The sequence below is a fragment of the Mytilus trossulus genome, chromosome 3 (assembly GCF_036588685.1).
Source record: "Mytilus trossulus isolate FHL-02 chromosome 3, PNRI_Mtr1.1.1.hap1, whole genome shotgun sequence".
NCBI classification, from domain to species: Eukaryota; Metazoa; Mollusca; class Bivalvia; order Mytilida; family Mytilidae; genus Mytilus; species Mytilus trossulus.
In genome coordinates this window covers 9,903,539-10,004,872 of record NC_086375.1, presented here as the reverse complement: position 1 = coordinate 10,004,872, position 101,334 = coordinate 9,903,539, and the positions used below count along the sequence as shown (strand labels likewise).

Genomic DNA, 101,334 nt, shown 5'->3' with positions numbered 1-101,334 from the left:
TTGAGAAATTTAATAATTTAATAGCCGTTCCTGTTTCACTAATTACATACGTCATGTTGCTGATTATAAGTTTAACGTCTAAGGATAAGGCGTTTTTTGTGATAATCATGAACGAGGACATGAGGACAGGGTTAAAATTACTTGCTTATATTCATAGTCGTCTCCGACACTGGTATACAAACAGTCAACTACATAATGGTTGTTTTGACAATATGGAGTAAATGATATTTCCCACCCACCTACATGTACATTTTTGTCTCGCCTTGACGGAGTCAAAAAGCGAGACAAAGGTATGCTGTTTCCGGCGTCGGCGACGGCGTCAACAATGTATTAGTTTGTGATTAGCTCAGTTTAATGGGGACACACTAGTGGTATGTCAATGATATTGGTACGCAGATGTATTACCATTGCCACATCTCATTGCCATGGAGATTATTTGGCTCCGCCCCCTCAGTCATGGTCTATTGACTTTGAATGGTTTGCTTACTTTACATGTATTAGTTTGTGATTAGGTCAGTTTATGGAGATCCACTTGTGGTACGTCAATGCTAATTGGTATGCAGATGTTTTACCATTGCCAGATCTCATTGCCATGGAGATTTTTTGGCTCCGCCCCCTCAGTCATGGTCTATTGACTTTGAATGGTTTGCTTACTTTACATGTATTGCTTTGTGATTAGGTCAGTTTATGGAGATCCACTTGTGGTACATCAATGATAATTGGTATGCAGATGTATTAGCATTGTCACATCTCATTGCCATGGAGATTATTTGGCTCCGCCCCCTCTGTCATGGTCTATTGACTTTGATTGGTTTGCTTACATTACATGTATTAGTTTGTGATTAGGTCAATTTATGGGGATCCACTTGTGGTAGGTCATTGATATTTGGTTTGCAATTGTATTAGCATTAATTGGCACAATTCATTGCCAAAATTACAAAAAGGCAGGACATATCTCTGTGATAACAGTTTATTATACGTAAACGTCGACATGCTGATCTCATTTAAGAGGGCCGAAAGATACCAAAGGGACAGTCAAACTCATAAATCTAAAACAAACTGACAACGTCATGGCTAAAAATGAAAAAGACAAACAGAAAAACAATAGTACACATGACACAACATAGAAAACTAAAGAATAAACAACACGAACCCCACCAAAAACTAGGGGTAATCTCAGGTGCTCCGGAAGGGTAAGCAGATCCTGTTCCACATGCGGCACCCGTCGTGTTGCTTATGTGATAATAAATCCGGTAAATACTTAACTATTTAGTAGTCTAATTCGGTAGGTCAAATTCATGAAAGGGAAGGGGATTGTAGTTACGGCGTAAGGAACATATCCGATATCATTTGTGAAACGGTTATTCCATAACGGTCAACCAACTCGTGATGGCGTCCGTAAAATTTACGAAGGGATGATTTCAACTTCATTATTTGGAACTCTTGGTTTAATAGCTTCCTTAAAGTAGTCACATATCTAAATGATGTTTTGATCCGAATTTCATTCATAAATCACTTTCTGTATTGGATCAGATATTGTTTTGTTATGTGTTGAATGGATATGGGCAATGTTTCGAAGAGACATTCTAGCATCCGGAGGCGTGCTTCAGCGGGCCTTGTATGTGCTTACCTAATTAATGCGTTCCGTCTTCTCTTAAATATGGTCCTTGTCTGCAAGTGTGATTTCAACATCAAACACGTTTGTCTGGGTATCCTCGTGGTTATCCTCCTGGAACAATTTTTTGCGCTGATTTGAGTCAATTTTAGTATCTGTGACGATGCCATTCAACAAGATGTCCCAAAGTTTTATACAGAATTGTGTCATTTCACATTATACAAACGGCTTAAATTTCCACTTAAAGCTTAGAAATCCCAAAATAACTGACGTAAATTGATTCAGTAATTTAGATACAATGAAAAAGCGTTGATTCTTTGTAGAAGAAACTATGAGCCCGGAGTGCGTGTTGAAGCTTTTTGAAATTTGAGTGCTTTCTTAATAAGAAAGTATTGTAAGTCACTTATGTAAAGTCTGAGAAACCCGAAATAAAATAAATAAGATGGATGAAATTAAATCGTTATATATTTCTTTCGGCAAAATCTTTCGCAAATGATGAATTTTAATCATTACAATTAATAATATATATGTTTCGCAAAAAAGCGACCGCCAGGGAATATCTTGTTTCAAACGATGATCTTTTACATATGTATGTAGAGGACAGTTTTTTTTAAACAAAGGTGGATAAATTTCTTCTTTACTTTAAAATCCATCACCATTAACATCATAACCATGATAATACCAAAAACAGTAACTAGCATATATACAAGTCAAATGCTATTTACAACAGTTCTAATCATCATTCTGAAATAAATATATATTTTATTCTAAAAATGTGTGGGTATCTAAATCCCTCAAATAAAACTGAACAAATGTGGATTCAAATGACCAATCTGCAGCATTCAAAATAGATTGAGTGGATGCCCCTTTGTATAATGCCCAACAGTATGCTGCTGTTGTACTCCTATTTGTGGATTGTTTACTTTTGCGTTTGTAGTGTTCACACATCTTTGTCAATATAATGGAATTTTATGCGACTGTCATACAAGTGAGAGGTTTAGCTAGCTTTAAAAACCAGGATTTATCCACCATTTTACACATAAGAAAATGTCTGTACCAAGTCAGGAATAGGACAGTTGTTATCAATTCGTTTGATGTGTTTTAGCTTTTGATTTGCTATTTGATTAGTGATTGTCCGTTTTGAATTTTCCTTGGAGTTCAATATTTTGTAATTTTAGTTTCCACTTATACTGAATTTTGTCTCGATGGATTGACTATTGATTCGGATCTAACTATTTTATATTGTTTTTCAACAGAATTATTAGTTAAATGCCAATAAAAAAGTCGGAATACGGGTTACCCATATATTACTCTGAATTTAGGACAAAGAGTGATCTGAAAAAGGGGGTTTCCTAACTATTTTTATTCTTATAAAGAGGCGAGAGTAATGTAGTCGCAGATAACAAGATATAGACTTAACAAACTTATCATGTGCAATTAACTTTTAAAAAAGAGGAATTATAGAAAATATCATGATTTGTTTAATGACAAATAAGTATCTTCATGAACAAAATAAAACAAATATATTCAATTATGACACAATAGATAATGCTTAAATATAACAATATTCGACAAAACACTATACGAAACTGAAAAAAAAGATTACAACAAATAATTACTGTAACTTTGTACTAGATTATAATTTTTAAGTAAAATGATGTTTGAATTATATTTTTATTGTGAAATCGGAAGCACTCCGACATATGTAGAATAAGAAATGAAATATGTAGATCGCCTATGAAAAGATTTTTATCATTGATATGGTAATAGTTATAAATCAAGTGGTAACCAAATACTGGTACTATGAATTTTATATCACAGGAGTGTGCAAGCTGTGTTTGGAAAAACCTTTATGAGTTTTGAGTCTTCGATCCTCTGCAACTTTGTTTTTTCATTTGGCTTTTTAAATTTTGTTTATTCGAACGTCGCTGATAAAATTTTAAAGACTGGCGTACACAATTTATATCTACGATATGTTCAATTAGGTATTGATCAGATGGCGTGAACACTTTTCACTTTAACCTAAATATGTTAAAAGAAACAAATTGTTAAGAGTTTTATATAAAAATGATTAATTGAGATTTTCATATATTACAATACCTGTAACGTTTTTCGAAAGATTAGAATTTCATTTTTGTTTTCCATAAATATGACGATAAAAATATTCTTAAACACATCTATGAAACACCAAGAGGTAGAGAAAAAATAACCAGAATACAGCTATGGTTCACCATACCAGAAGTACTCAGAAATACATACGTTAGACCGCAAGTCTTGTTTTCGAATGAATATATGAAAATTGTCAAGGTTCTTCACCAGCCAATTTCGTCAAATGCCATAGTAATATTATACCAAATGGATATATGAGGATGCACGATTACAATTAAAACTTCACGACAATTTCAAATTGCAATATACAATCGAATACAAAAAATAAAATAATAATGACATTTTATGCACAAAATTTCTTATGACAATTTTATTCACACAAATGAAAAATGTATTTTAGGGCTAATATGGTAGAACGAATCACATGATTTTAATACAACAGACTGAGTATGACTTACTTAATCGTAATCATAAGAAAAAAAGAAAATGCATTACTAAACATGAAATATATAGATGCTTGGAAAACTTGTGTAGTACATGTATTTGTAAGTGAATATCATGCAGATAATAACCACTTGTCTGTTCAATCGTAACCTGCCACGATTGTGATGCGACCACAGCAATATTGACAATATACAATTTTGTCATACACTTTTTAAAGAAACAACATAAAGCATTAAAACTATTGATATTTTACATTTAGCCAGATTTGTATTCTTTTTCCTGATTAAATGTTAATTTAGATTAAAAGAGGAAGAATGATCACAAATGTCGCTTTTCATGCCACAGGAATTATTATATGATGAGAGCACCTTCAAATATGGCTTCTTTGTTTCTTTTTTTCCGAATATCGAACTTATCATAGATTTTGACAATAGTTAACCGGTATCCAAGTTGATAGGACTACAATGCGATTGAAATTCACATGGATTGTGCAATTACCAATATAAATTGAGGTCAGTTTCGAATTAAGAGAGAGGGAATGAGCGAAGATGTGCGAAAACCTTTGATAAAAAAAAAAGATATTTTTTTCATAAAATCAGCCAAATTTGCCTCACATGATGGTGATTTGGCGAATGAAACCCCTTCTAATCCTGAAATCCTGGAATAGCCCATTTGTATACATAAAAAGTGGTAAATGTTTGTAATTAAATGGAAAACATTAGTTCTATTTATATCAAATAGTTTTCTAATATCTTAAGAAATATTCGGATACCTATCTATATACGGCTGAAGTTTTAAATCCATGCAGAGGTTTTGAATAATAATTAAAGCTACTGTCGCCCTTATTAATTCTTTTTTTGATTATACTGATTTATTAGAATGATGATGCTCTGATATGATGATTGTGTTCTATAAATATAGATCAAGTCAAAATGATTTCTAAATATGATGTTTATACATGCTGCCTTTTTATAATTGGATGGAACATATTTTGTATTGATAAAATAAAACTATTGAGCATATTAATGAAAATTTAATAGGAATTTATAACAATTGATTTATTTTTTTTAATATTTTTTGTTGTATACGCATACGTTGAAAGGGAGTTACAATTTATTAATGAGTGAATGATACACCTATGAACGTTACTTCGACCATTGATTTAGAGTCCAACACCATCAGACCAGCAAATCTGATCTGTTTGAAGTTGTAAAAATATGAAATGAAAGTTAGAATTTATTAAATTAGGATTGTTTTTATAAAGTGGAACATCAATTTCTTCTAAACACTATAATATGCCAAAGTTTATGTAAAAAAACAAAACTACAATATTATTACCAATCATATATAACTAGAGAGGAAAATTTTGTCTTTAATTAAAATTAAAAGGAAGCTTTGATTCAAATCTTTAAACTATACTGTAGTACTTTTTGTGCAAAGAAGAATTGAAAACTTGAAAAAAATGGTGTGTTTATGTCTCCACTGTATTGTTAAGACATTAGGATCAAAACATATGTTTTGAGAGATAACCTAAATGAGGCCACCAGATAAAAAAATTCTGAAATTTCTCAACACAAGTCATCAAATAAATAGTTTTATACTCTTTTTGTGTACAGCGTCTCATAAGTAACGTCGTCACAAAGACTGTGAACAAGAAAAACAAAATCTTAGGTACACCCTGAAATAAGTTGTAAAACGAAGTTCTTAAAATCAATTGGATGTATAATAACAGTTGATTTTATTTGAATGTAAAAAGTTACAACCTATTTTATCAAATGTTATTAGAGTTTTGTATTAAATTTTTTCATTAAACGCCAAATAAATTCCTGGAAATTCTCTGCTATTGATTAAAAAGCATAAAAACGTTGCATGGTCATGCATAAGGGGATGAAATTCATACAAATCACGAAAACGTGATTTTACCACAACATTAATGGATAAAATGACAACCATATTGTTATTTATATTTTTAACAAGCAGCAATAAGACCTCTATAGCCTAGCTTCTCTTACAGAAAAACATTCAAATACTCTAAATATAGCATAGCTGCAATTTAATAACAACAGACATCATTCTTATTGTCATTATTTTTAACATTAACAGTCCTACACTTTAGGAGTCTTGTGACAATTCTTTCCATGTTTCATTGAAATGCTTTCTTTATCTGGAAAAACCACACGTAAATATATAAAAGTGGCAATTAATAGCACGATTTTCTTGGGTATGAATATTATTTCTCAATAAATACCCACAAGTAATACAGTAATTTCTTCGGTTGGTAATAGTGCATGTATGTCAAATACAAAATTCAGTCAATAATCTGATGTTTGATAGTAAAAAGAAATAGTTTAATTCACTTTTTGTCTTAAAAAGGATTACAAATCAATTGTCGATTGAGATGTGAAATTCATTTACGATAAGTTCCAGAACTAAATCAGGATCGCAACATCATGGACTAAAGTATGAACCTTCTATTAATAGTAGTTTGATGATCTCGTATGCAAGAATGTTAGGGAAAAGGAGATAAAATGAAATACATTTGTAGTTATAGAAAGTAAAATGCAGGCCTTGTGCATGTCATTCATGCATAGTTCTGTCTACCAAATATCAGAGGTACATCAATGAGTCCATAGTATTAGTGTATCATAAACTCTCATTTTACAACAAATATAAAACTCAATTCATTCATTTCTTCTTTTTAAAACAAAATCAAAAACTAAGCAAGGCAAACATTACTTCAAGACCTTAATACATGTATACAGAGTACAAAACTAAACCATAACTTCGCTTTCAATATCAACTCCCACTGTCTTTGAAATTTCAATTAGCTCCTTTTGTCTTTCCGCTGCTTTCGCCCTTGACTTTGAAAGTTCTATGTTAATGTCCTTGACCTTTGTCTTAGGGGGAGACACTGTTGATGATTCGTTAATGGAATCGGACTTTGATATGATTTGCATGGGACTTTTTTCAATTTTATCTAACTCCTTTTCTAACTTCGTTTTCTTGTGTTCAGCACCTTTATTAGTTTCTGAGAATAATGGATTTTTATATCGTCTTAAATTTTCTTTGTTTTCGTTGTTTGTTCTTTGTTCAATATACTCAGCATGTGCTTTTGATCTCTCAAATCGTCTCTTTTGTCGTACATGAAACACAACTAATAGAGCAATTATCACAATACCAAGAAGTCCAATCGCTGAACAAATAACTGGAATGAGGTAAACGGATTCTGAAAGATAAAATGTATATACATCTTGATTACAAAAATTAGATGTTAGTTAAAACATGGTTATTATTATTTGATTTTTTAACAGTTAAATGTTTAAATGTGAGAAAAAAAATTACGATGTGATGTCCATGCACATAACACGTTATTGTAAAATAACCTCTATCTGGTTTGCCAAAAATATTGAAAGCCCCAAAAATATAAAACTCTTGAGAGCCTTCAAATAATTAGTTCCTTGTCCAAACTACCAAAATTGTCTGCGTTTATTTTTTTCTTACGGTTTTAGTCCCAAAACATAATCTTGTGAATGAGTCATAAGTACATTATACTTCATTTAAATCTTCCTAATACCCATAAGTAAAATGAGTTATAGTGGCGAAAAAATTGTGTGCATTTCAGACACTGAACTAACAGCTGAATGTATATCAAATAGGAAAAATATGTCCTGAAGGATTTAATTCCCTAACATAAATGACTTTAGTCGTATTTGAACAATTTGTTGACGCTCCTCAACTTCCTTTTCGATTGAACTTCCAACTTTTTGTATTGAGCATTACTGAGTAGTCTAATGTAGACGAAATATGCGTCTGACATACTTGGTTTGGCAAAAAGGGCAAATAAAATACAAAGTTGAAGAGCATTTTTGATCCAAAATTCTGGAAGTTTTGTCAAGCTAAGGTAATCAATTCTGGGGTAAAACTTCAGACGTTAAACTTTCAAAAACTATAAACATTTTATTCATAATTATGACCATATCAATGAAAGTGGCGTTAAAATAAAAATAAACACGTATCCTTCGCATTATTTCATTTTTATATAATTAAAAGTTGACGATACCCATAGTGAGTGTGTTGTCAGACACTGTCATCAACACCTCTACTTCAACTACTGCTGCCAGAGCACTACTTCCTGTCTGCTTATGACTAATGACTTGTGTTATGTTGTCGATAGCTGTTTTAAGTGTGGCATCTATCTGATTGTTTGACTTGGTAGCTTCCACTGACTGAAATATTTAAGAATTAGAACTAAGCTACAGTTATACAGGGTGTAACACGATTTTATAATAATCTATTAATTGATTTTGTAAGCGACATTCACAGTTCATGTCCATTTGTGATTTTTTTGTGTTTTGACGTTTGATTTTGCCATGTGATTATGAAATTTCCGATTGAATTTTCCTCCGAGTTCAGTATTTTTGTGATTTTACTTTTCACATGAATATGGTAAAAATTCCGATGTACCAAAAAAAGAATATCAATTTTTTTTAAATGACGAGCCATATGAAACTGTAATTTTTTTTATGGCTGGTTAAAATGTTTTACAGACCAGATTGTTACAGTGTTTAGCTCTCACAAACATATTTAGCCCAAACACATTCCCAAGTTAGGAGCCTGCAAATGTTATTGATGTAAATGTCTTGGTTTTTTGGTTTAATGGCAATATTTGTAGTTTCACAATTATTTTTTGTAATGAATTGTTTCATATTAGGTTATTCCGGGACTTTTACAGCTTTAATGCTAAATAGTATGCGGTTTTTTACATTGATACAGGTCGTCTAGGGGTCTGTGGTTGATTGGATCCTTTTTTTTGTGTATGTGCTGAATATTTGTTTTGTTAGAATTCAGTATCTAGCATGATTTTACACACTATTTTTTATAATGATAAATACTTAATAAAAATAACATTTAAGTAAGAATAACAAATTATATACCATGTGATTAGACCTCTTCTCCAACTTAATTCATGGTCCATAAATTTAGGATGTTTTGATGTGGAGCTCAACGTCATCATTACAAAGAACACAGTGTGTGAAAAAACATTGATGGTGATGCGTACAACTATTGCAAGAACATTTTAACTGAAATATATGCTCGAGATAAAACCGATGTGAAAATCTTACCAATAATATATCTACTGCATTAAGACGCACTTTATGTAAATTACAAACAACATATACATGTTGGTCATTAGACAATGTCTTAAGCACAGGTAACCTCCGAATTGTATTACAAATTGTTTCTACAGATACTCCCTACAATACAAATACATGTATAATTAAAATACACAGTTGGAAATTTAGACATGTCCCCTTGATCATATATGTGAGGAGAAAAATAAAGTTAAATTAACTAAATCGAAATTATCAAAAGTTTTTATTTGAATTAAATAACGTGCATTTAATTAATTTTCAAAGATTTTCACTTATCTTCAATTATTTTTTGGCAACATTGAAACGTTTGCTGGGATAGTTAGAGGTAACTCGTCTTCCAGTTAACAGGAACTATTTACCCTTCCTGAACTGAGATTGTCAAAATTAATTTGTCATTGGTCGGGCAGGCATTAGTTCCCTTTCAGAGCACCTGATCTTACCCCTTTCGATGGATTTGTTATGCGGAATATTTATTTATCTGTAGCACCTGATCTCACCCCTTTTATGGGATTTGTATTGCTGAAGATTTATTTCTATCCAGTATTTTACTGTTATTGGTCTCTACGTCGTTTTTTTCCTGTGCATTGTGGTTCCTCGTTCTAATTGACATCAGGACTGACGTCTCAGTATCGTCTCTCCTTTACCGCCTCAAATATTGTACAATGAATAAAGAGAATATTAAACTGGGATAATTCTGTAAACAAAAATTGCACAGAACAGAATATAAAATGTTTTTTGAACTAAACTTACCGCTGGCGTTTTTGATTTGTCAAATATCAAAGAAATCTTGGCACAATTATTAGATAGTTGAGGACTGTTCGATTCACAATTTGAATCCACGCGATAAGGAATGGTGTCTTTGTTTTCCATGAGGTCTTCACAGTGACCCCAAGGAACACACGGCGGAGTAAAACATATTGTATCTGTTTGTATAACACAGGTCTGACCTTCAGAACATTCTAAAACATTTCCTACGTATCTAGAATTATTGAGACAATTCGATGGTCCACACCAAATCTGAAACACAATAATGATAACGCGTTAGCCTCAAACTTCACATAATTATTCAAAACTGTAAAACAAGGACAATTGATTAAATAAAAATTGATTGAACATGGACTAGTTTATCAGCTCTTTACATGTATACGATCATTTTTATTTAAAAACGTTTTGTCTTCCTGTTATATCGATTGTAAATGTCAGGAATAGGGCATTTGTTATCGAATATTTCGTTTCTATTTTATTTGGCTTTCCTTTTTGTTGCGCTTCAGTGTTCCTATTCTTCCTTTGTTTTCCACTTATAATTGATGTGTTTTCCTCGGTTTTAGTTACTCTGATATGTTTTTTCGCAATCAATTTATGACTTTTGAACACCAGTATACTACTGTTGTCTTTTTTCCTTCTTATTTTTGATAATGTTAATCCTCTGTTCAAAACATAAGCATTTGGTGGAACTGACGATTTTGCCTGTTTTACTTAATTCGTATTGAATTTATATGATTTTAATAAGAAAAAAACTGTGCAAATGTCAACATTTGTTGTGGAAATATGACACTCAAAAGGAAAGACATAATTGCTTAATCAAATGACCGTTCTATGACATATAGTAGCTTACATACATGTCATTTGGTCTTTTTTATGTTATTGTCAATCATACCACATGTCATTATTTTATATGTAAATTATATCAGATAACTAATTATTACAGTTTATGTATAATGTCAATATCTTACGTTTAGAATATCCAGGCTATGTGAACAGTTTAATAGAACAATTCTTTTGTATAAAAAAATCAAGCAAATAAGTTTTAGCGACAAAATATTAAAGTTATGTTATTACCTGGCTACAAGTAACTACACCGTTTTCGCAGCTACAAGAATTACATTCATGCTCCCATTTTGATTTATCAGGATATGTGCGTCTGTTAAACAGACAAGACAATGGTGAGGGCTGTTTTCCCGCCACCTCCTCACATAATGTTCCAGTCCTACCAGGTGGACATATACATTTAAAAGATCCTATACCATCAACACATGTACTGCCAAATGTACATGGATCCGATATGCATTCATTTATGTCTAAAAAAGCGAAAACAATTCATATTTATGACTATTTAAATGCGATATACTACTTTTGCCTTTATTCATAATACATTTGTTCATTCTTTAGAATAAATGTCTTTGTATAAACGTTGGGCACAATTCTATAACTTAGGTCTTATGACTTAAATGACCATTGAATTCGAAATGTGTCTAAAATGAGGATTTGCCTAAAAATAGCACAGTTAAGATGAGGTTATTTTTTTTATACCTGGTGGAATAAAGAGCAAAAAGTTTTAACACTTACTGACTCTACAGTCTGGTCCGGCAAAGCCATTTGCACACTCACAAATATACCAGTTTTCTCCATCAATACATCGGCCACCATTATAGCTTCAAATGTACAAATAAGAAATTAGCAAACAATCATAAGATAACCAAAACTTTAAAAATAACTATAAGAATGACACACCAATTACCATTTATTCAGTACTTTGAGAATCAGCATATTTTTACGCGTGATTTGAGACAGTTCTGTGGTACTGGCTTGATGCATTGAACGCATCAATAATATATGCATATGGTTCCAAAATTCACAGTTGATGAATCAGCCTATTTCTTAACTTTATTACTGGTTATACTTCACACACAAATGACTAAATAGATAATCCAGTTTGTGCAGAATTTATGTAATTACGAAAGAATACATTTGACTATCGCATATTGTAGTAAAAATCTGTAACCAACACTGATTTGAAATTTAAAGATTTTAATCAGATAAAACGGATTTTTTTAAGTTTTGTCTTGGTTCTGTTGTTGCAATTTATTTGAAAAAAATGTAACATAAAATTGTAAAAAAGGAATCTAGAATCTCACCATGGAAATGGATTGCAATCGTTAATGTTGATTTCACACATAGATCCTTCGAATCCTTCTTTACATAAACAAGTAAAAGTATCTCCACTGTTAACACATGTTCCATGGTTTCTACATGGTGAATTATCACATGCATTGACTGATCCTACATGTTGAAAAAAAAACGTGTTTCAAACTGGACAATATTTATTAAAACAAAACTTATAATTCTTCTAATCTGTATTTCATAATTGTGTTCATAGTAAAGATAATGGCTCCATTGATAGCAACTTTTATAACGAACTATAAATATTAATTTTCCATTTCAAAAGAAGTGAATATACTTCTAAAGTGTTTGATACTTTTCAGAAGAATTTGTAAATTAATAAACAATCAAAATGTAGATCTTCCTTAATTTCGTACATGAATCAATTTATTCCTATCAAAGGGATGAATAAATATGTATCAATGAAGAAAATATGTATCAATGAAGAAAATATGTATCAATGAAGAAAACATTTATCATTGAAACCGCGTTTAAAAATTCAGCACTTGAAAATAATAATGGAGAAGTATCTTACGAATTTGACAAGTGCTTCCTTCATAATTATCTGGACACTGGCAGGTAAAAGTTGTTTCCAAGTCAATACATTTCCCTTTGTTAAGACATGTGGAATTATCACAATGTGAGTCCCCTGTAAGTGAACAAAAAAATAAAAACAAAATAAGAAAATGATGAAAAGACAAACAAGTACACCAAATACCATACAGAACATCACAGACTGGGCAACATGAACACCAACAAAACAAATTCAAAACGGGACAGATCGTACATGCGTTGGAAGGTAAGAAGATCCATAGACATATTATTTATTAAGCAATCTTATAAATAATGAAAAAAACACCCAACCTTATACATGTATCAACACGCTGCTTTTTGGTTGCACTTTGAAAATACAGCTGTTTCTCAAACCCTCGCCTCTTTTGGGGAATATGTAATATTCTTAGCGCCTAAAATTTAATTCTTAGGAGGCCCGAAAGGTAAGTAAGGGTAGTTCATAATATTAGTATAAGTTTAAACTCTAAGAAGTTCAGGGCATATAAATGATGAAAATATACCGTACAGCCCTATGTTTTTACTTTGCATATCAAATCTCCGTTTTTTTCACGAAACTTCATACACCCAGTGTAATATATGATTATAATTATAATCCTGGTATTTTTTATAACTATTTACACCACTAGGTCTTAGACACTGCTGGTAGACATTTCGTCCCCGAGGGTATCACCAGCCCAGAAGTCAACATTTGGGTGTTGACATGAATATAAATAATGTGGTCATTTTTATAAATTTCCTGTTAACTAAACTTTGTAATTTTCGTAAAACTAAGGATTTACTTATCCCAGGCTTAGATTACCTTAGCCGTATTTGGCACAACTTTATGGAATTTCTTTTTTTTTTTATCCTCAATGCTCTTCAACTATATACTTATTTGGCTTTATAACTATTTTTATATGAGCGTCACTGATGAGTTTTGTGTAGACGAAACGCGCGTCTGGCGTGCAGAATTATAATCCTGGTATCTTTGATAATAATTCACACCACTGGGTCGATGCCACTGCTGGTGGACGTTTTGTCCCCGAGGGTATCACCAGCCCAGTAGTCAACATTTCGGTGTTGACATGAATATTAATTATGTGGTCCTTTTTATAAATTTCCTGTTTACAAAACTCTGAAATTTTCGTAAAACTAAGGATTTTCTTATCCCAGGCATAGATTACCTTAGCCGTGTTTTGCACAACTATTGGGAATTTTGGATCCTCAATGCTCTTCAACTTTGTACTTTTTTGGCTTTAAAACTATTTTGTTATGAGCGTCACTGATGAGTCTTGTGTAGACGAAACGCGCGTGTCTGGCGTGCTAAATTATAATCCTGGTATCTTTGATAACTATTGTTTTAAAATAAATATGCTTGCATTGAGTGAAACCGAAAGATATACTTTTCCCTGCATCATCAAGATCGATATATATCACTTGCATCTCTTTTGTATCTTCGTTACTAAACTTGACCAACATACTCACTCAGGGCACATGTCTTCCCTTTCCAATTGTTTGGACATTGGCAAATGAAGTCAGCTACCAGATCAAAGCACGATCCTCTATTTCTACATGGATTAGGATAACAGTCATTTTTATCTGTTGAATAAATGTCAGAATTAATACAATAAAAACAAAAACATCATTATGATGCAGAATCGTTTTCTCTAAAAACCGTATAATTTTCGCGAGCGATTTTAGTTGTTTTTTTCACGACTTTCGCGAATAGAAAAATATCGGGAATAAAATCGTCGCAAATATTTGTTTTTATATTTTATATACTGTTGTTTGTCTGTTGGTCTGTAATTGTTTTTGTCATGGCGAGTTCAGTTTATTTTCTACCTACGAGGTTGAATGTCCTTTTGATTCTTTCGCCGCTCCCTAATTACACGTATTTAGCAAACATTCAAGATAATATCCAGGTGCCACTTTAATAAAGCCAGTATCGATGCACTTACAACTGGGATTGTTATCAAAAAATCATGTTCAAAAATACATACAAGGAATGATGTTTATTGAAGGTCAAAGATAAAGACAGACGTAGAAGTGTGTGGACTAGACGCCAATTGTTACTTCATGCTTAAGTTTAAATACAATTACATCACATAAATTGTAATAAAAAACACACAATAAGAATGTACCAAAGGAACAAAACCGTTATCGATGCACTTGCTACTGGGATGGTAGTATTATGCAGTAGACAGAAATTTTATCAGAGGCTCAACGACAAATTTCAGGGACAAAAAGAGTCAATGTATTCAATACAGTCAATCATCGATAAAAAAAAGCAATGTGGATTTAATAAAAATTGAAATAAAATAAGTTAAAAAAGCAGTTATATTAAGGTGGTACCCAACACTTTCACTAAAATTAATTTGGCTCGTTTAATTTTCATAAATTTTTGTCAAAGTATTTACTTTGACCCTTTAACAAAAATATAAAAATTTCAAAAATTTTGAACCAACCGTTTTGTCAGAAAAATTACGCTGGTTATATAGCAGTTTGACAAACACCAATTTTGATCATTGAGAAGCTTAATGTTCCTTGTACGACACAACGTAATTAAAACGTTGAGCTGACTTTACAGAGTTGTCTCCCTGTAGTGTTAGGTACCACCTTAAAGAAAATATTCTGTTTATTCAGAGATATAGGAAGATGTGGTATGAGTGCCAATGAGACAACTCTCCATCTAAGTAAAACAAACATGTGAAAGCTCTCTCGCAGGCAAACAACCCACAACTGAAAAATAAAAAGACATACAGAACGGGGACACATTCGACTGCATTCACACAGCACGAGAAACAAACCCTGAAGTAAATAGATATAGGAAGATGTGGTATGAGTGCTAATGTCATATACATATATATTTTGTATCGGCATCTTTTAAGATGTTTAGTCATCAATGAAAGCGTTATTACTAGGTTATATACCGTATAGCGGGTTCTTTTCGCTGGGTGTAATTTTTTGGCTATTTTCGTGGATATAACTCAATCGCCAAAATAAATTCCGTTAGTTTAAAAGTGCATTTGCAAAGGTCTTCATAAAAGTTTTAAATGCGCCAAAATAATAACCGCCAAAATATTTCGTATATCTTATTTAATGAAAATCGGGAAAGTCGAGTTATGATTATCCGTACCATTTTTCTTAACGTTCCTTTTGAAATATCGTTTGTAGTACTAATAAAAATAATATTCATAACACACATACGTTTCATCCTGAGTATTCTATGTGTTATAACTAAGTCTTAGGTTGATCTATAATTGCAAAACGTGATTTAGCAGAACCAGGATAGTTTGTTCCTTCCAAGAGGTTGTTTTCTTCTGCAAGACTTGTAACAAAACTTAGAAACAGACTTTGACCTGCAGTTTTGGGTTTTATCATATTTCTGAACAAGAACAAACTCAACCTAAGTCAATGGATAGTTCTAAAAACAATTAAAACATGTATTACTTACTGTTGTTACACAGTAGGCCTTCGTATCCCTCTTTACATATACATTGAAATGAGTTTACCATATCTACACAAGTGCCAGAATTCTGACAGGGATTACTGAGACAGTCGTTGATATCTGAAAATGAGATAAATATTGGTGATACAACTATAGAACATTACACTATTTTGCTTGAGAAATGCAAAGCATAACAAACTAATAATAAAAACAACTACCTCCATATTTCTTATAAATAAAGTGATCGATTGACAATACATGTGGAATCTTTTTAAAAGATGGCTTTTATCCGTTACATCGATAGATAAAAAATGTTGTAATAGTTCGACTTTTTTTTTCTAAAAACACATATTATAATTTCTGTGGTAATCTTTATCAACCCTAATTTTCTATTTTTTCTCCCAAAAAAAACCTGCTGGACTTTTTTATTTGGGAGGGGGGACAAAGAATAGGAATGTATAAAGAAGTTAAGAAGTATTTGTTTTACAAAATTTCGACCTCTGCATCTCTAGCAGTACCACGTGCACGGAAACAAAATTTGTCGTATGGCTTGTATCAAAATGTATTTAGTAACATCAATGATTACAAAACATAAGCAAACATTATCGGTCACTATGAATAAGCTCATGAAGTTTCTGGGCATACAGATACCTTCTGCTGTTGTTTTTTCAATGGTCGGGTTGTTGTCTCTTTGACACATTCCCCATTTCAATTCTCAATTTTAGATAAGTATATCATTTGTAGTCAGTACCACTTAAACAAATATACTTTAAACAACAATAATGTGAATCAAGCTTATAACAAGTTTGAAAAAAAAACAAAAAAAAGTTAAGTAATCGCTTTTGAGTTCAAAAGTCTACTTGTAAATTTGGGAAAAAGCTTCCGCTTTAATTTTCCGAATAATTGAGTATTATAAAGCAAGATATATAATAGTATATTTTAATAAAAGAATGACACGTTATTAAATTGACATATTTTGTATTTACTTTCATGGCAATATGCTCCAGAAAATCCTGTATCACAAACACAGCTGTACTGGCCGCCAGGTCTACTTATACAGATCCCGTGCTTTCCACAAACATTTGATGAGATCAGTTGCACTCCTCCTATGGAATTGTTATTCGGTAAAGCTATTGTACAGCTGTCAATCACTACAATAACAAAACAGTTGTTTGGGTATAGATTTGAAATTAAAATAGATTTAAAACTTTTTGTATTTCTATGTCCGTGATGTTCTTGTATTTATATGTACAGTAGTCCTGTCGTATAGTATCGTATAGTATAATCGTTTTAGTGTTGTAGTTAATGCTGCAATAAAAGCGCGAGGTTTTTGGCTAGCCGCAAAACCAGGTTCAACCCACCATTTTTTTTCTTAAAATGTCTTGTACAAAGTCAGGAAAATGTCAGTTGTTATCTTGTAGTTCGTTTCAGTGTGACCGGCATTGTCGTTTAGGGTTTTTTGGGGGCACTTTAGTGTTTCTGTTGTTTTGTTGTTTTCCTCTTATAGTTGATGTATTTACCTAAATTTATGTCTTTCGAACAGCGCTATACTACTGTTGCCTTTATTTATATACAACATAATATCTTTACATATTGTGCAAGCGTTTTTCATATCAATAAAAAATACTTCCATCATTAGTCGGATTAACCAGATATGTCGACTGAAAAAAAACCTCATCAAAGATACCAAGCGTTAAATTTGTTCTGAAGATGTGCTCGCGTTGCGTGAACATTGTGTCATACATTATGAAATGTATGTATATGTTCAAATTGTCCTTGTCACACTCTCTTTCTCAACTTTGATATCAAAGAATAAACCATAACACAAACGTATACTCAGATACTCATCAATACAGTGGGTGCCATATACGAAGCAGAATATGCTGACGATTTCACAGCACCTGGGTTGAACCAAAGTTTTGAGTAAAAGGGGTTCACGTTAAAACTTCCTCAAGTTGTCCGTGTTGTGCTTTGTCTTATTTTTTTTAAATGTCTTTTTTGTTTCACAGGTGACAGCCTATATGATCCCCCCTTACTCTTGAATCATGAGCATGAATATAGAAAAAATATCACATGTACAGCAACAATGATTTATGAACGTGGTACTATCAATCCACTAATTTGAAATGCATAACCACTCCATTTAATATATAAACGTACTCTCTTGAGATACATGACGGGTGTAATATGTGGAGCAAGATAATCTGCCAATTGCAGCTGGAAATCATTGGATTACACCCAAATTGAGGTAGTATTTGTGTTGGTCGGGTATTAGTTTATAATACAGTGTTTTGTAGACCGTCGGGGTTTGTTTTGAAGTGATTTTGTGTGTATCTCTTAAACTTTTGAGTTTAGATTTTCCTTGGGTATTGTCTGCCTCCAGAACAGAACAGTAATATTTCATACCTTGACATGTATCCGAATCACATGTTGTTTTGATTTCATCACAAAATCTCCCTTTCCTGTCTTTAGTACAATGACAGTAAAAGTCATCCTGAACGTTAAAACAACTAGCACCATTTCTGCATGGATTGGGAAAGCATGGGTCAATGTCAATCTGAATTAACAAAAAATATATGAAACACATTAAGATGCTTGTTGTCTACGAAAATTTAGAAATTTGAACTTATTACTAGCAATTCACTGTGGTTTCGTATTGACTTGAATTAGCATTGATATGGTCATAATTATAAATTAACTGTTTATAAAACTTTGGATTTTTTTTAATACTAAGGTTTTTCTAACTCAGGAATAGATTTTTCTAGTAGTACTTTGCAGAATTTTGAGGCAAATTTGGTCCTAAATGCTCTCCACCTTCATACTATTTGGCCTTTTTGACATGTATTTATTCGAGAATCACTTATTAGTTTTTTATAGACGAAATGCGCGTCTGGATCAAATAAAAAACTTCAATCCTGGTATATATTATGAGTGTATTAGCAGATTACTTTTATGACTTACAATTGGAATGATCCAATTCAACAACTGATATGCATTTAAAGTTGATGAAGCTCATTCAAGAACCTGGTGTCACGCGAAATGAAACCTGGTACTATAGTTTTTTTTATGTATACTTGTGCCCCTGCTGAATATGATATTTAAGAAATAATTCATGGGAGCTTGACTATATCGTGATTTTACCACCGGTTGGCCCTTTATGACAAATTGTTTACCCTGAGCGATGACTGTTCTGACAAATATTTTACCCTGAGCAATAACGAGGTGTAAAATATCGGCATAACGGGACAACCCGTGGTAAAATCACGATATATTCAAGCCTCTATGACTTATTTTGTTTCTAATAGGACAAATATGGTAAATCTTTTGGAGGCGCTCTAGGTGGAGGCAAATATTTGCCGTTCCCATAATTAAACGCACTATTCAAATGGCGTAAAAAGAATGGAGCAAACTGAATTGATGACATGCTTAAAGTATTTACAATAATGTATTTAGATAATTTTGGATGTATTTAAATGATAATTTACTTATAATGTCGTATATATTTTAAAAAAAATAGTGTGTACTCAAAGGTCGTCATGTAAGAATGTATTTTAATTACTGTCGTTGACCGTTGACGAGTCTGTTATGTTCAGTTTAACCTCTGTCATTTATTATGTGTTTTTGAAGTTCTGTAGACTTCCCAAACTCTTGATTTTGAATATAAATTCCTAATACATTTTTGCACTTACCTCACAGTTAAAGCCCGAGTAACCAAGAACACATTCACAACTATAGCCAGCTATTTGGTCATGACATTTTGCTCTATTTTTACACGGGTTGCTGTTACATTCCATTATTTCACTTTCACAGTTACGTCCTGTATAACCGGAAATACATGAACAATGGTAATCTGCAACAAGATCCTGCAAAAAGTAAAATCACAAAAATACTGAACTTAGAGGAAAATCAATTCGGAAAATCCATAATCACATGGCAAAATTAAATAACAAAACGCATCAAAAACGAATGGACAAGAACTGTCATATTCCTGACTTGGTACAGGCAAAGAGCAATTATAATTACAAAATTATAAAAACAATGCATCGAGCAGTTATTCAATGCAATACTGCTTGCTATTTAATCCCATCTGCAAATGTTTCATTGTTATCATAAACGTGACAATGAAAGTTAGGAATAAATAAATTTGTCGTATAATAGCGTCATGTTGGGAAACAAGATTCATCGACTCGAAAACATGTCTTAACGTGAATAAAATACGACACTATATATCGACTAGAAGGAAATATAACACGATATATAACAATTCAGCTAAGCCTTAGGATATGGTTGGTTGGACTAAGTCTTTTGCGTTCTATGTTGTGTTTTGTGCAAAATTGTTTGTTTTTCCGTGTTTTCATTTTTTTGGCATAACAGGTCCGTTTTTTCATTTGAGCTTGTATCATTGTATGTCACTTTGGGTTATTGTGCATCTTTGGTAACTCTCAAATCTCTTCTACGAGAATGTTGTACTCTTCTTTGGTCTATTTATGGATCAGATATCTTGATATCGTGTCTAAATCTTTTACTGTCACCTTCACATCACAAATGGGTTGACCGTTACGTGACCGTTACGATATGTATGTCCCACCGCACAAGAGACATGTGTTCGCCCATCCGATTGGAGGTTATGCAATTCCAGCAGGTTTGTTTTTTAAATTGTATTTGTCTCTTCTTTATCGATTTATAAGTTTTGAACAGCAGTAACCTTCTGTCGCCTTAATATAATATGTAATTCCCTGGTTGTGTCCTTTAACAGTTTGTGATATATTGTGTCTTGATTCGAACGGTGGATATATCAGTGCATAGAAGTAATGAATTACTTCTGTCGACGCAACTAATCTTGCACCTTTCGATTTTTGTTATTCCTTCATTTTTTTGTTCGTTAACTTAATGCATCTTCTCAACGCCGATTCATGAAATTTGAACATCTTTAAATTACGATTGTCTAAGTTTATTCTGCGATTCGTGCTGTGAGTTTTTAGGCACGGTATTATACATATTGCAAAATATGGATGTGTGTGAGAATCATTTGTTCAGGTAAACAACATAATTAATTTAAGAATCATAAGCCGATTTTTAAAAAGGTTAGACCACTGGACTCTAAAGAGTTCTCCCTTCAAATACATGGACATTGTTTTTATCCTTACATCTCCTGTTATTGAGATGAAGAACATTCTATAATTAGCTTTATTTTCACCAAATATTATCTACTTACGATGCATCGTCCACCATTTTGACACTGATATTGACAATCGTTGATATCTACAATAATTAACGTGCTAAAAATATTTTTACACAAATTAAACAAAATAGTATCAGATTAAACCTATTGCTGAAATGAAAAACTCGACAAAAATAATATGTTTTTTGAAAACTATACATGATATAATAGACAGCACATGACTTAAGCAAGAAAAGACCACAGAGAAATAAAAAATTACAAAGAAATAGCAGGTCATAAATAAAACATTTCTTAGTACATGCATAAAAACATTTAGTCATTTTTCATCTAGGTCTTCATATCAAGTAAGGCTGATTTTACCCTTGCACTCCACATACAGGAAGTTGAAGAAATAGACATTTTTTTTAGGCAAACAAGAAATCTGTACCTCTGGTAAGAATTGTGTTATGCAATAATCAGTACGCATACTGTTTGTGTCTACATCTATATACGACAAATTTTAAGTTGAACATGTTTTTGCAATTTCCAAAACTCTATCATACTAAATGCCGCAATTGAATTGATCAATCCGGCAGCCAATAAAAGATTACTTATTGATAAACTCTAATTGTTTACAGCCAAAAAGCCAAATATGAAATATTTACAACAAGTGCACGTCATTGAGAATAAAAGGGTTTGAGTATTAGAAGAAAGTAGTTGGAGTACTATTCTAAATCATCAATGATTAAGATTGCAGGTTCTTAGTCAGCAATCGTGTCATTGGTTGGCTTCAGCTTTATCTTAATGCGATGGAATTGGTATTCATGGTATCTGTCTGAAAGCTCGGTCAATTTGTTCCTAAATAAAGGCAACAGTAGTATACCGTTGTTCAAAACTCATAAATCCATGGACAAAAAACAAAATCGGGGTAACAAACTAAAACAGAGGGAAACGCATTAAATATAAGAGGAGAACAACGACACAAAACTGAAATGTAACACACACAGAAACGGACCAAGCATCAGACAAAATCCCACGAGAATAACAAATATAACATCAAAACCAAATACATGAATTTGGGATAGACAAGTACCGTGACACGTCTTATCGCAATGTGAATTTACACTCAAAAATAAGAGAAGCAAACGACGCAACGTTAGAATGTAACAAACACAGAAACGAGCAATAATATAACAATGTCCATCTTCTTGACTTGGTACCTAAATTTTATTAAACACTTGGAATGACAAACTAGAGATTTGCATATGGCAAAGACACTTCAAGTCTTGTCTGTTGTAGAAAACCGTAAAATACCTTCTATGAATATTGTGTCTTTGAGTAGCATCTTTCACTTTAAACAATTGTTTTGGAATTTTAGGTTTTCAAAGCTCTTCAATTGCTCAATTAATTTTAGTTTTTAAATGTTTTGATTCGACCAATACTAAGCACTGTGTAGAAAAACGCGTATGCAAAATACTAAATCCCGGGTTTTTTCTTTATTCCTACATTATTGAAATGGGGTTTCTTTAAATATTTAGATACCAAAGTTGTCTTCTTATCTTCAACGTTACCAATAATGTCGTATTTCCAATAGTGATATTTTGAAAACGTCGTTCGGCAGATGATGCAATTATAGCAGGAGACATATATTCAGATATTAGAACAATTGTAAAGTACTGTTGACTTAATTTATCCTGTTATCAAAAAGGTAATTTCAATTGCTTAATAAGGCTGTTTTCTGTTTATTAGTATATTGTTTTCAAACGCGTAATATTTCTAGGAAATAAATGCACTTGTATTTAACGGTAAACTTTCTCAAAAAAAAATGATCAGTTTCAAAAATTAAGCCGTAATTTTTAGAAAAATACAATATCTATGACCCGTGTCTCACCAATAAGTATATGATGAACATCTCAAAACAGCTAAACTCTCAAACACATCAGAGGCAACTATTGATTCTTGTAAAGACACAATATTTTCTTGATTAAGATAATTACACAATTTTTATCTATTAAAAAGTTATCAAAAGTACCAGGATTATAATTAAATACGCCAGACATGCGTTTCGACTACGCAAGGCTCATCAGTGACGAACAGATCAAAATAGTTATAAAGCCAAAAAAGTACAAAGTTTAAGAGCATTGAGGGCCCAAAATTCCCAAAAATACGACTAAGACAATCTATTCCTGGAATAAATAAATCCTTAGTTTAAAAGTATTAAAAGTCTGTTCGTTTTGTTCACCCATCCTTGTCAATGTAATTTTATGCGAATATCATACAAGTGAGAGGTTTAGCTAGCTATAAAACCGGGTTGAATTCACCATTTTCTACATAAAAAAATGCCTGTACCAAGTCAGAAATATATAAGTTGTTATTCAATCGTTTGATTTTGCCATTAGTTCGATAGTTTTGCTATTTCACTTTTTTCTTTTATAAAAATTAAACATACTTATATCACAGTTTTTGCCTTTCCAGCCTTTCAAACAATGACATATATAATCTCCAAGCATATCCTCACAAGTATGAGCATTTACACATGGACTTCCACTACACTCAGTCTTGCTCAGTTGACATTGAGGACCTTGCCAGTCTGATATACACTGGCAGTGATATTCGTTGACGTCATCAACACACGTGCCTTCATGTAAACAAGGATTAGATTGGCATTCATTTATATCTGTAAAGAAAAAGATGGTAAATATCATTTTGCAAAGGAATCACAATTGCAAAAAAATATTCATCGTGAATTTTTTCATACTTTTTATGGTATTTTGTTTTCTTTACTTTTGCCATAACATCGTCTAACTATCATTTTCCAGTGTTTCTCGACTGTTATAGTCGACCCCATTTACACTAATTACCTGTTGTGTTGATTTTAAATGTGTCCTAGTCCTGATCATGTATGATGTTTGCCGCTGGACGTAAAGCAAACCACAATAAATCAAATACTCATAGGAACTTCTTCCCAAAGTTAGAAACTGGAGAACTTATCAATACATTTAAAATGAAAAACTCAAAGTCCACTATAAACCCCTTCTTTGATCATTGTCAACGTTTTCCAATCTGCGATCGTTTCTTTTTCCTTTCCCAATGTAGTTTTTTATCCTATTAAATTTTAACTGATATACTTTATATTACCATAAAAAAGTTTTTTGTGGATAGTTGTCTCATTGGCAATCAAACCAAATCTTCTTTTTTTTATATTTTACACATTCAGGTTAAAAAATTAGTTGTTCGAGACAAGAATATATCAGTTATTGGGCTTACTTTCTTCACATAAACTTCCGGACCAGCCAGGAAGACAATGACATCTAAATCCGCCGTTTTCATTCTCACATGTAGCTTCATTTAAACAAGGACTAGAAGTACACGCCAAATCCGCTGAAATAATTATAAAAATAGTAGATAATTAATTATATTTCTTTTGTTCTGGTAATTATGATTATACCACAACGTTTGATGTGTTCAGGCTTTTGATTTTCATATCATACAACCAAAAAACCTGTTTGCCTATTTTTAGATTTGACGTTCCCTTAACGTTGGTTTGATATCGTCTACAAGGGTAGTGCAGCAAGCAATCAAGCAAGGCTAACCTGCATGAGAAAGCTTTTATTTGAGTTGCGTTTTATTTATTTCCTCACTTGAAATTGTTTTGTTAGCTGTCTGTTCATCCGTCCTGACCTTCTTTGAGAAGAGTAGGTCAAGAACAGCCGCGAAAATTGTTCTACTTCTGAAATTTCCTTTCACGTTCGTCATCGTATTAACTCAAAGATTACTTGTAGAGAAATGCTTTCTTCATTATACATGAGCCATTTTCTTAACAATATTTTTTTCAATCAGTAGTTAATTGATTTATGTATTTTTTGTTATATAAATGTCTACATTCTAACATAAAAACTGTGTTGTAAATAAATGTTGTAAGGAGTATGACAGTTGTATTCCATTCGTGCCATCGGTTGAATAGTCTTGCATCTGATTTTGTCAGACTTTTTTTAAATTTATCTTAGAGAAGGTACTTTTTTGCACTTTTGTTTTGATGACATAACGGATTTCAAAATTAATGCAAATCATTCTCAAATCAAATCATTGTTTTGCAAGGTAATTCTACTAGATTTACATACTTAATTCTGTGTGTGAATGATTTGCTTCGAGCGTCACTGAAAGGCTTTTGTAGACGAAACGAAACATGCGACTTTAAGCCTGGTATTATGATAAGTTTCAATGTTTATTCAAAATACTTCAAATTCATATAAGTACTTTTATATAATTAGTAGACTCAACGCGCGTCTGGCGTAAATATGAAATTTCAATCCTGGTATCTATGATGAGTTTATTAACAACCACTGGGTCGATGCCACTGCTGGTGGAGATTTATTTCCCCGAGGGTATCACCAGCCCAGTAGTCAGCACTTCTGTGTTGACATGAGTTATCATTGATATGTTCATAATTATACATTTACTGTTAACAAATTTTGAATTTTTGAAATACTAATGGCCGTTTTACCTCAGGAATAGATTACCTTCGCTGTATTTGGCAAAACTTTTAGCAATTCTGGTCATCAATGCTCTTCAACTTCGTATTTTATTTGTCCTTTTTCACATTTTTGTATTCGAGCGTCACTGATGAGTCTTTTGTAGACAAAACGCGCGTCTGGCGTAAATATGAAATTGTAATCCTAGTATTTATGATGAGTTTATTTACTTACTTCTTTGACAGTTATTGCCTGAATAACCAGGCGGACATTTACAATCATACTGATTTGGTGCAGAATTCAAACAAATTCCGCCATTTGTACAAGGATGGTGACGACCACAGAAATTCAGGTCTATAACAAAAATGTAAATAAGCAAAATAGTATCAAATGCATTTAAAAGTTTGACGCAACAATAGGCCCCTACGTAATAAGCTAGAGGCAATAGTAGTTTACCATTGTTCTCAGCTATTTAATTCTTCCGGAATTCTCTAACTGCATCATGTGAATAAGGGGGAAAACCTGCACGAATGCATGCATTCAAAAGATTGTGGAGCTAGTGGTGTATGTCTCTTTTTCTATGCAACCATCACCCACCAAGCCAATCTTAAGTGACGTATAAATGTAATATCCGGGTATATGACGCAATCGGTATTTTTTCAAATCAGATGATTATTCTGGTGCCCTTAAAACCAATATATTTAAAAAAGCAGATAATAGATATGCACTTTTTAAACAAGGCAGGACTGAAAGTGGATGCCTTAATTGTATCACATATATGTAGGGCGAATTAGGTATGCGCTATACCGAACTGTATTTATATATCATTTTTGGGATTTACGCTCCCTTTCAACATTCTTGATTAGTTACTCGATCCATCGTTTGGCATTTAAATTTTGCAATTGATATGTGACGCACTTGTATGTACACATGTATGGAAACCAGTTTAACCCAATTCTTTCTATGGGAAATGCGTGTAACGTTCATCTGATCCGTTATATTTCAGGGGCAAGTCAAATTTCTCCAACAATGATACGACAACGAGCGACAGAAATCGTCAATACACACATTTTAGGGTCAACATCACATGCACTAATTGGTTGACCGAAGCGATGTGCCCGTGTCTCAAATCACCACTGGTAATTTTTTCGACTTCTTACAACTAAAGATACCGGATTAGTCGTCTTAAGGCGGTGTCAAAATTGATTGATCGAATGTCATGAACAATTTAGTATTCAATACATCATAGTCGTAAGTATTTTTTTGTGAAATAGACTCAATGTCTATAAAAAGGGGGAAGGAGCTTTTACGGGACGTCGGGATCGGGTTGTTTAAAAGCTCTTGATTTCGGGAGTGAACCATTCGGGATCCGTGAATTCATTTTTCGTAATTCGGGATGTCGGGATTTTTTTTTTTAAAATTTGGAACCTCGGGCTTTCATAATTTTTATGCCCGGATTTCGGGATCAGGACCGCCTCCGCAACCCTCCCCCTCTATGAATGAATAGATTGTCCCTATTGTGACAACTTGACTTAATCTATTCGATTTGCATGGCGGGTAATGAATACCTAGCAAGATCCGCTTGACCTGTCGACAAACCTTGTCTTGCTTCTTTTGAAGTTCGTGTGGTTCTCCTTGTTGTTTTCAATTGTTTTGCATGTTCAAATTGATTTGCAATCTTTGAACATCGATAAACTACTATCATTGCCTCTTAATTAGATAATTTGTGACAGCAAATGGGTATTATATATTAGTCTTAATGTTTTCAAAATAATTCATATTGTTGCATTCTTTATTTTCAAAATCTTATTTCTATCGTGGGTTTTTCTTCTTTTTTTTAGTTTGAGTAATATTTCTTACTTTGTAAATTAAAAATTTCAAATAATATTTTGTAAAATAGGAAACAACATCTGCACTGTTGTATTGCTTTAAAAATTTAACTTAAAACTTTTCCGATAATATCTTACTTTTTCACGGTTAGTTATTTCTCTATTGAAATTCATGTTGGCAATTAACATGATATACGACTTTGAATGCTCACTTTGCAAAAACGAGTTGTTGAATTTTGAAACAATAACCAAGATACAATCACGATTTTTTAGTTAAAAATATAGAAGATTTAAAGCCTTCAGACAATAAAGACATAAATATTATCAAAATTCAAGAAATCGTCTACAAATTTTAAATGAAATAAAAATGTAGCTATGATTTATAATAATTATGTTAACATTTACGTGATTTTTGTTCATTTTCTTTTTCTTTTTTCATATTAAACAAAAATATACAAACAAAAGAACCATGTTTTCTCCTATTTTTGTATCAAACACAAATATTTAAAATAAATTGAAAACAAAAACCAAACTCGGCTTTTATGTTCGTTTTTAAACATTAAACATTAAAACAAAATTTAATACACATAAAAAAAGGATATATATTTTCCCTCTTAAGTTAAAAGTGTAAAACGAAACCCCTTTTCAGTTTCATTTTGATATGGTTTAAGAACAAAAATGTGACATGCTTGAGGACATGAAAACCTAAAGGGTCTAAACAAAACCTACAAAAAAAAAACCCCAAAGGGTAAAACGCCGCAAAGCAGTCAAAGGTTGTCCGTGTTAAAAAGTAAAACTATGATACTCTCTTTTTTGTAAATTTGCTACCAATCAGTATTCAGATAAACAAAATATATATAAAAACAAAAGAACCATATTTTCACTTTTTTTTTATAATGCATAAATATTATCAAATTGAAAACGAAGATCAAACTCGACTTTTGTGTCGTTTAAACATATAAACAAAAAAACAAAATACACATAATCTTAGAAAGCATAAGCACAAAAGCAATCTAATGCTATTTGGTTTTGGGATTTTTGAAGGTCACATCTGTTTGTTCTTTTTAATTTTTAGCCATGGCGTAGTCACTTTATTTTTTATCTATGAGTTTGACTGTCACTCTGGTATTTTTTGCCCCTCTTCTTTATTTACTAATTAAGTTATACTGCATCAGTTTACATAAAACAATGCCAGTAACTCAGTAACGGTGTCGAGAGAAATTCGTCAATAAAACTGGAAAAAAATCAGTTTTCGTTATTAATTTGTTGATCAAAAGCAAAAATAGAGGTTGTCAAAAAAATATTGTTTTCCCTTTTTTATATTTGACTGAAAGCTATGAAAACTTTTTTAATGTAGCTCACGGTATCAAATTTGTCTTGAATTGTTATCCGTAAAAAAAAAATCATGAGAAACTGTTTGCTTAGTTTCAATTTGGTTGAACTTCAACTTTATCAAAAACTACCTTGACGAATAACTTTAACCTGAAAGGGGAAAGACGAACGAACGAACGGACGGACGGACGAATGGAATAAAGGACGAACGAATGGACGGAAGGACGAATAGAATAAAGGACAAACGAACAGACGAATAGACCAGAAATCATAAATGCTACTCTACTCTCGTCAATGGGACATAAAACAAACTCAGGTTTACCTTGATCACATAAAGTTCCACCCCAGTTTAAATCACAAAAGCATTGCCATGGTGATCCGTTACATGACCCGTGCTTACATCCGGGATATGGAATACATTGGTCACAAAGTTCACCTTGCCACCCATAGGCACACCTATAAAAGTAAAAGAAAGATTTTGGCAAAGTTTCACATGCTATTCATACTGAACTAAATGAACAAAATAATGTAAAGTCGGTTTTATTTAGGACACCTTTCCGGAACAGATGTCTGGTCTAATTTCGGTCCTTTTTTTAGTATTTAAAAAAAAGAAGATAAAAAGTGAAGTTTTTTAAGAGGAAAACTCAAGTACTCACATCTCCACAATTTCTTTAACTTTGAAGTTCATAGCTTTTGTACATAGCCTAGAAATAATGATATTCCTTTGGTTTAGATTTTTTTATACCAGGATGTTTACTTCTTATTTTTTGCTCTTTTTTTTTTGCATGTTTTTATAAGAAACTCTGATATATTGCTTTTAGTTCCTATTCATATTTCTTATTTATTTATTTTTATTCAAATAGTTAGATATGTATAAAAGTTATTCTTATTATCTAGACACAAAATGGCGCCAAGTGTTTATTAACAAAAGTAAATCATCACAAAAGAAAATACATTAATTTCAATTTTTTTTTACAAAACGTCATATTTCAATTTAAAGGTCATGTTTGAACACTACAAATTATCCTGTTTATAAGGCAAATTAACTACAAATGAAGAACTATACAGATCAGAAAGTCGCTCTTCTGTTAAAATTGACATGTAAAACCGGAATGATGTCTTTTGTAAACATAATGTATAGACAAATTTAATAAAGCCACACACTATACGGTAATTAATTTTACGTAGTAGACTTTCACGCTTAGATCGTACACGCACCAGCAAACTTTCACACGGGAAAATGTTGCTTAAATACTATGCTGTTGTTTATCTTTGACAGAAAATTATAAATCATAAATATCAACAGGTATACAAATGACAGCCGTATACTCATTTCAATGTAAAATTAAACAATTATTATTGTCTTTATCCCCGAAAATAATAATAATATCAATTGCATGACACTTCTTTCAAACTATTATACAGATTTAATTATGTGTATCACTCCTAATTAATCATACCTTTCTGCATACTGAATTGCATAAATAAAATAATAATTATGTAGGCCTTCTGCTTGCCTTTATAGCGGTATCCCAATTCACATCAAATGATCATACGCATTTATAAAGCAATAAAAATATTTAACGAAAGGAAGCTCAAATCAATTATGAATGCAAAAAATCTACATACATAATTTGTTTAAGGTAGTATGAGAGGCTTCCGCCATAATAGCAGAAAACAATAGGTTTAATTTTCAATCCTTTCAGAAAATACCGATGCAGGAATGAAATTTACTAATAAAAGTGATCATTTCTATGAACTGATTTGTTTCATTTTATTTTACGATTACTTATCTATACTATTAAACGAGAAGACCTCATTTTGGGTGTCACTTCTCTTCTTTCCACAATTAATTGATCAACACGCCTCTGTGTCCTATAGGTACAGTGCATAGTGCCATTTGTCATGCATTCATATGATTATTCAGATTGCGTTATTTTTGGAGAAAAACGAGAAAAAAAGTCATCCGGATATTGTCCCATCATTGGACGAAATTTTAAGTCAGATTAGAATTCCGGTTTGCGTTTTTCTGTATACTTCGAACATACTTATAATACAAAGAATGAAGTGTATTTTCAGAATTATATCTGCTATCATTTTCAAGTTTACTATCCACGGCAGTCACAGAGTTTATTTAATAGAGAGGGTCTGTATACAATATCAATGACCACTATGGATCGATTAGTAAACTTAGAATTGAAAGTAAAAACACCATATTTATATAGCAATGATTGTTCATAATATACAGATAAGCGCTAAAATTATTCATGTGAACTTTTGATACCTTTTCTGAAATTCTCCAGTCATTAAATCTTTTACAAAATTCATTGATTACAAAAAAAAGAAGATGTGGTATGATTGCCATGTTGAGACAACTCTCCACAAGAGACCAATATGACACAGATATTAACAATTATAGGTTACCGTACGACCCTCAACAACGAGCAAAGCCCATACCGCATACTCAGCTTTAAAAGGCACCGAACTGACAATGTAAAACAATTCAAACCAGAGAACTATCGGCCTTATTTATGTACAAAAAATTGAACGAAAAACAAATATGTAACAGATAAACAAACAACAACCACTGAATTACAGGCTCCTTACTTGAATGTTCATAACATACTAAATATATGTTCGTATTAAATTGATAGAAAATGAAAAGAATAGGAAAATTTGAAATAAAGGAGGAGGGATTAAAAAAAAAAGCATTTTCCTGTCCCCAATAACCTATGACTTATGACACTTTTGATGAAATTCTCCAGTCATTCAATATTTTACAAAATTCTTCCAACAACACTTTACATACTTTAAACTACGCTCTTAATGCCCGCGATTTCGCGGGTGTGTTCTAGTAATTGTTTATAAAGGAAGAGCACTTTTGCTCGATTTAAAAAAAGTTTAATTGTTTATAAAGGAAGAGCATTTTTGCTCGATTTAAAAAAGTTAACATATAAAGGGGAAGTAACTCTAAAAATTTTATAATTAAAATTTACTGTTCCCCAATCAGTTGCAAAATAAAGGTTCCCTTTTATAAAACTGAGAACGGAACCGAGACAATGAGTTTCTGAGGAAGTTGTTATACAATGTGTTGTTCCAACATTGGTTTTCGTTATTTTTTTTCGTTTAATTTTTTTTCTTTATAAATCTATAGTTGCAACTCAAGCAAGGCAAAGTTGACTTCCAAATCTAGATTTAAGTTTAGATGGCCTCTTTTCCTTTTTTTCATTTTTTTCTCTATGTATTAAAGATCTTTTTTCAACTAAGGAAAATGGCCATTGTCATATTATAGTCTGTTTCTGTGTGTGTTACATTTCAATGTAGTGTTTCTGTTGTGTCGTTGTTCTCCTCTTATATTTGATGCGTTTTCCTCAGTTTTACTTAGTAACCCGGATTTGTTTTTTTCTCAATCGATTTATGAGTTTCGAACAGCGGTATACTACTGTTGCCTTTATTTTTCAATGATAAGATACCTAGAATGTTTCCCCAATGTAATTTTCAGAGGGTGAGTGAACTTTAGGTACCTTCCTAAATTTTAAGTTTTGAGGACAAACGAGCAAGATTTTTTACCAAACACTATGTTTTTGATGCGTTTTGTTATTTGATTTTGCCATGTGATTAGGGACTTTCCGAATTGGTTTCTTCTAAGTTCAGTATTTTTGTGATTTTACTTTTTCTGAGGGCGAAAGATATAGAAATGTTTCGCAAATCTCGGTTCTGAGAATAAGAAATTTAGAGGTGCCGGCCCATCGTTAGGTTCCAAAGACAATAGACATAAATATGTCTTTTGAACGCACCAGATTCGGTGTAGCAACAGTTTAAATTTATTGTTTTCGTTAAAACAAAATTCTGATGAAGTCGATCTTTATATCTTTCAGGAGAGGATTGAATTAAATTCAAATTATTGATGATTCAGATTTACCTTTCAGATTTGGATGGTCAACAAGATTGCTCGGCTAAGCATAGAAGAATTGTTCAAATTGATGAGAACTGAATTCATTTTGAAATAAGAGTATATAATATTATTGGTGTATTTATAAGAAGTCAGCTAGTTTATATGTGTTTTGAAAATATAAAGATAGTGAATCTTCGCAGAAAGTAACACCGACAACTAAAGAAACTCGTCATAGATACCAGGATTCAATTTTGTATTCACGCGCGTTTAGTCAACAAAATACCCATCAGTGACGCTCGAATAAAAGTTGAAGAACATTGTGGACCAAACATTACAATTTTTTTCTTCAAATACAGGTAAGGTAATCTACTGCTGAGGTAGAAAAGCCTTAGTATTTAAAAAATTCAAAGTTTTGTAACCATATTTATGATCATATCAATGATAATTCATGTCATCACAGAAGTGCTGGCTATTGGGCTGATGATACTCTCGGTAATAAAAACTCCGCCAGTAGTGGCATTGACCCAGCGGTTAATAATACTCATCATAGATACCAGGATTTAATTTTGCATTTACATCAAATGAATCAAAAGTGACGCTCGGATAAAAAAAACTAAATAAAGTACGAAGTTCAGGACCAAAAATTCCTAAAAGTTTTGCCAAATACAGCTAATATTGTTTATTGTTGTCTTTTGTAATATACATTATACAGTTTTTCGTCTCCCATAAATCTTTGTAATTGGCTATGGATAAAATAATGTGGTATATGTTATGATGAGGTTGTATATGTGTATGCATAAAATGAGACGTAAATAAAATATTGAATTGAATTGAATTCCTTTTGGTGTCACAATTTAATTATCCAACTTAATTTTTAGCATTATCTTTATTCTTTAAAAACTTTTAATATTTGTAAAGGAGATCATTAAATGAAAGTTCGATGTTTAACAGAGCTGCGTTTATTAAATACTCGTTGCATTCAATGCATTAAAATGTATGCATCTTACATATATAGGTAATAATAATATAAGCATTCAGGTGTCAAATTAGCATAAAGAAGCATGGGAAAAGGTCAGAAAATGGCTTATGGAATGCATTATCATAAGAATTTGAATATATTATTTTACTAACATGAACAACACACAGAGTTAGATGTCTTTGCTTTCAATGGAAGTGATCTGCATCAAGTAACCACAAGATATTTAGTGTTAAGCTCTTTATAAACATATCATCTGCTTTCAGTAGTAAATTATAATTTTCATATTTTTTATCAGGTGCCATACTCGTCATTTTTGGCATATAAAAAGGATTAAAATTTTAACAGTAAACTTTAAATAAGATTTTGATTTTATCTTATATATTTTCATGTTTTCTTTTAAATATGCACAAAATTGATAAGAACGTTCGATTAAAAATATCACGATATTGTACATCAGAATTGGAATTACATCTAGAAATGTAGGTTAAAACTAGTAACCCACATGTAGTCTAACAGCTGAGCGGTAGAAGATCGAAATTCAAGTTTGAGATTGTTTGCTTTCAGTATGTTCATTTTGTAAAGTCATTTGTAGAAATGTGGTTTCTGGTATTCTAACTCACAAAACAAAGTCTGAGGTTTATTAACATTACATTCAGCCGTTAGAATATCACAAGTAAATACGAAATTGCATTTGACAGTCAATAGTTATCAAAGGTATCAGGATTATTATTTAGTACGCCAGATGCGTGTTTCGTCTACATAAGACTCATCAGTGACGCTAATATCAAAATGTTTATAAAGCCTAACAAGTACAAAGTTGAAGAGCATTGATGATCCGAAATTCCAACAAATGGTGCCAAAATCATTACAGAAACATATTACATGATCCACGTGGACCAGAATTATGCTTACAGTCCCCTTTAAACCTAAAGATAGTTATAGAAACATATTGGATACATATGTCTGTGCGCAAGACACGTTTCCTGGAATATTAAATCAGGAAGACTTAAATTTAATCATTAGTTAAAATTTTACTTTGAACTAGCTTCAGCATTCTTAAATCGATAATTTGTGTCTTTCGATCAGAGACGGGTCTGATTACTTTCAATGTAATTGATTAAATTACAATTACTTTGTCAATTGTACGATTGAATTAAATTAACGATTACATCATTTCTGAAAGTATCTGACTAAATTAATGATTACATTGGCAAAGTATTCATAATTACATCTGATTACAATGAATAAGAAAATAACATTTATGATGTCAATGAATAAATGTTTAAAAATATAGCTAGTATATAGATATAGGAAGATGTGGTGTAAGCGCCAATGAGACAACTCTTCATCCGAATTGCAATTTATAAAAGTATAGCATTTTTGAAAAAGGATTTTTTTCATTAGTATAAAATGGTTACTTCTATTTTCATCAGTTTAATAAACCACAAAAGTTCACTGTATATATATGTCGTGTACAAGTTGTGATTTTGTACAGGTTATAACGTGTACAAAAATATTGTACATGTTATAACTTGTATAATGCAAAAATACAAGTTATAACATGTACAAAAGTACCTCGTACATGTTATAACCTGTACAAAATATTGCTTAAAAATGGTTTTAACTTGTACAGAATCGAAAAATAAGGATATGTTTCTATTTTCGTAACAGACGTTATTAACCTCAATAATATTTTCATAATTTTTTGTATTATTCCTTCATGTTAGTGTGTTTTGTCCTTTTTTTATATAGTTAATGACCAGGGGTCGGTATTACGAAGCATTCCTTAGACCTGTCATAAGATATATCTTGGGACATATCTTATGATATATCTTAGAACATGTCTTATGATCCTGTTATGTCTATCTATGGTCATATCTTTATTTGATAATTATAATTGTGAGTGTCCACTTTAAAGGCAATAGTAAAATACTTTCATTCTAGTTGACACTTAAAGACATAAGAAGATAGCCAGGATAGATGTCTACAAATAAAATTGGGAATGCAAATGGGGTATGTGTCTAAAAGATAACAACCCGCCCATGGAGAATGTACATTTTTCTTCATTAAAATTCATCTTAAATTTTGTACAAGTTAAAAGCATTTTTTAACAATATTTTGTACAGGTTATAACATGTATGAGGTACTTTTGTACATGTTATAACTTGTATTTTTGCATTATACAAGTTATAACATGTACAACTTTTTTGTACATGTTATAGCCTGTACAAAATCGCAACTTGTACACGACATATACATGTACATGCACATTGTGCCATTGGTTATGACCTATCACACTTTATCGCCATTGATCTCTGAAAAGTTTAATGAATAAAGTTTTATGAATAATTTGCTGTAACTTGTCTTCTGATCTCTTCCAGGCTTTATATGTATTACAAGGTGCAAATTATGGAAGTTGAAATATGAATGAAATAAAGTTAACAGTTAAAAAGTATGCGATTTGTTTTTAATAGAATTGTTACATCATATTGTAAACAAATTATAAGTATTAAAATCATTGCATTTTGCATGTCCAAATCCGTACCAAAATTTGTTTATTTTAAACAACATGTTCGTCCAACTTTTATTTAGTTTGTGCTAATTAGATAAATTTTATCCTTTATCATATGTATTGCCCTACAGCTATGCTCAATTGTTATTGCAATAAAACCTTAATTAGTCTCCTACCTGTCAATTCAAAGTTGACAAAAATCACAATTTTAACAAAAGAATATAATTTAGGGTTTATAATGAAAAGTATGACTTGAATGTAACAGTTATTATCAAATGTATATATGCATCTGTAAATTGTGAATATATTTACAATATCTTTATTCAAAGGCTAGAGACATACAATTGTGTTATATGTCTCTGCTTTGGTTAATGATGAATTTTCAATACTGTAAAATTTTATTTTTTTTGCTGAAGTATGCAAATCAATTAGCATGCTTAAAGTAAACAAAAATAATTTAACATGTAAAATATTTATTAAATATGAATAATAAAAAGTTAATTTATTGACATAAACACAGTTTTAGATTTTTTTCATTGTAATCAGAATGTAATCAAAGTGTAATCAGGATTACAGGCTATTTTGAAAAGTAATTGATTAAATTAAACTATATGTAATCAGATTTGATGCTGATTAATGATTACACTGATTACTTGACAAATTGTAATCAATTACAGCTGATTAACGATTACAATTACAATTACCCCATCTCTGCTTTCGATATTTGTGTTTGTGCTTTGTACCAATCAGATAAGTATACAGATATAAGATGTGGTATGAGAACCAATGAGCCAACTCTCCACTGAAGTCGCAATTAGTAAAAAGTAAACTATTATCGATCAAAGTATGATCTTCAACACAGAGCCTAAGATATCTGTTCCTTTTTTAAGCATATATACCAAATTATTTGTATTTGACCAAACCTTTCGGAAGTTTTGGTTCTCAATGATCTTCAACCTCGTACTTTATTTGGCCTTTTTTTCAAATCCCGCGTCACAGATAAGTGTCTGCTTACAATTTGTTTTTATCTTTGATTAATTTATTTCTAACTGATTATTAAAGTTTATTGTGTTGTATTGTTACATCATAGTCCCTGGCTTATAAGATGGGCAGAAATCTCACAACGATTAACTTCGCCTCATTTTTTATGTACTAGACAGAAAAATAAAGGCAACAGTAGTATACCGCTGTTCAAAACTCAGAAACCTGTTATAGATGGTGTTGTCTTTGTTTGTTGTTTACCAATAACTGTTTTTCGTCGATTTATGTAGTATAAATCGTGCCATTTTGGGTTGATTTTTTCAAATGTTTAAAATTTTGTCATCAGGGTGCTTTTTTAAACTCACTATACGGTTGGTTTTTTGCTCATTGTCGAAGGCTGTAGGTCTTTAATGGTGAATTTGTCATTGGCAAATCGTAATTACTCTACTTGTACTTATAAAAACACTTAAAACAAATATATTGGAGAACAAAAACATTCAAGATATTTCAGCATCAGAATCAAACAGAATACCCTTACCATTTTTTTGCATAAAGAACTTTTCCAATTCAGTCTGTTGATCAGTTATTTACAATCTCAATTAATAACTAATTGAATTATCTTAGTAATATTTATATATTCAATGATGGATGTTTTTTCTTGTTATAAATCAGCAAATATTTCATCCTAATGACATCAATTTGTATACTTCCAAATTATGATGATAAAAATTTAAAATGATGTGACATTTCGATTTTTAAAACAAAGATATATTGATAATTAAAATGGTCATTCATACAGAAAACCAGTTGTTTTCCAGATAATTCCGACATGATCTTGCAAAAGAATTCCAGACAAGAGTAATTTAAATTCTCTGTGACAAGTGAGTGGTTTTAAACGGAAATTCCTTTTCAGGGTCCTCGTAGTTTTTGTTATTTATTTCTAATAGAAAAAAAAGATGTTGTATAATTGCCAATGAGGCAACTTTTAAAAAGAACAAATGTCAAAGAAATCAACAACTGTAGGTCACCGTATGACCTTCGAGAAAACTCACGGCCTAATTGATGTACTAAGTAATGAACGAAAAACAAATATATCACACAGCAACAAACGACAACCACTGAATTACAGACTTTGGACTCGGGAAAGGCACATACATAATGTGGCGGTGTTCAACATGTTAATGAGCGCCCAACCCTCCCCAACTTTGGACAGTAGTGTTACAGTACAACATAAGAACAAACTAGAAAAAGGCGTAACTCATCGGATGAATACAAATAGAAATACACCTACAAAACTACAAGGTAGACGTGGCAGGGTACTTGTACATCCCAACAGCAAAGACATATATACTACTTAGTAGCAAAAATAATTGTTCTATTTGATAATTAATATTTTGACTTAAGACTTGAAATATTCATGGTATTCTTTATAAAATATTGGAATATTAATGTGAACTAAGTGCTCAATCTAACTATTGTTTTAACCCCTACCTGCATTCTCCAGGAGTGTCGCAGGATCCGTGACTGCAACCTGTTTTACATATAGCTGAAAAAGTATTTATGTTTTATATTTAGATACAATTTCATACGAATATTAAAAAAAAATGTGTTGTTGCGCAGGAAAGTCAACCAAGCCGGTAAGAATCATTAACAATTCATGTTAAGTCTGTAAAATCACACAATTTGTCCATTGAGGGTCATTTTTTTGTTTTTGTTTGCCAAGATTGGAATACCTGAAAAAAAGAACATAGGAAATGCAATCTATTTTTTTTCAAATCAGTGTTAGTCCGCATAGTAGGACTTACAATGCATCTTTACAAGCATTTATAATGCAATTGCATACCAAGATTTGATTAACATAAGTTTATCAGTACACATGTTGTGGGCCTGATATGAAACAGGAAGGAAAGACAGCCATCCATACAAACTTTGTCCCCATGAGAATACAAACATGTATCACATCCTGATCCCATCCAGCCCTCCATACACATTTATTTATATCACCATAAGAATACAAACCATTTTGACGTTCCGGTCCCATTCTGCCCTCCATACAAACTCTATCTCTATGAGAATACAAACCTTTATCACATTTCGATCCCATCCAGCCCTCGATACAAACTTTATTCCCATAAGAATACAAACTTTTATCACATTTCGATCCCATCCAGCCCTCGATACAAACTTTATTCCCATAAGAATACAAACTTTTATTACATTCCGATCCTATCCAGCCCTTCATACACATTATATCACCATGAGAGTACAAGCCATTATCACATTCCGATCCCATTCAGCCCTCCATACAAACTTTACTTACATAAGAATACAAACTTTTATTTCAAGGCCGTACTTTAACCTATAATGGTTTACTTTTTAAATTGTTATTTGGGTGGAGAGTTGTCTCATTGGCACTCACATCACATCTTCCTATATATATCCTGTCCAGCCCTCCATACACATTATATCACCATGAGAATACAAACATTTATCACATTCTTATCCATCCCAGCCCTCCATACAAACTCTATCCCCATGAGAATACAAACCTTTATCACATTCCGATCCCATCCAGCCCTCCATACACACTTTGTCACCATGAGAATCACACTTATAATGTCCAAATGTATCATTTCGTGGTCGACAGAATTTTGTACACGTTGTATTATAATAATGTATATCACAAACCACCCGTATTCTATAGATAAGACTAGCTGTAGGTCCATTGTGTGTCCGTGTGTACCAGTCTGGTCCTGGTAGTAATATACCCGAGTAAGATGCACGTTCGATAATCCGACCATCATCTGTCAGAAAATAGAAAAAAAGAAAAGTCAGAAGCACATCTTATACATTGGCCATCAACTGAGAGATAACAAAGATAATAATAAGAAGAAAAAGAACTTTCGATAATTTTACCATCAACGGTCAGAAAAACAGCAAAAATAAAAACCAGTAAGATGCGCGTTCAATAATTTTGCCATGATCTTACACAAAAAGAAAAAAAAAAGATGCACGTTTACTTTTTTGACTATCATCCCTTCGGAATGGCCAAAAGAACGAAAACAACACTCGTATGTTAATTTCAAAGTACCCACTAAAGTCCTTGGATGTTTTAGTTACTGTAATGTTAAATTCATAGGGGGGGGATTTGGAAGACAACTTCTTTCGATAATTAGAAGAATACTAAAGGTTGTGATCAATAAATATAGTTTTCTAACATTAATTGAACTTTCCATGACCCCCCTCCACCCCCCCCCCCCCCCCCCCATGCCTAACCTGCCGGGTGAAACAGAAATTAGTTTTTAATCATTTTATATCTTTCTAATCTATGATCCTTTATTCAAAGATTTTCAAAGTGCGTCACCATGACAAACGTTATAAGTTAACTATACGATTTTTTTTCTTCTGATAAATGAAAATGAAAATTACTACTGTATTAGGGGAATCCTTCATTCATAATTTTGGAAGATAAAATGAATATGTCAGTTTAGTAACAAGCGATGATGTTCATCATGTAAAAAGCTGACATTTATAACATTACAAAATTAATGGCGGACAACATATCATTTATAACTTTAGTTTTATCTGGCAAATCATTGTTTACATTAATGGGATTAAACTGATTAATTCTTGTACTGAATATTTGCTTAGTGCTTATTTTTATTTACAAACGGAAATAATATTGATATAATCATATTCTTGTATTTAAGAATTTAATATGAAACGGCGATCTATTGGAATTGATGAATTTTTTTTCATTTTGAAGGAACGCATTTAGTTTAAGCATTTTTATTTATAGTGGATTGGTGAAAAAAGTTTTGCACAACTTATATTAATCCCTTTCCACTTTGCGGGTGCGAGTGCTGCCTTGAAGGAATGTATTTAGTTCTCAGTACAACTAGCTACAGGTTAAACATCCGTATCAATGAGACTCCAGGAATCTAACAAATTAAAAAGACACCAGTTATTTTAAGGATTAATAATTACGTAAGATGTATGCTTCATTATAATACATTATTCTGATTGGCTAAGCGTACATCACGTGTTATTCCTTAAGCAATTGCATTACTCAATAAAACTTATCATGCACGATAACACGAGGTCCAACAATGAAGTGCACAGGTGAATTAAATAAAAAAAGTTCCGCGCTTTGTACAAAATGTACTTCGGTCAACGTTTTTACACTCCATTGAAGCTACAAAAAGAAGCATTCAATTCTTAAGTATAAACACCTTTAAATATGAAATCCAATCTCAGCATCGCTTCACATCTCTATCTTCATATCACACTCCCACTTTTTTCTAGATTTCAAGACAAGCTTTGACATTATTACGTTGGTATTTAGAAAATCACACAATTTTGTAAAATTCCTTACAAATTTCTATTAATGTGTGAAATTGATCATAAGGCGATCATAGAATACACGTACATGTATATCGAAAATTGAGGCATTATTTTGTAATTAAATCGTTTTTTTTTTAAACCTTCAGCTTTAATAGCTGCATATCCCCGCGACAGTGTGATATGGAAAATTCCTTTTAAATAGAGGAGGATGTAATATTGCAATAACATCGCAATCCTATGCTTTAGATATGTATTTCTTGTTTTTTGTGTCTTTGTGTGTCTTTTTGAGACACAAAACGTTACATTCCTTATAGTAAGAAATGTACGCCACAACACAAGTTCGGTATCAACTGAATTCCTATCCGAAATATTTACAATATTTTACGATATATACTGAATAACTCGAAATAAATTTCTGAGAGTGCAAATTGTATCTTAAGTGTTAACGGTATCATGTAAATGAATAAAACAAACAACTGTATCAATAATTCATATATTTCTTTGGCAACGAATTTACTACATGCAACGTAGAGGGTGTAGGTGGGGTTTGATCAATAGAAATTTATGGCTAAAAAATGAAGAATTAACAAAAATAGACCGAAATTAAAGAAAAGAGAGTAATCTGCAAATTAAACAAAATAAAGACAACAGAAAATAGGCATAAAGAGTTGTAGACCACTCTTAAAATACAGACAACAAGAAAAGGGTATAAAAATTAAAAGACCCCCCCCCCCCAAAAAAAAAAGAAATAAATTCTAGACCCTCAAAGTACGATAGCGTAAAAATGGTGAGATTGCATAGAAGAAATGTCTGAAATGCTGTTATGATGTAATCTTGAGTATATTATCGACAGTTTACAGTTTTAACCAGCTGTATAAGATAAGTTATTATATATATCAAGAAATGTAAAAACATATACATAGATATTCTCTCTCGTAATTTTCCAAAACTTTAAAAACATCCTTTTCTTTATAACCCTGGACTTACTTTTATTCAATCAAACGTTAAAAATTATGTTTTGTCCTCTATATTGGAACCTGATGTTAGAATTCTCACGGTAACCTTTATACCATGAAAAATCACGTACCGGACTGTGTTTGCATTCCCTAAACGCGATATTGCTTTATGACGCCACACTGATCAAGTAATTGATAATAAGGAACATCAATGTTTTCAGTTTTCTATGATAGAATTGTTAGTAAACATAAAAATGTAGTTTCGGACTTGAAACATTTGCTCCAGCCTCCCAACCATGTTCATCCGGATACTTAACGCTCCGCTTCCCCTCAAAAGGATATATAGAATACAGGAGTCGGTTTCACGAAAAAAAATGATTTGTCATTTTCCATGCGTGCAACGATAAAATTTATTAAAAAGAACAAAGATAAGGAAATCAAATAGCTAAAACTAAGTATACTAGCTAAAGCCTTCGACAGTAGAAAATCTCGGAATTAAAGGTGAGCAAATCCTGCTTCGCTAACGACACCCGTCATATTTTAATGATGTGATAAATACAAAATTATCTAATAAGGATGATTAATAATTATATATTTTTCCTCTTAGACATAAACGCTTGCAATGCATGCAAACATGAGTACATGGTTGAGTTCAATATCGTAGCAACTACGAAGCCGCTGCTGTAAATATATATGTAGCAATTCTCTATAGCTACACGTTCAATAGTCAAAATCTACGTAGCACTATGTAGCAGCTACGATATTGAACACGGCCCAGGTAAAAACTCACCTGAACGCGTGTCTTGATCCCAGGCTTCTAATGTTAGACTGTAAGTCAACTAAAACGAGAAAAAAATATAATATAAACTCGAAGTAGTCACGTAATATGATTTTACTTCAATCACAATGAAACTATGGAGTATTAGATTAGACCGTTGGTTTTCCCGTTTGAATGGGTTTACACTAGTAGTTTTGGTGCCCTTTATAGCTTGTTGTTCGGTGTGAGCCAATGCTCTGTGTTGAAGGCCGTACATTTACATATAATGGTTTACTTTTATAAATTGTTATTTGGATGAAGAGTTGTCTCATTGGCACTCACACCACATCTTCCTATATCTATTAATTCAAAATCCAAAAATTGTTTATTAGTTCTGTGTTTTTAGACATACTGCTTTAGAGTAGGGTTTTCTGGAAAGACGTGTATTGGAGTTTTTAAAATTTACATTTCTTTTCGTTAAGTGTCTAATATTTCGTACATCTTCCGGAACTAATTTGTGTACACAAAATAGTACCTGCACTGACACTGAAACCTGGAATATTGTCTTTGTTCTACTCTCATAATTTTTCATATTGCATCTATAACAATAATGGGAAACAGTTGGCGGAAATGCATAAAGGGGGAAAACAACAATATTGGGGTCACATTTCTTAACATAGATTGGTAACAATAGTATAAGTATGATCCCATTTTTTTACATAGATTGTCAACAATATTACTAGAAGATTATCTGTGTAACACCACTATGACAAACTTCTTTATTTTAGAGATCCATACCTTTTTTGCATCATAATAACAATTCTTTCTTGGCGTATTTGTTGTTTTTATAGCTTATAGTATTGTAAGTATATACAATAAGTCATAACATACAACTATACCAGATATTTAATGATTTATCAAACAATAAATCAGGAAGAAAATCTATGTAAATTCAACTATAATGGCCTTTTGAATGGTTGTAATACCAAGAGAACATTGTTACAGTTCTAATTGAATGTAACATATGGTCACGAATAATAGATTGAAATTTCACAGATTTTTGTCGTTATGTATTTGTAAATATTAGAGTATAGAGTTAAGAGTAGAAAATAATTGAACAAATACATTATTGAATGGATGTACTAGTATGAACTGGTCATTGAATATAACAGCTGACGGTATTTATGTTTCTTTATTTTCATACACTAAGTTTTAACGTTCTTTAACAGTTGTTTCAATAGAGTTCGACGGGATATATGTCAATTATCTATACGTTCTATTGATTCCGGTGGGAACAAGTGACGAACTATCACTACTCCGTTTAGGACATTGCCATTGAGAACTTTGCACCAATTTTGTGCTAGCCATGGTCAACATGACGGGTGCCACTAATGGAACAGGGTCTGCTTGCCGTTCTGCAGATCACTCCAGGGTTTATATAAGGTTTTGTTGACTTTGTCGCCTTTCGTTTTATGCCCTGGCATAGTTAGTTCCTCTTTCACTAATGAATTTTCATTGGTATTTTCTGAGTAAACGTGTGACGAAAAACACAACTACATGAATAATCGACGAAAAACAAGTACATGAACAAGAATGTGTCCCCAGTACACGAGTTCCCCACTCGCACTATCATTTTCTATGTTCAGTGGACCTTGAAATTGGGGTAAACCTTCTAATTTTGCATTAAAATTAAAAAGATCATATCATAGGGAACATGTATACTAAGTTTGAAGTCGATTGGACTTCAACTTCATCAAAAACTACCTTGACCAAAAACTTTAACCTGAAGCGGGACGGACGGACGAACGAACGGACGGACGGACGGACGCACGGACGGACGGACGAACGAACGGACTGACGCACGGACGAACGAACGGACGCACAGACCAGAAAACATAATGCCCCTCTACTATCGTTGGTGGGGCATAAAAACACAATTATAATATATTGAAACATCAACGGAATGTGTTTAACACATTGTATTTTCGTTCTCATGTAGTCATATAACTCTGAATCTCGGGAAATATTGCGTGCACGTCCCCTGATCTGCACTGATAATCAAACTATAAATGTAAAATGCCAGATCAGAATGTATTTACTTTGCAACCTTGCGAGACAATATGTACTATTAGTATACCTAATCAAGTTGTATGCATCAATATATCAAACAAAAGCATTATGTGTACGCTGCATCTATGAATGTAAATGAGATAGACAACGAAACTGAAAGTGTATGCAGAGATGTAAAGGTTATAAAAAAGTATCAAATTCAAGGTTTATTATAATAATTATTTAAACAAGGAAGTTCAGAGAAATATCTTCATACACGCGATCTTCATTGGAATAATTACATTTTTTCTGACACTGTCTTGATCTAGTACACGCACCTTTGAATGAAAGCGAAGGGTTGCATCGTGTAAAGCTTACTGGCAGCCTAACCTTCCTAACCTTAATCTGTTAAGATGCACGTAAACTGTACATCTGTTGAGATGCACGTAAACTGTACATCTGTTGAGATTCACGTAAACTGTACATCTGTTGAGATGCACGTAAACTATACATCTGTTGAGATGCACGTAAACTGTACACCTGTTGAGATGCACGTAAACTGTACATCTGTTGAGATGCATATAAACTGTACATCTGTTGAGATTCACGTAAACTGTACATCTGTTGAGATGCACGTAAACTGTACATCTGTTGAGATTCACGTAAACTGTAGATCTGTTGAGATGCACGTAAACTGTACATCTCACGGTTGAGATGCACGTAAACTGTACATCTGTTGAGATGCACGTAAACTGTACACCTGTTGAGATGCACGTAAACTGTACACCTGTTGAGATGCACGTAAACTGTACATCTGTTGAGATGCACATAAACTGTACACCTGTTGAGATGCACGTAAACTGTACACCTGTTGAGATGCACGTAAACTGTACATCTGTTGAGATGCACGTAAACTGTACATCTGTTGAGATGCACATAAACTGTACACCTGTTGAGATGCACGTAAACTGTACACCTGTTGAGATGCACGTAAACTGTACATCTGTTGAGATGCACGTAAACTGTGCATCTGTTGAGATGCACGTAAACTGTACATCTGTTGAGATGCACGTAAACTGTACATCTGTTGAGATGCACGTAAACTGTACATCTGTTGAGATGCACGTAAACTGTACATCTGTTAAAATGCACGTAAACTGTACATCTGTTGAGATGCACGTAAACTGTGCATCTGTTGAGATGCACGTAAACTGTACATCTGTTGAGATGCATATAAACTGTACATCTGTTGAGATTCACGTAAACTGTACATCTGTTGAGATGCACGTAAACTGTACATCTGTTGAGATTCACGTAAACTGTAGATCTGTTGAGATGCACGTAAACTGTACATCTCACGGTTGAGATGCACGTAAACTGTACATCTGTTGAGATGCACGTAAACTGTACACCTGTTGAGATGCACGTAAACTGTACACCTGTTGAGATGCACGTAAACTGTACATCTGTTGAGATGCACATAAACTGTACACCTGTTGAGATGCACGTAAACTGTACACCTGTTGAGATGCACGTAAACTGTACATCTGTTGAGATGCACGTAAACTGTACATCTGTTGAGATGCACATAAACTGTACACCTGTTGAGATGCACGTAAACTGTACACCTGTTGAGATGCACGTAAACTGTACATCTGTTGAGATGCACGTAAACTGTGCATCTGTTGAGATGCACGTAAACTGTACATCTGTTGAGATGCACGTAAACTGTACATCTGTTGAGATGCACGTAAACTGTACATCTGTTGAGATGCACGTAAACTGTACATCTGTTAAAATGCACGTAAACTGTACATCTGTTGAGATGCACGTAAACTGTGCATCTGTTGAGATGCACGTAAACTGTACATCTGTTGAGATGCACGTAAACTGTACATCTGTTGAGATGCACGTAAACTGTACATCTGTTGAGATGCACGTAAACTGTACATCTGTTAAAATGCACGTAAACTGTACATCTGTTGAGATGCACGTAAACTGTACATCTGTTGAGATGCACGTAAACTGTACATCTGTTGAGATTCACGTAAACTGTACATCTGTTAAGATGCACGTAAACTGTACATCTGTTAAGATGCACGTAAACTGTACATCTGTTAAGATGCACGTAAACTGTACATCTGTTGAGATGCACGTAAACTGACTGTGAATTTATAAAGATTGATATATAATATCATGATAATCTTTACATGCATGGAATATTTTCCACTGGACGTGATACAACCAACAAACAATCAATCGAACTTTATACAGATGGATACAAACTGTTAAGATATATATAAAGTGTGTATAAAGATCTTTTGTCTTCGATCAATTACCGAAGAAGGATATCTGTTATCCGAAATATCTAATATTTGTATATTTTATAGTTATTTAATGGTGATGTTGTACTCTTTTTGACTTGTTATATATTATATTTTAGAGTGTACAGAATCATTTTACATGATCCATCGCCCTGTAAGATTGATCGTTGACTATTTATTCAGTCATTTCATCTTTTTATATATATATCCATGCGAGGTGTCATAGATATATATATATATATAGTGTGTACAAGTGCGTCTAACATTGTTCGGTTGATGTTTAGACGAGTTGTATATAGTGTGTATACATCCTTATAACGTCCATTGATAAATATTCGAAGCATATCCCGGACTTCATTTTCATCACTTACTGAATTCATATAAGGAGTGATGCAAAATTATAGGATAGCCTTTAGATGCAATTTTGATAGCAGGCAAAATCGAGTATTTATCAAAGGAAAAAATAAACTATTCAAAACGAAATTCAAATTCTAATAGAAGTTAATTTATGTATTTTCGGTATTTCGATGTAAGACCCCCAGGGTTAACTTTGGTAAAGTAATATTGTTACTCCTTGACTTCTTCCGTTCGGCAGTAACACCTTTACTAAAGTCGGGCGTAGATTGATCATTGCGGGACACATAATTACGAAGTCACGTCCGATCGGAATAAAATACAATGTCCCGAGTAAGGTGAATGCTACGCCCTCTTCTGGTGTCTGTAGGGTGTCTGATGCTAAGTATTTTATGCTGGTTAAAATGCCCTCATTTTCTATTTGCCTTCCGCAATTTCCTGACTTTAATTCTTGTCGATCTACCTTTCATTTGGTTTCGGCCTGAATGTTCAGGAAATGTTTGCCACTGGACATTAAACATGCATCAATCAATTATATGCAAAATTCAACAAAAATTTAAAATATGCAACATTTTAAAAGTAACGGAATTTTCTTCAATGTGAATGTCACGTTATGTCTTTAAATTGAATAACATTTTGATTTTATGAATACATATCTGTAAATCTTTTCAGTACATTATTATTTAAATATTCAGATCCCCTTGGTTTTCTGTAATACACATTCACAACAAAATCAATGCTAAATCTCCATGCGAGGTGTCATTCCAATATCTTGGTAATTTTCATTTTTCTTGACATGTGTAAATGATAAAGTTCTTTGTAGGGGTTCTCATTACTATAAATGCATCACATGCAGTCAGGTATTATGTGATTTTATCGGACATATTTAAGTTAATCTGCACTCACGTGAGCACGTGAGCTAATCACTTCCTTGATATTCCATTCATTTTATTCACGCAGACAGATATGTGTTAATAATGATCGCATAAATATGATATTAACACAATAACTTACATGAAGGCAACATGAAGGTTCTACGTACATTTACCCTTTCAAAATAGGAATGAACAGATGGTTTCTTTTTTAATTGTATCTTCCCCCTCTTTTTCTTCCCTCGCTCCCCCTTTCCACACACAACCAGTTTGGAATAACAGTTATTCAAAAAAAATGTTTACAAACGTAGGAGAAAATATATAGCAGACGGTACTTTTATTTTGATTATTTTTCACACCTCCTTCCCCCTCCCCCACACACATCGTTTGAAATTACAGTAATTTTGATTTTAAAAAATGTTAAAAGAAGTATGTATAGGGTATTACAGTAGGAAATTATTTATATGTCTACTTATTTTAGGAATTATTGAAGCTTTTATATCTATTAATTCCAGACTTGATTGATAAATTGAGTATTAGAATAGACCAACAAGTGGAATTCAAATCGAGAAAGTTCAGAGGTGAACGGTTCTAAAGAACTATTAGTTTTGAGTAGTCTATAGTAATTATAAATATTGAGTATGTGCTCTTTTAATTTAAGTAACAATTTCTAGCTTTGTTATACATGTAGGTATCTAGATACAAAAGTTTTCGTAATTTGAATATTAACTCGATGTTTATCAGATTTTATACTATGAACTTAGAGATATATTCGGTTAATCTGTTGAAAGAGGATTACACAAAAATGAAAAAGTTAGTTAAAGTTAATCAAACAGAAACTGTTATTTCGCTTCTGTCAAATGATGTATGAAATGTAATAATTTCTAATTTGTGATTACTGACTTTATAGAATTCAGTTCAAAGTATATGAAACTGCGGGATTCTCATCCTATGTGCAAATAAAATCACATTAGTGGAAATTCAACAACATTATTTATTTCAGAATACATCAACAATCATCTACTCCAAAATGACTGCTCCCGACCCTTACCCATGTTCAAGTCATGATTTAGTACATGTACCAGAGGAAAGATTTGGCATAGGCTTAGTTTTGATTGGTTGTTGGTAAATTACGTGTAAGTTAAGATATGAGTGGTGCTGCACAAATATAGCCGTTAACCAACAACAAGCCGTGACCGACAACATAGTTGCTTATAGTGCAGGGGTTCATATCAGAGATGTTTGGGGCGAAAATATATGCCATTCGACTGGTATGCGTTCTACATGGGGATTTTAGTGGATTTCTTATAGAACGCATATATATAATAACAGTCGACTGGCATATATTTCCTTCCGCCCAAAAAACATCTCTGATACAAGCCCTTGTGCTATAGATAATACTGACGACAATAAAAGCACAAGTCAAACCGAAACAAAGGATGAAAACACATGCCCCGGAAAGGTCAATAATTCCACATACTCAGCAGAAATCTCTATCCTGGTGCAAATGTATGTTTTGGCAGTCAGTAAGCGATTTGCAAATAATAAAATATAAATATAGGAAATTGTGGTATGAGCGCCAATGAGACAACTCTCCACCCAAGTCACAATTTATTAAAGTATACCATTTAGGTCAATGTACGACCTTCAACATGGAGCCTTGGCTCACACCAAACAGCAAACTATAAAGGGCCCCAAAAATTACCAGTGTAAAATCATTCAAACGGGAAAACCAACAGTCTAGGCAATATAAAAACGAGAAAACGAGAAACACTTATGAACTACATCAACAGACGAAAACTACTGTACATTTGCAGCGGGACTAAACTTTATAATGGTACCAAACATTCTCCCGTTTCTAAAACAATATAGTATAGCAATATAACATAGAAAGACTGAATTATACGGAAAATATCGATGACATTCATATTTGAAATTTCTATAACTAAATCATAATCTCTGTAGCTTCGTCGACAGTATGACGGAACTATTATACTTAAACAAAGACTCATGGGTATATATCAACTGATAAATAATGATGTGACATGTTTAATGGCTGTTGATACACCTGCCTTTCAATACATACATAAATGAACAAGTATATATAGTTGTTCTAGTTTATTAGTCTTTTTTATTTTAATTCATCCAGGGGCGGATCCAGCCATTTTAAAAAGGGGTTCCTAACCCAGAGTAAAAGGTAAGGGGGGTGTTCCAGCTATATGCTCCCATTCAAATGCTCATCTGTCATGTCTGCCCCTGCATAGAAAACGTCGTCTTCGTTTTGTTTACTACAATATGTCCTCAATTGATTTTCAAATTTCGTATAAAAAAAATATATGCTACATTGCAAAAGAGGGAACAAAGATACCAGAGGAACAGTCGTACTCATAGATCGAAAATAAACTGACAATGCCATGGCTAAAAAGAAAAATACAAACAGACAAATAATAGTATACAAGACACACGTGTTAGTCTTTATGTTCTGCCATGTTTTACTTTTATATCTTTTCGTTTTGCTCTCACACTTTACACAACTGGATTTGATATATTTTGGTACAGAAGCCTGGCTATTAACATTAATTAAACATAATCGCCTCAAAAGTGGGGTGAAAGATACTAGAGGAACATTCAAACTCATAGATCGAAAATAAACTGATGGCGCCATATGGTTAAAAAAGAAAAAGGCAAACGGACAAATAATATAGTATACAAAACACAACATAGAAAAACGAACCCCACCAAGAAATTGGGGTGATCTCATGTGCTCTGGAAAAGTAAGCAGAACCTGCTTCACATGTGACACCCGTCGTGTTGCTCATGCAAGACGTTTTGTATTTTGTATATAAAAAAAAGTCTTTTGAAAGCTGAGAGAACATACATATATTGCTTTAATGCCCGTTTTTCCTATATTTACTAATAAGTTCTGAGTATGTGTACAGTTGTCGTCCTTTGATTTTCCTTGTCCATATTCTTTAGTGTGGACAGTGTGTTACTAGCCACTTTTTTATACCCCTTCCATATTTATTTCTCTACATTTATGCCTCGAATAGAAAGTAAGGGGGGGGGGGGGGGGGAAATGACACTGTAAAAAAAATATGGGTCGTTAATTTTTAGTAAAGTAGTGATTTGGTACAGCTGATTTTTTTTTAAATTAGCACTTTGGATTTAGTGGTCCAAAGATTTCAAAAAACCCTTAACGTAATGTTATCCATATTTTGAGTTAGAGCCGATGAAGTTTTCTATAATTTTGATATAATTTGTCCCAAAAGTTGTACCACACTCTGTAAAGAAACCATTTTTAAAAATTGTCTAAAAGAAATGCGCTACGAAAAAACTGTGTACTCGGACCAATTGTGTCCTGGTTTCGGTACAAAAAATAGTAAACTAAGTTTATTGAATGCACTACATTAAAAGATTATGAATCCGACAGTGAAAGCCTTCCCAGACATTGTATCTCAATCGGATCAAAAATAAGAAAAAAAGGATGAAAACGAGTTCAGAATAAAGTGATTTACCTTTAATCACATGCTACTTATTCTATTTGATGATTTTAGATGACACAACGTGGAAGTAAAGGTAAATCTAGTTAAGAAAAAGGAAATGGGAAGACTTAATCTTGTCATTAAAGGTGTCATACCGGATATGGAAAGTTGTCATACCGGATATGAAAATCGACTCAGATGTTAATCCGCCCTTTGTAAAGAAATCATTAATTCTTCGTCGATTTTGAATAAGTTTAATTATTGTTTTACATTTTCAAATCAATATTCTCACCTGAAACAAATATTACTGTTCCTGATGATCGAAGAAAGAACAATAATTATTCTGAGACCAATGTTTACTTTGATCAAATGATTAGGAATAGATATGAGTATCAAACTGTGTCATGTTTAATTTATAGTGATAGGGCAGTACTCTTTTCTTTTATTTATTATTTGATTATTACTGTTTCTTATTAAAAGCCTTTAAATGAATAGTTCCTTTTGTATTTTTGACAATGAAGATTTAAGTACAACGGTTTACTGTACGGACATGTGTTTTTAAGCTAGGAAAAGTAGAAGCTTGCGCTTAGCCTCAATCTTCCTTCAGATTAACGTTCGTCAATAAAGCGTTTTTGCAACACCACACTCGTGAATAGAATACCAAATTAAACAATTTTATGATTTCAAAATGTTCAATGAAATCGTCATACAAAATTTCACGAAAGTCCATTTGAACTTAAATTTCGTTATGCATTTTAAGACCCTAGCCTGTCAACACTGAGGTTGTGAGTTAAAATTGACAATGAAAATCATTAATGTGGATTATGTAAAAGAGACAATAACACGATCAAAGCAGAAAACAGTCTATTAGAATTCTACATATCGCAGGTGCGCTAGACTCATATTTTAATTGACTATAAGATTGTCGGTTTTCCTAGTTCTATCCAGGCACTCTGGCTTCCTCTATCAATTAAAACTGACCTCAAAGAAGTAGCACAAAAAGGCTGAGGTGGCGTTAAACACCAATCAGTTAATCAATCTACTACACAAAACCTGACCAGTGGAGTGTTAATCTAAGAAATAAAATAGCTAAATTCCTCAGTCGAAATAATGATGCTTTTTTTTAAATTATATATTCTTAAGATACAAAAATGAAAGTATTACCGAAATAATATTAGTCTCAAATTTAGCTTGTATTTGATATCCCGTTTATAAGAAATAGTCCCTTAATATTTTTTTACTCTTATTAAATCTTTGCATGAGCTTACCTTGTGAATTTCAAGAGAGAAATTGTGTAAGTACGGAAAGACAATAGTGTCATTATTTTATAAATCATAAAAAAATCATCGTATGGTCAACTTGCAATGAATTATATATATATACATTATGTACACAGCCATGTATCACCATCATTGATGGCGATCCGATGTATACATCTGTTGTAGGGTTGTCACTGACTCAGACGTACTTATGAATATAATTATTTTCTGTGACTGTATCTTACATTAATTTGTAGGATCCTTTACTATAGATAATTAGCAAATTTTTGATTCTTCCCTCGCCGGGATTCGAACCCAGGCTACTGTGATATCGTGACACCAAATCGCCTGCACTGCAGCCGTCCCGCTAGACCACACGACCACCTGGGCTCTCAAAAAAAAAGCCTTCGCTGGCCATGTGTTACCTTTCCACGTCAGTTTTAATCTAGCGGCGTACTACAGTACATAACATATAAGGCATGAAGATGTTTTTTGTTACAGATCACCTAAATTATCTTTAAGGAATACACGATTTTTTTCTGCAGTTTTTTCTTGGTAAAATGCGTGATCAGTTCACTCGCAATCTACGGTATACTCGGTTATTGCCCTGTCCACATACACGAAACTTGGCAATCCTTTATTGTTAGAACCGCAATACAACAAGTGGTAATATGAAGAGAGAAAACTTGTGAGTTTAGGCAAAAGGTAGATCCTTTGGTCGGATTGTTCCCTCTTTGACATCATTCCCAATTTCCATTTTCAATTTTATCTTCCATAAGCACAGTTTTATTTTTGCTGCAAAATCTAAAATGATTACTTTGCATATTTGAAAGTTGAATGCCTTTTGGTCGATTGGAGTACTGATATGTTCAAGGACATACAGACCAAACCCTACAGCACTTCGTCAACTTTTAATCTGTCTGGGTCTATCCAATGTTTTTTCAACTTAGAATGTCTACTTCAATCCATGTCAGGGGCATGGCAGCGATAAATATAAATTTCTTTCTATTGTACAATCCTTTATTGTCGGATCAGAAGAAAAACTACAATATCGTGCTTTTGAAATGCAAAATAGCACTTGGAAATAAAAGACGAATTGCTTCAAGTCTGCGGTTATTCTCACTGTATACCATCCTATACAATCACGTTAAAAGAATATATATATCTTTGTATTGTACTGCTTCTTTTTTACAGTTCGATTGTCTAACATTGTCATGAAATAAGGTAACATATCTTTGTCATGAAATAAGGTAACATTTTAGTTGTCCTTTATTAAGGACAACTGACATAATTATAAAAAAAAACAAATCTGCAAGAGGATATTTAACCAGGTTAATCTGTTAACAAAGCAAGTCGATCCCAAAAGTTCCTATTCGAACTAAAATGTAGTAACATATCACAAAATTGTTCCACCAAAACTATAGAGCGTACATATGGTTCCGAAAAACATTGCGGATCAAAATATTGTAATTTCAACTTAAACGTTCGCAATGCTATGGCGTGTATATTTACAAAAAAGAAAATAAAGAAGATATGTGTGAGTATATGAATTAAGAGATTTAAGGTATACGTTCATGAGATAGCAACCGAAAAACACCCATAGCCAAAAAGGCATATATACGGGGCAACAGAGTCTTCAACAAAATACAGTTATATACCATATTTCAAACTCGTAATCGACAAGAGTCTATATTAAAATAAACTGAATAGAAATACACAGTGTCTTACTTTGGCAAACGTACTGGTAAAATGTTAAAAAAAACAAAGCAGTTGAGAAGCTTTTGAAAAATTGTATGTAATTATGTTGAAACATAACCTAGAATTCAGATAGAATGCGTCTTGAATATGCACGAAATATTTGCCACTGGACGTTGAGCAATCAACAATCAATCAATATACTAGAATATGAGACGGAAATAACATAACACAATCGATGATAATGAACCAGTGTTATAGTAATTCGAATGTAGCAAAGAAAGTCACAGGAAAAAAAGTCACGGAAAAAAAATCACGGAAAAAAAGTCACAGGAAAAAAAGTCACGGAAAAAAAGTCACGGAAAAAAAGTCACAGGAAAAAAGGTCACAGGAAAAAAGTCTCAGGAAAAAAGTCACAATACATATATAATTGTATGAAATAGTCATATGGTCTGCACATACATGTATTAATAGGAGAAAAAATCCATATAAATAGTTGTTTTTATGAAAATGGTCATATGGCCCCACATATATATAGGTAGAAAAGACGACAATGAGATATCAACATTACAATTAAAATATAAAACCGTACAAACAGAAAAACAGACTTTGGAAGTTAAATTAAAACACGAGCAAAGCAATATTATGTTAATTAAAGCTCAACATGAAGATCAAATGAAATGTCACAATCAAATACTGGAGGAGACTAGAGCAGAAATGAAAAAGGTATTAACTACTTCAAACTCTGAGATCGACTTTCTATCGGTAAGCCTACAAACCAAAAATGAAGAAATTGACAAACTAACTGATACTCTAAAACGACATACTCAACACTTGGAGAAATTACAAGAAGAAAATATCTCTCTCCGCTCCCAAATGATTTCTCGATTTGAAGATTTTCATCTTGTTAATGCAGACACGAAATATACTGACAAATCTAAACTTGACATTGATAACAAACCAACAATTATTTTAATTGGTACATCCAATACGTTTGGTATCAATGCAGAGAAGCTATCGCCATCATTTACAACCAATAAGGTTACTGCTTTCAATTTAGAAGAAACTAAACAAGCTATTTTGGAGATATCGGTATCGGATATAATTCCAAATCTAGTAGTGTTTCATTCCCTGACGAATGATTTGAAAATAAAATCACCACAGCAATGTGTAGAAGAAATACAAGATATTGTCAAGCTTGCACTTCAAAAATGGCAAAATAGTGGTTGCATCATATCTCTTACTACTCCTCGACTCGACAGTGTAATTTTCAACACAAATGGACAAATCATAAATGCCTTGTTGAAACAAATATATGATGACAATAAAGATGTTCTACTTGTTGATCATGGCAATATGTTGCGAAATGGAAACCCAATTGCAGAGTTACTAAGTGAAGATAAATTTCATCTCTCTGACTCTGGCGTGTCTCAGCTATCGGCAAACTTAAAGCGTGGAATACACACTGCCTTAAACATTCCCATGCCAAATTCAAGAGGTAGATCCAAATCGCGCAACACAAGAGGACGTGGACGTGGACGTGGACGTGGCAGAGGTCATCATGAATAACTTGCTTTTTAATATTATACATATTACCATATCATTATGTTGACTTCCTTTAACATGTTTAAAGTCATTTACATATAATTTATATATACATGTACAACTTTATATATTTCTTCTTTTTTTTTTTTTTGGGCTGATAAATTCATATTCTCATTTGAATAGATTTTTCAAATGAAACAGCCATTATGTGAAGAAGTCACACTATTACATGGTCATATATATGTAACCTCTGCTAGGTATAAAAGTTCGCCTTTTTTATTTTATTTCATTCATTTTTATTTTTAGTTTTCACATTTGAATCATACTTTTGATCTTGAATTAACCCAGGATATCAGGTTATTCAACCCAAATCAGTTTAATAGTTATTCAGTTAAAAGAGGATACATAGAAAAGAAATTATCTGTCATTATATCATAGACTATTTGTATTTAGAAAACCATTGTAAAAACTATCCTCTAAATAAATCTACTTATTTCAAATATTTACATTTCTGAATATTTTCCTTGTTGTCTCTTCCTTTTATTTAGAGACAAATTTTTATTATTTTTTTTTTATAGATAGAAAATCTATTCTATTATTTATACCAGATTTAATTGTATCAACCAAAATGCCAAAATCAAACCAATCATCTGTAAAATTTGGTTATTGGAATATAGGTGGCTTATTTTCAAAGGGCATGAATAAAGCAGAGGATCCCCTTTTTCTGAAACATATAGAGAATTACGACATTGTTTTTTTAGTCGAAACTCATGTGGGATATAATTCCCAAATACACAATATTGGTAAATTTCATTATCATCCAATATGTAGAAAATTATCAAATAATAACCGTCATTTTGGGGGTATAGCAATTCTACAGAAAAGTCACGTTAAACATTGATTAACAGTAATCCAGATTATCAATGGATTAAATTAGAAAAATCCTTTTTTGGATTTAAAAGTGACCTATTTATTTGTGTACTGTACAACCCCCCTGTTACGTCTAAATATACCCAAGAACTCTCTTCTGATATTTTTGAATGCATAGAAAAAGATATCTTTCAGTATAAAAAAATGGGTGAAATTTTGTTATGTGGAGATTTTAATGCCAGAATAGGCTCTGAAAATGACTTTATAGTAAACGATGATTCAAAATTTACTCCAATTTTTGATACATACCCTACTGACAAAAACATTATGACAAGAAAAAGTCGAGACCAAAAAATTGATCAAAGAGGCAAAGAAGTTTTGGATTTTTGCATTAGTAAACAAATAAGAATTTTAAATGGCAGAGTTCTTGGTGATACATTTGGTAATTTTACTTGCTATACCCCCAACGGTGCAAGTGTGGTTGATTATGTTGCTGTGTCGGAAGAAATTCTTGAAAATGTACTGTATTTTAAAGTATCCAGATTTATTCCCACATTATCTGATTGTCATTGTAAACTTGAGTGGGAATTATCTGCAAAATATTGTGTTCCTGGAGAAAATGATATTCCAATCCAGTTGAAAAATATGACACCTAATTATATCTGGACTGACTGTTCAGCAATAAAATTTCAAGAAACACTTTCTTCAGATACACTACAAAACTACATACTAGAATTCAACAACAACACAATTCAATTTACTCAGACATCAGTAGATGAAGCATCATCAAAACTTTCAAACATCTTTTTATCAGCAGCAAATCTATCACTTAAACGACCTTTAAAAAAACACACAAACAAACAAAAAAACAAAAAGTGGTTTGATGCAAGTTTACAACAAGCTCGAACTAACTTGCTTAATTATGGAAAAATTTATTCAAGATTTCCATATGATCCAATTATCAAAAATCACTTTTATAAACTGAATCGTGAATACTCCAAACTAAGGAAATATAAATACAAACAATACAAACAATCATTGATTAGTCAGCTGGACTCCTTGCACGAAGAGAATCCAAAACTGTATTGGAACTTAATTAATGAACTACAGGAAAAAAATGAAACTAAAAAAAAATGTGGAGTACAACCATCAACTTTGATATCACATTTCCAAAAGTTGTCACAACTGAAAGGTGAATTTCAAAGTAGATATACAGAGCTATGTGAAAAACTGAAACAGTTAGAAAACTCAAAATGTTTCAACGAGTTGGACTCCGTTATCACTGAGTCCGAAATATCCAAAGCCATTTCACACTTAAAATGCAATAAATCATCAGGCTTGGATAACATTAGTAATAATATGATAAAGAATGGACAGACTTTCCTTTTAAAAAGTTTTCAACAGATGTTTAATACTTGTCTGTCTTCAGGTATATACCCAACATCTTGGGCTGAAGGTTATATTACACTAATTTTTAAAAGCAACGATACAAGTGACCCTAACAATTATAGAGGAATAACAATAACAAGTGCAATTGGAAAGCTTTTTAATAGAATATTAAGTCTAAGACTGGACAAATTTCTTCAGGAACATAATATTATACATGATAGTCAAATTGGATTCACAAGGAAAGCCAGAACTGCAGATCATATGTTTATTTTAAACTGTCTTATTAACAAATACTGTAATTCAAAAGAAGGTAGACTGTTTGCCTGTTTTGTTGATTTTCAGAAGGCTTTTGATACTGTTATACATACAGGGATCAAGATTAAATTACTAGATATTGGGGCTGGGTCTTATTTTTATAACATTATTAAAAGTATGTATGAAATTAGCAAATCATGTGTCAAAATTCAAAATCAAGTAAGTGATTTTTTCCCATTAGATATTGGAGTCAAACAAGGTGACAACCTCAGTCCGAATTTATTCAAGATATTCATAAATGATTTGCCCAGATATTTGTCAGATACTAGAGACCCAGTTAATGTCAATGACAAAGATCTACATTGTTTAATGTATGCTGATGATATTGTTTTATTATCTACATCAGCTGAAGGACTACGAGAAAAGCTGGGAATGCTTGATAAATTTTGCAAAGATTGGTGTCTCAATGTGAATACTAATAAGACAAAGGTGCTGATTTTCAACAAGGCAGGCGGACATGTAAAACAGATATTCACATTTCAGAATATAAATCTGGAATGTGTTTCAAAATACAAATACCTAGGTTTATATTTAAGCTCATCTGGTTCATTCAGTTATGCTCAAAATGAACTATACAAAAAATCCCTGAAAGCTCATTTCAAATTAAGGAAAGATCTTTTATCACTTAATCCTGATGTAAAAACAAGTATTCATGTTTTTGACCACACTGTAAAACCTATTTTATTATATGGTAGCGAAATATGGGGGATGTTTAATTCTCTTTCCTCTAAATGTAAGAAGGAAGATATATCTTTTGAAAAATTATATTCAGGTTTACCCTGTGAGAAACTTCATATAAAATTTTGTAAATTTATACTTGGGGTACACAAGAAAACAACAAATGCTGCAGTGTTATCTGAACTTGGAAGATTTCCAATATATTTTAATATTATAAAAGGAATGTTATTGTACTGGTATAGATTAGAGAATTTAGGTGATAATTTTCCTCTATTAAAAGAGGCATATACACAATCAAAGACACTACATCACATGAATATAACATCATGGTACGGTTCAATAAATGTTGTTTTTAAAATACTTGGTATTGACTATAGAAATGCCATAAATGCTCCATTTTGTGAATCCTTATACAAATTTAAGAAATATATACAAACCAAGCTATCAATATTGTTTATTAGCTGTTGGAAAAAACAAATAGATAAATTTTCAGACAGTAAACTGAAAACCTACCTTTTATATAAAACAAATTTTGGTTTTGAAAAATATCTAACATTGATCAAGAATTTTGAACTTAGAAGAAGTTTTACTAAATTACGTGTATCTTCTCATAGATTACAAATAGAATTAGGTAGATATCAGGGTATTCCCCGAATTAACAGAATATGTAATAAATGTTCTTCCAATACTGTCGAAGATGAGGCTCATTTTCTATTTGATTGTAACAAATTTGAGGATGATAGAAATTGTATGTTAGCTAGTATTGCACAATATAATTCTTATTTTAATCATATGAACAGTCAAAGCAAAATTATCTGGTTATTTAGTGTAGAAAATGTTGAGTTACTTAAAATAATATGTAATTTTATATACAAACATCTTCCTTAGTGAAGATTAGTTAAAGGAGATCTATGTGTGTATATACATTTGATTGGACATAGAAAATTATATTCATCTGAATATCACAAACATACTAGCCGATTAAAAAAAAAAAAAAAAATTGTTAAGATATATTATTTATTCAAATGTTCTCTTATATCCTTGAGGCATCGTCCCCTGGTATCAACTGCATTCAAGTTACCTATGATGCTTCCTTGTTTGCTTTTGATACAGGTAGGAAAGAGACATTTACACACATTTTACATGCCTATGGCCCATAAGGTATCGCCCCCTGGTGTCAGCTGCCTTTAGGAAACCATAATGCTTTCCTATTTGCTGCTGACACAGGATGAGTCATGGACATGTTTAATTTCTACTTTCTTTTTGGCTAATTATTATATATTTAATTGATCCAACTTTTTGTGTACTATACATATGTGGATATCTATTTTTCTTTTTTTTCTTTTTGGGCTACTTGTTTGTTATCTATATCAACCACACTTGCAATAAAATGCATTAGTATTAAAAAAAAACATACTATAGATTCTTTATCTACGTATTCTTTAAGAACTTAAATAGTTCTCGTTTAACTTTTTTTTTTTTATCTCATTGTTTGTATTGTATTATGAAAAAAATTATTGATGTTGTAATGTTTATGCCCTTTGGGGCCCATAATTGGAAAATAAAATATCTTATCTTATATATGAATTTGTTATAAATATTTTTGTTATATATCTCTTAAGAAGGAGATACAAGTTAAACAGCAACAATTTCCTTCAAGTTGATTTAGAATAAGAAATTCAGTATATGGTTTGACCACATGTTATTTTGAATTTTGAAGATAAGAATCCTTCAATTTAGTATTAAACATGCAAACAACTCATTGTCATAATAGTTTAGTATTTATAGGGACTGTTGATATTGATTAGTGGCTTCTAGTGACACATTACCCCTTTTGATAGACCTATCACTTCTTGTCTTGGTAGGAGACCATTTCAATGAAATACAACTTAAGCTCAATATTAGATAAAACGAAACAATCAGAGTTTCCGGCTTGTCAAAAAGTCAGTTTTGAAAAAAAGAACTTGTCAGATTCTATTGCACTTTTTTTAGTTTATTATATTATGTCACATGTAATGAGTAAAAATAAAATTGTCCCTGGCTTTATGGTTTTTTTTTAAATTTAGCACTTAACATTCAAAAACTCTTGTTTAAATTTTTATGCATACATGTACAAAGTGACTTTTTCATATGCACTCAAACATACTTCTGATAATCAATTTTACTCAAACACATATAAATTGTGACTTTTTTTCCTGTGACTTTTTTTCTTGTGACTTTTTTTCCTGTGACTTTATTTCCTACGGATATTGTGACTTTTTTTCCTGTGACTTTATTTCCTACGGATATTGTGACTTTTTTTCCCGTGACTGTTTTTCCGTTTACCAGTAATTCGATGTTTCTATCTGTAAACAAACGATATAGGACGGTAAAACGAGACAAATCTAATAGGTCTATCCATAACTAAAAGGAACTGAAAAGCATTTCCTAAACCACGGCAAACTTAAACATTGAGGTAGTTTAACCCTTTAGTTATCCTTAAATTTATCCCATGAGTACTTACAAAACCAATAGTGATACAGGTTTTTGATATTATACCATCAGGAAATAAACAGTTAACCAGCAGTGGTGCCGGTTTTGTAAATCAATGTACACGCATAATGAACGAGTCCGATTTTGGATAAGTCTTCATTGGGAACACCAAAAGCCACATCTTTGGAGCAAAACCAAATGCTTAGCCATATCTTTGGAGCAAAACCAAATGCTTAGCCACATCTTTGGAGCAAAACCAAATGCTTAGCCACATCTTTGGAGCAAAACTTAATGATTAGCCACATCTTTGGAGCAAAACCAAATGCTTAGCCACGTCTTTGGACCTTTGAAAAATACATCGGGAGTTCTGACCCATAGTAGGCTCAAAATTCAAACCACTTCGGATAAACTCTGTCTGAACAAGTCTTTATTCAGATTTGGTAAAGTTTAAGACTGTATCTGCAGTCCCTGAGTATTTTCCAACTTAAATGAAGCCAACAAAGATAGTTGTATTTCCTGCCTTCATTCGAACACAAACGACATGAAGTTCGAGAAAATTACCTTATATCGTGTAGGTAATACGTGAAATTAAAAGGAAAGTACTTTGGAAATCTGATCTGCCTTTAATGATTTTCCATATTCAAAGAAACCCAGGATAAGTCATTAAATTTGAAGTTTACTGCTCATCTGAATGTTTATGACCAAATGATATTTTGAACTGTTTAGACTCAGATTGATATCTTACATCATATGGTACAAATGTGAAAATCAAGGGTGCCACATGTGAAACAGGATCTGCTTACCCTTCCGGAGCACCTGATATCACTCCTAGTTTTTGGTGGGGTTCGTGTTGTTTATTCTTTAGTTTTCTGTGTTGTGTCATGTGTACTATTGTTTGTCTGTTTGTCTGTTTGTCTTTTTCATTTTTAGCCATGTTGTTGTCAGTTTATTTTCGATTGATGAGTTTGACTGTCCCTCTGATATCTTTCGTCTCTCTTTTAATTGTGTCAAGCATGTATTAAATCTGACGAGTACCTTGTATTCGACGAAAATCTCATTTCGGTAATTATATTTAATAAAAAAAAATAAGCAGGTGCATATATACATGTATAATGTTATTATTAGATTAATAAATTGAGAGTTTATGGTATTTTAGTTTGATATGCATATTACCACCTTTTCATCCTCTACTCGCGACGGAAATCCGCAGGTGTATCCATTGCCCGCTGGCAGTTGGGGAAATCCGTTCACTTATTTTGCTGACGAGTGCAACAAGTTGATCTCCTTACCCTTCCGGAGATCATGAGATCACCCCAGTGTTTGGTGGGGTTCATGTTGCTCAGTCTTTAGTTTTCTATGTTATTTTTTGTGTACTTTTGTTTGTTTATTCGTCTTTTTTTTCTTCATTTGGCAATGTTCAAAAGTCATGAATCGATTCAAAGAAAACAAATCCGTGTAACAAACTAAAACCGAAGGAAAGGATGTTTTATCAAATAAAGAGAAAAATTGAAGTCCTTATTAATAACATATTATATTTATATGGGAGAAAAAATTAAATGTTTTATAAAGTTAGAAAACGCCCATCGTGTACTTGAATATTCTCTAATATCAAAACCATGTCAAACCAAGGCCATCTGTATGGGTTATTATAGGATATTAAAGCAATTTAAGAATTGAACTGTCATTCATTGAAATAGAAATGATTTGTTAGTAATGATAGCAGTCTGACTGTCGTACCCCCTGTATTATACTATTGTTTGTATTACATTTAACTCCTATGGCTAGCGTTCACCCATTTAGAAACCTATTATCATTTGAAAGTGTACACCGGTACTCCTTACTTACACCTTTAAAAGGTTTACCTGACAATCTTAGTCACTTTCCCACGGTTACTTAATTCGTCGCAATGAATTGAATTTTGTGGGTTGGAAAATGTCCATTTCAAAATATTCTATTTCAATTTTATCAATTATGATCCAGTTAAGTTATGCTAGTATGAAAACATATAAGCATTATTTGGAAGTATTCTATTTCAATACTATTAATTATGGTTCAGTTAAGTTATGCTAGTATGAAAACATATGAGCATCATTTCGAAGTATTCTATTTCAATATTATTAATTATGATTCAGTTAAGTTATGCTAGTATGAAAACATATGAGCATCATTTCAAAATATTCGATCTCAATATTATTAATCATGATCCAGTTAAATTATGATATAAACAAACATACATGACCGTAGTTTTGCTTTTAATGAAAATAATGACGATATTTAGCATTCTCATTCAATACATGCATCTGCTGTGATGGAATTCATGAGCATGCCAGTTATGTCTTTGACTAGTTGGCGTCATATGGTGTTATGGATTGGCAATATGGAAAAATATAATACCCATCATGTCAAAAGTTCATTAAAATTTACAGCTATATATTATTCATTCATATATTCATTCAATTTACATTCATAAAGAACTATCGTACCCTTATAATTGAAACCAAGCAAGATTGTATTACTAGCCTAACCTAGACCCTAACACATGAAGAGCTATGTAATCAAAATGGATATTAATAATAACAAATATATCTCTACACTAAGAATCAAGTTGCCTTTTCGATCGTCGACATGTTTCTTCTAGGCGAAAAACAAAAAATAAACCAAAATACATACAGAACTAGGACCCAATAATCATGCATGGACAGTAAAAACTAATAGACTCATTTCAAAACGATGGTTTATATGACAATCAACGGCATTATAGCAATCCGAGAAGTGTTCGGTTACACAGTGTCACACATCTAAGGGCTAGTTGAAATTAATAAATAAAAACATTGGTTTTGGTGTACATGGCACAAAAATATTGCATACGTTTGGATACCTGGTATAACAGGCTTTGTGGTATGTATATCTACACTAATGACTCAAAAATATTGAACTTACCGTCCAAGCAAACTCGAAATGTAGCTTTAGCCTGCTATTGTTACTCCCTATCGGATATGTGAATGAGTTCCCGCCAAATACAGAACTCGTAATATTTCCAAAAGTACATTTTCCATCAAAAGTTATAACACTCTGGTATTCCTTTAAACACACACGAAACATTGTGTTACATTGCTTAACGCACCTATTGTTCCCGTCTCTGTCCCCGTCACAACACTCACCCTCCATCACTTCCCCGCGGGGGTTGTGAATTGTTATTATTTGTATTTCAAAATAGCCCGATCCTTGTACAAATTCTAAAATAACAAGCAAAATGTTCAAATAGAAGAGGAACATATTTTCTAAACTTATAAATGGATTGCATACATGTATTTGTTCTACAAACCATTAAAACTGTTAGCAAAGTTACACTCTGATGTAATACAAGCACATATCCACAAAAATCTTCGAAAACCATTCCTACAAACTAATGCTGTTGGAAAGCCTGTCCGTTTGAAGTTTCCGTATCTCACTTCCATTAAGTATATGGTTTTATGCAATAATTAAACAACATTTTTCCTCGTCAATCATTACCTTGTATCTATCTGTTGAAAATATATTTTTATAATTAAATCTGTCATCATTTTAGGTTGTGTCCAACAACAAAACTCTTTTTACAATTGTCCCAGTAACGTTTTATCTACTATCACCATGTGTTACACATATTTGTAGAATTTTTATAAAAAGTTTCACATATTTACTACAATCAAGATCTCGTAGTAAAATCGTAGTATTTATAGTAATCCAAACCTAAGTATAGATTTTTCTTGGCACGCGTTGTTCGCGCGACTGCACGACTCGGACATATCCAGTTGTAATTATATTGAATTAGCACACAAGGCGGTATCCAATGATTTTTTCAGAAATACATCGGTATATTGATTGAAAACCACACAATGTCACAAAATAAAGGCTCATTTAAAGAAATTATTATCAATATTATATTTTTTTTCTATTGAAAAGATCACATATGTTTCACTTAATCACCGGCTGTATCTTCTTGATACGGCAGGTCATTGGTAATGATTTAAAAGATCGACTAGCGATATACTATCCGTGACTGACATGTAGCTATTCGAACTTTATCACTTGTTAAATAATTTCAAAAGCACACGACAAACATTTTGATTGTTCCTTTTAATGTTAAAGAATTTTTCTTTCGATCGTGGGAAAAACTTCTAGTACACCTGAAGAAATTTGTCATGCTCAGAATCCTGTTATCTTTATTAATATAACATTTAATGCACCTGAAATTATACCTGTAATACATTTCATGCTTCAACGATAATGATGTTTAAATAAATTCATGTAATATATATACAATATAATTCAACAAGAGCTAACATATGCGATTTATTTGACGTTTTGTCTGATTAAAACACCTAATACAGTGCATTAACCTTTATGCAACTCAAAAGCAAAAAAATAAAATAAAATTTAGGATTAAATAAAACTGCTCATGCATCAAGTAATGTTTTTCGTTTAAAAATATTGGATCATATTGCAAATATTAGACCCAATTTTCTATTTTAGAATTTGAATGACATATCCGTTAATATTTGTCAATGACATTTCACCATTTCATTTTGATGTATACAGAGCCATAAACGGTATCTTAATCAGGTCACTATTTAATACCCATATTTTGACAATTTTACCTAGAATGTCTGCTTTATTAAGGCATCGTTGTAATTATAATGGAATTCGATGCGACTGCCATACAAGTTTTAGAGAGGTTTAGCTCTATAAAACCAGGTTTAATCCACCATTTTCTACATTTGAAATTGCCTGTACACAAGTCAGGAATATGACAGTTGTTGTCCATTCGTTTGAAGTGTTTTATCATTTGATTTTGCCATTTGATTAAAGACTTTCCGTTTTGAATTTTCGTCGGAGTTCAGTATTTTTGTGATTGTACTTTTTGCACCGAGATCGTTGATTTATAAGCCAAAAATAACAATGGTGAAGAATAAAAGTAGTAACAAAATTATGGAACTTCAATGAAAATTCAGAACGAAAAGGCCCTTATCAAATGGCAATACAAAAAGCATCAAAAGAATGAAAAACAACTGTCACATTCTTAACTTCGTACAAGCATTTCTTTTTGTAGTAAATGATGGATTTAACCGGATTTCTATAGCTAGCCAAACCTCTCACTTGTATGATACTACTTATATTTTGTTGATAATGATATTTTTAATATATTCATTACCTTGTAATTTTTATATCGGGGACCTATTTAGAAAAGCTTTAAAAATGATAAATTTAAGGGTCTTAGATCTTACATTCCACCTGCTAAAGAATGGTATCAATATTATAATAAACTAATGAATATTAACTATAATAAGAAATCCAATGCATTTTAGAAATGATAGTACTGCGTTGAAGGATTGTTAAAATTAGATTTTAAATAGTTATAAATCAGCTGAAAAGGTGTTTATTTCAAATAAATCTTCAGTTAACGAATAATAAAGCAAATGCTGAAGATTGTATTACAATTGAAATGTTGTAAAATTCCCGTAATATGAATATTGTTGTTTATGTAAAATATTTGTTTATCTTGCTAATTTTACGTATTTATTTGATTCATAAGTTTTTTTTAGGTTCCCCAAAAATTACTTTCCAAAAATCAACAAATGGTTGCCCCCCCCCCCCCCCAAACACTTGGCCCCCACACTTGGCCCCCTGACTTTCAAAGTTATACTCTTAAAATTGAGAATGGAAATGGGGAATGTGTCAAAGAGACAACAACCCGACAAAAAAACCAGACAACAGCAGAAGGTCACCAACAGGTTTTCATTGTGTGTGTTACGTTTTAGTTGAAATGTAGATGAACTTGTTTTGCAGTAACCTATTGTTAACCAACTATGTTTCTTCCCTTTATTAATCCTTTTAAACGAGATTTTTACAAGTTGCCTTCTGTATTCTCTCAATTTGTTGATTTTTGTTATACAAAGGAGACCTAATCGGAGATATTTCTACTAATTTTTTTTTCCACACACAAATGTTTCGCACATACTTTTAAAATGTAAGTCTAGTTTACAGTAATTCATGCAAACAGTCCACGAGATAACAACAAAGCACATGTATTGCTCTTCCCTAATATGGTCTAGTCAGTAGACACTTCTAAATATTTCTCTTTTGTCTTTGACATCGCATATTAATAGTGCAATGTTGGTTTTTTTTTTAATCCGTATTAACTCGGGTAATTGGCTGTTATCATTATTTTTCATACAAATTTATTACTCATAGGATGTAATAAAAAGTCAGCATATCATAGTGAAGGTCAGTAAGAATGTCGCTTTACTATTAAATGAGGTTTTACTACGTAATAGCTTTATCACACTGAATGATTTAAGACTAATGAGATTGGAAAAAAAATTCAGTTGCTGTATTTTTCAAAAATGTTTCCCCTTAATATGAAGGTCGGCAAAATTTGATTGATGTCGCAAACGTTTTGTTGCTCTCTCTCTCTCTCTCTTTGATCTTTGAATACAAAAAGTCAAATGAATAACTGATATGAGGTGACTAATGATTACTCTTGATGTTGCCTGTGTTTCTATTTCAGAAAATTTTAGGATAATAAGTGCCACTGTCCATCGCAAAATCGAAATGTTCGTGTGGATTGTTTCCATTAATACGACATATATATCAAGTATATATAATGTTATATAAATTCGTTTGCTTCTGATCGTAATACCAAGCAAATACTTTTCACTAACGTAAAAATAAAAGAGGAACTGTGAGCTGTTGAATTTAACAGCACGAACTGTTCTTAATATAAGTCAACACAACCGAAAGTTCCATTTTATGTATGATTTGCTGTCCTATAACAGTGATTTTGTCCCTATTTGCCGTTTTGGGGCGATCATCTTGAAAGCAATAATAGAGACACTGTACAAAAAAACTAATTTAAACAACAGGATAAGGTTAACCAAAATATTTATCTGATAGAAATCGTCAATGGACTCCTTAGAAAAGTTTTTTTTTTTTTTTAGATATCTAATGTCACAGATTACTTAAAACTATTCACTCAGTTGTTTCAACAATCCTGTTCTCTTATCTAAGTCGGCACACAAATGAAAAGGAAGGGCTTTTATGATAAAATTGTTTTAGTCATCCACCAATAATCATAAAAAAATCATAGTCCACCACTAGGTTGCAGTCTTGTGATTGACTGCTCCATAGGCTTACATGCTAAATAGCTGATCTTTGAAAATAAAAAAATAAAAAATGCTACATAGAGAAAAAAAATCATGTTCATATCATGTATGTACTAATGTGAAATTGTGATTTCATCGAGAAAAAAAAGAGGGTGTTGCCACGAAGAATAAAAAGTTACGCAATCCTGAAGTCAAAACATTTTTTTTCTACTTTCTGTTTGCTATTTTTACTAGGCCGCACCACTTCCAGTAAACATGATATCCTTCCACTTTCCTGGATTGAAATCCACAAAAGATGCAAGTTTTTTTTTAAAGTCTATATATATGTTTCAATTCAGCATAAACCTATAATCAAACAGAAAAAACTGAGTTCAGAAAAAATGCACTATTTTGTTTCCCTCCATGTTTTGACATGCACCGGAAATTGGAGTTGTAATACAAGACTGGTACCTATAACATTCATGAAATGTCTTAAAAAAATAATTCATTTACTTAGTTTCAATAAGTAGTCATATTTGAACATAAAAAGTGCCATTATTAGAACTGCTTGGCTATATTAATGAAAATAACCCCACTATTTAAGCAGTACCCCTTTCTGAAAACAGACAAAATTTGGAAATCAGTCATGTCTTCTAAATGATTTGTAAATCTCATTCTAGTCTATCTTCATGAATGTTTTTCTATTATTTGGATACTGTGGAGCTAGAAAAGTATTCTTATCTATTATTTTAATTTTTTTCCTCCTGTTTAAATAAACCACATTTAAAAGTTTACCCCTCCCCCTTTTTTCAATGAAATCTACCCAAGTGGGCCTCTTGTTTAAGTCAAAAATGAAAAACTACCCAAAACTTTTTTCATATTGAAGAATTTGCTACAATACAACTATCTGGACACAAGAAATACCATACCTTTCTCTTGTTTGACTATACTGGTCTTTATACATGCTTACTATATCATGGTTTTTATACATGCTTACTATATCATGGTTTTTATACATGCTTACTATATCATGGTTTTTATACTGTACTTGACCCACCAATGCATATAAAATTTAAAATAAAATTCAAGAAAATGCAAAATGAATACTCAAATTAGTGTTTTTGGTTAGAATATTGATTACTTGTCACACCTAATCACAAAAATCCATGTCATGATGGAAAGTTTTAGAAAAATTCTACTTTTTAAACAAATTTTTAACCCAAATATGCAAATTTCAATTAACCATGCAGTGCCGCAGACAGGGAAAGGAGTATAGACTCATGAAAAATGAACATTTTATGAAAATCTTTTCACCAAAAGTTCATTTTATACATATTCTACCTTAATGTCAACAATTGAGCCATGAAAATAATAACCCTAAAGAAAAAACAGTACTTTTGTATGTAGCTGTCTCTTCAACTTTGCTCTTATTTTCAATAAAACTATGCAACTAAAAATTGCATCATAAGAAGAATATTTCATTGAGAAAAAAATCTTTCTATGTTCTTTTTAATTGAAAATCATGTATGTAATACCATCAAAATCTCAATTTGCCTCAAACTGTTGTGCTTTATATCTATTAATACTTTTGAATGGTGTCTAGTATGAAAATGCATAATTATTACATAATTTCAGTTTTTTCAGTGTAACTTGATACCCCATAATTTTTTTCTCTTAAAAAGTTCTTAAATCATGATGTTTTATCATTCTGGGCACACATAAGTCCACATGAGCTACTTCCTTGCAGTGAACATATGAAAAAATTGCCCTATGCAGGTTGCAGTCTTGTAATTGACTGCTCCATAGGCTTACATGCTAAATAGCTGATCTTTGAAAATAAAAAAATAAAAAATGCTACATAGAAAAAAAAATCATGTTCATATCATGTATGTACTAATGTGAAATTGTGATTTAATCGAAAAGAAGAGGGTGTTGCCACGAAGAATAAAAAGTTACGCAATCCTGAAGTCAAAACATTTTTTTTCTACTTTCTGTTTGCTATTTTTACTAGGCCGCACCACTTCCAGTAAACATGATATCCTTCCACTTTCCTGGATTGAAATCCACAAAAGATGCAAGTTTTTTTTTAAAGTCTATATATATATATGTTTCAATTCAGCATAAACCTATAATCAAACAGAAAAAACTGAGTTCAGAAAAAAATGCACTATTTTGTTTCCCTCCATGTTTTGACATGCACCGGAAATTGGAGTTGTAATACAAGACTGGTACCACTATTACTCGTCTATTATAATATTTCTCCACTCTCAATAGCTAAAATGTAATTATTTAAATTGGCCGACAAGCCTTGCGCTTTAAATATTTAAATTTAACTGTCTCGAGTGAAGAATAATCGGTACACAATTGATGCAGTGGATGAATCTTTATTTCTCATTTCATATTTCATGACTTATCATCACTTACGAAATGCCACTGGATATTAACTAGTGTGTCCCTTCTTAGATCTAAGATATTTTTTCTTCTTTTTTTTTATACCTTATACGGTTTTGACTATTCAATTAGTTGAGAGCGTATTGGTAAAACAACTATGTTTCCTAGATACCTTTCAACTTTTTACACGTATTAATAGTCCAGTCAAACTAAGATTTTACCTCCAACTAATTGCAACAGAAAATATTTTTGTTCTGCTCTATAGCAGTATGCCCTTAATATACACAGAAAAAAGTCCCATAAAATCTAACTTGAGGAACACTAAAAGTCAGCATTATCAATTTCTTATGGAAATTAACAGTGGAAGGGGAGCTAAATCTTGCAAAAAATCTTTTTTTTATCAATTTTTGGTGGGTTTGTTTTTATTTTTTTGTAAAGTTTGATACTTTGATGGGGTAATAAGTTTGTATTTGACTAAATAATATAATCTTCTGCTCATGAAATGTCAAAAACCGAAGTGTTATGAGTAGTTTTGTTTTTTTCGTGCATTTTTCATTAAAGAAATTGCAAATTTGAAGCTTTGTAACCATTTTGAAGAAATAATGTGAAAATTTAGTATTGTTTATATCTGTTTATTATATTTTTCAGAAACTTACTTATCTAAAGAAACTTTAAACCACAAAAAGAAAAATACATGCTTAATTATTTCTATTAAATTTGAGATTCTTAACCTTGACATGTTGAAAAATTTAATAAATGGTCAACTAATGAATTACGAAATCTAGATTATTGCTAGATAAAATATATGAAAACACCTTTAGAGTTGTTTGTTATACTCTAAAGACAGCTAAAAATCAAGAATCAATACATTCTGATGAATAGAAGCGGTAGAGTTATAATTTTGTATCAATTTTTCTTGATATTTCTGCCTTTTTTGCAAGAGTTATCTCCCTTTTCAATGCAAATCTCTGTAGGAATTTTTAATGATGATTTGTGTAGTCTTCCTCCAGTTAGATTTTATGGGACTTTTTTCTGTATATACTTGGGGTATAATGCTAAAGATTAAAACTTTTAAATCTTCTGTTGCAATTACTTTCGAGTTAGGGTCAAATTTATGTTAGACTGACTGGACTATAACGTCCTTGTTAAAAGTTGCCTTCTATATTCTCTCACTTTGTTGATTTATTCATACAAAGGAGACCTAATCGGAGATATTTCTTCTATTTTTTATTTTTCGCACACAAACACTTTGCACATACTTTTTAAAATATAAATTTAGTTTACTGTATTCCAGGCAATCAGTTCACGAGATAACAACAAAGTAAATTTCTTGCACTTCCCCATTATGGTCTAGAAAGTAGACATTTCAAAAAATTATCTTTTGTCTTTGACATTGCAAATTAATTATGCAATTTTTTGTTTGTTTCACCAATATAAACTCGAGTAATGTGCTGTTATCATTATTTATCATACAAATTTATTACTCATAGGATGTAATATAAAGTCAGCATATAATGGTGTAGGTCAAGGTCAGTAAGAATGTCGCTTTACTATTTAATGAGTTTTTACTACGTAATAGCTTTATTACACTGAATGATTAAAGACTAAGGAGATACTATAGGAAACTATATTGAAATTAACAGCAAGAACAGTTCTTCATACAAGTCATCATAACCGAATTGTTCCATTTTTCGTATGATTTACTGTCCTTTAATAGAGATTGTTTCCCTATTTGCCGATTTGGGGCGATTATCTAAAAAGCTATGATAGAGACACTGTAAAAAAACCATAGTTTAAACGACAGGATAAGGTTAACAAAAATATCTATATGATGGAAATCGTCAATGAACTCCTTTTAATGGAAGTTGATTTTTTTTAGATATATAATGTCACAGATTACTATAAAACTATTCACTCAGTTGTTTTAACAATCCTTTTCTCTCATCTAAGTCGGCACACAAAAGAAAAGGAAGGGCTTCTAGGATAAAATTGTTTTAGTCATCCCCCAATAATCACAAGAAAAACATATTCCACTTTTATTACTAGGCTATTGTGACATTTCTCCACTATCAATAGTCAAAATTTAATTATTTAAATTGGTCGACAAGCCTCGCGCTTTAAATCTTTAACTCTTACTGTCTCGAGTGGAGAATTATCGGTACACCATTGATGCAGTGGTTGAATCCTTATTTCTCATTTCATATTTCATGGCTTATTGTCACTTACGAAATGCCACTGGATATCAACTAGTGTGTCCCTTCTTAGATCTAAGATATTTGTTCTTCTTTGTTTTTCACCTTATACGGTTTTGACTATTCCATTATTGGAGAGCTAATTGGTAAACCAACTATGTTTCTTACATACCTTTCTTTTTTTAACCCTTTTTAAAAACTTTGTTAAAAGTTGCCTTCTATATTCTCTCACTTTGTTGATTTTTTCATACAAAGGAGACCTAATGATAGATATTTCTACTAATTTTCAATTTCCACACACAAACGCTTCGCACATACTTTTAAAAATGTAAATTTAGTTTACAGTATTCCAGCCTAACAGTTCACGAAATAACAACAAAGTACATTTCTTGCTCTTTAACCCATATAAACTCGAGTAATTAGCTGTGATCATTATTTTTCATACAAATTTATTACTCTAAGGATGTAATATAAAGTCAGCATATTAAAGTGTAGGTGAAGGTCAGTAAGAATGTCGCTTTACTATTAAATGAGGTTTACTTTATTAAGGGCATATCCAACAGTTTATTTCTGACGGTGAGATTTTTTTCCCTTTAAGATATTTTATTCTTCAATTGACAGAGAATCAAATTTTGCCAAAAAAAATGTATGGTGTCGATTTGGTTTTTGCAAAAAATGCTGCTGAAAATTGAACATTTTTGCAATTTAGGAGTAAAAAACGTTTTTTATTTAAAATAAATAATTATGATTTTTTAATCAACATAAACTTATATAATTGGGCTCAAATTGAAGCTAAATAATTTAAGATGATAAGAAAAATCTAACTTTACCATTTAAAGCATTAATTCTTACTCAAATAAAGGCAAAAACGTCATGGTGAACCCAAACAACGGCAAGAAATGACCATTTGATATGCAAATTTTTGATTTTTTTTTAATTATTCTAACGGTGTCGATTTGGCCAAAGTAAGATATGTTTTTCTTTGAAAAAAATGGAACTTCATAACGTTTTGAAAAATATTTGTCACCATACTAGTTTTTGAGGAAAATTGAGAAATATAATATTGTTTACTCAATCCCTCCCGTAAGCCTCACAAATTGCGCCAAAAATTAAGACGTTTTCCGAAAATAACGTTATATTTCCCCGCTAATTTTTCAAAGCCAGTGCGACGGTGTGGCAGACAAGTGTATTTACACTGTGACTTTGTTAGGTATTTGTCTCGATAGCACTCATATCGCATCTTCTTATTTATAATGAACCAGTATCTGGACGAGATAACCGTTACAATTTAGATAGTTTTACTATTGTGTTCGTCAAACTTGTGAAACCCTGGTGTGAAACATACAAACCGTGGAATTACAGACTATTGTCAGTTGAAAACTAATAATTATGCATCACTATATCAAACTGATAAATTGATTGCTCCCGTGCTCTAGTGGCAAATATATCACGCATATTTACGACGAGGCGAAAGTGGATCTGAAGTAAATCATTGATACATTATTATGTTAAAGAGTTTGCTAGCGGTAAACGTATGCCGTACTAGAATAAAGTTGAATAAGATCAAAATCTTGAGTTAAGCTATTAGCCCCCCCCCCTTCCCCCCTCTCTCCAATTTTAAATTATGGTATTTCGATGGTTGCGTTTTTTCCCTATCCTATTTAAGATCCGCTGATTTTGTGAGGGCTTGTCTAATTAGTCCGTAAAAAAGAACCTACACCGCTTTTTTTTTTTGCTAAATTATAATTGTTTCTTCATACACCTTAACACCAAAATCGTAAGATATTTTCTACTTGTATGTCAGTGTATATATTACAATGTTTTCCTATTCATTTTTTTTTAATTATTATATTGTTATCTTTTGTTTTACATCGTTTACGAGTGAAAGGTCGTATTCATTTAAAAAGCTACTGTACATTAACAGCACTTCAACGCAAAGCTTGATGAATGTTAGTTCACGCCGTATTTATCTGTCTCAAAAAATCTTTTTTTTCACCTTTCTCAAGTAAAACCAAACTTTGAGTTTTCTATTCTGGATGACAAAATCTCGGAAAAAATTGGTAAAGAATTAATTACAATTTGCATTTTATGCAATAATAAATCGTTACGCATTTGTTCTCGTTGTTCCTTACTGCATGTATTGACGATATTAACTTCAATAAAACGGAAACTAAAGTGAGTATGGTCTATAATGATCAAGATAATTGTTTTTCTTTTATGATGGACCAAGAGAACAAACAATAACTTTAAACATTTGAGTTATAATTTCTGTTAATATTTTGTATGAATTTTTTGCCGATTCCCGCCGTGCTCTTTCCTTTGATGAAAGGACCCTCCCTTTCTAAACCGCCATAGCAATTCCAATGGTGATTCCGTTATGACGTCGTTGAAACAACGTTAAATTACGGGAAACAATAGGCGACGTTTACGTTTGTTATTACCTCCCCTGAACTGTTGGATATGCCCTTAACTGAATGATTTAAGATAAAGGAGATACCATAGGAAACATTGGAAAAAATTATTCAGATGCTGTATTTTTCAAAAATATTTCTCCTTATCATGAAGATCGGCAACATTTGATTGATGTCGCAAACGTTTTGTTGCTCTCGTTTACTACTGATCGTAATACCAAGTACATACTTTTCAATGACGTAGAATAAAAGAGGAATTGTGAGCTGATGAAATTAACAGCAAGAACCGTTTCTTATATAAGTCAACATAACCGAATTGATCCATTTTTTGTATGATTTGTTGTCCTATGATAGCGATTTTGTCCTTATTTGCCGTTTTGGACGATTATCTTGAAAGCAATGAAAGAGACACTGTAAAAACCCGTAGTTTGAACAACAGGATAAGGTTAAACAAAATATTTATCTGATAGAAATCGTCAATGAACTCCTTAGGGTAGCTGATTTTTTTTAGATATCTAATGTCACAGATTACTAAAATAACTATTCACTCAGTTGTTTCAAATATCCTGTTCTCTGATCTAAACCGGCACACAAAAGAAAAGGAAGGGCTTTTAGGAATTAATTGTTTTAGTCATCCCCCAATAATCATACGAAAAACATATTCCACCACTATAACTAGTCTATTAAGACATTTCTCCACTCACAATAGCTAAAATTTAATTATTTAAATTGGCCGACAAGCCTTGCGCTTTAAATATTAAAATTTAACTTTCTCGAGTGGAGAATATTCAGTGCACACTTGATGCAGTGGTTGAATCTTTATTTCTCATTTCATGACCTAGTATCACTTACAAAATTCCACTGGATATGACCTAGTGTGTCCCTTCTTAGATCTAAGTTATTTTTTCTTTTTTTTTCACCTTTTACGGTTTTGACTATTCCATTAGTGGAGAGCTTATTGGTAAACCAACTATGTTTCCTATATACCTTTCAACTTTTTACACGTTTTAACGTCCTTGTTAAAAGTTGCCTTCTATTTTTTCTCACTTTGTTGATTTTTTCATACAAAGGAGACCTAATCGGGGATATTTCTACTATTTTTTTTATTTTCGACACACAAACGCTTCGCACATACTTTTAAAAATATAAATCTAGTTTACAGTATTCCAGGCAAACAGTTCACGAGATAACAACAAAGCACATGTATTGCTCTTCCCTAATATGGTCTAGACAGTCAATATTTCTCTTTTGTCTTTGAAATCGAAAATTAATAGTGCAATGTTTTTTTGGTTTTTTTTTAATCCGTATAAACTCGAGTAATTGGCTGTTATCATTATTTTTCATACACATTTATTACTCATAGGATGTAATAAAAAGTCAGCATATCATAGTGTAGGTGAAGGTCAGTAAGAATGTCGCTTTACTATTTAATGAGGTTTTACTACTTAATAACTTTATCACACTGAATGATTTAAGACTAAGGAGATACTATAGGAAACATTGAAAACATTATTCAGTTGCGGTATCTTTCAAAAATGATTCTCCAAGCTTATTATGAAGGTCGGCAAAATTTAACTAATGTCGCAAACGTTTTGTTGCATCTCTCTTTCTCTCTCTCTCTCTGATCTTTGTAAACAAAAAGTCAAATGAATAACTGGTTTGATGGCTTATGATTACTCTTGATGTTGCCTGTGTTTCTATTTCTGAAAATGTTAGAATAATAAGCGCCACTGCCCATCACAAAATCGAAATGTTCGTGTGGATTTTTTCCATTAATACGACATATATATATATAGAATGTAATATGAATTCGTTTGCTACTGATCGTAATACCAAATTAATACTTTTCACTAACGTAAAAATAAAAGAGGAACTGTGAGTTGTTAAAGTTAACAGCACGAACCGTTTTTAATATAAGTTAACACAACCGAATTGTTCCATTTTTTGTATGATTTGCTGTCCTATAATAGTGATTTTGTCCCTATTTGCCGTTTTGGGGCGATCATCTTGAAAGCAATAATAGAGACACTGTACAAAAAAACTAGTTTGAACGACAGGATAAGGTTAACCAAAATATTTATGTGATAGAAATCGTCAATGGACTTCTTAGGGGAGATTTATTTATATCTAATGTCACAGATTACTAAAAAACTCTTCACTCAGTTGTTTCAATAATTCTGTTCTCTCATTTAAGTCGGCACACAAATAAAAGGAAGGGCTTTTAGGATAAAATTGTTTTAGTCATCCACCAATAATCATAAGAAATACATATTTCACCACTATTACTAGTATATTAGGATATTTCTCCACTCTCAATAGCTAAAAATTGATTGTCGACAAGCCTCGCGCTTTAAATATTAAAATCTAACTGTCTCGAGTGGAGAATTATCGGTACACTCTTGATGCAGTGGTTGAATTTTGTTTTCTCATTTCATATTTATTTCATGTCTTATTGTCACTTACGAAATGCCACTGGATATTAACTAGTGTGTCCCTTCTTAGATCTAAGATATGTTTCTTCTTTTTTTTCAATTCATACGGTTTATTGGAGAGCTGATACTGGAACCGGACTGACTAGATCTGTTCTGTTAATAAGACGGTTATGAAATATGATAGCCTAAATTACTTCTTAAAGATTTTTTATTACGAGAAGTACGCTACAAATGATATAAATATCCATTAATATATCATAACAGTAAAACATTATCAATTTGATTGTCTTTTGTCAGTAAATCACCTTCATTAAAAGTTGCAATAATTCATTTTAATTGCCCGTCAGATCTCTTTATCCTTGACTTAGACGCTATCAGTACTATAAGGATGCGAAAGGCGAGTAATCTAATTCTATTAGAAGCTCTTGCACAGATTGTTGTAGTAACATTATCTATTTAGCTGCCAATTCTTCCATTAATATTTTAAAAACTTTCACAATTTGTACAAGGGTGTATCTGAATCAATGAGTATTTTGATTGATGTACACGCATATTGATGGGTTTTTTTCTTGTGGATTTTTACACTTTGAAGATTTTTTTTACCGATTGAAATTAATGAAGAAAATGAAAAACGACAATGAACTAATGGTAAATTTGATTAAAGTGCGGGTGTGACTTTGCACAAAAGAAAGATCGTTGAACTAATGTAGTCAGATGAAAACAATTTTAATAATCTAGCCTATTACTTATAGTATGAGTAAAAAGATTTATTGGATATATGGCAATTGGACAGCGTCCGAACGACATGAAAACATAAAAGACACATTGAGGGAATGTACGTTCTTCAACTTAATACACGTGCGTATACAATATATCCACCAATGCAACCGTTACAAAAACTTTAACGAATATAATGTGTATAATTGGAAAAATGTCTTATGGTCATTTTAGCCTACGAATAAATCTAAGGATGGCGATATATAAAAGAAAATGTGGAATGATTGCAAATGAGACAATTGTTCACAGCAGACCAAAACTAGCACAGAAATTTACAACTATAGATAAAGGCATCAGTAGTATACCGATGTTCAAAACTCATAAATCTATAGACAAAAACAAATCCGGGTCATAAACCAAAACCGAGGGAAACGCATTAAATACAAGAAAATGACACATACAGAAAACTTACGGCTTCCAAGAATGAGCATAGCCCAAACCGCATAGTCAGCTATAAAAGGCCCCGAAATGACAATGTAAAACAATTCATACGAGAAAATTAAAGGCCTCATTTATGTACACAAACTTGACGAAAAACAAATATATAGCACATAAAAAAGCGACAACCACTGAATTACAGACTCCTAACTTGGTACAGACACATACATACATAATGTAGCGGGGTTAAACATGTGAGCGGCATCCCAACCCTCCCCTAACCTGAGCCAGTATTATCACAGTAAAATATAAGAAAGAACTATGAAAATCAGTTGGAAAAGGCTTAACTCATCAGATGGACAAAAACACAAGTGGACGTGGCCGGGTACCTGAGACTATATAAAAAGTGAGATAACTGCAAACGTTATATTATCTCCAAAAATAAGATTATGTTAAAAAAGACGGTATTTACAATTGAAAGTTAAAAAAGAATACACAAAATACCGTCCATAATCAAGTGACAAAATCAAATGCCAAAACACATCAAACGAAAGAATAACAAAAGAGTGACGAAAGATACCAAAGGGACAGTCAAACTCGTAAATCTAAAACAAACCAGAGTTGGGGTAATTGTAATTGTAATCGTTAATCAGCTGTAATTGATTACAATTCTTCAAGTAATCATTGTAATCATTAATCAGCCAAAAATCTGATTACATGTAATTTAATTTAATCAATTACTTTTCAAAATACCCTGTAATCCTGATTACTTTATGATTACATTCTGATTTCAATGAAAAAATATCTTAAACTGTGTTTATGGTCAATAAAGGAAACTTTTTGTTACTCTTATTCAATTTACATTGAACATGTTGAGATAGTTTGATTTACTTTATTTTTTATAAAACATGCCAATTGGTGTGTATACTTCAGTACAAAATAAACTGTTACAGTATTGAAAAGTCATCAATAGCCTAAGAAGAGACATATAATATAATATTATATGTTTCTGGCCTTAGTAAAATATATTGTACATATATTCACAATTTTAAGATGTACATATATATATTTGATAATAACTGTTATATTCAAGTAATACTTTTCTTTAACCCTTAATTATAATCTTTTGTTAATATTGTGATTTTTGTCATCTTTAAATTGACAGGTAGGAAACCAATTAAGGTTTGTTTTTATTGCAATTTCCAACTGAGTATAGCTGTAGGACAATGTATATGGTAAAAGATAAATCAGACATGTGATAATTTATCTAATAAGCACAAAATTAATTAAAAGTTGGACAAATATCTTGTTTAAAATAAGCAAATTTTTGTATGTATTTGGACTGGACATGTAAAATACAATGATTTTTAGCACTTGTATTTTGTTTACAATTTGAATAAACTGGTACAATTTCATCCATATTTTAACTCCCATAAATTGTACCTTGAAACAAATATAAATTAAAGTCTAGAATATGTCAAAAGACAAACAGCAAATGCTTTTTATAAAGCTATATTCAATTGAAGTCAAAATAATTCAGAGATTAATGATGAGAAAGTGCAATGGTCGTAACCAGTGAAACAATGTTCATGTCTGTATGAAGTGGACTTTTGAGGTTTATTAAATAGATGAAGTTTGAAGTTATCATTTTATAATATAGCAAACACAATACTTTCTAAAAATTTGCTATAGTTGTATATTAAATGTTTATTCATTCACATCATGCAAAATGTGTTTTTTTTAATTCATTTGTAATCAGATGTAATCATGATTACTTTGCCAATGTAATCATTAATTTAATCGGACACTTTCAGAAATGATGTAATCATTAATTTAATTTAATCGTACAAATGACAAAGTAATTGTAATTTAATCAATTACATTGAAAGTAATCAGACCCATCTCTGAAACAAACTGACAACGCCATGGCTAAAAATGAAAAAGACAAACAGAAAAACAATAGTACACATGACACAACATAGAAAACTAAAGAATAAACAACACGAACCCCACCAAAAACCAGGGGTGATCTCAGGTGCTCCGGAAGGGTAAGCAGATCCTGCTCCACATGCGGCACCCGTCGTGTTGCTTATGTGATTACAAATCCGGTAAATAGTCTAATTCGGTAGGTCAAATTCATGAAAGGGAAGGGTATTGTAGTTACGACGTAAGGAACATATCCGATATCATTTGTGAAACGTTTATTCCATAACGGTCAACCAACTCGTGAAGGCGTCCGTAAAATTTACGAAGGGATGATTTCAACTTCATGATTTGGAACTCTTGGTATAATAGCTTCTTTGTGAGCAGTAACCCTCTATCAAGAAAATCATGATAGGAAATGCAAGCACGGGAATATCGTATCAATTGGGAGATATATACCCCGTATGCAGGTGCTGCTGGAATGTTGCTACTTAGAAATGGAAAGTTCACAATTGGAAAGCTGAAATCATATCTTTTTGTCTTCAACCGACCCTCACTGTCATATTCCTGATTAGGTACAGCCTTCTTGTGAATAAAGGGGTGGATTAAAACTCGTTTTGTAGCTAGCTAAACCTTCACTTGTATGACAGTGGCATACAATTCCATTTGATAGATAGTTATGAAAGGTACCAGGATTATAATTTAGTTCGCCAGACGCGCGTTTCGTCTACATACAACGATGTGTGAACAAAGCAAACATACATAATATGTAAAAAAATCAAATATAAGCGTACAGCAGTCAACATTGTGTTATAATCCTAATGACTATTAAAAAAAAATTAATATATTTGTCAACGAAATCAGAGATTTCTGGATCCCTTAGACTATTTGAAATAGTATGGTATTTTCAAAGATAATATCATTTCCTAGGGAGATATCTGCAATCATATAATCGTCCCCCAGGAAAAGATACTTAATTCTTATGAAGATCTCTTAGGCGGTGATATATGTAGTCCTCAAACTATTTTCAATGAAGAGGTAACTGCAATCCTAAGATTTTATCATAGGGAAGATATGAAAAAAAAGGTTTTATCACAAAGGATGTAATAAAGGCAATCCAACTCCTTGTGGAATGATGAAACTATCTCGTATGGATAGCTATCTACAAGATTACCCAAGAAATGGGGATATCACTAATCATAAGATTAACTCAAAAATATTTTACATTGCATCTGTGGCTTTTGACTTTAATATATATATATATATATATTTTCCTAGGACAATTTTTAATGGTTTCGACTTTTGAGTTGTGGCCATTTTGGTTTCAATGATATATTCTATGTATATATATTGCTTACCAAACTTTTAGTAAATAGCAGTTGTGATGAAGGTAATGTACGAAACACGTTCAAAACTTAGAATCGTTTATTTGATTGTATTTATTCAAAAACCAGATTAAAGAAAAATATACAGTAGCTTAAATATTGTATTTAGATACTTAGTTAAACTCATCATAAATACCAATAGTCCAAATGTCTACGTCAAAGGCGCGTTTCGTCAACAAATTCCAAAAAAATCACCAGTGATGCTAGAATCAAGAAAGATAAAAAAGGGTTAATAAAGTAATAAATTTAATGGCATTAGGAACATTACAAAAGGTTTGTGTAAGCACAACAAAGGTAATCTATCCCGGGGGTAAAACTTCCGTAGTATTTTTGACCATAAATGATAGGTTTTGTAATGTATACACATATTTGGTTAACTTATTTTTCTCAAAATCTCACGTTAAAGTGGAGTGTCTGTTTAGCTGTTCGGAATATTTAAAGTTCTATGAGCTTTACGGGTATAAAATCCTTGCGACAATTTTTGACGGAAGCGTGAATAAAATAACGCTCTGTATTTATTGTGCATTCGAATGCGTTTCAGGATTTATCTTCACCAAGAAATGCGCACACACACACATTTCACAGTCATGGAAACTCATCTAAAGCCGACTTTTCCTTAGATTCTTTATTATTTCTGACTTCACCAACAGGGAATTTAAGAAACATTTGATAAAAATAATAATACTGCAGCACTGACAACTGAGTTAATATTGATTCATTGCTATTAAATGAAAATAACTGTCTATAAAGTTATGAATTCAAAGCTCTACTTTTGATTTCCTTTCATATTGCACACTAAAACCCAATTATTTGAATACCAAGGATGTTTGAGACCTAAACAAATGGAAGCTAACTTGTAAACCAGTTTTGAACAAAAATAATAGTAGTCATTTTGATCGTAACCGCTCTTTAAACGCTTAAACATAAATTTTAGGTAATTTTTGGTCTTTCAGATAATTTTCAGACGTATCCAATACGGTATATCAGTACTGTTTAGACCATCAGCTTGCAGTCCGTTAGGATACGTTATTTCTATGTTCTTATTGGTTAGAAGCTGTAACTTTCTTGTTCAGAACAAGAACATACTGAGCAGTATTGATTACAATTAAAGGTTTTAAAAAGACTGAATTTATCACAAGAATGTATTCCAACAATAAATTAAAAAGACTAATTGTTTAAGTTGCAAAATTTTCAAATTGCGTTAATATCAGATAGACTGTTTCAAACTAAAATTCATTTACTGGAACCTTATAGTTTCTTATAGTTTCTTTTTTTTAACATAAATTAATCAATTTTATTGCATTTTAACTGTTAAAAATTTACTTAATCTACAGCTTCAATTTTTTCAATCGCTGTAAATCAGTTATTGAATACCTCGGGAAAAATATTCAATATATGGTAAATCATTATTTGGCTGGAGTTATTTCTCTTTCAATACACATTTATTTTCAAATTATTTATTTGTTGTCAAGGATCTATGCTTTTATCGTCAAATGGCTTTTTCAATCATTATAATTCTAATCAGTTTGTAAAAATTGTAAGCTATTGTGAATAGAATTCCAATTAGACATTTATTTACCAAATGTCAAAGACAACTATAAAAGGTTACCGTAAAGCTTTAAACCATATGGGAATAACACTTTTACCTTTCTTTCTTCGCCTTGCGGAAACATGCGCTAGACATTTTTTTTTCAATATATACATATCGTAGCCAGGGTTTAAATGATGTGGATGCCTTCGCCGAGCGAAGCGGAAAAATTTTTGGGACTATTTTATGCAGCAAAATTATATCTATTTCCTATCTTTTTTCTTGTAGGTACGTGAACTCCACAGAATCAGACACTGGTTTGATTTTTATTTTATTTCAAAATACCCAACAATTCATGTAATTACATATCTAACAAAACTTTATTGTTTTCTCGAAAAAAAAATTAAGTCATAATTATTTGGTAACAGTTTGTCACCCGGTCTCATATTTGACATCTCATAAACGACCCCATCACAGCGGCACTTCTTTATATAGGAACTGAAGTGAACACCTTTCCTATAATTTTTCAAAAATGGTCCCATCACGTCGGCAATTAGGAATGTAGGAACTGGTGTGACCCCTCCCCCTCCCCTTAACACGTGGTGGGGACATCATAGAAATACCTGTGGTTCGTCCGTCCGGTCTTGTTAGCACTCTCATGTATACAAGTCTTGCCAGATTTTCATATCATCAGCAATGCCTTTGATTCTTTCCAAACTAAGTCCTAATCAAACAACTTTAACTACTATGGCCTTATGAAATATAAATAACTAGTATATCGGAAATCCCGTAGAATTTTCTCTGAAGCTTTTATTTCTCTTAAGATTAAAAATAAAAGGAAAAGGAGAAAAAGTGTTTTATTTACTACTGCTGCCTTTATTTATTTAGTAAATGCCCTTGTTCCTTGGATCTTGGAACAGTATATCTAACGTTAATATATATGTTCCTTCTAGGATATAAAAAAATATGTACAATGCGGGGAACATAGGAACTCTGTTCTTTTATTGAAAATAAAATTGATATGGGAACCTAAATAGAAACTGGAATTTACTGATAAGTCTAGGAATGATCACACTCTATTACAGATTGAATTTTTTCACATCGTCTTTCATGTCACGGGAAACGATATCAGTCTATGGTGGTTTAGTTGTTATTAATGTTGTTAGTCAGATGTAGAATTCGTCGCTCCGCTAGGCTCAATTTCAGATGAAACATGTCCGAGGATGTCCGAGGGTCCATGTATCATCGATCATCATCCTCTGCGCTTTCCGTAGCTGAAGACGTAGACTTTTTACGATAAAATCGAGGACACTTTTCTGCTATTTATCCATCTTATACTATTACATTAACTAAATTATCGTAAATGAAAGACAAATCATACTGCTTCGGAAATGATTGGACGCTATTCTCGTATACTCACTCTTCATTTCAACCTTGGCTACGCCACTGCCTTGTTACATTTGGATACCTTCGAGTTTAAATGTTGCGAACATATATTTATTTACATTTTTTTGGGCCAAAATGATGTGAATGCTTGAGCATCTGAGCATACATGCAAGCTACGTCACTGAATTATGTTACATTTAAATGTTTTGTGAGTTACTCTGCATCAAATGCCTTTTTCATAATTCAATAATCATTTGTGATCAGTTCGCAAACAAAAGGACATGAATAGGAGTATAAATGTACCATTGAGACAAATAGTATTCACCAAGAACGATAAAAGTACGGCATTGAATAACGAGAAAAACCTTTTCTATTTAGTAAAAAGTAAAATCACAAAAATACAGATCGAGGAAAATTCAAAACGGAAAGTCCCTAAACAAATGGAAAAATCAAAAGCTTCAATCACATCAAACGAATTCATTACAAATGTCATATTCCTGACTTAGTACAGGCATTTTCCTATGTAGAAAATGGTGGATTGAATATGGCTTAATAGCTAGCTAAACCTCTCACTTGTATGACAGTTGCATCAAATGACATCATATTAAAAACGAATGAAAATAACACTATTAATTACGTGCGCTTTTCTGAGTTTCCTTTGAGCAGTCACGATCAAACCAAAACAATCAATTTCAAAAATGAAGAGTAAAATATTGAGTATTTGCATGTAATAGCTCCTGATAGGAGGTATTTTATTGTATTTAAATAAAACCTTTTGTGGGTGTGCAATACGGTATATAGTAGCAAATGCGTAGTTCCGGGGTCTTTTTCTAAAATGAATATCTAGTTTTCCTGCTTGAGTCCTACATTAGACGTTATGTGTTAACCTTTGAACTTAAAGTTTGCTGAGTGTAAAAATGTCACTAAAAGAAACAGCAGCACTACTGGCTGAAAGTCGAAAAATAGTCAACCAATCAAAAGAAGATGATTCTTATGTACTTTTAAACATGATCCTCAAAATCGTTACGACCATGGATAATAGAATGCAAAAAATATAGAAAGGCGTAAATAAAATTGATGAGCTGAAAACTATTATCACATCTGTAGTAGCAAGAGTAGGGGATTTGGAAAAAAACGTTCACGACGTGAAATTAAAAAATTCTGAGTTGGAGGGCAGTATTTAAGGCATCAGCAATGTATTTGACGAAGTAAATAACATTAATAAAGAATACAAGGCCAAACTGCAAAATCTTTCGTCAAAATTTATTCAACTAGAAAACGCAACAAAATTTGAAATCGGAAAACTTAGAGTAGAAAACGAAAAGATAAAAAAACTGAAATCAAACATCTTAGACCTACAGTGCAGATCAATGAAAAACAATTTAATTTTTTCTGGCTTAGCTTACAATAAAAATGAAAATTGTGAAGCAAAATTGAGAAATTGTATCTACGAGGAGCTACAAATTGAACACCATATAGAATTCGGTAACGTTCATATATTTGGGAAAATAGGACGGAATAGAGCAAAACCAATTGTTGCGCGTTTCATTTACCGACGCGACCTCGAATGCGTTCTCCAAAAAGCATTTCGCCTCAGAGGAAAGCCATTTAGTATTAATGAACAATTCCCGGCAGAAGTTGAAGCCCGCCGTAAGAAACTTTATCCTGTTATGAAACAGGCGAAGCAAGACGGTAACCAGGTGTCTTTGATACGGGACAAACTATTCATTAACGGAGAACAATTCGAAATTACAGAACACATTGATATAGATGATCAGCACAGAGGACATCCGAACGGAGGGTTCAGAGACATAATGATGACCCCAGCTAATACTAACGGTCGCCCTTATAAACGACAAAGATCTGGATCAAGCCCAAGTAGTGAATCAACTCACCTATAGGAATGCCAAGGAGAGCATAACCAACATTTATCAGATATAACTTTTAACTGTAACAATACTTTAAATACTACTAAAAATGTATACATAAGAAGTGATATAAATATTTTGTGCTTAAACTGTTGTGGTGTTAAAAAAAGATTGAACTATCCTGAATTTCAATCATTGTTGAGTAATAATGATATAATTTGTTACTATACTATATATAAAAATATTAATTTTCGCGAACCATTTAGGTCACGGAAATTCCAAAATATGGCATCAGTAAGGAGAGTTGTGCAAATAATGTGAATACACAGAACCCCCATCCAAATTATCTTTAGCTAAAAGTATTCATCATTTTCTATTTTATATGTACTAACAACATTCCATTTTTCTCTAATTTCGATTGAAATATTCCAAAATCTGAGTTAAAATCGATCGAATGCCCCAAATAAACATTGTCTGATTGGTTGAAGTACTGGTGCGTCGATGATTAGCATAATAAGCCTCGATGTAAAGCACACGCTTCACATGAATAAGGAGAGTTTTACAAATAATGTGAGTACACAGATCCTCCATCCTATTTATATTTTGCTGGAAATGTTGCAGTATTCATCATTTCTGTTTTGATTCTGCTCACAACATTCAATTTTTTCTATAATTCCGATTTAAATATGTGGAACCCGCAATAAAAATAGATGGCCTCAATGATCTTATAGCAACGCAAAAAATTCCGTTACCCATGTTACATTAGCCTGGGATCCGGTCCAATCTAGCTGCGCGTCGTAAGGTCAAGATTAGCCAGGATCCCAGTCTAAATTATAAATGTTACATAAACCAACCAAACCACATACAGAACTTTGCGCTCAAATGTAATTCTTGGTAATTATACGGGTAACTTCGTTTAAGAAAACTTATACACACTTTATCATTAACATATTACCTGGCTTTTGCATATTCACGTTTTTTTTATGCTGAACTGTAGTCGAATTCAATTTTATAATTTTTTTTTTACATGAAGCAATAGGAGTAAGAATATTTATTTCGCGCCAACTTAACCAGCATTCTATCAATCAGCAAAATTATTTACCGGTATTTTTGTGAAATTTCAGTTATATAGGTTATCAATTAGAGAAATTTTGGTAAGTATTACTTATTTATGTTAAGGTTCTACTGATGTGCTTCTCTAGACCTTTTTGGCGGTCCGTTTTATCCCATTTATCTCAAAACTATCTCCGATGACAGGAATGTCAACTCGACCTATTCGTGTCGAAAGTGAAAATCCAATCTATTTGATGAAATAATTTCTTCTTCAACGGTTCATGCATTATTTTCGTATTATTTGATAACCAATCACATTCACGTTGCATGTTTGCATGAAAATGGTTATGTACATGTATTAGTGAATTGTAATGGCGATGCAGTAGGCGAGGTCAGTGCGCGATCACGTGACATTATTATTTGTAAACAAACATGCTCCCCGTGTAACACGTGTCTGAATTATCCTTTCAAAGTGTTATGAATCTTTCAATCACTATTTTAAGATATTTTCCTTTTTGTTTTTAGGTTTGCATATCAGTAGTGCAAGTGAATTAGAAATAGTTCCGAGTTGAGTGTGTTTTTTTTTTAATAGTCTATAGAATTAGAAGGTAAGTCTACATAAGTTATATTTACATGTAACTAAAGTCTAAAAAGATGACTCCACTTTCTCTCTATATTTAAAACCCGCTTACCAATTTAAACAGCATTTGCTCCCCTTGAATGCTAATTTGCCCCTTCCCCGTCATTTCCCTTTAAATTTGCTCAACAGTCATACTTATGGTCCATTTACATTAACGGCTGATTTTTGATTTTACCATCTTAACCCAAATTTTCATATTGTACACATTTGACCATTCAGTATGAGTTCCCATGTTTTTTGTCTTATATGAAGGAGGTTTTAGTTCATGTTTTCCTAAACATCTTATTGCTATTTGTCTGTCTGGATCGTTAAAACCACAAAATCAGATAGTGATGAATATGCAAGTTTTCAACAATCCCAGAAATTACACCTTATTTAATTATCGCTATTTAGTCCAATCTGGGAAAAACAGTCATACATTGTATGTACAACTTCCTGTTTGGGTCATGCGGCCGAAAATAAAGGTTTTTTAGTAGAGAGCTGAGGGAGGAAAAACTTTAGAAAGCGATCATCAAGAAACCTTAATAGAGTATGATCCACTTTTTTTCGAAATTAAAATTGAAGTAAAAAATTATTTTGTTTAAAGTATTTACAATAAGTTAAAACAGGTCTCATTAAAAAGTATTGTGCATGGTGAATTGTTTCAACGGCCCCCAGATAGCTTCAACTGGATGAAAAAGTTGTGTAATTTTAGAATTTATCCGGTATGGAATAAATAGCGATTAGGTGTATTGACATCCATGAAAAAATATAGGAAGTAAGATACATGTAACTCCCCTTAAGGTTTTGATAAATATTGGATATGACATTAAGAAGTTATAAAACTTTATTCTTTGAATATGTTTCTAGCGTAACATGCACGCTTAGTACTGCTTTTTATACGTCCGGCAAAGACGGGACGTATAAAGGTATACAAATGTCAGGTGTCCGTCTGTCTGTCCAGCGTAAACATGTGGCACCGTAACTTGAGAACGGCTTATCCAAATTTCATGAAACTTAATATAGTTGTTTCTTATGATGGTCACATGATCTGTACTTTTTGGTGATGATTCAAAATTTCATATTTGAGTTATTGAGTATTTATCATGTTTTTTCCAAGTCCGGATCCTTAATTAGTTTCAAAAACCGGAAGTGTGCCATTTGGCCACAGACCACAATTAATTTCTCTATCATTTCTTTTGAACATTTTGTATCATTAAAAAAATTGCACCATGCACTTTTTTCAAATTTTTTGTGTGTCTTATGTATAGCACTAGTCCAAAAATATATCCAAAATTCAGAAAGATTGAAGCAATCACTTTTACAAATGTTCCGAAAACTGTAAATATGACCTTTTTGCACTTGGCCTAATCACTCATTCCATATCAAAATCAGTTTAAACACAACATCCAAAAAATTATTTCACCTCTGATCTTTCATTTCCACCCAATAAAATCTAAGAAATGAGTGGGGAAGGGAAAGAAAAAAAAATCAGGAAAAATACACTCTAATGACTAATTAAAAGGAACTACATTCATGAACAACGAACAGTGGGGTCATTAATTGTGGTCTTGGACCATTTACAATGTTTTTGAAGCACCTGCTGTGCAAATTTCTTGGATTTTAACCTGTTTGGAATACCTTTTGACATTAATAAAATGTTTTACTGGCTTTCTATGCAAGAGGAAGCAAGAGAGAAAAAATATGATGTCATTTATCAGAAGCCTGTGTCAAAAACAGGGTCGGTTGATAATTTTTTTTTTTTTTTTTTTTGAAAGATCCAATATAAAAGTTAAGGTCGGGGCTAAAAAACAGGGTCGGTCGGGCTACCTGAAACACGGATCTTTTTTTTCTCGGCCCAAGGAGAGTTGTTCAAATAATGTGAATACACACAACCCCCATCCAATTACGGTTATTTTTGGAAAACAAATAGTGTGATTTGTCAAATTCAGCTGATTTTTTAATCTTCTGGAAAAAAGTGTACATTTTATGAGGGGGGGATAATCCCGAGCTTTAAAACACCCGATCCTGGAGTCCCGATAAAGGTCCTATTCCCCCTCTTTTATGGTCATGTCTAAGAATTACTGTTTAATCTTCATTTGGCAAGAATACTTCAATAAGATACCCCCATTTCTACCGTCATACACGTATATGGACAGATCATATGTTATCCTATGTCATTTGAAATTGTGACACCAAAATGCATCCCCCCCCTTTAAAATAGTCTTCCTGATCAATTACTTACACCAAAGTCAAAGGATAATTCAAGTTTTAAATAGGAGATTTTTCTTGCCCTTTAACATTTATTGTCACAACAACAGCTTTCTTTTCTAAACTATCTTTACATGGAGAGGAGACGTCAAAAGAGTTCTTCAAACACGTGAGTCGAAAAGTGGAAAATAACTCCTGTATGTGACATTTAGTGGAAGCCATTCAACATATCATTTTGTCACACAATTCAATCAACACCTTTATTAATTAGTCCTTTATTGTCGATAGCTGTAAATTGCAATCAGCTGATAATTGATTTTCTGTCAAAATCTTAATGAGGTCATTCAAGGTGAATTCCGAGTATTGTCTGATAAGTTAAAGTCCGAGAAACTCGAAAAAAAAGTAAATAAACAAGAAGGAGGAAAATAAATCTTTCTATATATTTCTTTCGCCAAATGCTTTAGCAAATGACGAATTTTTATCGCCACAAGTATTATTTTTTCGCTAATTGTGAAAATGGCAACCGCCAGCGAAAACCCTGTGTGAGGACACCCTAACAAGCTTGCGCTCGTGTTGTGTTAAAACATTTTTAGTATGCTGAAAAATACCAACAATAGAAAAATAAACAAATAATCGATATTGTAAAATATCATTGGTTGAAGAGCCAATGATTTACATATATGTATATACATAAATATATCAACCATAAAATACAACTAATTTAATTTACAACACAACTGTTGGAAAAAACCTTTATGTCTATCATGTATATAACTTATCTCATTCTAGTCCATTCAACTGACAGAATCAGTGTAAATTTCATGAATTCTTTAATGTCATGTACATGTATAATCATGGACTATTCTTTTATATAGCAATATCTGTTAGCCATTTAGAGGTCTTTTGCATTTAAAGTTCAGTTTAAGTGGGCTTATTTTGTGAAAACAAAGTCAATTTCCAGATCATAGTTTACATTTTCTTTATATTTTGCAGTGTCAAAATAACCTCAATATCAAGGACAATATATAGACAAAACAAATTTGATCTCCTCCACTAATTGAAGTAGAATATTTAATGAAGGTGTGTCCACAACTTAGAATATGTTTATATATGTATAGAAATGATGTTGAGCCTGTTTTATAAATTGAAAAGGTTACATTTTCATCCTTATTTCAAAATCTAAGCTTGAACCTCTGTGGTCTTACAAAGTTGCTCCCTGCTGGGAATCTGGTTGTAACATGTACAACAATCAAAGATCAACCCACACTAAACTGAATGTAATTGAAAGACATCTAGAGGTTGATATCAGAGGCGAATTTAGGGGGGGGGGCTGCTTTTTGGGAAAAAAATTGGTTGCTTATATAGGGAATCACTGAATCATGACTTGAGCAAGCCCCCTCTTAGGTCAGTCAGTGGGCCCCCACTTAAGAAAATTTCTGGATCCGCCACTGGATATACAGTATCTAACAGAAGATGAAATAGGGAACAATATGGTGAATTTTAGAGATTTATATTATTTCATGTACAAGTGTACATGCATTTGAATTATATCAGATATATTGTTCGATATTTTTTAGTTCTAAGTTCCAAGGTGTCCTAGCTTCCATTTTAGAAATCGGATTTAAATGCTAGTCTATCAGAGGGATTTTTCCTTTTAATTGTTTAGTAGAAACAAAAACTGACGATGTAGATATTATTGATTTACCAGGTTATGAATTTAGAATGAAAAATAGAAAGAAAGTGTCAAGAAATAGGTCAGGTGGTATAACTTTAGGGTACAAATTAGAACATGCAAATAAAATTAAAATTTTAACAACTGACAGTCAGTTTGTCCTTTGGTTCAAAGTATCGTCAGATTTACTTGATATTGATGATGAAATAGTTTTTGGCATAGTATATATTCCTCCGGAATACACAAATTACTCATCTCAAGATGCTTACAGTCAGTTAGAAAATGAATACATTATTTTTTCTGATAATTATAAATATGTGTCATTACTTGGTGATTTCAACGGACGAACAGCAGACGACGACGATTTTGTTATTATACATGATGATAAACATACCGATAATATTACAGATTTTATAGAAAATAAAGTGTATATGCTTGACGAATTAAATATTCCAAAGAAAAGAAAATCTTTGGACAGGGTAAAAAATGGATACGGGAAACGATTGTTAGATTTATGTAAAGGAAACAATTTATTTATTGTAAATGGTCGAATTGGTGATGATAGACAGTATGGTAAATTAACATGTAGAAATAGCAGTATTGTAGACTATTGTATAAGCAGGGTTGAGTTGTTAAAATATTTTACTAATTTTCATGTACTTGATTTTTGCACCTTATATTCTGATGTTCATTCGCCATTACAGATAACTTTGGCAAGCACTAAACAAGATGTTGTAAACAATCAGTGTTTAAATACTGGAACAGATAAATGTAATCGTCCAGAAAATATTAAAAAATGGGATAATGATAAAATTGGGGATTTTCAAAATGGGATAGATGTAGAAGAGATTCACGCTCTAATTGAAGATATTAATAAAGTTGAATCAAATATGGACAAAAATGAAATGAACCTGATTGTTAATAACATGTGTGATTTATTTTTGGATTCTGCTAGGGCAACATTTGGGGTAACCAAAACTAGTGGGTTAAAGAAGTATAAAAACAAGCCTGTAAAATTGGATAAAGAATGGTTTGATTATGATTGTAAATTTGCTCGCCAAAATTATCGCAAACTCAAAAGAAAATTTAAGAACAGTAGTACTGATGAAAATCGTCAAATCATGAAATCTTCGGAGAAACGATACAAAAAAACTTTAGATAAAGCAATTATTGCTCATAGAAAGAAAATGGCAAAAAAATTAAACACATTGAGATCCAATAACTCAAAAGAGTATTGGAAATTACGTAACAGTAGAAAAAAGAGAGCCCAACCTGACATCCCTATCAACAAATTATTCGATTTTTTCAAAAATCTGAACGCCGCCCCAGAAATTGAAGAAAATACAAATATTCCAACTCTAAACCCGAATGATGTCGATAGGTTTAATGAAAATTTAAACAGAGGAATTTCTAAAGACGAAATTCTTAAGGGCATCAAAAACCTGAAAAATGATAAAGCATTTGGGGATGATCGTATAATAAACGAATATATCAAGTCTACAGCTAGTTTATTCATTGAATTATACGAAAAATTATTTAACGTTATATTTCGCACTGGTATTATACCAGACAGTTGGCTAGTTGGTTACATTAAGCCTGTTTATAAAAATAAAGGTAGCAAGTTGGACCCCAAAAATGTTAGACCAATTACCATTTTAAGTTGTATGGGGAAACTTTTTACCGCAATTTTATGCGAGAGATTTAATCTTTTCTCTGAAGAATTCATGATTTTAAACGAAAACCAATGTGGTTTTAGAAAGGGTTATTCAACCACCGATAATTTATTTGTGATTCATACATTGTTTGAAATTTTAAAGTTAAAAAAGAAAAAACTATTTTGTGCATTCGTCGATTTCGAAAAGGCTTTTGACACGATATGGCGAGATGCACTATGGTACAAAATGCTTTTAAATAATATGAATGGATGTATGTATAATGTAATTGTAAATATGTATCAAGGTACAAAGTCATGTACTTCATATAACAATGCCTTATCTGATTTCTTCCCATGTAGTAACGGGGTTAGACAAGGCGAAAATTTATCGCCTTTTCTTTTTTCTTTATTTTTAAATGATCTTGATTCTTTTTTGCAAAACTGTAACCTTGAGGGCCTTAAATCAGTGTCAAAAGAGCTTGAGGAAAAACTTGATATTTTTTTTAAACTTTTTATCATTCTGTACGCTGATGATACTGTTTTGATGGCCGAATCAGAAACTGAACTCCAAAAACTTTTAGATTGTTTCCAAGATTACACAGATGTATGGAAGCTTAAAGTTAATGTTGATAAAACAAAGGTCGTGGTTTTTTCAAGAAGACGACCATCATGTGCTTTTCAATTTTTATTTAATGGCAACAAACTTGATATTGTTGATGAATTTAACTACTTAGGAATAGTTCTAACAAGAACAGGCAATTTTAATAAAACAAAACAGTTTAATGTAGAAAAAGCTGCCAAGAGTCTTTACGAAGTGTTAAGACTAGGTCGTCTACATAATCTTTCTATATATAGCCAGCTAGATTTATTTGATAAAATGGTAAAGCCAATACTACTGTACGGTTGTGAAGTATGGGGTATTGGCAATAACGACATGATTGAAAGGGTACATCTAAAATTTTGTAAATTGTTATTAAGTCTGAAAACATCTACACCCTCTTATATGATTTATGGGGAGCTTGGGAGATATCCTATAGACTTGGACATAAAAACTAGATTGATTTCATTTTGGGGAAGATTAAACTCTGGTAAAGAGACAAAACTATCATATATTTTATATAAATTGTGTTATCACATGTCTATTAATGACAATGTGAATTTTTCATGGTTAAACAGAATAAAGACTATTCTGAACGAATGTGGTATCCCAAATGTATTGGAAACGCAATCTTTTATAAATTAAGTGGTTAGTTTCATTCATCAAACTTAGACTTAAAGATCAGTATGTACAAGTCTGGCATTCTTTACTAGAAAACTCACCAAAAGCACTAAATTACAAACTTTTTAAAGATTTTTTTGGAAAAGAAGATTATTTTGAAATTCTTGGGAACAAACTGTCTATTGATTTGTGTAGATTTAGGACCACAAATCACAAGCTCCCTATTGAACAGGGTAGATGGAACAATATAGTCAGAAACAATAGAATTTGTCTTCTATGTAATAAAAATGATATTGGTGATGAAATGCATTATATATTAGAATGTAAATACTTTAAAGAAAACAGGAAACATTATCTGTCACATTATTATTTACAAAATGCAAATATTGTCAAATACAAAGAGATTATGTCTTCAAAATCAAATCAGTATTGATTAAATTATGTAAATTCATAAAGATTATTAACACAGGTGTATGTGCTCCTGGCTAAAATGGACTTCAGATATTTTATTAGCAACTATTTTGTTTTCTCTGTCTTGTTGTAAATATTGTACATAATTGCATGTCTTCTCTATACCTATGTATATGGTTTATTGAGAATAAAGATATATATACATTGTATACTCAATTATATGTTTGCTTAATTCATGTTGTGATTCTGGTGACATTCTGTCACAATGATTTAATATTTATTTTGCTGTCAACAATTTTACAGGCTTTGAACATTCTTTAAGTGTTGATAAACTTTAAAACATACGTATTACAAGATAAAAATCCGTTTGCAAAATGTTGACTGAAATGAAAGCGAACCAGTGCGCTTTTTCAGTGTTTTGACTTTTGTTTGTAAACATTGATTGCTCGTAAACCTTGCTTTTTTACATATTCAGAAACCCATTTATTTAACATTTCTATTGTAGTTTGAATCGCCCTTTGCATAATGATTTGACAAAACCGGTCTATATAAAAAAGAAGATGTGGTATGATTGCCAATGAGACAACTATCCACAAAAGACCAAAATGACACAAACATTAACAACTATAGGTAACCGTACGGCCTTCAACAATGAGCAAAGCCCATACCGCATAGTCAGCTATAAAAGGCCCAGTAAGACAATGTAGTTCTGTTTGTGTGATCTCTCCTGTTTTTATTCATAGTTTGTAAATTCAAATTGGATTTGCTTGATTTGAGTATCGGTAAACAACTGTTGCCTCTATTTTGCCGGTTTTGTATGTTGGTGTTTATTTAAAACATTTACATAGGCTTTTCTGTAGTATAAATAGATTTAAGCCTTTTTATCCTTTGAAAACATGTAACAAATTATATGGCTGCACGTTTGTGAAATAGAAATATGAGCAAGGTAAAGGAAACTGTATTTAAATTTCAAAGAAGGAGAACACATCAGTAAAAAGAAAAAAATCAGGTACCTAAATATGGTACGCAGTTTTTGTTTCACCGGTGGCACTCATTGCGCTGCTAATCTCATGGCGTTGACAATACGTTTTAACTTACGAGATTTATTTTTTTTTCTTTTAAAGGCTTTTCAATTTTCTTGTATAGGTACACCGTCATCTGACAGTTATAAATATCAAAGGTACCAGGACTATAATGTAGTACGCCAGACGCACGTTTCGTCTACATAAGGCTCATCAGTGACACTCAGATCAAAATAGTTATAAAGCCAAACAAATACAAAATTGAAGAACATTGAAGACCCAAAATTCCAAAAAAAAATGTGCCAGATACGGCTAAGGTAATATACTCCTGAGATAAGAAAATCATTTAAGATTATAAAATAACTTTTACCATATATATATTTATCGCTATTTTGTGCATTTTCCCCTCGATCTTTATTTGTGATATTTTTCATATCATGCTACTCGCTTGAGATGGAAAATTATCGATAGAAACTAAGCAGGCACAAGGCTTTGCTAACGAAATTGATTATCATAATTCATCTCAACCGTCCCGGCTCAAGCGAGAAAATCAATCTCGTTGAGATGATCAACGATAATCTATAAATCTACCATCTTCTCGTTTAATATTCATATGTGGAGAAACAATTATACAGATCATAGAAATTATCATTGAATTCATTATGCAAGTTGTATACTCTACACTTTACAAAAGTATTCCCCATTCCAAACTAAATAACTAATTAAATTGGAAGATTTTGTATTGCTTTGTTTCATAAAAGCAGAACGACAAAAGTAGATGTACTTATTTTGTCTTAGAGCGGGGTAAATTCTACTTTGTAAAAAATTATTGATTTCAACAAAACATTCTCTGAAACTGACACTATCAAGATGCTTGATTTCTTGATTGACAGTATAATATGTCACGCGTTTGGAGACCGTGTTTTCAACAAAGTGAACTATCGGTATTACTTGGGAACCAACTGTGCCCCTCTTCTTTTTGACTTAATTATTTATTCTTATGAGGCTGAATTCATACATGAACTTCTAAGGAAAAGGGAAAAGAAGTGTGCCGTACCCTTTAACTTTACCTTCCTCAATAAAGATGATGTTTTTTTCATTAAATAATCCAAAATTTGAACTCATCTATCCAATTGAACTTAAGATAAAGGATACAGTTAATTCTATCTCACATCTTACATCTAGAAATTGACAACAAAGGTTGGTTGAAACAAAACTTTACGACAAAAGAGATGATTTCAGTTTTCCAATTGTGAACTTTCCATTTCTATATAGCACCATTCGTGTAGCACCTGCATAATGAGTATATATATATGATAAATCTCCCAAGTGATATGACATTCATGGACTTGAATTTTACTATCATGATTTCCTTGATAGAGGGTTGCTAATTGTAATGAATTTATTACACCAAGTACTAATATTCCAAATGGTAAAGTTGAAATCATCCCACAGTATTTTACGAACGCCATCACGAGTTGGTTGACCCTTAAATTTCGTTATTGTATATCCGTTTCACAGATGATAGATGTATGTCGTAACGACAATCCCGTACCCCTTTTCATGAATGTGACCTTTCGATTGAGACTTGTTACTGGGTTTGTATGAACATGCACACCATGACGAGTGCCACATATAGAGCTGGGTCTGCTTAACCTCCTAAAGCCCTTAGATCACCCCCAGAGTTTAGTGAGGTTCATGTTGCTTAGTCTTTTGTTTTCTATGTTGTGTTTTGTCCACTATTGCCTATCTGTTTGTATTTTGTTTCTTTTTTAGCTATGGCATTGTGAGTTTATTTTCGATTTATGCGTTTGAATGTACCTCTGCTTCCTTCTTTTAAAAACTAAATTTTTAAATACATTTACCATCTTTCTCGTTTAATATTTTAAAATATGTGGAGAAACAAGTAAACAAATCATAGAAACCAACAAAGAAATAAATACAAATCAATTCAAAATAATATTACTGGACACTCACATTTAATAGTTATCAAAGGTACCAGACTTAAAATTAAATACGCCAGACGTGAGTTTCGTCTATATGAAAAAGAAGACGTGGTATGATTGATCATGAGACAACTATCCACAAAAGACCAAAATGACACAGAAATTAACAATTATAGGTCACCGTAGCCTTCAAAAATTAGCAAAGCCCATTACGCATAGTCAGCTATAAAAGGCCCCGAAATAGAAATATAGGACTCATCAGTGACTCTAAAATCAAAAAAGTAAAACCATAATAAAATTAATAAAATAACACGAAAAAATCAAAAAAAAATCACCTGAATAAACAAAACTAAAAAGTAAAATAAAACAAAAAACAAAAATAAATTAATGAAAATGATAAACGTATCACCAACAAAAAAAATAAAAGTTACATTAGATTTAAATGGTATTAGATGTTGAAATACTTGAACGCGCCTTAAAATGCCTTTACTACTTATGTGCGTTTAATGAATGGTATGAACGGGTTTTTTCACAAATTTACTTTTAGGTGAATTTAAATCTTCAGACATTTTTTTCACTTCAATACAATAATGTTCCATGTTGAAATATATCGAAATATCAGTAAAAAAAAGAAAGAGTAAGACAAAAGTTTTAAAATGTATTAAACATTTTTTTAATTTCGAATTTATACACAATATGAGATTATCTATACATGCTAAAATGATTGCGTTGTAATGAAATTGTTGATGCTTCTCTGTGTAATATGAGAACGTTCCATTCTACCGTCCGTTTTAACAATCCTTCGGGATCTTCTGGTTTTATCGTAATGATACACATCTTCTAAAATTTGAAGGTAAGTAATCATTGGTTGTTCTTACAATTACCAGAAAAGAAAGTAAAATGGAATGATGTAAAAAAATCCTTGTGAGCAAGCGTAGACGCACGGTGTGTG

At 32.0% G+C, this 101,334-nt stretch overlaps 1 protein-coding gene across 1 annotated transcript; it reads right to left on the bottom strand.

The window, feature by feature from the left end:
• Positions 1-4,820: 4,820 nt before the first annotated feature.
• Positions 4,821-66,956, bottom strand: LOC134710121 (protein jagged-1b-like). The gene is made up of 22 exons (XM_063570328.1): positions 65,724-66,956; positions 43,513-43,561; positions 39,972-40,226; positions 38,914-38,968; positions 29,378-29,511; positions 26,129-26,248; positions 24,690-24,803; positions 23,872-24,099; positions 21,477-21,523; positions 19,951-20,124; positions 18,668-18,818; positions 17,248-17,412; positions 16,268-16,381; positions 14,299-14,412; positions 12,797-12,910; positions 12,237-12,381; positions 11,668-11,753; positions 11,161-11,399; positions 10,072-10,338; positions 9,292-9,423; positions 8,229-8,394; positions 4,821-7,394 (listed from the first exon to the last, which is right to left on the bottom strand). Exons 1-22 carry the CDS (start codon positions 66,057-66,059, stop codon positions 6,940-6,942), a joined length of 3,660 nt encoding a protein of 1,219 aa, XP_063426398.1. The 5' UTR covers positions 66,060-66,956; the 3' UTR covers positions 4,821-6,939.
• Positions 66,957-101,334: the final 34,378 nt, after the last annotated feature.

Bases quoted from the DNA above. Each gene is read 5' to 3' on its own strand.
- LOC134710121 (XM_063570328.1), bottom strand. From the start codon at position 66,059: ATGTTCCTCTTCTATTTGAACATTTTGCTTGTTATTTTAGAATTTGTA. The intron at 43,562-65,723 runs GTAAGTTCAATA...TTCTCGTTTTAG, and splicing joins ATTTCGAGTTTGCTTGGACG to TTGACTTACAGTCTAACATT. The intron at 11,754-12,236 runs GTGAGATTCTAG...GTACATTTGAAG, and splicing joins GATTGCAATCCATTTCCATG to CTATAATGGTGGCCGATGTA.